General features: G+C 43.8%; 6 protein-coding genes and 2 pseudogenes across 7 annotated transcripts; 5 read left to right on the top strand and 3 right to left on the bottom strand.

The window, feature by feature from the left end:
- Window positions 1-1,227: 1,227 nt before the first annotated feature.
- Window positions 1,228-2,893, top strand: LOC125538088 (large ribosomal subunit protein uL29y). The gene is made up of 4 exons (XM_048701390.2): window positions 1,228-1,378; window positions 1,465-1,600; window positions 1,700-1,853; window positions 2,652-2,893. Exons 1-4 carry the CDS (start codon window positions 1,375-1,377, stop codon window positions 2,724-2,726), a joined length of 369 nt encoding a protein of 122 aa, XP_048557347.1. The 5' UTR covers window positions 1,228-1,374; the 3' UTR covers window positions 2,727-2,893.
- A 5,131-nt stretch (window positions 2,894-8,024) lies between these two features.
- LOC147985424 (uncharacterized) lies at window positions 8,025-33,538 on the top strand. The gene is made up of 3 exons (XM_087541562.1): window positions 8,025-8,322; window positions 32,934-33,301; window positions 33,374-33,538. The coding sequence occupies exons 1-3, from the start codon at window positions 8,025-8,027 to the stop codon at window positions 33,536-33,538; spliced, it is 831 nt and encodes a 276-aa protein (XP_087397688.1).
- A 6,764-nt stretch (window positions 33,539-40,302) lies between these two features.
- Window positions 40,303-40,905, top strand: LOC147985423 (uncharacterized; the record flags this gene model as incomplete). The annotated part of the gene is made up of 2 exons (XM_087541561.1): window positions 40,303-40,665; window positions 40,738-40,905. Coding segments are annotated over 2 exons (531 nt in total), but the record flags the coding sequence as incomplete, so codon positions are not given.
- Window positions 40,906-73,396: 32,491 nt separating this feature from the next.
- On the bottom strand, window positions 73,397-77,331 carry LOC125538086 (protein DETOXIFICATION 16). 2 transcript variants are annotated; one of them, XM_048701386.2, is made up of 9 exons: window positions 77,147-77,331; window positions 76,048-76,307; window positions 75,393-75,937; window positions 75,205-75,291; window positions 75,071-75,127; window positions 74,490-74,728; window positions 74,193-74,311; window positions 74,004-74,090; window positions 73,397-73,882 (listed from the first exon to the last, which is right to left on the bottom strand). In XM_048701386.2, exons 2-9 carry the CDS (start codon window positions 76,282-76,284, stop codon window positions 73,823-73,825), a joined length of 1,431 nt encoding a protein of 476 aa, XP_048557343.1. In that variant the 5' UTR covers window positions 76,285-76,307; window positions 77,147-77,331; the 3' UTR covers window positions 73,397-73,822. The 2 variants fall into 2 exon arrangements, with proteins under 2 accessions (XP_048557343.1, XP_048557345.1); XM_048701388.2 differs by lacking the exon at window positions 77,147-77,331 and having other exon boundaries at window positions 76,116-76,254.
- Window positions 77,332-79,814: 2,483 nt separating this feature from the next.
- On the top strand, window positions 79,815-82,382 carry LOC147985422 (uncharacterized; annotated as a pseudogene).
- A 94-nt stretch (window positions 82,383-82,476) lies between these two features.
- On the top strand, window positions 82,477-83,001 carry LOC147985421 (uncharacterized). Its single transcript, XM_087539883.1, has 2 exons — window positions 82,477-82,497; window positions 82,573-83,001. The coding sequence occupies exons 1-2, from the start codon at window positions 82,477-82,479 to the stop codon at window positions 82,999-83,001; spliced, it is 450 nt and encodes a 149-aa protein (XP_087396009.1).
- A 1,187-nt stretch (window positions 83,002-84,188) lies between these two features.
- Window positions 84,189-85,607, bottom strand: LOC147985420 (uncharacterized). The gene is made up of 3 exons (XM_087539882.1): window positions 85,533-85,607; window positions 85,102-85,248; window positions 84,189-84,839 (listed from the first exon to the last, which is right to left on the bottom strand). The coding sequence occupies exons 1-3, from the start codon at window positions 85,605-85,607 to the stop codon at window positions 84,249-84,251; spliced, it is 813 nt and encodes a 270-aa protein (XP_087396008.1). The 3' UTR covers window positions 84,189-84,248.
- A 1,182-nt stretch (window positions 85,608-86,789) lies between these two features.
- On the bottom strand, window positions 86,790-136,252 carry LOC125541703 (protein DETOXIFICATION 16-like; annotated as a pseudogene).
- Between the last annotated feature and the right edge of the window lie 7,927 nt (window positions 136,253-144,179).

The following is a 144,179-nucleotide window of genomic DNA, read 5'->3' as shown; positions in this document are numbered from 1 at the left end:
AGAAAAAACAATATGTTTTTCTTTAAAACGAGCAAAAAAAATCTGAAAAATTACACATCTACAACCTGAAAACACATGCAATAAAATAAAATAAACCAAAATCCAAAAAAAGCGCCCAACACACGTGATAACGGTTGGACAAATCAGTTGACACACTCTCAAGCCTAAATAGTGACACGTGTGGAAGCCTCCCAAGGGATAACTGTTAATTAGTTGTCCCGATTAACCCTCAAGCCGGCAGTCGGGTCAGGTTTGACCAGGTCAAGCTCTACCAAACCCATGCCTGAACAGTTAATGGTCATAGGAGCAGACCCATGACCCTATCCATGGGTCTTGAGTCAGACCCATGCCCGAACCCAACCCATTAGGGCACCCATTGGGTTTAAAGTTAATATTTTTTTTTACTTTTAAAATAGTGCGTCATGTGTCCTACCAAGCTTGCTGTTCTTTTTAGCAGCACTAGCTATTAGGCGCAACATCGCGGTAGCCACTTCCAATCGATGCAATAGCGGCTGCCTTATCTGGACTAGTCTTGAGTCTCTTATATAGGCGAAGCTGCGCCTCTCACCAGCGCGTCATTGTCTCATTGCCATTCTCATTTCCCATTTTTTAGAATGCCATTCTCATTTCCGTGTGCTATCATGCATGCAAAGCGAAATGTTATTCTGTTAGAGGGCTTGAGGCTGCTCAACAGTAATGTTGGGCTGCTGCTTAACTGCTTATTAGCATTTAAGGACCTTACTAGGAGCGACCAAAAAGAAATAAAAGTAGAGCAAAGATACATGCATCGCTACCGGCAGCCTTGGGTTGTTCTAAAGAAATCAATTACCAAGTATCTTCATCAAAACGTCCACACAAAATATAAAGTAAAATTATATTTTAATCACTAATATTAATCGGGTGACCCATGGACAGAACATCATGCACATACCTTACTCATGACTAATCGGGTTACCCATTGGGCTTACCTATGGATGAATATGATGATCCATACCCTACCCATTTGGGTCGGGTGCCCATGAACGCGGCCGCTCATGGGTCGGATTGCCGGGTTGAGTTAACCCTATAGCCGGCGCCTTAAGTGCCGAATAGGAATCGGCTGAAGTGCTTATGGGCCTCCGAAATGCGATTTTGTTTTTCTTTTGAGGAGGAGACGCGCATGGGCCAATAGTACACGTACCGCGAGTCCAGGCTCTAGGCCCAGAGGCCCCAAAGTCCATAATATCCTAGGGTTTCCTCTGTCTCAGGGGTTTCATCTTGCGCAGCACCATATATATATAACCCGCACGCAGCCGCCCCCGTCTCTCCTCAGCGTCTCATTTTCATCCCCCCGCCCGCCGCCGCCGCCGCCGCTAGACCAGCTCGCCAGCAGCAATGGGTAAGACGCTAACACTCCGTCGTCTCTGATTGATTTGGTTCTATTGTACCCTCCGGATCTGACATTATCGTGACCAACGGCGGCAGCCCGGATCAAGGTGCACGAGCTGAGGGGGAAGAACAAGGCGGATCTGCAGGGCCAGCTCAAGGACCTCAAGGCGGAGCTGTCCCTCCTCCGCGTCGCCAAGGTCACCGGCGGCGCCCCCAATAAGCTCTCCAAGATGTACGTGTCTCCCTGACCTCCTTCCCTCCCCCCCCCCATAGAGTAATCCGCGCCTAGGTTTCCGTCGTGCTCACGGGTGGTTCTTGTGTTGCGCCGCAGCAAGGTGGTGCGCACCTCAATTGCGAGGGTGCTCACGGTGATCTCGCAGAAGCAGAAGGCGGCGCTGAGGGAGGCGTACAAGAACAAGCGTCTCCCGCTCGACCTCCGCCCCAAGAAGACCCGCGCCATCCGCAGGCGTCTCACCAAGCACCAGGTGATCTTCGTTCCTCCCTGTCTATCTACTTAGTGCTGCGGTTCTTTACGTGGAAGCGCTCTAGCTTGTTATTGTGTACTAGTTGTCAAATTCTTTTCGTTAGATGGTGAGATTAGTAAAATTGATGCTATGTATCTCTATATTTTGTTAAATGTTGTATTTTCTTGTGTAAGACATGGCTTTTATGTGTATTGAATGTATTCATAGAGCAACTGTGCAACAGATTGATGACATGGCACTGTATTTCGTATGCCTTGCCCAGTCGTTCGCTGGTGGGTTGGGTTTATGAAATCCTTCTAACCTGGCTGGCTGAATTAGCATTTGTAAGGATTGCTGTGAATCTCTAGGTTGGAGAACGTTCTTGTGTTGGCTTGATGAAATTCAGTTTGTATTTGTCAGTCTGATTGATTGTGGGAGCTGGGATGCTGGTTTACTTTGTATCATGTATCGCACTTGTCTTTTTGAACCAACTTAATCATGAGTTGTAGTATTCTTTTCTGCTTGTGTCTTGTTAATATCATGTTATGTTTTACTGCCCAAGTGGTTTCTTATCTTCTTGTGTTTAACTGCCTAAGTAGTTTCTTATCATGTTATGTTTTAACGACTGAATATCAATCTGTGCTCTCAGTAATAACAATTAATTTTTTGTCCGATTCAGTTTTTTGTACCATAGTTTAATTTTTTTCCATCTGAGGGTATGTGTTACTCACTGTGTGCTCTGCTGGATTCTATCATGTTAGTGCAAGTGCTTTTGATCATTTTGGTTTACTGACTGTCATTTTATATAATATTGTGCAGCTCTCTTTGAAGACGGAGAGGGAGAAGAAGCGCGAGAAGTACTTCCCCATGAGGAAGTATGCTATCAAGGCCTAGGTTAGGAGGACATGTTTTACCGGCCGAGTTTTGCTCAGAAGTTGCATGAATTTTATGTTCTGTGTGGACACCGCTGCTATCTAAGTACTATGTATTCGATATCCTGCATGAAATTCGAACTTATGGTTATTGACACTATGATCTATAGCTGCTTGTTTGTGTTGCAATGTGTTGGTTATTGTATGTTGTTAGTTTCCAGTTAACCTGTTTGTGGAAGCGCCTTGTTGATGCTGCAGTGTGTTGGTTTTCGTACGTTAAAGTAAGTGGCCATTGAGCATCCATCGGTGGTGGATGTCTGTTTCTGCATCAGTTATCAGATAGTGGTCTAGTTTGACATTTTCTTGTTCACCCGCTTGATATGTTATGCAGATCTGTGTGAGGGAAGGACTACTTGAAAGTTGCATAATAACTTTTGGGAACATATTGTTTGCATATGGGAAACGTTGCACACCGGCGGGCCGGCCTAACCGCGCGCCGGTCGCGTGCGCAGCGTACGATCCGCATTGATCGACGGGCTCCTGTTGCATCACGGACGCACATGCTGGTGGGCCTGTGCCGCCTTTCCCAACCGCCTTGTTCACTTGTTTTCTTTTTTCCGATGCAATTGCCATCAACAGCCCAGCCGAGCTACAAAGGGTTGATATTGAGCTACGACCGGCGAGTCCTTTTTGATGGAGCGGTGTGATTTTTTGCTGTGACCGGGTCCAATGAGGCATTTTTTGTTACAACCGACGAGTCGTTCTCATGGGACTGGTGTAACCTTTTGCGATGACCAGCAACGGCAAAAAATTTTTTAGTACAAACAACGAGTAGTTTTGCTGGGACAGTGTGTTTCGCGGTGACCAGCGACGCACACTTTTTTTTTGCTACAAACGAACGAATTGTTTTGCTTGGACAGGTGAGAATTTTTGCTGCGTCCTAGTAGTAAAAGCCTTTTTTTTTTCTGTAAAATGGCTATCATTTTTGCTGGGATTGGCGAGACTTTTTGTTGCGATTGGTGAAAATTTTGTGCTGCGTCCCACCAATATGGCAAGTTACTTTTTTTTTGTTGGAACCAGCAATCATTTTTCATAGGACCGGTGACCGGCGAGAAGTTTTGCTACAACCCGACGATTGTGAGTAATTTTTTTTTTTGCTGGCGATCATTTGTGATGGGACCGGTGAGAATTTTGGTTATGATTAATGGCCGGCGAGATTATATTTTACGACTAACGATTGGCGAGAATTTTTGCTACGTCCCCGCGATGACAAGCATTTTTTTTTGCTGGAGCCATCGACCAATTTTACTAGGAGCGGTGAGAATTTTTGTTGCGACCGGCGAGATTTTTTGTTGCCGAGAATTTATGAAGTTCCTTTTTCGAGGATAGGAGGAGATTATTTGTTGGGACTAGCGAGATGGAAAGCTGCGACTGGCAAGCTGATTTGCTGGGACCAGCACGGGCCATGCTACAACAAGCTTTTTGCGTGAGGCAATAGTGATGAGTTATGACGGCGACGCAGAGCGGCGGCAATGAGCTGCGACGGTGGACGAGGCATTCATGGCCGCCTTCTAGCTTCCACTTCTTCACTTGAAGCTTTTTTAGAGGCTGGTTGTAGCTTTCTCGGCCGCCGGTCATAACATTTTTCAGTGCTATTTGCAGCACCTTCGTGTGCCGGTCGCAGCCCATGCTTTCTCTGGTTGCAGCAAAAAACAATACCGGTAGTATCTTTCTTGGCCGCCGGTCGTAACATTTTTCGGTGTTGGTTGTGGCTCCTCCATGCGCCGGTCACAGCCCCAACTTTCACCTGTTGTAGCAAAAAACGACTCCGTAGCAATTGGCACACTGGTTGCAACTTCACCGTGCACCGAGCGCAACTCTGCCGTAGCCGGTTGCAGCTGGGAGCATCCGGCCTGGATGCTAGGAGCATCCGGCCTGGATGCTACGACCAATGTGCGCTGCCGAATCCGACCTGGATGCTACGACCGATGTGCGCTGCCCAGATGCTGCAACCGGCATGGGGCGTGACTGGGATCAATAGATCAGTATGCTGCAACTAGCATGGTGCATGGCATCTGACGACATGACATGATAGCTTCCTCTGCAACCGGGCGCCTGCTTTTGCTTGAACCGGCGACAACGAGTGTTACACCAACAATGGTGTGTGTGCTCAAATGGGCGACTGTGGATACTACCACCGGTGAGCGACGCTACGGCCGGCGGTGGCGAGCGTGGCTGCAAGTCGTGGCCTGACGGCGAGGAAGATGTGTCGCGGTCGGTGGAGATGGCGGCGGCCGTCATCTACGACTAGTAAAGGGACGGCGGTGCGTTGTATGAGTACGCGTACGCATGCACAGGATAAGTGTTGCGCACGCGACGGGCGGGAAACACGGGTTGCCCTGGAAACACGTAAATCACCCACATGTACAACACATGCTCACCTTAAAAAAAAATGTACAACACATGCAAAGAGCTGGGAAAGAAAGAGACTAGTGCATCGAGTGGTTGCGCACGCCCCCATCGTGCGGCTGGCGAGCGACCGGCCGGGCGCTTGCGCCGGCGGACCGGCGCCTATCAGCCGCCCCCCCTTCAGGTGTATTGACGAGCGGCTATCTGTCCAAAACTAATTTCCTCTTCTTGCCTCTGAAATGCAAGAGTTTGAACTTCAAATTTTACTTTCATCTTCTGCCTGCTGTTTCTTTTCTTGAGAACTTTCAAACATGGTTGAATTTTCAAAGCTTGAGTGTAGAATAGCTTATTCTTCATCCCTAATAACGTTATGTACAAATGTATTTAAACACTATAAAATGTATTAATTCTGAAATAAATTTTTTACTATCCAAGTTTTTTATGGTTGTAGAATAAGCTATTCTACACTTGCGTTTAGTTTAGCGTTACTATATGTACATATATTAGGAAGCTTCTAAAAACCTTGAGAAAAATATGAGCATGGTAAAAACTCTTGAAACCCAAGGAAGTTTAGAGAACAACGATATGCCCTAAAATACGGCGTTTTGCCTGATGTGAACAGTGTGAAGTCGGTGTGAAATTAAGTTAAGTTTTGACATTTCAGGAATATTGCATTACCTATTTCTTTGAGCGCTTTCACCATTAACCCCTGGGTGACCATCTCAGGCTCTTTCTTCTTCTACTTCAAATAATAGTAGAACACAGGGATCTATACTTTTTAATGCCGTCTACGTTGAGACAAGATGAGCTCTCAAACGCAAACTTTGGGGCTTTAAAATAGTTTACCGTTCATGTATTGTTTTGATCGATTTTGCATTTTTTGTCATGAGCTCATCAGATGTCCGAACAAGTTGAAGTTTGGCGCATTTTTCACCTATTATTCTTTAGTATTTTTTTAAAATTTATTATTCACCGCGCAGATGAGTCTGGGCACCGAATTGAATATCCGCCAAATACCAACTTAAATATCCGGTAGTGAAAATAGAAGCTAAGCGATGACACATGGCTTTGAAGATATTGCCACTATTAATAATATTCTATAAAGACGCTGAGACTCAGCAAAGTGACACCAGTTTAAAGAATGTTGTTTTGAAATGCCAAAATTGATAAGGCCTTTGTGAATAAGGGCACGTTCTCCACAAGCCAGCTTCACGGCTCCATGGAAGAAGCCATACAGAACGCTGCAACTCCTACAAGCCTGCTTCGCGGAGCCCGTCCGTAGAAAAATATCAAGTACTTTCATCCTTGAGGTGCTTCCCATGCTCCAACTTAAAATAAATAAATTTTAAATGCTTAAAAAATCTGGAAAAAGATATGTATGTTTACAAGGATTGTGACTACAACTTCTAAAAATTTCAAGCCAAAACTCTAAATGCACATTGAGAAACAAAAAAGTAAAATCTAGCATGATAGTGTCATAAAAAGACAAAAGCAACATTTTACGCTATTTACGTCTGAATTTGTCTTCTTTGTTTCTGAATGTACATTTCGAGTTTGGACCTGAAATTTTTAGAGCATGTATTCATATTCCATGTGAATATTCACAATTTTTTTTGAATTTTTAAAACATTTAAAATTAATATTTTAGACTTGAAGCATAGGGAGTACCCCAAGGATGGAAGTACTTGATATTTCCCTGCCCGTCCCTGACTAGTGTATTTTTATGGAGCAGCGGAAGGCCAGCTCTTAAAAGAATGCAAGGAGAAGTTGATCCAATTTATGCGAGAATGTCGTTCCGAAGTGATGCCTTCATACCGTTTCGATCAGGAAAAGCCCTCTCGAATAAACGGATCTGGATTTTGTCTAACTCATAACGCGCACAACCAAATCTTCACCACCCATCGCCATGCACATCACATCAGCTGGTACACATGATGTTATATCGGCATGTGCACTATCTCTTCTCTCTTCTCCCTCCCAAACAAATCCATCCCTTTTATTTCACCTTCCAAACTTAAATCATTTACATCTTTTAAACTAACATTACTGCAGGATGCTGCTAACGCGACACTACGATCAGAGACCGTTCAAGAAACTGTGTGCGATGCAATAATCACAAACGGTGCTGTATGAAAACCGTCAGAAATATGTAAAACATTTTCGATGACGGATGCATCAAACACGGTTCAAGTTTTATTTGCGTGTGCGATGAAGGGCATACAGTTCAGTTCAATGATCTGTTTGCGATGAGGAGGAACAAAAGAAACGGGCAGCCAGATGAAGGCGTGTGTGATACACATCATACGGTTCATTCGGATGAACTGTTTGTGATTAGGAAACAAAAAAAACAGTTAGCCAGATCAAGGTGTGTGTGATTGAGGGCATACGCTTTAGAAGGATTAACTGTTTGCGATTAGGCAACAGAACAAAAACGGGTCAGCCAGATCAAAGTGTCTGCGATTGATGGTATACACTTCACATGGATGAACTGTTTGCGATTAGCCACAACAAACTGAAACAATTAGATAGATCAACGTGTGTGCGCTAGACGGGCACACATATTCTAATTAAAAGAACCGTGCGTGATGGTGATGACATTGCCTATTGCGGTGCACCCTATGATGCAAACGCCACGTACGTGGCCGAGAAGGCGTACGTGCCCACGTTACGTCTTACGGAAATAGTGCCGCACTTATAACCGTCAGTAAATTTTAAGCATGCATCCCATCATATTCCAAATTGCAAACCTGTCCACACCGATCAAAACCTAAACGGTTTCTCACTTAGGAGCGTATTACTACGTGGTTATAAATACTACTACTCCAAGATGACTGCACATTCCTTCTGAACTCCTCATCCACAAAAAGTCAAAAACAAACAAGTCATACATTATCGTTCCCTTGCGTCCGTCATGGCCAGCGCGAGTTGTGGGTCGAGAGATTGCCACCAGGAAGAGGCGAGCCTAGAAGCAGGAGGACGAGAGATGTCCCGCCTCGCCGCGAAAGCAGCCAACATGTCCCACCGCATGGCCGTAGCAGCAGAGAGGTCCCACCATGCCGCTGAAGCAGCACGAAGGACCCACCGCACCGTCGACGCAACCGACTGGTCCGGCCGCGCCGCGGAAGCAGAAGAGACGTCCCACCGCGCCGCGAATGCAGCAGAGATGTCCTCCCACGCTGCGGTGGCCTGGGAAATTGCCTCGCGGGCAGGCGAGGAATCTTACAGGCGCATGCGTGCCCTCGTCCTTAGGCAAATGGATCAGATCTCCAGGTGGGTGAGGTTGCATGATGACCTGCAAGCCTCGTTTGAATAGTCTACCGACGTCATCCGACAACTAAATGAGAGCAATGCGAAGCTCCGGGCCGAGCGCGACCTGCTAAGGGCGAAGATCGTCGGAAGTGCGGAGTAGCAGGAGCAAACCACTGCCTTGTTGAAGAGGACCGGCGTCATCGTCGAGAAACTTATGGACGAGAATGCCATGCTGCGCATCGAGCGCAGAAGGCTGGTGGAGGAATCCGTGGATGCTCTGAACCAGCATCTTGAGGACAAGAAAGAGCTCGTCACCGCCCGCCGCGGAGATTAGTTCCTGCTGTGGCTTCCTTCTTCTTTTGCCCTTGTGTATATCGGGCGTTGCCGCATGTGGCTTTTTTTAATTATGTTTATAAATATGTAAGACAATTATTATCCAATGTCATCGTCCTTATATTCATCATGCTTGCTATAGGTCGCAGTCGATGCTATATAGGTCCGTCGAATCTTACATCAAGATCCATGCAAAACTTTCTTTTCACATTTTCATTTTTCTCTCTTAAATCTTAGTCCAGTGAGACATATAGTGATGCCTACTACAGAACCTTCTTCTTGTAGACATTGTTGGGCCTTGAAGTGCAGAGGTTTGTAGGACAGTAGAAAATTTCTCTCAAGTGGATGACCTAAGATTTATCAATCCGTGGGAGGCGTAGGATGAAGATGGTCTCTCTCAAACAACCCTGCAACCAAATAGCAAAGAGTCTCTTGTGTCCCCAACACACGCAATACAATGGTAAATTGCCTAGGTGCACTAGTTCGGCGAAGAGATGGTGATACAAGTGCAATATGGATGGTAGATATAGGTTTTTGTAATATGAAAATATAAAAAACAGTAAGGTAGCAAGTGGTAAAAGTGAGCGTAAATGGTATTGCAATGCTAGGAAACAATGCCTAGGGTTCATACTTTCACTAGTGCAAATTCTCTCAACAATAATAACATAATTGGATCATATAACTATCCCTCAACATGCAACAAAGAGTCACTCCAAAGTCACTAATAGCGGAGAACAAACGAAGAGATTATGGTAGGGTACGAAACCACCTCAAAGTTATCATTTCTGATCGATCTATCATAGAGTTCGTACTAGAATAACACCTTAAGACACAAATCAACCAAAACCCTAATGTCACCTAGTTACTCCAATGTCACCTCAAGTATCCGTGGGTATGATTATATGATATGCATCACACAATTTCAAATTCATCTATTCAACCAACACAAAGAACTTCAAAGAGTGTCCCAAAGTTTCTACCGAAGAGTCGAGACGAAAACGTGTGCCAACCCCTATGCATAAGTTCACGAGGTCACGGAACTCGCAAGTTGATCACCAAAACATACATCAAGTGGATCACATGATATTCCATTGTCACCACAGATAAGCACATGCAAGACATACATCAAGTGTTCTCAAATCCTTAAAGACTCAATCCGATAAGATAACTTCAAAGGGAAAACTCAATCCATTACAAGAGAGTAGAGGGGGAGAAATATCATAAGATCCAACTATAATAGCAAAGCTCGTGATACATCAAGATCATGCCAAATCAAGAACACGAGAGAGAGTGAGAGAGAGAGAGATCAAACACATAGCTACTGGTACATACCCTCAGCCCCGAGGGTGAACTACTCCCTCCTCATCATGAAGAGCGCTGGGATGATGAAGATGGCCACCGGAGAGGGATCCCCCCTCCGGCAGCGTGCCAGAACGGGTCTAGATTGGTTTTCGGTGGCTACGGAGGCTTTTGGCGGCGGAACTCCTGATCTAGGTTTCTTTCTGGAGGTTTCAGTATATATAAGAGGTTTTGGCGTCGAGAACAAGTCAGGGGGGGGGGTCTCCGGGCTGTCCACGAGGTAGGGAGGCGCGCCTAGGGGGGTGGGCGCGCCCCCACCCTCGTGGGCAGCCTGAGACTCTTCTGCCCCAACTCTTTTACTCCATGGCCTTCTTCTGGTCCAAAAATAAGTTTCATGAAGTTTCAGATCAATTGGACTCCGTTTAATTTTCCTTTTCTGCGATACTCAAAAACAACGAAAAAACAGAAACTGACACTGGGCTCTAGGTTAATAGGTTAGTCCCCAAAATCATATAAAATAGCATATAAAACATCCAAGGTTGATAATATAATAAAATGGAACAATAAAAAATTATAGATATGTTGGAGACGTATCAAGCATCCCCAAGCTCAATTCCTGCTCGTCCTCGAGTAGGTAAATGATAAAAATAGAATTTTTGATGTGGAATGCTACCTAACATATTTATTAATGTAATTTTATTTATTGTGGCAAGACTATTCAGATCCGAAAGATTCAAGGCAAAAGTTTAATATTAACATAAAAATAATAATACTTCAAGCATACTAACAAAGTAGTCATGTCTTCTCAAAATAACATGGCCAAAGAAAGCTTATCCCTACAAAATCATATAGTTTGGCTATGCTTCATTTCATCACACAAAAATGCTCTCATCATGCACAACCCCGATGACAAGCCAAGCAATTGTTTCATACTTTAGTTATCTCAAACTTTTTTCAACTTTCACACAATACATGAGCGTGAGCCATGGACATAGCACTATGGGTGGAATAGAATATAATGATGGGGGTTGTGTGGAGAAGACAAAAAAGGAGAAAGTCTCACATTGACGCGGCTAATCAACAGGCTATGGAGATACCCATCAATTGATGTCAATGCGAGGAGTAGGGATTGCCATGCAACGGATGCACTAGAGCTATAAATGTATGAAAGCTCAACAAAAGAAACTAAGTGGGTGTGCATCCAACTTGCTTGCTCACGAAGACCTAGGGAATTTGAGGAAGCCATTGTTGGAATATACAAGCCAAGTTCTATAATGAAAAATTTCCACTAGTATATGAAAGTGACAAAAGAAGAGACTCTCTATCACGAAGATCATGGTGCTACTTTGAAGCACAAGTGTGGAAAAATGATAGTAGCATTGTCCCTTTTTATTTATTTTTATTTCTTTTTTGGGCCTTTGTATTTTTTTGGACAATGCTCTATTAATGATGATCATCACACTTCTATTTATTTACAACTCAATGATTACAACACGATATTAGAACAAAATATGAGTCTATATGCATGCCTCCGACGGTGTACCGGGATGGACAATGAATCAAGAGTGACATGTATGATAAATTATGCATGATGGCCTTGCCACAAATACGATGTCAACTACGTGATCATGCAACACAATATGACAATGATGATGTGTGTCATGATGAACGGAATGGTGGAAAGTTGCATGACAATATATCTCGGAATGGCTATGGAAATGGGATAATAGGTAGGTATGGTGGCTATTTTGAGGAAGATATAAGGAGGCTTATGTGTGACAGAGCGTATCGTATCACGGGGTTTGGATGCACCAGCGAAGTTTGCACCAACTCTCAAGGTGAGAAAGAGTAATGCACGGGCGAAGAGGCTAGCAATGATGGAAGGGTGAGAGTTCGTATAATCCATGGGCTCAACATTAGTCATAAAGAACTCACATACTTATTGCAAAAATCTACAAGTCATCAAAAACCAAGCACTACGCGCATGCTCCTAGGGGGATAGATTGGTAGGAAAAGACCACCGCTCGTCCCCGACCGCCACTCATAAGGAAGACAATCAAAGAAACACCCCATGCTTCAAATTTGCCACACAACGGTTACCATACGTGCATGCTACGGGACTTGAAAACCTGAACACAAGTATTTCTCAAATTCAAAATTACTCAACTAGCACGACTCTAATATTACAATCTTCATATCTCAAAATAGTTATCAAGTATCAAACTTCTCATAGTATTCAGTGCATTTATATGAATTTTTTATACCCCTCTTGGATGCCCATCATATTAGGACTAGTATCATAACCAAAGCAAACTACCATGCTGTTCTAAAAGACTCCCAAAATAATATAAGTGAAGCACGAGAGTTCATCTATTTCTTCAAAATAAAACCATCACCGTGCTCTAAAAGATATAAGTGAAGCACTAGAGCAAACGACAAACTACTCCGAAAGATATAAGTGAAGATCAAAGAGTAGTTGAATAATTATGTAACTATGTGAAGACTCTTTAACATTTAAGAATTTAAGATCTTGGTATTTTATTCAAGCAGCAATCAAAACAAAAGAAAATAAAATGATGCTCCAAGCAAAACACATATCATGTGGTGAATAAAAATATAGCTCCAAGTAAAGTTACCGATGAACGAAGACGAAAGAGGGGATGCCATCCGGGGCATCCCCAAGCTTAGGCTCTTGGTTATCCTTGAATATTACCTTGGTGTGCCTTGGGCATCACCAATATTAGGCTCTTTACACTCCTTATTCCATAGTCCATCGAATCTTTACCCAAAACTTGAAAACTTCACAACACAAAACTTAACAGAAAACTCGTAAGCTCCGTTAGTATAAGAAAATAAATCACCACTTAGGTACTGTTGTGAACTCATTATAAATTCATATTGGTGTAATATCTACTGTATTCCAACTTATCTATGGTTCATACCCTCCGATACTACTCATAGATTCATCAAAATAAGCAAACAACACAATGAAAACAGAATCTATCAAAAACAGAACAGTCTGTAGTAATCTGTATCAAACGTATACTTATGTAACCCCAAAAATTCCGAAATAAATTGGTGGACGTGAGGAATTTGTCTATTAATTATCTGCAAAAATAATCAACCTAATCGCACTCTCCAGTAAAAAATGGCAGCAAAACTCGTGAGCGCTAAAGTTTCTGTTTTTTACAGCAAGATCGCAAAGACTTCACCCAAGTCTTCCCAAAGGTTCTACTTGGCATAAACACTAATTAAAATATAAAACCATATCTAAACAGAGGCTAGATGAATTATTTATTACTAAACAGGAGAAAAAAGCAAGGAACAAAAAAAATTGGGTTGCCTCCCAACAAGTGCAATCGTTTAACGCCCCTAGCTAGGCATGATGATTTCAATGATGCTCACATAAAAGATAAGAATTGAAATATAAAGAGAGCATCATGAAGAATATGACTAGCACATTTAAGTCTAACCCACTTCCTATGCATAGAGATTTTGTGAGCAAACAATTTATGGGAACAATAATCAACTAGCATAGGAAAGCAAAACAAGCATAATTTCAAAACTTTAAGCACATAGAGAGAAAACTTGATATTATTGCAATTCCTACAAGCATATATTCCTCCCTCATAATAATTTTCAGTAGCATCATGAATGAATTCAATAGTATAACCATCACATAAAGCATTCTTTTCATGATCTACAAGCATATAATTTTTATTACTCTCCACATAAGCAAGATTCTTCTCAATCGGAATAATGGGAGTATCATAAGAAACTCGAATACTATAAATTGTTTCCACATTAAAAGAGTAATGTTCAGAAATAGGGTAGTCATAATCATGACAAGTTTTATAAATATAATCATCACTACTTTTTATAGCATAAGTGTCATCACAATAATCATCATAGGTAGCAACTTTGTTCTCATCATAATCAATTGAAACCTCTTCCAAGATAGTGGAATCATTACTAAATAAAGTCATGACCTCTCCAAATCCACTTTCACAATTATCACAATATGATTCAACATCCTCCAAAATAGTGGGATCATCACTTCCTAAAGTTGACACTCTTCCAAACCCACTTTCATCAATATAATCATCATAAATAGGAGGCATGCTATCATCATAATAAATTTGCATATCAAAACTTGGGAGGTTAAATATATCATGTTCATGAAACGTGGCATCCCCAAGCTTGGGACAAATATTAATTGCAGCAAATAAATTCTCAAACATGTAATTCTCATCAAACATAGCATCCCTAAGCTTGGGCCTTTTCATATCATAAGCATAATCACTTTCATCATTAATAGTATGGATAGCACCAATAGTATAACAATTATCATCATCGCAATGAGTAATAGGAGCAACATCATTTGGGAGGGATACCTTTTTACCTTTGCTTCTACGTCTTTTCTTTTGCTTCTTTGCATCATGTGTGGGTTTAACCCTCTTTTTGGAGCTCCTTATTAATGAGATTGGTTGGATAGAAATCTCTTCCTCGTAACCTGATTCATCATAAGAAATAATAGGAGGATATTGGGAAGTCTCTTCCCTTTCATTAGTATTCTCTTCATATTCTATTTGTTTTCTTGTCTTTATGTAATTGACAATATAAGGATTTTCAATGCAATTCACCGCACAATACATATAAATTTCCTCTAGATCAAAATCAAGAACTTTATCAAGGGAAAATTCTGGAATATCCTTAGTTATACGTTTCATTTCTTCATAACCCAGAAGCAAACTAAGTTCATTATGATGCGCAAGGGAAATCAAGTCATCACAATTTTTGGACATGATTCGATCATGAAACAATTTGCATTGGATATTTAAATGACCACGTTCATTTCAAAGTTCACAAGGATGGCTAAGAAAATTTAAACTTTCAGCACAAACATCTAGCCTTTCTTGCTTAGTTTCTAAATACTTATGCCTCTTGCAAAATCTATCTTCCCTATTTGGTGTGTACTTGCAAACTCTATGCACTCCACAAAAATTGACATGCTTATAAGAGACATTCTCATCATGACTAGTGCAATCATCATTAGTACCATGGATATTCAAGGAATTCATACTAACAACATTGCAATCACGCTCATCATTCAAATATTTAGTGCCAAACATTCTAATGCATTCTTCTTCTAGCACTTGAGCACAATTATCAGAATCCTTATTTTCATGAAAGATATTAAAAAGATGAAGCATATGAGGCACCCTTAATTCCATTTTTTTTGTAGTTTTCTTTTATAAACTAAACTAGTGATAAAACAAGAAACAAAAAGATTCGATTGCAGGATCTAAAGATATACCTTCAAGCTCTAACCTCCCCGGCAACGGCGCCAGAAAAGAGCTTGATGTCTACTACACAACATTCTTCTTGTAGACGTTATTGGGCCTCCAAGTGCAGAGGTTTGTAGGACAGTAACAAATTTCCCTTAAGTGGATGACCTAAGGTTTATCAATCCGTGGGAGGCATAGGATGAAGATGCTCTCTCTCTCAAACAACCCTGCAACCAAATAATAAAGAGTCTCTTGTGTCCCCAACACACCCAATACAATGGTAAATTGTAGGCCAAAATCACTATTCTGACCTTTTCAGCAATCTTTGCCACAAAGTGAACTTGACATGAAAGTATTTCACGATCTGACCCTTTTAGCAACGCCACAGTCCGTGGCGTTTCTTCTCCTTATAAAAACGCCGAAGTAGCTCGCGTTTTAGATCCACGTTCGAACGTCAAACTAGCTAGCGCTTCCGGCCCACATGGAAACGCCAAACACATTGGCGTTGCCGCCGAGACCGAAACGCCATGATGCTTGGCGTTTGTACCTGATAGTTTGCATGCATGACTGTATCTGTACGTGCAGGCGCAGTGGAGGCATTTGTTTACCCCGAGAAAATTTAGGGGACGACGTTGCTAGCGGCTGGCGAGCGACACGGGTACGTGACACTACATCGCAAATGCCGGCGATTTTCTCTCGCCGTCGGCCAATCCTTTCCTCGGATCGATAGTCCTGCTCGGCCGTGCTGCATGCTGCGACTGCGAGTGATCATCGGTCAGTAACTAGACTGTATAGTTTGGACCCCGAAAGGCCGTGCGCGCGCGCGTTCTATCACTGATCGGGCACGTACACGTACTTAAGCCCCGAGCCTGAGCCGGGGACGCGCCAGTACCTCGCCGGTCGCCGGAGGCATACGTACTTACACTAGCACGGAGCCAGAGCCGCGGACGCGTCAGGGCATCGCCGGAGACGGTGAGCTCGCCTCGGATGTGCGAGAGCAGTGTAGCGCGAGGAGGAAGGAGAAGGATGGCCGTTGGATCCAACGGGCCGTGCGAACTCGTTTGAACTAGTCGCCTGTCTATCGGCGGCCCCAAAATTTCGATGTGCTTGAATTGAATTACAGCAGACTGGTTTCAGAGAATCGCAAGAAAGTGCGCGTGCAGGCAATGGTGGCCCGCGACGTGATGCACGCATGCTTGCATCATCCATGAATCACATGCGCTAGCTGTGGCTCCCGGGGCCCTAGCTATGGCCGGGCGGTCTCCCTGCAGGCACGCAGCGGCCCTCGCCCAATCGCCGCGCCTGTCGCCGCAGTACTGCCGCGGCGCGCGCTGTGCGGGAATAGCAAAGCACGCAGGCGCAGGGCTGGCAGGTCCGCGTCGGTCGATCCATCAACAGCCGCGGCTGCGCATGCATGCAGACCTGCAGAGCACACGTTTCCCCCGTTATGATATGGCGGGAGTTTACGCTACAAACCCCAATGATCATGGCGTTTCGGCCTGGCCAGCAACGCCGACGTGCTTGGCGTTTCCATGTGGGTCGAAAACGCTAGCTAGCTCGGCGTTCGAATGTGGATCTGAAACGCGAGCTACTTCGGCGTTTTTATATGGAGAAGAAACGCCACGGGCCGTGGCATTGCTAAAAGGGTCAGATTGTGAAATACTTTCATGTCGAGTTTATTTTGTGGCAAAGATTGTTGGAAAGGTCAGAATAGTGATTTCATCCTAAATTGTATAGGTGCACTAGTTCGGTGAAGAGATGATGATACAAGTGCAATATGGATGGTAGATATAGGTTTTTGTAATCTGAAACACTACAAAAAAAAGACACATTCGTGACATTTTGGGCTGAACGATTTTTTTTCCTGTCATACTTATGACACTTCTATGACGATAATTGTGACAAAACCCAGTATCATCATAGATGTGGTGGGCTCCTACTTCTATGACAAAAAATCATGACAGAAAATGGGCTTTTCGTCCTGGACGGGCCGGAGAGGCAGCTGCATGACATTCTTTGGGCCGTCCATGACGGAAAAAACAATGGTAGAAGCGAGGGCGAGGAAAATATCGGGGTGTTCCCGGTTACGGTGGGTGGTCGGGGCCGAGCGATGCACGGAGGTTTGCGCGTTTCTCTCGTACACGCACGCGCATGGGTGCGAGGTGTTGGGCTCTAACTGGACCCGAGCGAGGCGTTCGCCTACTGAACCCGAGCGATTGCACTGCAGGCTACGCGTTACTGAACCCGAGCGATCGATCGATGGCTGCTAACTGAAACCCGATCGAGCGATTCCTTCGCTACTGCTGCTAAATGAAGCCGATTGATGCTACCTCTGGATGAACAGTGAGCGTTGCTGGGGGGGTTTGGATGAACAGTTCCCGGTGGGGGTGGATGGACAGGACCCCGTGGTGTTGCCTCTGGATGAACATGACCCCGATCGATCGAGCCGGTTGGGGCTGGATGAACAGGACCCCGTGGAAGGCTGGATGAACAGGACCACCCCGTGGAGGGCTGGATGAATAGTAGATGGTGGAGGGCTGGATGAACAGTAGCCCGTGGAGGGGTGGTTGAACAGGAGCCCGTGGAGAGGGCTGGTTGAACAGTAGCCGGTGGAGTAGCGCGTGGTGGAGGCTGGATGAACAGGAGCCCGTGGATGAACAGTCGTAGGTGGAGGCTGGAGGAGGTCGATGGTGGATGAACAGTAGCCCGTGGAGGCTGGAGGGGGTCGACGGTGGAGATGAACAGTATCCCGTGGAGTCCCGTTTTGCGGTACGCCACACCCCTCTCGATGAACAGGACCCCCGTTTCGACCGTAGCGCTCCAACACAAGTCCGTTTCCTCCGTTTTGCGGTACGCCACACCCCTCCTGATCAACAGGACCCCGTTTCGACCGTAGGAGATCCGTTTCCTTCGTTTTGCGGTACGCCAGACCCCTCCCGATGAACAGGATCCCGTTTCAAACGTAGCCAGTCGAACACAAGGCCGTTTCCTCCGTTCTGTGGTACGCCATGCCTCGTTTCCATCGGCTGTTTCGTCCAAGCCCTCCCGATGAACACGATGACACATTCCGTTCCGACCCAGCCGGTTGGCTCCCCATGAACACGACGACGACGCAGTTTCTCCATTCCTACCCAGCCATGTACATGAGCCCTGGCCGTACGTATGCGCGAGTAGGCGTTCGAGACCCCACCCGTATGTACGTACGTGGCCGTATTTTCTTTCTTGCACACTGGCCGCTGTACGTACGTGTACATGCTACGTGCACGCCTCTACTACGACACGTGCGCCCCTCTACATCGACCAATATGTACGTACACGTTCGCGACCAGAATGACAACGCTATGTACTCTTCGACCAGGTGGGTCCCGACTGTTAGGCACTTCCTTGCGTGCGAAGATGTAGCTGGTGGGTCCCAGCAGTCAGGGGGCGAATCTTTTTTTACCGGACACACTTCCTTGCATGCGAAGATGTAGCTGGTGGGTCCCAACAGTCAGGGGGAAACATTTTTTTATGAAATACGGTGGCCTGTTCAGTGGGTCCCCGCTGTCAGGTGGAGAAATAATTATTTTGTGCGTAATAAGGAGGCACTTCCTTGCTGCGGCCGTGGACCCAGCTGTCAGCCTCTCCACGTACAATCCACGTCCGATGGAAGCCGTTCCTTGACCACGTTGACCACGCCGCACCGAGAGCACCAGGGCGGTGGACAACGGTGAGGCCTAGGAAGGGGACAACATGGAGCCGGGAAAGACACGGAAGTGGATGCCCACGTGTAGAGGAGTATGAGGGTTCACTGGTTCGCTGTGGTGTGAGGCTGTCGTCGCCGCAGAATAACAAGGGGTGTGGGTGAGTAGAGGGATGGTCTGGCCAGCGGTAGGAGTAGTAGGGGGCGGTGAGGCCTCCGCCGCCTCGCAGCCGGCCACGGGAGGCAGGAGCACGAGGCATGACCGATGCTGGTTTGGGCAGCTGGAGCAAGAAGACCAGAGGTTGAAGAAGCACTACGCCCGTTGGATGGACATCGTATAGTCATTGGAGCTAGAATCGTGCATATTGACTAAGTTGACAAAGCCCTCCATCCCCATCAACTTAGTAGGCCCACAAGTCAGCCTGCCACTATACTGGGTCCCAGTTAGCAGGGGGAGTATTCATTTTTTTGTGCGTAATAAGGAGGCACTTCCTTGCGTGCGAAGATATAGCTGGTGGGTCCGAGCTATCATCGGCGGTAACATTTTTTTTCGCGAAATACAGAGGCCCTTTCGGTGGGTCCTAGATGTCAGGTGGAGGAATCATTATTTTGCGCGTAATAAGGAGGCATTTTCTTGCGTGCGGCCATGGACCCAGCTGTCAGCCTCTCCACGTACAATCCACATCAGATGCATGTCGCTCATTGACCACGTTGACTAGGCCGCGCCGAGAGCACCAGGGTGGTGGACAACGGCGAGGCCTAGGAAGGGAACGACACAGAGCCAGGGAAGACTCGACAATTGTTTCCCACACGGATGGGAGTACGACTGTATGAGGGTTTACTAGTTCGTCTGCCGTTGCTGGAGAATAACATCAGGTGTGGGTGAGTAGAGGGATGGCTAGGCCAGCGATGGGAGTACGGTGGGGCGGTGAGGCCTGCGCGGCAGCACAGCCGGCCGCGGGGAGGAGGGAGCAGGCAGTCCCGCCGGCGCTTGTTTGAGCGGCTGGAGCAGGAAGGGCAGAGATTGAAGAAGCATGGCGGCCGTTGGATGGACATCCAACAGTCACTGCTTGTGCGTCAACCTTTTTTTAGGAAAGCCTCAAATCTGTGGAAAACAACATACGACCCATCTGCTATTATTTCTAATAATTTACAACCCATTTGCTAATTTTTAAGTTTTTTGGAGCCCATACTCTTTTTGTTAGCATTAGAGCCCATATTGTGGCCACGGTTAAAAAATTATACGAACTTTTGCATATTTCGGTGCGGTCCGAACTGTTTTTAATCCCGAAATTTCGAGTCACATTCAAACTGATTTTAAAAATAAATGTATATCAATATAAAATCCAAAAAATTGTCCACGCATAAAAATCAATGCAATTTAAAATCTCGAAATGAAAAAAAGAAATTTGAAACTAATTGTCGGTTTGATGTGTTTTAAAAATGTACAACCCATTTCTCATTACTGATAGGTCATTTTATCGGCCAGCCGAATGAAGCTCTCCTCGTCTTGAAAGATTTGCAGCCCAACAGGCCTGACAAAGCGACTTACTTGGCAAATCACAAAAAACTGGGCTGTGGCCGTGGAACCAGCTGTCAGCCTCTCCACGTACAGTACTCTTTCGATGGAAGTCGGTCGTTGACCACATTGACCACGCCGCATCGAGAGCACCAAGGCGGTGGACGACGGGGAGGCCTAGTAAGGGGACTATGAAGAGCCGGGGAAGACGCGGCAGTGGATGCCCACACAGAGAGGAGTACGAGGGTTCACTGGTTCAGCTGCGGTGTGAGGCCGTCGTCGCCGCAGAATAACGGGGGGTGTGGGTGAGTGGAGGGATGGCCTGGCCAGCGGTGGGAGTAGTATGGGGGCGGTGAGGCCTCCGCGGCAGCACAGCCGGCCACGGGAGGTAGGAGCAGGCGGCACGACCGACGCTGCTTTGGGCGGCTGGAGCAAGAAGACCAGAGATTGAAGAAGCACTATGGCCATTGGATGGACATCGTACGGTCACTGGAGCTAGAATCGTTCATATTGACTAAGTTGACAAAGCCCTCCGTCCCCGTCAACTTAGTAGGCCCACAAGTCAGCCACCCACTATGATGGGTCCCACCTAGCAGGGGGTATTCATTTTTTTGTGCGTAATAAGGAGGCACTTCCTTGCGTGCAAAGATATAGCTGGTGGGTCTGACCTGTCAGCGGGGGAACATTTTTTTCGCGAAATACAGAAGCCCTTCCCATGGGTCCTAGCTGTCAGGTGGAGGAATCATTATTTTGCGCGTAATAAGGAGGCATTTCCTTGCGTGCGGCCATGGACCCAGCTGTCAGCCTCTCCACGTATAGTTCACTTCCGATGGATGTCATTCATTGACCATGTTGACCAGGCCGTGCCGAGAGAACCAGGGCGGGGGACGACGGCGAGGCCTTGGAAGGGAACGACACGGAGCCAGGGAAGACTCGACAGTTGTTTCCCACGCGGAGGAGTACGAGGGCTTACTGGTTCATCTGCCATCCCCGGAGAATAACAATAGGTGTGGGTGAGTAGAGGGATGGCTAGGCCAGCGATGGGAGTATGGTGGGGCGGTGAGGCCTGCGCAGCAGCATAGCCGGCCTCGGGAGGAGGGAGCAGGCAGTCCCGCCGACGCTTGTTTGAGCGGCTAGAGCAGGAAGAGTAGAGATTGAAGAAGCACGACAGCCGTTGGATGGACATCCAACAGTCACTGCTCTCATGTGCATTATTTCTAATATTGTACAACCCATTTGCTAATTCTTAAGAATTTTTTTGGAGCCCATATTCTATTTGTTAGCATTACACCCCATATTGTGGTCACGGTTAAAAAGTATACGAAATTTTGCATATTTCGGTGCGGTCAATTATTTTTAATCCCGAAATATAGATTCACATTCAAACTATTTTGAAAAATAATTTATATAAATATAAAATCCAAATAATTATCCACGCATAAAAATCAATGGAATTTAAAACCTTGTAATGAAAAAAAATTGAAACTAATTCCCGGTTTGATGTGTTTTAAAAATGTACAGCCCATTTCTGGGCAAACCGAATGAAACTCTCCTTGTCTTGAAAGATTTGCAGCCCCGCAGGGCTGATAAAGCAAGTAGGCCTCGTTTGGGTATTTCTTTTAAAAAATAGAACTGGGCTAGCCATTTTCAGTAAGAAAAAACACAACTAGGCTCATGATGTGGTAAACATAAATAAAACCCTGGCTAGACGGGCCACAGACCCCGCACAGCTCCGTTGTTACCCTGATCCGTCGCTAAAACTAGTATAAATAACAACTGCTTGTTCCTAAAAAAAACTGCACGACCTGCTGGGTCCCTGGTGTCAGCCGCTCGTAGTGTAATTCTCTCGTTTATTAACTACATTGACAATGACGTGAGCCCCAAATGTCCAACCATTAGGAGGAACCACATTTTTGGGCTTGTAATATAGAGGCACTTGCTTGCGTACTGCCATGACGCTGGTGGGTCCCTACTATCATCCTCTCCACGTACAGTCATCTCCTTATTCCTCTCGGTTGTTGACGATGTTGACAACGCAAGAGGGCGGCGCACCGCGCACCGCGAGTGAACCAAGGCCGCAAGGCGGAGGACGACGACGAGGCCTCGGACGAAACGAATAGGAGCCGTGAAGATGCGCCGGTCCAGTCGTAGGCGGAGGGGAGTACGAGGGTTGACTGGTTCGAGTGCAGGTGCGTGTTGGGGCTGACGTCGCTGGAGAATAACAGGACGTGTGGGGGAATAGAGGGAGGGACTGGCCAACGTTGGAGGGTACGTACGGTAGGGCGGCGGAGGTGCAGCCAGCCATGGGAGGCGGGAGCAGACGGAGCCGGCGGGGTGGTTTGGTTTGGGTGGCTGGAGGAAGAAGAAGACAAGAGATAGAATATACACGACAGATGTTGGATGTCAATCCAACGGCTGGTAGGCAGAATCGTTTGTTGACTGGCTAGTAAGTCGACACCACCTTGGATAGGCTATTTCCTCGTGGGTCCCAAATGTCAAAATCCAAATCTGTCACGGTCATGTAGCCTTTCCTATGAAAAGTTACAGCCCATTTGATGTGCTAGTTCGGAATAAGTTTGTGGGTGCTGGTGGGGGCTAAGCACTTGGCTTCCGTAATGCACAGTGAGCTCAAGCAGCCGGCGAGAGTGATGTTATTTCCCTTGGTTGGGATTTGTTAGTTGTTACAATATTTCACTCTAAATTAAACGACTGGCAAGCCATTTGCCTTGCTTCAAAGAAAATATGACAGTCACATCCGAGTTGAAAAGGGCAAGAACATCTAACTCCAGCTTACAAACTGTACAAAAGCACGAGGATTAATTGTTCATCAAGTTTACAAAAAAACCAGGTTGAAAAGGGCAACAACATCTAACTCCAGCACTGTTTTCGGCAGTCAAAGTCAAATGGATCGGCCAAGTCCATAGAATGAACATCCTGGGTCGTAAAATTTACTGGATTATGACCACAATATGTTGTAAATAGAAGCCCGACATGTTCAGAAGCTCTTTTGCCCACCTGAAACTCCTTTTTTATGCTCTTCCACATACCCATCCGTCAAAACCATGCTGCTGATAAACTTAAGCCTGATGGACAATAGTAACCTCACATTCAGCAGGAAGAATGTGACAAATCTAGTGTTTGCACGGTTGTCTACATATCGTTCTAGCGTTATTGTTTTCAATCGAATCTCATGAGAAGTGAGAAAATCCTGATGCTTACGAATCCACCGATTGGTTATAACTTTCTTACCCCATCCTGTTGCCTAAATAGACATGAAGATTGAAAACAGTTAAGGTCTAAAAAAGAGTGTCGAAAGAGCAACAGCTGAACGGTTAATTCTAGTACACTATATGCGGGCTTCCAATGTGCGTGAAATTATCACCATTATATACAACTTCTCCAGACATGGAAAGCATTGCAGCAAGCCAATAGTCTTGTTCAGATCAAAACTATTCATTTGGATATATAAGATCTTGACAGAATCCAGCACCATTGATAGGCCATCCATGGAGAAACTCTTCATTGAGCATAGAACATAATATTAGTACAAAATGTGTACTCCAAGATGACATATATCTTATGCGCTGAAATTTAAAATGTAGCTTATGGTTACAAGTGTAGACGATAATATAAAGTACCTAAAGAACTGTGGAGCCAAACACCATATTGAAATGAGCACAGAGATCATGTATTACACCCAAGGCCTCCAGTTTAGGCGTAGAGAGGACGGTTATTTGCAACGGTGAATAACTAGAATCAAGGATCAACCTTTGAAGTGAAGGGGCATCTTGGATGATGAGCTGCCTTCCGTCAAAAGAAATTCCAATTCTTACAAGGTTAGGCGACTTTATTTGGAGACAACCGATTCTAACTGTGAAAACAAGCACCAAGCACTCTAGGGCAGGGCAACCGGAGTGGATGATGCTGTGCAATGAGGCCTCCGATATACGAACCCGCACAAGTGAAAGTTTCTTGAGAAATGGGAGTCGAAGGTTTAGTACCAGATTGTATGGTAGGTCGCACAACGCAAAGGTGGCGGTGTGGAGAGAGGAGGAAAACCGCGAGATGGACATCGGTGCTGAGGGCACATGTAGATGGCGTTCGGTATATGGTAGGTGATTTCCAGGGGAATAGTAGAACTCAAGCAGCTGTAGTTCTGTGAATTCAGGGGATTTCAGCCAGGCATCCACCGTGCAGGGCATGGTATGCTTGCTCAGGTAGCATGACGGGATGCAGAGGCTTTGAACGGAGCCCTGGTGGGAGGAGATGATAGCTCTGGGGATTTCAAAATCATTGAAGAGAGATAGCTGACGACAGTCGAGATTAAGGGGCACGATGCGCCATAGAGGGCGCCATTGAATTGAGAGGACTTGGGTGTGGCGGCAATTCTTGGTGGGGAGAAGCAAGATGATCTCCCCAAGGACGGCGTCCGGGAGATTGCTGATGCGGTCCACCCGAGATTCTATGGGTTCCTGGGATCCGGTGGGGGCGGGGTCGCCGCTTCTCCCCACGCTGCTGGGTGCGAGATCTACAACAGCCATCGCCGCTGGCGGGAGCCTCATCTTCTTGGCGCTGGGGTTAGCCGACTCCATTTTCCTCGAGGGCGTCACGTCGCGCTCATGGATTTAAGCAGAGTAACGAATGACGAGCCTAGTTGTAGTGCGAGTGAAGAAGAAGGGGAGCTGGGGTTTTTCTGTAGTAGTGAGGAAGAAGGGGAGCTGGGATTTTCTTTAGGAGTGAGGTGAGGAATTTTGGGGGTATGAGTGGAGCGAGCTGACGTGAGGTGGGTGGGAGTGAGGAGGAAGAAGAACACCCAGGCTTTTTTGGGGGCGGTGTGCTGGGTGTGGGTAGCGCCTCTCATTCAGTAAATATATAGACTTTTGAATTGATTTTACTATTTACTAGGGTGGATGGGCTGTTTTGTCTTGGGTCCAGAGAAACAATTACTACTAGTACAGTGGAGACACTCTACATCTACCCAGAAAAACAATTACTACTGAAAGATCGTGGATGTCGCCTAAAGGGGGGGTGAATAAGCATTTTAAAATAATTACGATTTAGGCTTGAACAAATGCGGAATAAACCTAGCGGTTAATTTGTCAAGCACAAAACCTAAAACAACTAGGCTCACCTATGTGCACCAACAACTTAAGCTAAGTAAGATAAGCAACTATGTGATAGCAAGATATATGACAAGAAACAATATGGCTATCACAAAGTAAAGTGCATAAGTAAAAGGGATCGGGTAAGAGATAACAGAGGCACGCGGAGACAACGATGTATCCCGAAGTTCACACCCTTGCGGATGCTAATCTCCGTTTGGAGCGGTGTGGAGGCACAATGCTCCCCAAGAAGCCACTAGGGCCACCATAATCTCCTCACACCCTCGCACAATGCAAGATGCCGTGATTCCACTAAGGGACCCTTGAGTGTGGTCACCGAACCCGTACAAATGGCAACCCTTGGGGGTGGTCACCGAACCCGTACACTTTGGCAACCCTTGGGGTCGGTCACCGGTACCCGTCAAATTGCTCGGGGCGATCTCCACAACCTAATTGGAGACCCCGACGCTTGCTCGGAGCTTTACTCCACAATGATTGAGCTCCGAACACCACCAACCGTCTAGGGCGCCCAAGCACCCAAGAGGAACAAGCTCAAGGGTACCAAACACCCAAGAGTAATAAGCTTCTCAACTTGTAACTTCCACGTATCACCATGGAGAACTCAAACTGATGCACCAAATGCAATGGCAAGGGCACACAGAGTGCCCAAGTCCTTCTCTCTCAAATCCCACCGAAGCAAATAATGCTAGGGAGGAAAATGAGAGGAAGAACAAGAAAGAGAACACAAAGAACTCCAAGATCTAGATCCAAGGGTTTCCCCTCACATAGAGGAGAAAGTGATTGGTGGAAATGTGGATCTAGATCTCCTCTCTCTTTTCCCTCAAAAACTACTAAGAATCCGTGGAGGGATTGAGAGTTAGCAAGCTCGAAGAAGGTCAACAATGAGGGAAGAACACGAGCTCAAAGGATAAGGTTCATTGGGGAAGAAGACCCCCTTTTATAGGAGGAAAAAAAAATCCAACCGTTATGTGCTCAGCCCGCACACGAGCAGTACTACCGCTCCACGAGCAGTACTACCTCTCGGGCGGAAGAAGCAGGGAAATGGAGCAACAAAACATGAACCTTGGGGCGGTAGTACCGCTACCGCATATAGGCGGTACTACCGCTCACCCCAGCGGTACTACCGCTGGAGGAGCAGAACACGTGACCAAAAGAGGCAGGGCAGAGCAGAGCAGAGTACGGCGACAGTAATGCAGTAGGAGTACTACCGCCCGACCGGAGTGGTACTACCACTTAGGCGGTACTACTGTGCCTTACTTCCGTGCAACTACTGCTAAACCCGACACAAAAAGAGCAGGACCCAAAATCGAGGCGGCAATAGAGCGGTACTGGAGCGGTACTACCGCTTGACGCTATAAGCGGTACTACCGATGTCGACCGCGGTACTACCGCAGGGAGAAAACCAAAACTGCCATAACTTCTTCATAAGAGCTCCGAATTGAGCAAACTCAAGTTTGTTGGATACAAGACGATGAGTAGCATCAAAACAACGAAGAGGTAGGGGAGGTATGCCTAACAAATGGAGGAGTGAAACCTCCAACAGAGAAGAACGGGCATAACCTCCAACATCGAAAACATCATCGAAGATGCATGTGAACTCCGTTTTCGATGAACTCGAGCTTGTCATTAATATGACCATAAGCTCCAAAATTCTCAAAGAGAACCAAACAAGAAGCAAGAAGGATGATGCAAGGATGCAATGGTTTGAGCTCTCTATGAATGATATGATCAAGCTACTCATCGAGAGCCCCCCTTGATAGTACAACAATCGATCCTATAACCCGGTCTCCCAACTACCATCATGAGACCGATAAAAGAGAAAACCTATCAAGGGAAAACCTTTCCCTTGCACATGGTCCACTTGATCTATATGATGACGATCTTGACTCCCTCAAGTTGGACCACCTTTCTTGATTGTGTTGGCTCGATGAAGACTAGTTGATTGCTCCCCCATACTCCACTATGGGTGAGCCACTCTTCCGCACATCTTCACAAGTCCATTGTCACCACAATGGACGGCAAGCTTCAAGCACTTGATCTCTTCGTGATGCATCACTTGAACTTGCACACGGCAATCTAACCCCAACAGAACTCTCACGAAGACCATGGGTTAGTACACAAAGCGTAATTGACAATGCTTACCATACCATGGGATCACTTGATCCCTCTCGGTACATCTTCTATGCTTTGTGAGTTGATAAACTTGATTCACTCTTGACTTAGTCTGGATCAACCTTGAAGCTTTCCAATTCTCTTCATTTGGATGATGCCTTGAAGGTAGACATGAATGATCACACAATCTTCTTCTTCAAGACATGCTTGCAATAAGCTCAACTCTCACATGACCAATCTTTGGATAATTCCTTGAATAACACCTTGGTCGACACAAACTCTCCTTGAAACCAACACATGTACTCCAAGAAAAGCCTATGGACAAAACCTTCAAATATAACTCAAGGCAACCATTAGTCCATCGAGATTGTCATCAATTACCAAAACCAAACATGGGGGCACCGCATGTTCTTTCAACTACTAGTACAGTGGATACAATATCGCTTATGGCTCCTCCTAGGTCATCGAAACGTCTCCCTCTACTGAATGTCATTATACTTTTGTTCACCGACATGTGGGCCATGTAGCGCGCGGGCCCAAATGCCATCCACCAAATTAGAAGGCAGTATGCAGGCGGAGAGTCACCTCAGTCGTAGCGCGGTAGTAACGAGCCGCCGTATCACAAAACCCCACCTCCCCGCAGTCTAAGTTTGACGGACGAAGCAACCATCATTTCACTCTTCGCTGAATCCCCTTCTCCCTCACCGTCTTCAAGAAAGGCAACACTCGCATCTGCCACTGTTCTTCTCTCCCAACGAAGGGAAGGTAAGCGGATCTGTGATGTTGGTATATTTTCGTTTAGAGAAAAAAAAGAACTTTTGCAAAGCAGTAACCGATCTTCACTCTCTTTTTTGTTTCATTGTCATTGCGATTGTGTTTTCCTTTCAGTGGTCTCCTAGTATTCGTCAGTTTCATGATGGACCAAGGAGAACCAGGCAAAGATCTGCCGATATTGGAGCAGATGCGGGAGGCTGATCCCCACGAGACAGAGAGCTCCAAGAAGATGGAGGCAGCCACCGAGCCGACCCCAGATACGCTCACGGTCACTACTGAGATGGTCAACACCCCGTTTGAGGTTACAACCCCCGTGGCACTGCAGGAGCAGTTTTCCCCCTTCGAGGATGCGTCCCCCCCGCTGAGCTGCCCAAGGTGATTTTATTATTTGCCGATCTTGATTGTGGTTTTTCATCTAAGTATGTGGTGATGAATAATGCAAAATTTTATTAGCTTCGATGCCATGCTATACATAGTGGTTTAAATAACTTGTGTTTCTTATATTGGAAAGTAATTCCGAATTTGTTTCTGTTTCAATTAGAGCCCTGATGCAGACAAGGATTTTGTGGTTGTACATGTCACTCGCTATGAGGCGGATGACCTGAATATACGCACTGGGAAAACATAGTTTTTAGGTCGTTGGATCCTGGAAGCCATTTGCGCTTATACAAATGAAGAGTTGTATTCCAGCCTCACTATTGTCAGGCGTGTTGTCCAGGGTGTACTGAAGCACAAGAAGTTCAAAGCTACTCCTTTGTTTGTGAGGCATACTATTCTTGTCAAGCTTACGCAAGAAGATGACGTGGCATGCCTCCACAAACAAGTTTATGAGTGGCAAGGCCACAAGGTTGTCTTCATGAAGGTTCATAGGATTGAGCTGCTGCCGGACATCCTCGATGATGTTCATGGCAAGGCCCGTCTTGTGTCCAGCCCAAATTAGATCGAGGCATGAAATAGTTGCCCCGGCTAGTGTTTAATAGTAGTTTGGAGTGTGTCTAATTATCCGAACCTTGCCTGTTATCGAGCCCTCTGGGGCTAGTACTCTGTTTGAATCTGTCTATGGGAACTGCTGCTACTTTTGTGTGCCCGTGAACCATGTGAGAACCATCGTAATTGTTGCTGAAACGGATGCGTCCTCACTAGTTTTTTCATGAATATGGCATGGTAAGACATAAGTTGTCATGGTTTATCATACGAGCAGTGTTTTTTGATGAAATAGAGTACTCGTTCGAGAACTGTGCACCGACATATACATAAGTACTTGTAAGCACTGTTGGTGCTACCCCACTTGTAAGCAGTTGTGCAAAACACGACACATTGGCTCAGCTCGCTTCAACACTAGGCTATCGACTAGCTAACAATCAACAATTTGCTGTCTGACATATAAGCAACCATGTATCTTGTTACGGTGGTTCATGCAATTAACTGAGGCCACAATGTAAATTCCAAATGCTCACACGCTAGTCCAGCGTTCATGTGGAACACTCACATTAAACTCGACTTCATAAAAAACTTGAAAAGCACAAGTTAAGAAATTTTATACATCTCAATGATTCATAGAACATAACAAACATATACTAGTTCACAGCAAAAGACAAAGTTGTGAGAAGGTTTACAAATCAGGAAAAAACAAGCAAGGCTTCTCTGAGCAAAGGGCCTCCCGGCAGGCTTAAATTTCCTAGAGTTCACTCTGGTTTTTTCTTGTTGCCACCATCCAGGGTTAGGTTCACTCATTCCAGAATAACCAATTATAATTGTGTTCTCAGCTGGAATGTTGAACTGTACCATGTAGTGTACTTACCAGCTGAAAGTCTTGTGCATTCCACTAAATTTAAGCACCGCTATTTGCATAAATAAGCAGACCACAATGCCTCTTGTCCACGCACCTGTCCAAAAACCGCCGTGCAGCCGTGCCAACTAGTCCTCGGTCCATGGATGAACTGGTAGAAAGTGCATTCCGGACTAGGATGCAGTTGTTTTCGCTCATCCCTACACTGCAATCAGGAAGTAAAACGTACGAATCAACTTCTTTTATATTGCGTTGGTCATTATACGTAGTAACTACCAATGTAGTAATACCTGGAAGATGGGTGGTTAGACGATGGCAACGAGGGATAGCCATCTCATTTTGCGCAGTTCTACTAAAATTGAGGTGTGTGGTTTTGATTGCGTGGATAGAAACGATACGGAGACAGACACCCCGAAACGATATGGAGACAGACATCCCTGTTTGCACAAATATGAAATATGATTATTTAAACAGTGACAGATATTTGCAGTGGCGTATGATTAACAACAACATCTATTGTGTTATAATTGGCACTAGATTGACAGTATGAAAGTGTCCCTAAGTAAGTAGCATCATATCACATCAACACTGCCACTAGATTAACATGCAGAACAATAGCATTAGTATTACTGTCATGAGAGTAGCACATGGTCAGTAAATGTGCAATCAAGTTTGTGCAGTTCCATTGGGATGAAGCAATGTTAGCGGTGTGAGATTTAAGTGTAACTACAAAAACACAATTCATGGGAAATAAAGCAAGACGGAAGCACTTCATAAAATGGTGGTGGCATTGCTTCAATTTATCGACGACACTAGACCATTAATTATAGTGACATTAGATGGCATTGCTTAATGCTTCATGTGATTTTACATTAATGGTAGCGATATGGGCGTAGGGACAGCAGGGGCATAAAGTGGTGAGGCAGATGTGGTTGCCGAGAGCGGCAAACACTCAGGCAACATGTCTGCATTTGTCCCATTTTTTATCTCCTCGGCGACATTTACCCGTCACTTTCTTTCCTTTTTCAACCAAGAGATAGGTCCACTTCCCCCTGCAACCTCTTGAGCTTGCGTTGGATTTCCCCGAAGAGGAAAGGATGATGCAGCAGAGTAGCGTAAGTATTTCCATCAGTTTTTGAGAACCAAGGTATCAATCCAGTAGGAGGCCACGCTCAAGTCCCTTGTACCTGCACAAAACGATAGCTACTCGCAACCAACGCGATTAGGGGTTGTCAATCCCTTCACGGTCACTTACGAGAGTGAGATCTGATAGATATAATATTTTTGGTATTTTTGGTATAAAGATGCAAAGTAAAAAGTAAAAGGTAAAGTAAAAGCAAAACAAGATTAAAGTGATGGAGATTGATATGATGAGAATAGACCCGAGGGCCATAGGTTTCACTAGTGGCTTCTCTCAAGAGCATAAGTATTCTACGGTGGGTGAACAAATTACTGTTGAGCAATTGACAGCATTGAGCATAGTTATGAGAATATCTAGGTATGATCATGTATATAGGCATCACGTCTGTGATAAGTAGACCGAAATGATTCTGCATCTACTACTATTACTCCACTCATCGACCGCTATCCAACATGCATCTAGAGTATTAAGTTAAAAACAGAGTAACGCCTTAAGCAAGATGACATGATGTAGAGAGATAAATTCATGCAATATGAAATAAACCCCATCTTGTTATCCTTGATGGCAACGATGCAATACGTGCCTTGCTGCCCCTTCTGTCACTGGGAAAGGACACCGCAAGATCGAACCCAAAGCTAAGCACTTCTCCCATGGCAAGAACTACCAATCTAGTTGGCCAAACCAAACGGATAATTCGAAGAGACTTGCAAAGATAACCAATCATACATAAAAGAATTCAGAGAAGATTCAAATATTATTCATAGATAGACTTGATCATAAACCCACAATTCATCGGTCTCAACAAACACACCGCAAAAAGAAGATTACATCGAATAGATCTCGAAAAGAGAGGGGGAGAACTTTGTATTGAGATTCAAAGAGAGAGAAGAAGCCATCTATGTGACGCCCTGAGACCGATGTGCCAGGTGTCCTCCAGTTATTCGCTATTATTGCTTTGTCATTTGCTTGCGTGTTGCATCTTGTCATGTCATCATGTGCATTGCATCATCACGTTTTCAAAACCTGCATCCGTCCGGGTTCCTCCAGTTCCTTCTGTTGTCCATTATGAGCCCAGCCACACTTGCACGCGCCCGCGGCATGTCCGAAATAGTATTGTATAAGTGGCCGGAAAATGTTCTCGGAATGGGTTGAAAGTTGGCATGTGGTGTTGTTATGTTGTTAGTAGATCGCCTGCCAAGTTTCATCGCATTCGGAGCTCGTTTGATAGCCCAACCGTTAAACTATAGCGGCATTATAGCCGGTCTAACGTCGGATGTTTTCGGTCTCCGAAAACAGTTGTCGGGCCTCCCTCTCTTCTCTTCTCTCAGCTCGAGACCGTCTACACAGCCCACTTCCACTCATCCTGCAGCCCACCTACTGCATCCTTGCGACCGGAGCCATCGGATCGCGATTGGAGGGTCCGAAAACCCCCTAAACCCCCCTAACCCTAGAACCTGCCCTATATAAACCTTCTCCCCTTCCATTTTGGGCAGCTACCTACCCCTCCTCCTAAATTTCTGTGCCCCCAATCATCTTCCAGCCGCCTCCCACCTCCTCTCCTCGAATTCCGGCGCCGTCCAACCCCTCAAGTGCCACTTGGCGCCGCTCAACTGGCCAGCCGCCGCGGGTCAGGCGCTCCCCACCTATCCCATGGTGCCACGTCGCCCAACCACCTCCTCCCACCGCCGTGGCCCTGCCAGGCCCATCCAGAGCCCGTCCCGGGCCGAGATGGGCCCGAGCCGCCAGCGCCCGGGATCCCTCGCCTGCTCCAGCATGCGTGCCGCCGCCTCCGATCCGGACCAGGAGAGCCCCGTTCCCCTCCCTCGCGTTCCTGCCGTCTCCGCCGCCTGGCCTCCCGCCGGTGACCACCGCTGCCATGGTGAGCCCCGACCTCGCCATCCTTCTTCTTCCTGCCTACCGAGCTCATCTCTCTCTCCCTCCCGTTCTGCAGGATGCCATGGTGGCGCCGGAGTTTGCCGCTGACGCCAGGAACGGAGAGTCAGCTCCAGATCCGGCCACTGGAGCTCGGCCTCAGCCTCCTCCTTGCCTCCTCGACCCCCCGGCGACCCGCCTTGCCAAGCCGCCGCCACCATTGCCCTGCTCAGGCTCGAGCTGAACAGTGGTTCGATCCCCTGCCTCCCCTGCTTCGTGGTCGCGTTGACCAAGGCCCAACCTACCCTTGGCCCATCCGCGCAGACCTAGCAGCCGCACCAGATCCGCTAGGCCAGCCGGCCTGCTAAGGCCCACGGTGAGCAGCCCAATTCTTCTCAGATTCAGCCCATAGCTATTTTTTTCTGTGCGTTGCGAATTTGTCTATTATTCCAGAGATGACTGTTTTATAGAAAAGTCCCTGTTCTTCATGCATTTAATAACTTCACAACTGTGCATCGGATTAAAATGTTTTATATATGAAACTTGCTTAGAATTTTGTCTAGATTCATAATATCCAACTTTCATCCATGTTCAAAATGTTTAAAATGCTGTTTGTTTAAATTTGCTCCTATGTCATGCTTAAATGGTTTAATTCATAACTATTGAACCGTAGCTCCGAACTTAATAACCTTTATATGTAAATGGGGTAGAATTTTGCCTAGATTATCATGATGGCTTTACTTTGCATGTTTAACAAATCTAAAATTATGTTTAGGGCAGAACAGTACCAAACCTAATATATGCATATGGGGATTTACCGGATTTGTTGTTTGTTATATCCGGCCCCATTTAATTTGTTTAGATAGTATAGTTTTGTCATGCTTCACCTTTGCCATGCTAACAACATTTAATATTGTTGGGTACATAAACGAGAGAGAACTAAATAAGGCATGTGGTGTTCTGTCAATATGCAACTCGTTGCATATTGAGCTCCACTTAATTTGTAGTGTTGTTTGTTGCACTTTGCCATGCCATGCTCTCTTTAAATCGGACATGCATCATTCTTGTTGTGCATCATGCCATGATTAGGTGATGGTTGTTTACTATGTTGTTTGCTTCTTTCCGGGTTACTTCTCGCGTTATCTTCGGTTTCGTTCCGGAGTTGTGAGGATCCGTTCATCTACGCCCGTTTGTCTTCTTCATGGACTTGTTCTTCTTCCTTGCGGGATTTCAGGCAAGATGATCATACCCTCGAAATCACTTCTATCTTTGCTTGCTAGATGCTCGCTCTTTTGCTATGCCTATGCTGCGATACCTACCACTTGCTTATCATGCCTCCTCTGTTGTTGAACCAAGCCTCTAACCCACCTTGTCCTAGCAAACCGTTGTTTGGCTATGTTACCACTTTGCTCAGCCCCTCTTATAGCGTTGTTAGTTGCAGGTGAAGATTGAAGTTTGTTCCTTGTTGGAACATGGAGATGTTGTTCCTTATTGGAACATGTTTACTTGTTGGGATATCACAATATCTCTTATTTAATTAATGCATCTATATACTTGGTAAAGGGTGGAAGGCTCGGCCTTATGCCTGGTGTTTTGTTCCACTCTTGCCGCCCTAGTTTCCGTCATATCGGTGTTATGTTCCCGGATTTTGCGTTCCTTACGCGGTTGGGTAATAATGGGAACCCCTTGACAGTTCGCCTTGAATAAAACTCCTCCAGCAATGCCCAACCTTGGTTTTACCATTTGCACTAACAACCTACCACCTTCCCTTGGGTTCTGAAGACTCAAGGGTCATCTTTATTCTAACCCCCCCGGGCCAGTGCTCCTCTGAGTGTTTGTCCGAACTGAGCTGCCTGCGGGGCCACCTCGGGGAAACTTGAGGGTTGGTTTTACTCATAGCTAGACTCATCTGAGTGTGCCCTGAGAAAGAGATATGTGCAGCTCCTATCGGGATTTGTCGGCACATTCGGGCGGTGTTGCTGGATTTGTTTTAACTTGTCGAAGTGTCTTGTAGAACCGGGATACCGAGTCTGATCGAAACGTCTCGGGAGGAGGTCTATTACTTCATTGACCGTGAGAGCTTGTGATGGGCTAAGTTGGGACACCCCTGCAGGGATTTGAACTTTCGAAAGCCGTGCCCCGGTTATGGGCAGATGGGAATTTGTTAATGTCTGGTTGTAGAAAACCTGAAGTTGACCTTAATTAAAATGCATCAACCGCGTGTGTAACCGTGATGGTCTCTTTCCGGCGGAGACCAGGAAGTGAACACGGTGTTGGAGTTATGCTTGACGTAGGTTGTTCTAGGATCACTTCTTGATCATACTTTTATCAACCGTGCTTTGCCTTCTCTTCTCGCTCTCATTTGCGTATGTTAGCCGCCATATATGCTAGTCGCTTGCTGCAGCTCCACATCATATCTTTACCTTACCCATAAGCTTAAATAGTCTTGATCGCGAGGGTGCGAGATTGCTGAGTCCCCGTAGCTCACAGATACTTCCCAAACCAGTTTGCAGGTGCCGATGTTACCATGCAGATGACGCAACCAAGCTCAGGAGGAGCTCGATGAAGATCTTGTCCTTTGTGTTGTTTCGTTCTAGTTGATCAGTAGTGGAGCCCAGTTGGGGTCGATCGGGGACCTTGTCGCATTTGGGGTTCTTCTTTTATTTTGGTTCAGTAGTCGGACCTTGAGTGTATTTGGATGATGTAATGCTTTATTCATGTATTTGTGTGAAGTGGCGATTGTAAGCCAACTATGTATCTCTTTCCCTTATGTATTACATGGGTTGTGTGAAGATTACCTCACTTGCGACATTGCTTTCAATGCGGTTATGCCTCTAAGTCGTGCTTCAACACGTGGGAGATATAGCCGCATCGAGGGAGTTACAAGTTGGTAATCAGAGCCTTCCCCGACCTTAGGAGCCCCCATTGCTTGATCATTTTTAGCGGCTGAGTTGTGTCTAGAAAAATGTTTTGAGTCATTTAGGAATTATATATCGGAGAGTTTAGGAATTCTTTTTACTTCCCAGTCTCCTCATCGCTCTGGTAAGGCATCCTGACGTAGAGTTTTGACTCTTCTCTTCTCAAATTTCACTAAAATTTTTTTTAGGATCACGCGGGTATCTTGGAATCGTTCCGATGGTTTTGTGACGAGAACATTGTCTTGGTGCCTCCTGTCAGGGGTTTTGTGGCAGTGTCCCGGGGACTTGAGCTCCGAGGTGTTGTCGTCACAATTTTATCGTTGCAGTTCTGGAATACCTGAGTTTAGTACGACGACATCGAAAATCTCTTTTATGCAGTTATTGGTGAGATAACCTCGACGCCACCCAGTACTGGGGCGGGAGTTCGGGAGTATTGCCATAACTCATATAACGGATGCTTTTCGAAGGTTGAGGTAGACGATTTCCGAAGGTTTCTTGGTTATGTGTTGAAGGATGGATACAGCTGGATGTAGGATTTGCTAGTTTTGGGTGAGATACTATGCTTCCCCTGTATCCCCAACACCTGATTGCATAACCGGAAAGGTTCGGGAGTTTCATAGGTGGGAATTCAAGTAGCTCTTAGGATGTCTTTCCGACAGATGTATGATATGAAATTGGGGTTCGACGTCTAGTGGTCCGCCTATCCACGGTCGGTTTTACAGTGGTCTCATTGTGCCTTAAAGAGTCCTTGGCTATGCCGACTCGGGGACGCTTCGTATGTCATGTGCACTGCCTTGTACATGATGGTGCTGTACGATCAAGCCCGTGTAGGCCCCACCACGAAAACTTCGGACGAAATCTCTATCATATGTTTGTTCCGGCCTATTCTGCAAGCCAACCCTTTGTTTTGTTTTGAGTTGTGGTATTCGAGTTGCTTCGAAGTCAAATGTTAATTCCATCCCTTGTCTAAGTGGTGTCCTCATACTTCGATGTGAATACTAATCCTTCTCGATCATCGAGTTTGTCATTTCAATTTCTTTTCACCGGTGTGTTTCTCTTCAAGTGGATCCGATCACTTCAACATTCGCAAGATCAATTATCAGTTCTTCTCAACGGTGTTGGTTTCATCCGTCTCCAAATTGTCTTTGTTTTTCCCACCCTCCCACCCTTTTTCTTCGAGGACTCAGATTCCTAAACCAACTATCCATGTTATTCATGTGAAGCCTCTCCATTATTTTCCTTCATGTTCTTACTCGGTGATTCTCATGAAGATTCTAAGGGAGCTTCAAGTTCGTCATTCCTCATTCCTTTTCTTCTCCGGTGAATCCAATTCAAGCTTTAGGTGTTGATCATATTCTTTTCCGTATTTCAAATGCTTTTCTTATGCCGGTGCACCTCATAATCATTCCCCGCTTGATATTCATTTGTTCCGGAGTGCTCAAGATATCTCGAAGATTCGTGTTTCCACTCTTCTTTCGTTCCATTCAACCAGTGCTTTCTCTCTTTTAAATCGTTCTACGGTGTATCTTTTGAGTGGGCCCTAACCCACAGGTCTTTTCCCAGGATCTTACCTGGCTCTTCTTATTTTCCCGGCGTTACTCTTAAATTCTTTTCCAAGATTGACGTAAGAATGAGTTATCATCAGTCAAATGCCTTTATCCAAGATCTTTCAAATTCTTTTCATCGTTGGCTCAACTTTTCCATTCTTCATTCCGGTGTGCCTCAATAATTCTTGGTGGTGTTTCTCGTTGGCATTCTCATCATGTGAAGACCGAAGAAGTTTTTTCTCCCAATCTTGTTCTTATCTCTTCAAGACTCGTGGTTTTAGCTTATTGCCATTCTCTCATCATTGTATTTCATTGTGAGAATTCTTTTCACCCTATCCGAAGCAATTCAAGATTCTTTTTAGTTTGATTCTCCTGAGGCCATCTTTTCAAATATTATTCATTCCAGTTTTCAGCTATCGTTCTCCAAATCTATCCGGTGCATCATCCAAATTTCTCTAATCGGCATGGGTTCTCTTCCTTCAATTGTATCTAAATTCTCTCAAACATCTTCGTTAATTTGCTAATTCTTCCCGGTGTTTCTTTATCTTCTCTTCGTTCATTTTCAATTCTTACGGTGGTTCGTTCAAGAGTTCTCGTCATTCGTTATCATATCAATCTATTCGTTCTTTCAAATCCTAACGGTGGTTTCGTGAAGACATTCTCAAGTTTATGTTATATCTCTCTTAATCTTTTCTACGAGAATAAGTTGTATGCAATCCGTTTGCTCGTCATCAATTTAATTGGTGAAGGAGGAGCATAACATAATTCTTATTCTTGATTCACCCAAATGATTAATTCTTTATTCCGGAGGCTCATCAAATTCTCAGTTCGAGATGCTTTATCTATTCTTTTCCCGGATTTCCAAGTTTTCTCAATTATTTCATGGCGAAGATCCATCTAAGCATTGCAAGGCTTCACCTTGTGTTCTCTACTTATCTTTCCTTTCGTTTGATCATTCTTTTATTACCGGAGTTCTTCATGAAGGTTCTACATGATGGTTCATCAAGGATTTAAATTCCATCTTGAAGTGCTCATCAAGATTCTTTTCAGAGGAGCCCAAGCATTCTTCTTCTTGTAATCCGGAGTGCAATTTCTTTCTACCGTATCTTTGGAGGTGGTATTAGGTCATTCTTGATAACTTGAGTTCATGTTTCATGATTCACATGCTGTTAAGAATGAGGTATTTTAAATCCATCAACCTCTTCTTTGGAGTTATCTTGGGGTATATTTCACCTAAAGCCTTCCCTGAGGATTGTTGCTATCCATGGTGCTTATAATGACCCAAGTTCTTCAATTATCCTCCCGGTGAATAAGTTTCTCGTCTCCTTGTTGATATCAATCCAATCTTTGATTTTGTTAGTGGCAGGTTGTCACCTCATAATTTGAGAGGTATTCCATAAGACCATATCAAGCTTATCCTTTTTCGTTGTTGGTTTTCCAACAACTCTGCCCAACCCGTCTCCTAAGGAGGCCTTCTCAAGCTCTTTTGTGGCATAAGATGGCATTTTCGTCTCCATTCTTTTATTTCAATTATCTATCTTCTATTCTTTTGTTACGGAGCATTTGTGATGTTTCTCTTTTCTCTCATCATCTTGGATCGTGTTCTTTTCGTGTTTATCCATTTAACCGTAGTAGTGTGTCCTTTTGCTCAAGCTCTTTCATTTTATCAACTCTTTCATCTCTCTTCAACCGAAGTGCTACCCGAATCAGTTCTTTCTTTTCCTCTTTCTTAACGGAGTGCTGTCAACTTTGTTCATCTCCGTTGCTTTCTTTCTTTTATTTTTCTCAACCTCGCAAGGTTCCTTGGTTTCACTCATTGGTCAGAGAAGCAACTTAGTTTTACCTCTTCTCTTTCTTTTTCCGTTTCCCTCTGGTGCCATCCTAGATCTCGGGACGAGATCCTCTCGTAGTGGTGGAGTGTTGTGACGCCCCGAGACCGATGTGCTAGGTGTCCTCCAGTTATTCGCTGTTATTGCTTTGTCATTTGCTTGCGTGTCGCATCTTGTCATGTCATCATGTGCATTGCATCATCACGTTTTCAAAACTTGCATCCATCCGGGTTCCTCCAGTTCCTTCTGTTGTCCGTTCTGAGCCCAGCCACACTTGCACGCGCCCGCGGCATGTCCGAAATAGTATTGTATAAGTGGCCGGAAAATGTTCTTGGAATGGGTTGAAAGTTGGCATGTGGTGTTGTTATGTTGTTAGTAGATCGCCTGCCAAGTTTCATCGCATTCGGAGCTCGTTTGATAGCCCAACCGTTAAACTATAGCGGCATTATAGCCGGTCTAACGTCGGATGTTTTCGGTCTCCGAAAACAGTCGACGGGCCTCCCTCTCTTCTCTTCTCTTCTCTCAGTTCGAGACCGTCTACACAGCCCACTTCCACTCATCCTGCAGCCCACCTACTCCATCCTCGCGACCGGAGCCATCGGATCGCGATCGGAGGGTCCGAAAACCCCCTAAACCCCCCTAACCCTAGAACCTGCCCTATATAAACCTTCTCCCCTTCCATTTTGGGCAGATACCTACCCCTCCTCCTAAATTTCTGTGCCCCCAATCATCTTCCAGCCGCCTCCCACCTCCTCTCCTCGAATTCCGGCGCCGGCCAACCCCTCAAGTGCCACTTGGCGCCGCTCAACTGGCCAGCCGCCGCGGGTCAGGCGCTCCCCACCTCTCCCGTGGTGCCACGTCGCCCAACCACCTCCTCCCACCGCCCTGGCCTTGCCAGGCCCATCCGCAGCCCGTCCCGGGCCGAGATGGGCCCGAGCCGCCAGCGCTCGGGATCCCTCGCCTGCTCCAGCATGCGCGCCGCCGCCTCCGATCCGGATCGGGAGAGCCCCGATCCCCTCCCTCGCGTTCCTGCCGTCTCCGCTGCCTGGCCTCCCGCCGGTGACCACCGCTGCCATGGTGAGCCCCGACCTCGCCGTCCTTCTTCTCCCTGCCTACCGAGCTCATCTCTCTCTCCCTCCTGTTCTACAGGATGCCATGGTGCCGCCGGAGTTCGCCGCTGACACCAGGAATGGAGAGTCAGCTCCAGATCCGGCCACTGGAGCTCGGCCTCAGCCTCCTCCTTGCCTCCTCGACCCCCCAGTGACCCGCCTTGCCAAGCCGCCGCCGCCACCATTGCCCTGCTCAGGCTCGAGCTGAACAGCGGTTTGATCCCCTTCCTCCCCTGCTTCGTGGTCGCGTTGACCAAGGCCCAACCTACCCTTGGCCCATCCGCGCAGACCTAGCAGCCGCACCAGATCCGCTAGGCCAGCCGGCCTGCTAAGGCCCGTGGTGAGCAGCCCAGTTCTTCTCAGATTCAGACCATAGCTGTTTTTTTCTGTGCGCTGCGAATTTGTCTATTATTCCAGAGATGAATGTTTTACAGAAAAGTCCCTGTTCTTCATGCATTTAATAACTTCACAACTGTGCATCGGATTAAAATGTTTTATATATGAAACTTGCTTAGAATTTTGTCTAGATTCATAATATCCAACTTTCATCCATGTTCAAAATGTTTCAAATGCTGTTTGTTTAAATTTGCTCCTATGTCATGCTTAAATGGTTTAATTCATAACTATTTAACCGTAGCTCCGAACTTAATAACCTTTATATGTAAATGGGGTAGAATTTTGCCTAGATTATCATGATGGCTTTACTTTGCATGTTTAACAACTCTAAAATTATGTTTAGGGCAGAACAGTACCAAACCTAATATATGCATATGGGGATTTACCGGATTTGTTGTTTGTTATATCCGGCCCCATTTAATTTGTTTAGGTAGTATAGTTTTGTCATGATTCACCTCTTGCCATGCTAACAACATTTAATATTGTTGGGTACATAAAGGAGAGAGAACTAAATAAGGCATGTGGTGTTCTGTCAATATGCAACTCGTTGCATATTGAGCTCCACTTAATTTGTAGTGTTGTTTGTTGCACTTTGTCATGCCATGCCCTCTTTAAACCGGACATGCATCATTCTTGTTGTGCATCATGCCATGATTAGGTGATGGTTGTTTACTATGTTGTTTGCTTCTTTCCGGGTTACTTCTCGCGTTATCTTCGGTTTCGTTCCGGAGTTGTGAGGATCCGTTCATCTACGTCCGTTTGTCTTCTTCATGGACTCGTTCTTCTTCCTTGCGGGATTTCAGGCAAGATGATCATACCCTCGAAATCACTTCTATCTTTGCTTGCTAGATGCTCGCTCTTTTGCTATGCATATGCTGCGATACCTACCACTTGCTTATCATGCCTCCTATGTTGTTGAACCAAGCCTCTAACCCACCTTGTCCTAGCAAACCGTTGTTTGGCTATGTTACCACTTTGCTCAGCCCCTCTTATAGCGTTGTTAGTTGCAGGTGAAGATTGAAGTTTGTTCCTTGTTGGAACATGGAGATGTTGTTCCTTATTGGAACATGTTTACTTGTTGGGATATCACAATATCTCTTATTTAATTAATGCATCTATATACTTGGTAAAGGGTGGAAGGCTCGGCCTTATGCCTGGTGTTTTGTTCCACTCTTGCCGCCCTAGTTTCCGTCATATCGGTGTTATGTTCCCGGATTTTGCGTTCCTTACGCGGTTGGGTAATAATGGGAACCCCTTGACAGTTCGCCTTGAATAAAAATCCTCCAGCAATGCCCAACCTTGGTTTTACCATTTGCACTAACAACCTACCACCTTCCCTTGGGTTCTGAAGACTCAAGGGTCATCTTTATTCTAACCCCCCCGGGCCAGTGCTCCTCTGAGTGTTGGTCTGAACTGAGCTGCCTGCGGGGCCACCTCGGGGAAACTTCAGGGTTGGTTTTACTCGTAGCTAGACTCATCTGAGTGTGCCCTGAGAAAGAGATATGTGCAGCTCCTATCGGGATTTGTCGGCACATTCGGGCGGTGTTGCTGGATTTGTTTTAACTTGTCGAAGTGTCTTGTAGAACCGGGATACCGAGTCTGATCGGAACGTCTCGGGAGGAGGTCTATTCCTTCGTTGACCGTGAGAGCTTGTGATGGGCTAAGTTGGGACACCCCTGCAGGGATTTGAACTTTCGAAAGCCGTGCCCGCGGTTATGGGCAGATGGGAATTTGTTAATGTCTGGTTGTAGAAAACCTGAAGTTGACCTTAATTAAAATGCATCAACCGCGTGTGTAACCGTGATGGTCTCTTTCCGGCGGAGACCGGGAAGTGAACACGGTGTTGGAGTTATGCTTGACGTAGGTTGTTCTAGGATCACTTCTTGATCATACTTTTATCGACCGTGCTTTGCCTTCTCTTCTCGCTCTCATTTGCGTATGTTAGCCGCCATATATGCTAGTCGCTTGCTACAGCTCCACCTCATACCTTTACCTTACCCATAAGCTTAAATAGTCTTGATCGCGAGGGTGCGAGATTGCTAAGTCACCATGGCTCACAGATACTTCCAAAACCAGTTTGCAGGTGCCGATGTTACCGTGCAGATGACGCAACCAAGCTCAGGGGGAGCTCGATGAAGATCTTGTCCTTTGTGTTGTTTCGTTCTAGTTGATCAGTAGTGGAGCCCAGTTGGGGTCGATCGGGGACCTTGTCGCATTTGGGGTTCTTCTTTTATTTTGGTTCAGTAGTCGGACCTTGAGTGTATTTGGATGATGTAATGCTTTATTCATGTATTTGTGTGAAGTGGCGATTGTAAGCCAACTATGTATCTCTTTCCCTTATGTATTACATGGGTTGTGTGAAGATTACCTCACTTGCGACATTGCTTTCAATGCGGTTATGCCTCTAAGTCGTGCTTCGTCACGTGGGAGATATAGCCGCATCGAGGGAGTTACAATCTAGCTACTAACTATGGACCCGAAGGTCTGAGGTAAACTACTCACACTTCATCGGGGAGGCTATGATGATGTAGAAGCCCTCCGTGATGACGGCCCTCCTCCGGCGGAGCTCCGGAACAGGCCCCAAGATGGGATCTCGTGGATACAGAAAGTTGCGGCGGTGGAATTAGGTTTTTGGCTCTGTGTCTGTCCGTTTGGGGGTACGTAGGTATATATAGGAGGAAGAAGTACGTCGGTGGAGCATCGAGGGGCCCACGAGGCAGGGGGGCGCGCCCCCACCCTCGTGACCTCCTCTTTTGTTCCTTGGCATAGGGTCCAAGTCTCCTAGATCACGTTCGGTGAGAAAATCACGTTCCCGAAGGTTTTATTCCGTTTGGACTCCGTTTGATATTCCGTTTCCTCGAAACACTGAAATAGGCAAAAACGACAATTCTGGGCTGGGCCTCCGGTTAATAGGTTAGTCCCAAAAATAATATAAAAGTGGAAAATAAAGCCCAATATAGTCCAAAACAGTAGATAATATAGCATGAAGCAATCAAAAATTATAGATACGTTGGAGACGTATCAGGCATCCCCAAGCTTAATTCCTGCTCGTCCTCGAGTAGGTAAATGATAAAAAAGAATTTTTGATGCAAAGTGCTACTTGGCATAATTTCAATGCAAATCTTCTTAATTGTGATATGAATATTCAGATTCGAAAGATTCAAGACAAAAGTTCATATTGACATAAAAATAATAATACTTCAAGCATACTAACAAAGCAATTATGTCTTCTCAAAATAACATGGCCAAAGAAAGTTATCCCTACAAAATCATATAGTCTGGTATGCTCTATCTTCACTGCACAAAATATTTAAATCATGCACAACCCCGATGACAAGCCAAGCAATTGTTTCATACTCTAACTTTTTCAAAACTTTTTCAATCTTCACGCAATACATGAGCATGAGACATGGATATAGCACTATAGGTGGAATAGAATGGTGGTTGTGGAGAAGACAAAAAGGAGAAGATAGTCTCACATCAACTAGGCGTATCAACGGGCTATGGAGATGCCCATCAATAGATATCAATGTGAGTGAGTAGGGATTGCCATCCAACAGATGCACTAGAGCTATAAGTATATGAAAGCTCAAAAAGAAACCAAGTGGGTGTGCATCCAACTTGCTTGCTCATGAAGACCTAGGGCAATTTGAGGAAGCCCATCATTGGAATATACAAGCCAAGTTCTATAATGAAAGATTCCCACTAGTATATGAAAGTGATAACATGAGAGACTCTCTACTATGAAGATCATGGTGCTACTTTGAAGCACAAGTGTGGTAAAAGGGTAGTAACATTGTCCCTTCTCTCTTTTTCTCTCATTTTTTATATTTTTTTATTTGGGCCTTTTCTCTTTTTTATGGCCTCTTTTCTTTCTTTTTTTATTTGGCCTCTTTGGCCTCTTTTATTTTTCGTCTGGAGTCTCATCCCGACTTATGGGGGAATCATAGTCTCCATCATCCTTTCCTCACTTGGGACAATGCTCTAATAATGATGATCATCACACTTTTATTTTTCTTACAACTCAACAATTACAACTCGATACTTAGAACAAAATATGACTCTATATGAATGCCTCTGGCGGTGTACCGGGATATGCAATATGACAATGATAGAGTGTATCATAATAAACGGAACGGTGGAAAGTTGCATGGCAATATATCTCGGAATGGCTATGGAAATGCCATAATAGGTAGGTATGGTGGCTGTTTTGAGGAAGGGTATATGGTAGGTGTATGATACCGGCGAAAAGTGCGCGGTATTAGAGAGGCTAGCAAAGGTGGAAGGGTGAGAGTGCGTATAATCCATGGACTCAACATTAGTCATAAAGAACTCATATACTTATTGCAAAAATCTAGAAGTTATCAAAGCAAAGTATTACGCGCATGCTCCTAGGGGGATAGATTGGTAGGAAAAGACCATCGCTCGTCCCCGACCGCCACTCATAAGGAAGACAATCAATAAATAAATCATGCTCTGACTTCATCACATAACTGTTCACCATACGTGCATGCTACGAGAATCACAAACTTTAACACAAGTATTCTTTAAATTCACAACTACTCAAATAGCATGACTTTAATATTATCACCTCCATATCTCAAAACAATTATCATGCTTCAATCTTTTCTTAGTATTCAACACACTCAAAAGAAAGTTTCACAAATCTTGAATACCAAGCATATTATTATTAAGCAGATTACCATGCTATTAAGAGACTATCAAAATAATTTAAGTGAAGCATGAGAGATCAATAGTTTCTTTAAAACAAATCCACCACCATGCTCTAAAAGATCTAAGTGAAGCACATAGAGCAAAATTATAATGCTCAAAAGATATAAGTGAAGCACATAGAGCAAAACTACATAGCTCAAAAGATATAAGTGAAGCACATAGAGTATTCTATCAAATTTTAATTCATGTATGGCTCTCTCAAAAGGTGTGTACAGCAAGGATGATTGTGGCACACTAAAACACAAAGACACAAATAATACAAGACGCTCCAAGCAAAACACATATCATGTTGGTGAATAAAAATATAGCTCCAAGTAAATTACCGATGGAAGTGGACGAAAGAGGGGATGCCTTCCGGGGCATCCCCAAGCTTCGACTTTTTGGTGTCCTTGGATTATATTGGGGGTGACATGGGCATCCCCAAGCTTAGGCTCTTTCCACTCCTTGTTCCATAATCCATCACAAGAATTCACCCAAAACTTGAAAAGTTCACAACACAAAACTTAAAGTAGAAAACTCGTGAGCTCCGTTAGCGAAAGAAAACAAAAGACCACTTAAAGGTACTGTAATGAACTCATTATTTATTTATATTGGTGTTAAACCTACTGTATTCCAACTTCTCTATGGATTATAAACTATTTTACTAGCCATAGATTCATCAAAATAAGCAAACAACACACGAAAAACAGAATCTGCCAAAAACAGAACAGTCTGTAGTAATCTGTAGCTAGCGCAAGATCTGGAACCCCAAAAATTCTAAAATAAATTGCTGGACGTGAGGAATTTATCTATTAATCATCTTCAAAAGTAATTAACTAAATATAAATGTTAAAATAAAAATGACAGCAGTTCTCGTGAGCGCTAAAGTTTCTGTTTTTTACAGCAAGTTCAACAAGACTTTCCCCAAGTCTTCCCAACGGTTCTACTTGGCACAAATACTAATTAAACACAAAAAACACAACCAAAACAAAGGCTAGGTAATTTATTTATTACTAAACAGGAGCAAAAAGTAAGAAATAAAAAAAATTTGGTTGCCTCCCAACAAGCGCTATCGTTTAACGCCCCTAGCTAGGCATAAAAGCGAGGATAGATCTAGGTATTGCCATCTTTGGTAGGCAATTCTTCAATGAGGCATCTATTTCCCTTAGGAATTTCTTTCTAGTGATTATCAAACTTTTAGGCACAAGATCGAAGAATTCATTTGTAGCAATTGGTTCCTTAATGATATCAAAAAGATTGGGATGAATACTTATAGATTTAAGATCCGCAGTTTTCTTAGATGATTCACCCTTATTTTTAGGAACATACATAAGTTTGGCAATTTTAGTAGGAGGACTTGGAGTATTCTTTACGGAAGAAAAATCGGTTCCCAAGTTTGTAATGATACCCTCAAGTTTATCAATTCTAATAGAATCCAAGTTCATCTTCTCATTAAGTATGGGTTCTTTTTCCTTAATATTCTTCAAAGTCATTCCTACCTTAGATCCATATTGAGTAATTTGATTGTGGATCTTTTTATCTAGATTTTCAATTAATTCAATAGTAGCAATTTTATTTTCAATAATTTCAAGTCTTTGCATAACATGCTCCAAAGTTAACATGGCTCCATTAACCAAAAGAGGTGGTGAGCCAAATAAATTTAACATAGCATTATAAGAATCAAAAGTATGGCTACCCAAGAAGTTCCCTCCGGTAATGGTATCGAGGATATATCTATACCAAGGATTAACACCTACATAAAAATTGCAGACAAGAATTAAGGTAGATTGCTTCCTGGTAGATCTATTTTGAGCATTGCAAATTCTATACCAAGCATCTTTTAGATTTTCTCGCTCCATTTAGAACTTCACTCTCGGGAGACAACAGAGAAGATATGAGACTAGCCATCACGACGAGCAAACAAGAGCAAGCGGGCAAAAAGAGGCAAATAGAGAGGGAGGATAGAGAGAGGGCGAATAAAATGACAAGGGTGAATTGGGGGGGGGAGAGGAAAACGAGAGGCAAATGGCAAATAATGTAATGCGAGAGATAGGGATTGTGATGGGTACTTGGTATGTTGACTTTTGCGTAGACTCCCCGGCAATGGCGCCAGAAATTCTTCTTGCTACCTCTTGAGCTTGCGTTGGATTTCCCCGAAGAGGAAAGGATGATGCAGCAGAGTAGCGTAAGTATTTCCCTCAGTTTTTGAGAACCAAGGTATCAATCCAGTAGGAGGCCATGCTCAAGTCCCTCGTACCTGCACAAAATGATAGCTACTCGCAACCAACGCGATTAGGGGTTGTCAATCCCTTCACGGTCACTTACAAGAGTGAGATTTGATAGATATAATATTTTTGGTATAAAGATGCAAAGTAAAAAGTAAAAGGTAAAGTAAAAGCAAAACAAGATTAAAGTGATGGAGATTGATATGATGAGAATAGACCCGGGGGCCATAGGTTTCACTAGTGGCTTCTCTCAAGAGCATAAGTATTCTACGGTGGGTGAACAAATTACTGTTGAGCAATTGACTGAATTGAGCATAGTTATGAGAATATCTAGGTATGATCATGTATATAGGCATCACGTCCGTGACAAGTATACCGAAACGATTCTGCATCTACTACTATTACTCCACTCATCGACCGCTATCCAGCATGCATCTAGAGTATTAAGTTAAAAACAGAGTACCGCCTTAAGCAAGATGACATGATGTAGAGAAATAAATTCATGCAATATGAAATAAACCCCATCTTGTTATCCTCGATGGCAACGATGCAATACGTGCCTTGCTGCCCCTTCTGTCACTGGGAAAGGACACCGCAAGATCGAACCCAAAGCTAAGCACTTCTCCCATGGCAAGAACTACCAATCTAGTTGGCCAAACCAAATGGATAATTCGAAGAGACTTGCAAAGATAACCAATCATACATAAAAGAATTCAGAGAAGATTCAAATATTATTCATAGATAGACTTGATCATAAACCCACAATTCATCGGTCTCAACAAACACACCGCAAAAAGAAGATTACATCGAATAGATCTCCACAAGAGAGGGGGAGAACTTTGTATTGATATTCAAAGAGAGAGAAGAAGCCATCTAGCTACTAACTATGGACCCGAAGGTCTGAGGTAAACTACTCGCACTTCATCGGAGAGGCTATGATGATGTAGAAGCCCTCCGTGATGACGGCCCTCCTCGGCGGAGCCCCGGAACAGGCCCCAAGATGGGATCTCGTGGATACAGAAAGTTGCGGCGGTGGAATTAGGTTTTTGGCTCCGTCTCTGTTCGTTTGGGGGTACGTAGGTATATATAGGAGGAAGAAGTATGTCGGTGGAGCATCGAGGGGCCCACAAGGCAGGGGGGCACACCCTAGGGGGGGCGCCCCCACCCTCGTGACCTCTTTTGTTCCTTGGCGTAGGGTCCAAGTCTCCTGGATCACGTTCGGTGAGAAAATCACGTTCCCGAAGGTTTTATTCTGTTTGGACTCCGTTTGATATTCCGTTTCTTCGAAACACTGAAATAGGCAAAAAACAACAATTCTGGGCTAGGCCTCCGGTATATAGGTTAGTCCCAAAAATAATATAAAAGTGGAAAATAAAGCCCAATATAGTCCAAAATAGTAGATAATATAGCATGGAGCAATGAAAAATTATAGATACGTTGGAGACGTATCACCACCCACCCTTCGCCATCCACCATGCTTTCTTCGTCTTTTCAACCAAGAGACTGGTTGGGTAGCCAGTATCTACTACTTTCCCTCGTTTCCTCTTAGAACCAAGTCCTAGATTCATGCTACAACTTTCTCACTTTCTTCCCTGTTTGAACCAACTCTTAGAGTCGACTGTATGAACTAGCTTTACCTCCAATAATAGTAAAAGTCTAGGTGACTTTGGAACAGCGGACGGAAGTAGAAAAAGATCCACATGAAGCCAAGTGGGGAGCTGGGGCAGTAGAGCAAGGCGGGTTTTGAAGGAATATATACCCCAGGGTCGTCGGCATGTGGCAAAGACGGCGTCGGGAGGCCGCATCTTGGCCACAATATCGCAGGGAGGAAGAAGGGGTCGGAGGCCCTCCCGAGCTGGCGCTCTCTCGGAGAGATTGGCACGGCCGCCGATCGGGACGCACAGGTCGTTGGTCTCCTCGCTCGCCGCCGACGACGTCGTGAACGATGCACCTACACCCCTGCCCCGGTCGAGGTTGTCCGGCCGGATTTGTGACCATCCGTGAGCTGAGAGAAGGTGTGGCCACCTATGTCTTGCTTAGATCTGGAGAGCATGAGAGAGTAAACGAGAGGAACCCTAGTAAAGCAAGCACTAAGGCTCCTGCTTATATATATAGTGGAGTGATTTTGCTGTACCGGCTTCAAAAAATGCGCTCCTACATGTACCCGCGAGTGGGTGTGAGAGAACTAGTACGTGCGTGCACCGCTTCTCTTCGTGAGAGTACAATATACTATGCCCAAAGAACGTTCTCCACAAGAGTAATAGTATAAGTGTGTGACGTGTGAGCTAAAATAAAATGTGTGTGACGTCATTTGTTTTTTAGAAGTTCTGCGGGTAGGGTGTGAAGAGCACATATGTGTGTGACGTCTACCTGCAGATAGATGGTGGGTGCGAGAGGACTCGGGAGAGTCGTGACTCGTGAGGGTGCGTGTGCGTGAGAGAGAGGGGGGCACGTATCAATGCAATGCATGTGTCCATAAATCATTATCCGACAAACATTCGCCACAAGCCTTTTCCTGACGAAAGCTGTAAGAACCGTTAGATCGGCATCCGACAATGTCAATTTTGCCATGTCATTTAACAGAGTAGCCACTCCTCCTACACACAAATCTTCCACGTGAGTGTTAGCAACTGCCGTATGCTCCCTCCATTCCAAAATGCAGTGCATATAGCTTTATTGAAAATTCAAACCTCGCAAACTTTTACCGAGTTTTCGTGTACCAAATTTCACATGTAGAATACCTTGTATATATCATTTCATTCATATTCGAGAGTTAACTATGAAGATGGGGGAGGAGTCTACAAAGAAAGACCATCGTATCACCTGCAGCAATTTCAACCATCCTTTGGTGTGGAGGAATATCATAGGAACTCTATATGATATGATTTTTATAGGATTTTTTTTCCTTTAGAGCCAATTGGTTCATACGAATAGATTCATATACTCCACATTTCAAACGAAATAAACATGATATCATTTCTATAGCTTTAGAGCCACTTGGTTCATATGAATGGATTCCTATACTCCCATAATTTCAAAGGAAAATAAACATTAGCGTATATTCAATAGAAAAGTTCCTATGATATGAACCAAATTACATCTCTTTTCTAATCCCTCCTCATAGAAATTGAGATACATGTCATCTCTAGATTCAACAGAAAAGTTCCTACGATGTGAACCAAATGACATCTCTTTTCCAATCCCTACTCATAGGAATTGAGATACTCCATGTCATCTCTTTCCCTACAACTTCCATGTATACATCTTCTATTCCTAAATAGCTAGTACAACCCACTAGTAGCTTTTTTCCAAGACATGCAACTATGGCACAAGAACTATATAGTGTGCGAATAACTTTGAAAGATGGTCGCTGGATGAAGCTAATCCGACAGTGCAGAGATGGCAAATCCGAGCACTACTGGCCGTTGGATATCATCAACATTCCACCAAATCTGCCACATGTACAATTTAGAAGACTCCATGGTTGAACTTAAGCATAATGCACAAACCTCAAAACACAAGCACTTCTCCTTTGTTCTAGAATCTTCCATATCATAATTGATTTTTTCTCTAAATGAATTGCCATTATTTGTTTTTTACTTTATGCTTTACAATGCACAACCCCATGAATCTTAACATTTTTTATAAAACTAATTGATTTTGAATGAGATGAACTATGAGAACTAAACGAACATCTACATCATGCATATATGACTCAAAGCTTTACATGCTATAGTGTGTATTTATTCATAATTTGGTTTCAAAATCTCACGCGTTCAATGCATGTGTACCTTACTAGTTTTGAGTAGAGTAGAAAATTTCACGTGGCCCTGGGTATATCAAAATGCAGGGCCCATGTATCATTGCCTTTCGGTCGAACCTAGGTCCACAATTTTTTGTACGCACTATATCTCCATTGGTCCCCGAACCCAAAATGTTGCCTCGTTCCCCTAAAACCAAGTGGCCCACACATATTTAAGGCATCGACTCGAACTCAATCCCTCTCCCATTTACTACGACGTGGCCCCGCACGCCGTAGTAGTACTCCTACAAACTCTACCGCCGCACGCATCATCGGTTTTATTCAAGAGGACGAGGGAGAAGCCAATTTGTAGTGGAGGCGCTTTAAAAAAATGATCTGTAGTGAAGACCCCTACCCTAGGGTGCCTTAGGTAGCTGCCGCATGCATCATTGGTTTTCTCTTTTCTTTATGCTCTTGCGCCCTAGAGTGAAATGATGGTTGCTTCGTCCGTCCAACTTAATGCAGGAAAGGTGGGGCTTTGTGATTTGACCCCTCATCGCTCATTTTCTACTACTGTGGCGCTACTACCGGGGTGCCTCCATTTCCAACCGCTGCTCTGAACTATAATTTGGTGCATCGCACGTGGAACAAGATGGTGGATGAGCCACATGTCGGCCAAAGGGGTCCTGTTAAGTGTGTCGCCATTTCGTGTGCGGACTGACCCTGCTTGAGTTGCTACGCCAACACGACAGGTGCAACCTACCACTTGGTTTTGCTCCTTGGTGAATCCCGACTATATTGATCTAAAAAGATACGTACTGAACTACCCTCTCCATCTCGTTTTTAGGTGTCTCGGTTTATAGGGCGTGCACGTAGTTCTAGGTCATCCATTTGACTAACTAAATATGAGTTACTATGTCACAAAAAGTATATCATTGGATTATTAAGCGGATGTAGTTTCTAAACATATACTGTTCATCACATATATAGCCAGTTAAATTCTCAACCTAGAACGACGTGCATGCCATGTAAACCGATACGGAGGAAGTATATAGTAAAAATGAGGTGATTTTATCGAGCGGTCGGTGGGGGAGCATGGCCTATCATGCGGTCCCACGTGTCATGATGTACCAAGGTGATGCGCGTGTCCCTCTTGAGGCAGAAGCAATACTATGTGGTTTGAGATGATGGCGAACCGAAGTGTGCAATAATGGTTGCTTCGTCCATCTAGGAAGGTGCGGCATTGTGATTTGATGTCTCATTGCTCATTACTACTACTACTGGGGCGGTACGACTGGGGTGCGTCCCCCTGCTATTCAGCACTGTTATTTGGTGCTTGACACGTCGACCGGGTTGCTATATGTCCCACATGTCAGCGATAGGAAGTACATAATTCATGAAAGCGAGCGTCGATGGAGGAGTACAAGACACGGCTTGGTTTTGTGTTGCTTCGCGCAATCCATCGATACAAACCCGGAGTAAAAAAGGCAAGGGCGGGTCTTTTCCCGCGCGACAGGCAGGGGAGTTGGCATAGTCTGTTCGAGGCAAGGAGGCAGGAAGGGAAACAAGCAAATGAAGGTTGAGCGACTTAGTTTTGGGAAAATCTGATTTTACGGAGTACGTACCCACTAGGGTTTATAGGGCTCATCTAAAAAACATTCGCTTTTCCGTTTTATAAGTCCCAATTCTACTACTAGTAGTAGTACCATCACATGTTGGATTTCGAGGTGCGTTAGATCACCCGATGCAAGAAGTGTCAAGAGAAAACTCACCAATGCATGTAGAAGTTCATGGAAATTTAGTGGTCATTCATGCATTCGTTCTAATTAATGCCTCGGTAAACATAACTTCTTGAGAAAATCGAGCGTACTAATTACTTGTGCAAACTAGGAGTACGAAATTAATTCGACCACTCATCGTCTATCTTGGTTGGAGAGATTTTGAAATTGAGCCATAAACTGGAAAGGAGGGAGTAGTAACTTTTGTCTCGATTACTATTTGTGGCCTTGTATAGATGCAAAATGTATTTTTTTTATAGTGGCCTTGTATAAGTAAATGGAGGGAGTACTAAAGGACATATATATTCCAAACAATATGATAATCTCTCTAACCAAGGTAGTAGGGACGAGGAGTAAACAGAGGGAGTAGTAAAATTTTCTCCTCGTCCTACGAGCCACCGCGCGCGTGGGCGAGGGAGCGGGCGTAAGGCGTACAGTACTACTACTAGTAAGCAAGCTTCACCTCATCTTGCGAGCCACCGCACCCGTGGGCGGGGGTGACGGCGTACTAAGCAAGCTTCTCCTCGTTCTGCGAGTTGACGGGACACATCAAAAGTACTCTAGTGTATAGAGCCTTGCCTCTAAGGTAGGCCCCACTTGGTTTGCCTCTTTTTTAACATAACGCGTCAAGTTGCAATTTGTTTGTTCACCCGTGGTAGACGATCCTATCTCCACCAAGTGAACAACCAATACACGGTCAAATTACCACGTGGGCTGACTTTTCGTACAGAAATGAGCTCCACCGTGTACCCGCGCAGGTGTGGTTGGAAAAGAGACGGGAGTACGTGCGCCGTGTGTGCACCTCTTCTCTTCGTGCACGTCCCCCACCTACGTGGGTGTGTGTGAGAGATACAAACCTAGACAAATGGCTTGTGCGGAATAACTACTCTTCGTAAGCCATTGTAAGAGTGGACAAAATGGTGAAGGAGGAGATAGGGGAGCTGCAGAGGTGTGCGATTCTTGGCCGGTGTTTGGCCTCGTTTAAATAGGAGATTAAATAGACAACGGACGGGAGGAGCTCGGCCGGCGTTGCATTTAATGGCGGCCTGGTCATGAACGGACGTGTGTCCAGAGTGGATTTCTTGGCTTCCACACGGGCGGGTTTCATGGAGGCGTTTGAATGCGGCAAGGAGGCGTGTTCAGCCGGGCGTGCAGCGAGTGGCGCCCTCGACTCTGACGTAGGACACCACGCCATTCTTCCACTGATGTGTGGGCTCTTTGGGTACATGGCCTGCATGTCAGTGACCCAAGGCAGGCAGCGCACAGCAGAGGAACCTTTGGTGGGCCAGGGCGGTCAGAAGCGGGCATTTCATAAACCGATAATTGTTCATTGAGTGTGACGTCATCCTTTTCATGTAGATAATCCTACTATGTTGATAGCCCGTTCAATACGTTGTGATTCATAAAGACCGTTGCAAACATCAATGTTCTGGTTATCACAAATAAGATTGATTAATACCCGCAACAATCCATGTCCTTAACAAAGGGTGCATGCACATATAGGTTGAGCGTGTGTCTTGCGCCGTGTGTTGTGTGCATGCAGGCGTGCGAGTGTTGCGTGTGTGCAAGGGTACGTTTCAGTGTTGCATGCATGTGTGCGTACGTGTGTGTGTTTGTGAGTGCATGTGTACGTGTCAGCGTTGCACGCCTGCATGCATGCGTGTCTTGCGTGCGTGCATGTGTACGTGCGGGGTGAGGCTACACGTCAGTCGACTGACTTTTTCATCTCTGGTCATTAGATTTTCCAGCCGTTGGATATGAAATTAAGGGCCTGCAGTTTATCATCAAACTCCCCCCTGAGTCGCCAGCCACCACCGGCTGAACCGCCGGCCCCCGCCGCCACGCCGCCCCGCCCGCCCCGAAACCACTCCCCACCGCCGGTCCGCCACCGCACCGGCCATCCCTCTAGGCCCCTCCCCCGTGTCGAGCTTTTTCTTTGGCGATCCCCACCCCACCGCCCAATCAACGCGCCCTCCATCGCCGGCGACTGCCAACCAGAGGTCTCACGACTTCGAGTACCCACCGACCACTAATTTATTACCATTTCCGTCCTTCATATATGCGCTGACGGGTGGGCCCTATGGTAATGTGCGCTGCTGAATGTGGACCGTTTGACTGGTCAATTGATCGTGTCATCAACAGATTACAGAGCTGTATGGTGAGCCAGTGACCATATGATCACCCTAAAATGTATTTTATTAACACAATACAGACTCAAACTACCATTTCTTTCTTTCATATACAGGCTGACAGGTGGGCCCCATGGTTACGCGCCCCGATGGTGCAACACTAGTTGCGCCATGTGAAACGTTTGATTGGTCAATTGATTGTGTCATCAACAAAATACGGAGTTGTACGTGTATTTTTTAACACGGTACAGACGCAAGGTCTCATATATACGTGCAAGCACTCACCGCTATAAGCGCACACACGCAGACCCTAACCCTATGAGCACCTTCGAGAGAGTGAGCCAGCATATGATATTGAGATTTTACGAAGTCACCATAGGTGCCTCGTAGTCGAGTGGAACGCCTCCTCCCACTGAACGCACATCGCCGGAAAATACTGAAATTAACCCAGGATAAATGCGAGCACCGAGACTTTAACCCAGGTGGGCTCGAGAAACCACTGTCCTCATAACCATCCAACCACATGTTGGTTAGCATGACAAAATGTATGTGGTGACCGTGATGAGCTTATTCTGAAGTCCAGTGACCATATCGTGCTTTCGCTTCAAATACAATGACCATAAGTGTCGTCAACAAAATACGGAGCACGCATCAAATGCAAAGTCCGTCAGTGTCATCAAGAAAATACGGAGACGTATCGTGAGCTATATACCGTATGATCACCATGAGAATGTATACAGTGACCATAATGAGCATATTCTGAAGTCCAGTGACCGTAATGATAGCATAAGTATTACGGTGGGTGAACGAATTACTGTCGAGCAATTGATAGGAAAGCAAATAATTATGAGAATATCTAGGCATGATCATGTATATAGGCATCACGTCCGTGACAAGTAGACCGACTCCTGCCTGCATCTACTACTATTACTCCACACATCGACCGCTATCCAGCATGCATCTAGAGTATTAAGTTCATAAGAACAGAGTAATGCCTTAGGTAAGATGACATGATGTAGAGGGATAAACTCAAGCAATATGATATAAACCCCATCTTTTTATCCTTGATGGCAACAATACAATACGTGTCATTTCCCTTTCTGTCACTGGGATCGAGCACCGCAATATTGAACCCAAAGCTAAGCACTTCTCCCATTGCAAGAAAGATCAATCTAGTAGCCAAACCAAACTGATAATTCGAAGAGACTTGCAAAGATAACCAATCATGCATAAAAGATTTCAGAGAAGAATCAAATATTGTTCATAGATAGACTTGATCATAAATAGACTTGATCATAAATCCACAATTCATCGGATCTCGACAAACACATCGCAAAAATAGTTACATCGAATAGACATCCAAGAAGATCGAGGAGAACTTTGTATTGAGATCCAAAGAGAGAGAAGAAGCCATCTAGCTACTAGCTATGGACCCGAAGGTCTGAAGTAAACTACTCACACATCATCGAAGGGGCCATGGAGTTGATGTAGAGGCCCTCCGTGATCAATGCCCCCTTCGGCGGAGCTCCAGAAAAGGCCCCAAGATGGGATCTCTTGGGTACAGAAGCTTGTGACGGTGGAAATAGGGTTTCGTGGTGCTCCTGAATGTTTTTAGGGTATGTGAACATATATAAGAGGAAGAAGTAGGTCGGTTGAGCCACGAGGGGCCCACGAGGGGGGAGGGCGCGCCCAGGGGGTAGGCGCACCCCCTGCCTCGTGGCCTCCTTGTTGGTTGCTTGACATCCACTCCAAGTCCTCTCGATCATGTTTGTTCCAAAAATCACGCTCCCGAAGGTTTCATTCCGTTTGGACTCTGTTTGATATCCCTTTTCTATGAAACACTGAAATAGGCAAAAAAAACAACAATTTGCACTGGGCCTTGGGTTAATAGGTTAGTCCCAAAAATAATTTAAAAGTGTAAAATAAAGCCCATTAACATCTAAAACAAATAATATAATAGCATGGAACAATAAAAAATTATAGATACGTTGGAGACGTATCAAGCTGCCACGCACCCAGCGAGTTTTTGGACCTGTTTAAGGTCCGTTGGTGTGGCCAATTGTGACAAGGCTCGGATTTTGGCTAGATTTGCTTCAATTCCTCTTTTGGAAACGATGAAGCCCAGCAACTTTCCAGCAAAAACACCGAAAACACACTTTTCCGGATTGAGCTTGATGTCATATGTACGGAGGTTGTCGAATGTGAGACGTAAATTGTCTATTAGTGAGTCGACGTGCCTAGTTTTAATGACGATGCCGTCCACGTATGCTTCAACTGTCTTGCCGATCTGTTTCTCCAGGCATGTTTGAATCATGCATTGGTAGGTGGCCCCGACGTTTTTGAGCCCGAAGGGCATGGTGTTGAAGCAGAATAGCCCGTATGGGGCAATGAATGCCGTTGCGGCTTGATCGGACTCCTTCATTTTGATTTGATGGTATCTAGAATATGCGTCGAGGAAGCATAGCGAATCGTGTCCTGCGATGGCATCGATAATCTGGTCGATGCGAGGGAGGGGGAAGGGATCCTTAGGGCATGCCTTATTGAGGTCTTTGAAATCAACGCACAGGCGCCAGGATTTATCCTTTTTTGGTACCATCACCAAGTTTGCTAGCCCGTCCGGGTGTTTTATTTCTCTAATGAATCCGGCCTCTATTAACTTGGCTAGCTCCTCCCCCATCGCTTGACGTTTTGGTTTGGAAAAACGCCGCAGTGTTTGTTTGACCGGTTTATACCCCTTCAATATGTTGAGGCTGTGTTTGGCCAATCTGCGTGGGATTCCTGGCATATTAGAAGGATGCCATGCAAATATATCCCAATTTTCGCGCAAAAATTCTTGTAGCACGGTGTCGACCGTTGGGTCTAATTGTGCCCCGATAGATGCTATTTTCTTAGGGTCCGTTGGATGGACTTGGAATTTGACTATTTCTTCTGCTGGTTTGATGGAGGTGGATTTGGGTCGTTTGTCCAAGATTACGTCGTCCTTATCCACTATGGAGCGTAATGCGGTTAATTCTTTGGCCGCGAGGGCTTCGGATAATGACTCAAGGGACAGTGATGCGGTTTTGTTTTTCGACGCGGAGTGCTATGTCGGGATCACTAGCAAGAGTGATTATGCCGTTGGGCCCCGGCATCTTGAGCTTCATATACCCATAGTGAGGTATAGCCTGGAAGCGTGTGAATGCATCTCGCCCCAATAGGACGTGATATCCGATGTTGAAAGGGGCCACTTGGAAGGTTAGTTCTTCGGTCCGATAGTTCTCCGGTGTGCCGAATACCACGTCGAGGGTGATTTTTCCCGTGCATCGCACGTCCCGACTAGGAATAATTCCCCGGAAGGTCGTGCTACTTTGCTTGATGTGGCTCCTGTCTATTTCCATTTTACTGAGTGTGTCCTCGTAAATGAGGTTTAGTCCGCTGCCGCCGTCCATGAGAACCTTGGTGAGCCGAAAGCCGTCCACGATCAGACTAAGGACCAAGGCGGCTGGTGCCCGGATTGTCCTGACTTTTGGTTCGTCATTGGCATTGAAAGTTATGGCCGTGTCATTCCAAGGGTTTGTTGCTGCGATTTGGCAGACTTCGGCCAGGTCGCGGAGTGCCCTTTTACGCTTATTGTTTGAAGCAAAAGTCTCAAAGACCATCAGTACTTTGGGGTCGTCGTCTTCTGGAGGATATTGCTCTGGGTTATTTTTTGTGAGGATATCCTCGCCACTCTTGGCCACCTACCGGAGTATCCAACATGCTCTAAGGCTGTGAGTTGATATAGTGTCCGGTGTTGTGTGTAGCTTGCATGGTCCATCGATCCATCCCTCCAGAACCGTTCCGCATCTCGTAATGGGCTTGTACTTCTTTGTCATTGGGCCGGCGTGCCACTAGGGCGCATCCTTTTCACCTGAACGAGGGATTGGGTGGAAACTGGCGGTTCCCAGCAGGCTGCATGAGTTTTCCAGGCGCTTTCCATTGTGTCGTACTTGTATACTATGGTTGCCAAGTCTGCGAAGCATGATATGCGATGACGGTTGATGGAGTTGAGGATTCCTTCATTCGTGCAATTGCTACGAAACGCTGTGATCGTGTCTTCGTCGTCGCAATCTTCAATCTTATCTTTGGCAAGGAGGAATCTGGCCCAGAAGTGGTGGGCCGTTTCCATATACTACTTTCGTATGCCCCTGAGAGTGCTTATGTCTGGGTGGGTGGGTGGATTGAAGTCCAAACCCTGACCCAAATTGGGATCCGGAGTTTGGAGAATCTCCGGATTTTGTAGATCGGGCTCCGGGATGTCAGCTGGTTTTTTCGGCTTGTCATCCGATTCTGTGTTCGGAGGACAGGACATGTCTTTCTACGGGTAGGTATCTGACTCTTCAAGTTCGGAGATCCGAACGTAGTTCGTCCTTAGTGTAGAGGAAGAGTTGTCGTCTTGCTCCTCTACTACCGCTACTTGATGGGTGATCGGTGGAGTTCTAATTTCTCTCTGGTCGGGTTTAAGCCCAATCCGATCATAGTCCGTGGCGACCCTTGATACGTCTCCAACGTATCTATAATTTTTAATTGCTCCATGCTATATTATCTACTGTTTTGGACTATATTGGGCTTTATTTCCACTTTTATATTATTTTTGGGACTAACCTATTAACCGGAGGCCCAGCCCAGAATTGCTGTTTTTTTGCCTATTTCAGTGTTTCGGAGAAACAGAATATCAAACGGAGCCCAAACAGAATGAAACCTTCGGAAATGTGATTTTCTCATCAGATAAGATCCAGGAGACTTGGACCCTCCGTCAAGAAAGCCACGAGGCGGTCACAAGGGTGGAGGGCGCCCCCCTAGGGCGCGCCCCCTGCCTCGTGGGCCCCTTGAAGCTCCACCGACGTACTCCTTCCTCCTATATATACCTACGTACCCCCAAACGATCGGGGACAGAGCCAAAAACCTAATTCCACCGCCGCAACTTTCTGTATCCACGAGGTCCCATCTTGGGGCCTGTTCCGGAGCTCCGCCGGAAGGGGCATCGATCACGGAGAGCTTCTACATCATCATCCAAGCCCCTCCGATGAAGTGTGAGTAGTTTACTTCAGACCTACGGGTCCATAGTTAGTAGCTAGATGGCTTCTTCTCTCTTTTTGGATCTCAATGCAATGTTCTCCCCCTCTCTTTTGGAGATCTATTCGATGTAATCTTCTTTTTGAGGTGTGTTTGTTGAGACGTTGAATTGTGGGTTTATGATCAAGTCTATCTATGAATAATATTTGAATCTTCTCTGAATTCTTTTATGTATGATTGGTTATCTTTGCAAGTCTCTTTGAATTATCAGTTTGGTTTGGCCTACTAGATTGGTTGTTCTTGCCATGGGAGAAGTGCTTAGCTTTGGGTTCGATCTTACGGTGTCCTTTCCCAGTGACAGAAGGGGCAGCAAGGCACATATTGTATTGTTGCCATCGAGGATAACAAGATGGTTTTTTTATCATATTGCATGAAACTATCCCTCTACATCATGTCATCTTGTTTAAGGCGTTACTCTGTTTTTAACTTAATACTCTAGATGAATGCTGGATAGCGGTCGATGAGTGGAGTAATAGTAGTAGATGCAGGAAGGAGTCGGTCTACTTGTCTCAGACGTGATGCCTATATACATGATCATACCTAGATATTCTCATAACTATGCTCAATTCTGTCAATTGCTCAACAGTAATTTGTTCACCCACCATAGAATACTTATGCTCTTGAGAGAAGCCACTAGTGAAACCTATGGCCCCCGGGTCTCTTTCTCATCATATCAATCTCCATCACTTTATTATTTCTTTGCTTTTTTACTTTGCCTTTTACTTTTCACTTTGCATCTCTATACCAAAAATACCAAAAATATTATTTATCATCTCTATCAGATCTCACTTTCGTAAGTGACCGTGAAGGGATTGACAACCCCTAGGCGCGTTGGTTGCGTTGAGCTATTGTTTTTGTGTAGGTACGAGGGACTCGCGCGTAGCCTCCTTCTGGATTGATACCTTGGTTCTCAAAAACTGAGAGAAATACTTACGCTACTTTGCTGCATCATCCTCTCCTCTTCGGGGAAATCCAACGCAGTGCTCAAGAGGTAGCAAGAAGAATTTCTGGCGCCGTTGCCGGGGAGTCTATGCAAAAATCAACATACCAAGTACCCATCACAATCCATATCTCTCGCATTACATTATTTGCCATTTGCCTCTCGTTTTCCTCTCCCCCACTTCACCCTGGCCGTTTTATTCGCCCTCTCTCTGTCCTTCCTCCCTCTCTATTTGCATATTTTTGCCCGTTTGCTTTTTGTTTGCTCGTGTGTTGGATTGCTTGTTTGTCGCGATGGATCAAGATAATACTAAATTGTGTGACTTCACCAATACCAACAATAATGATTTCCTTAGCACTCCGATTGCTCCTCTTACCGATGCTGAATCTTGTGAAATTAATGCTGCTTTGCTGAATCTTGTCATGAAAGATTCGTTTTCCGGCCTTCCTAGTGAAGATGCCGCTACCCATCTTAATAGCTTCGTTGATTTGTGTGACATGCAAAATAAGAAAGATGTCGATAACGATATTGTTAAATTGAAGCTATTTCCTTTTTCTCTTAGAGATCGTGCTAAAGCTTGGTTTTCATCTTTGCCTAAAAATAGTATTGATTCATGGAACAAGTGCAAAGATGCTTTTATCTCTAAGTATTTTCCTCCCGCTAAGATCATCTATCTTAGAAACGATATTATGAATTTTAAGCAACTTGATCATGAACATGTTGCACAAGCTTGGGAGAGAATGAAATTAATGATACATAATTGCCCTACTCATGGTTTGAATTTTTGGATGATTATACAAATTTTTTATGCCAGATTGAATTTTGCTTCTAGAAATCTTTTAGATTCGGCCGCGGGAGGCACTTTTATGGAAATCACTTTAGGATATGCTACTAAACTCCTAGATAATATTATGGTTAATTATTCTCAATGGCATACTGAAAGATCTACTAATAAAAAGGTGCATGCGATAGAAGAAATTAATATTTTGAGTGGAAAGATGGATGAACTTATGAAATTATTTGCTAATAAGAGTGTTTCTTCTGATCCTAATGATATGCCCTTGTCTACTTTGATTGAGAATAATAATGAATCTATGGATGTGAATTTTGTTGGTAGGAATAATTTTGGTAACAACGCGTATAGAGGAAATTTCAATCCTAGGCCTTATCCTAGTAATCCCTCTAATAATTATGGTAATTCCTACAACAATTCTTATGGAAATTATAATAAGATGCCCTCTGATTTTGAATCTAATATTAAAGAATTTATTTCTTCGCACAAGAATTTTAATGCTATGATTGAAGAAAATTGCTTAAGATTGATGATTTGGCTAGGAATGTTGATAGAATTTCTCTTGATGTTGATTCTCTAAAGCTTAGATCTATTCCTCCTAAGCATGATATCAATGAGTCTCTCAAATCCATGAGAATTTCCATTGATGAGTGCAAGGAAAGAACCGCTAGGACGCGTGCTATGAAAGATGCCTTTATTAAAGCGTGTTCTACTAGTTCCTATGAAAATAATGATGAAGATCTAAAAGTTATTGATGTGTCCCCTATTAAATCTTTGTTTTGCAATATTAATCTTGATAATGATGGGACTGAATATGATCCACCTTTACCTAGAAGGTGTTCTAAAAATTCGGAGTATTTAGATCTTGATGATGAAATTGATAAAAGTGGGATTAAAAGAAATAAAACCCTAGATGATGCTAAACCCACTATATTGGATTTCAAGGAATTTAATTATGAAAATTGCTCTTTAATTGATTGTATTTCCTTGTTGCAATCCATGCTAAAATCTCCTCATGCTTATAGCCAAAATAAAGCCTTTACCGAACATATCGTTGATGCCTTGATGCAATCTTATGAAGAAAAACTTGAGTTGAAAGTTTCTATCCCTAGAAAAATTTATGATGAGTGGGAACCTACTATTAAAATTAAAATTAAAGATTATGAGTTTTATGCTTTGTGTGATTTGGGTGCTAGTGTCTCTACTATTCCCAAAACTTTGTGTGATTTGCTAGATTTCCGTGATTTTGATGATTGCTCTCTAAACTTGCATCTTGCGGATTCCACTATTAAGAAACCTATGGGAAGAATTAATGACGTTCTTATTGTTGCAAATAGGAATTATGTGCCCGTAGAGTTTATCGTTCTTGATATAGATTGCAATCCTTCTTGCCCTATTATTCTCGGTAGACCTTTCCTTAGAATGGTTGGTGCAATTATTGATATGAAGGAAGGGAATATTAGATTTAAATATCCATTAAAAAAGGGCATGGAACACTTCCCTAGAAAGAAAATAAAATTACCATATGAATCTATCATGAGAGCCACTTATGGATTGCCTACCAAAGATGGCAATACCTAGATCTATTCTTGCTTGTTATGCCTAGCTAGGGGCGTTAAACGATAGCGCTTGTTGGGAGGCAACCCAATTTTATTTTTATTCCTTGCTCTTTGCTCCTGTTTAGTAATAAATAATTTATCTAGCCTCTGTTTTGGTTGTGTTTTTTGTGTTTAATTAGTGTTTGTGCCAAGTAGAACCGTTGGGAAGACTTGGGGAAAGTCTTGTTGAACTTGCTGTAAAAAACAGAAACTTTAGCGCTCACAAGAACTGCTGTCATTTTTATTTTAACATTGATATTTAGTTAATTACTTTTGAAGATGATTAATAGATAAATTTCTCACGTCCAGCAATTTATTTTAGAATTTTTGGGGTTCCAGATCTTGCGCTAGCTACAGATTACTACAGACTGTTCTGTTTTTGATAGATTCTGTTTTTCGTGTGTTGTTTGCTTATTTTGATGAATCTATGGCTAGTAAAATAGTTTATAATCCATAGAGAAGTTGGAATACAGTAGGTTTAACACCAATATAAATAAAGAATGAGTTCATTACAGTACCTTGAAGTGGTCTTTTGTTTTTTTTCGCTAACGGAGCTCACGAGATTTTCTACTTTAAGTTTTGTGTTGTGAAGTTTTCAAGTTTTGGGTAAAATTTGATGTATTATGAAATAAGGAGTGGCAAGAGCCTAAGCTTGGGGATGACCATGGAACCCCCAAGATAATCTAAGGACACCTAAAAGCCAAAGCTTGGGGATGCCCCGGAAGGCATCCCCGCTTTCGTCTACTTCTATCGGTAACTTTACTTGGAGCTATATTTTTATTCACCACATGATATGTGTTTTGCTTGGAGCGTCTTTTATGATTTGAGTCTTTGCTTGTTAGTCTACCACAATCATCCTTCCTGTACACACCTTTTGAGAGAGCCATACATGATTTGGAATTTGATAGAATACTCTATGTGCTTCACTTATATCTTTTGAGCTTTATAGTTTTGCTCTAGTGCTTCACTTATATCTTTAGAGCACGGTGGTGGATTTGTTTTATAGAAACTATTGATCTCTCATGCTTCACTTAGATTATTTTGAGAGTCTTAATAGCATGGTAATTTTCTTAAAATCCTAATATGCTTGGTATGCAATATTAATAATAAAACTTTCTTATGAGTGTGTTGAATACTAAGAAAAGTTTGATGCTTGATGATTGTTTTGAGATATGGAGGTAATAATATCAAAGTCATGCTAGTTGAGTAGTTGTAAAATTGAGAAATACTTGTGTTGAATTTTGCAAGTCCCGTAGCATGCACGTATGGTAAACGTTATGCAACAAATTTGAAACATAAGGTGTTATTTGATTGTCCTCCTTATGAGTGGCGGTCGGGGACGAGCGATGGTCTTTTCCTACCAATCTATCCCCCTAGGAGCATGCGCGTAGTACCGAGGTTTTTGATGACTTGTAGATTTTTGCAATAAGTATGTGAGTTCTTTATGACTAATGTTGAGTCCATGGATTATACGCACTCTCACCCTTCCATCCTTGCTAGCCTCTTCGGTACCGTGCATTGCCCTTTCTCACATTGAGAGTTGGCGCAAACTTCGCCAGTGCATCCAAACCCCGTGATATGATACGCTCTTTCACACATAAACCTCCTTATATCTTCCTCAAAACAGCCACCATACCTACCTATTATGGCATTTCCATAGCCATTCTGAGATATATTGCCATGCAACTTTCCATCATTTCGTTCATCATGACACATTCATCATTGTCATATTGCTTAGCATGATCATGTAGTTGACATAGTATTTGTGGCAAAGCCACCGTTCATAATTCTTTCATACATGTCACTCTTGGTTCATTGCATATCCCGGTACACCGCCGTAGGCATTCATATAGAGTCGTCTTTGTTCTAGTATCGAGTTGTAATCATTGAGTTGTAAACAAATAGAAGTGTGATGATCATCATTATTAGAGCATTGTCCCAAGTGAGGAATAAAAAAAGAAAGGCCAAAAAAAGAGAAGGCCCAAAAAAGGGAGAAAGGTCATAAAAAAAAGAAAAGGCCCAAAAAATGAGAGAAAAAGAGAGAAGGGACAATGTTACTATCCTTTTACCACACTTGTGCTTCAAAGTAGCACCATGATCTTCATAGTAGAGAGTCTCTCATGTTATCACTTTCATATACTAGTGGGAATTTTTCATTATAGAACTTGGCTTGTATATTCCAACAATGGGCCTCCTCAAGTGCCCCAGGTCTTCGTGAGCAAGCAAGTTGGATGCACACCCACTAGTTTCTTTTGTTGAGCTTTCATACATTTATAGCTCTAGTGCATCCGTTGCATGGCAATCCCTACTCCTTGCATTAACATCAATCGGTGGGCACCTCCATAGCCCATTGATTAGCCTCGTTGATGTGAGACTTTCTTCTTTTTTGTCTTCTCCACATAACCCCCCTCATTATATTCTATTCCACCCATAGTGCTATGTCCATGGCTCGCGCTCATATATTGCGTCAAAATTTATAGGTTTGAGATTACTAAAGTATGAAACAATTGCTTGGTTTGTCATCGGGGTTGTGCATGATGAGAGCATTCTTGTGTAACGAAAATGAAACATGACTAAACTATATGATTTTGTAGGGATGAACTTTCTTTGGCCATCTTATTTTGAGAAGACATAATTGCTTAGTTAGTATGCTTGAAGTATTATCATTTTTATGTCAATATGAACTTTTGCCTTGAATCTTCTGGATCTGAATATTCATACCACAATTAAGAAGAATTACATTAAAATTATGCCAAGTAGCACTCCGCATAAAAAATTATGTTTTTATAATTTACCTACTCGAGGACGAGCAGGAATTAAGCTTGGGGATGCTTGATACGTCTCCAACGTATCTATAATTTTTGATTGCTCCATGCTATATTATCTACTGTTTTGGACTATATCGGGCTTTATTTTCCACTTTTATATTATTTTTGGGACTAACCTATTAACCGGAGGCCCAACCCAGAATTGATGTTTTTTGCCTATTTCAGTGTTTCGGAGAAACAGAATATCAAACGGAGTCCAAACGGAATGAAACATTCGGAAACGTGATTTTTTCATCAGATAAGATCCAGGAGACTTGGACCCTCCATCAAGAAAGCCACGAGGCGGTCATGAGGGTGGAGGGCGCGCCCCCTGCCTCGTGGGCCCCTCGAAGCTCCACCAACATACTCCTTCCTCCTATATATACCTACGTACCCCCAAACGATCAGGGACAGAGCTAAAAACCTAATTCCACCGCCGCAACTTTCTGTATCCATGAGATCCCATCTTGGGGCCTGTTCTGGAGCTCCGCCGGAAGGGGCATCGATCACGGAGGGCTTCTACATCATCATCCAAGCCCCTCCGATGAAGTGTGAGTAGTTTACTTCAGACCTACGGGTCCATAGTTAGTAGCTAGATGGCTTCTTCTCTCTTTTTGGATCTCAATACAATGTTCTCCCCCTCTCTTGTGGAGATCTATTCGATGTAATCTTATTTTTGCGGTGTGTTTGTTGAGACCGATGAATTGTTGATTTATGATCAAGTCTATCTATGAATAATATTTGAATCTTCTCTGAATTCTTTTATGTATGATTGTTTATCTTTGCAAGTCTCTTCGAATTATCAGTTTGGTTTGGCCTACTAGATTGGTTGTTCTTGCCATGGGAGAAGTGCTTAGCTTTGGGTTCGATCTCGCGGTGTCCTTTCCTAGTGACAGAAGGGGCAGCAAGGCACATATTGTATTGTTGCCATCGAGGATAACAAGATGGGGTTTTTATCATATTGCATGAAACTATCCCTCTACATCATGTCATCTTGCTTAAGGCCTTACTCTATTTTTAACTTAATACTCTAGATGCATGCTAGATAGCGGTCGATGAGTGGAGTAATAGTAGTAGATGCAGGAAGGTGTCGGTCTACTTGTCTCGGACGTGATGCCTATATACATGATCATACCTACATATTCTCATAACTATGCTCAATTCTGTCAATTGCTCAACAGTAATTTGTTCACCCACCGTAGAATACTTATGCTCTTGAGAGAAGCCACTAGTGAAACCTATGGCCCCCGGGTCTCTTTCTCATCATATCAACCTCCATCACTTTATTATTGATTTGCTTTTTTACTTTGCCTTTTACTTTTCACTTTGCATCTCTATACCAAAAATACCAAAAATATTATTTATCATCTCTATCAGATCTCACTTTCGTAAGTGACCGTGAAGGGATTGACAACCCCTAAGTGCGTTGGTTGCGTTGAACTATTGTTTTTGTGTAGGTACGAGGGACTCACGCGTAGCCTCCTATTGGATTGATACCTTGGTTCTCAAAAACTGAGGGAAATACTTACGCTACTTTGCTGCATCATCCTCTCCTCTTCGGGGAAATCCAACGCAGTGCTCAAGAGGTAGCAACCCTCAAGGCGGCGATGCAATCTAGGAGCTCTTTAAATACGACAGCTCCGCCGGATCCATCTGCTTGGAGTACTTAGAGTCAACATGAAGGGGATTTTTGATGACCCGAGAAGCCATCGTCGACTTAGTGGCCGAACGGGTGGTCATAATGAAGCCGCCTAGCCGGAGGGTTTGGCCTGGGGCCAGTGTTCCTCCGGAGGTGACGTTATCCTTGAGAACAAGGCGAGCCATCGATCCTATCTTTCGACGGCACAGTGGAACTCTCAATGAAAGCACCAATATCGGTGTCAAAAGCGACGGATCTCAGGTAGGGGGTCCCGAATTGTGCATCTAGGATCGATGGTAACAGGAGACGGGGGACACAATGTTTACCCAGGTTCAGGCCCTCTCTATGGAGGTAATACCCTACTTCCTGCTTGATTGATCTTGATGAATACGAGTATTACAAGAGTTGATCTACCACAAGATCGTAATGGCTAAACCCTAAAAGTCTAGCATGGCTATGATTATTCGAAAGTATCTACGGACCTAGTCCGGTTTATATAGACACAGGAGGGATCTAGGGTTACACGAGGTCGGTTAGAGAGAAAGGAATCTTCATAGTCGATGCCAAGCTTGCCTTCCACGCTAAGGAGAGTCCTATCCGGACACGAGCAGAGTCTTCGGTCTTCGTATCTTCAAGGCCCATCAGTCTGGCTCATATTCAATTGGTCGGATGCCCGAGGACCCCTTAGTCCAGGACTCCCTCAATGACCCCATCAAGCCCCCTCTTAGGTCCCAAGTTGTAGCCTTTTTTCTTTAGCCGTAGCTTTTTAGCCTCCTTTAGCACCATGCATCTGCTGCTATGGGTTGCATCCTTGTTTCCTTTTCATTTTGTTGTTTGTTGTACTTTGATGTAATCATGGCCGGTTGCTGGCTTTGATAATTCAAAGTCGGGCGAGGTTCAAGCCTTTTATCGAGCTCGGTATGTGCCTTTCATCTAGAAATCTTTACATCTGTTCAACTAGGCCAACCTCACTCAAGATCCTCGATATGATGCAAGGTGGAGCTGGAGCTATGCAGGCAACCAAACAAGCATATATGTGCTTGGGTGCCTGATGGTCCTGCATTCGTCTGCTTGATGATACTCATTATTTCTATTCAACTAAATTTAGGGATGTTGACTTTTGGGATCATCAGGGGATAGTTTTAGGGGAGCCACTAGTTAACGAGCGCTTCTTTGGGAGCCTCGCAATGATCAGCGCCACTTGGCGCGCTCTCAGCCATTCGTCACGTGTCACGCTCTCGGCGCTGCCTCCGGATTTTGTTTTTTTTCGCATGCATTTTTGGCTATTTAAACGGTTTTTTCCGGGTTTTTTTCGACGTTTTGGTTTTCCACCTATCTTCCTTAATTTTTTGACCAATTTTTTTTCGAAAAAACATTCTTTTGCATGCAAAAACGAGTTTTCTTTTTTCCCCTTTCGCGAGAGTCACGGTTTTCCTTTCGCGAGAGGCATGGTTTTGCTTTCGCGAGAGTCACAACCGTGCGTCTCAGAAATGAAAAAAACGCGTTTTTTGTTTTTTTTCCTTTCGTAAGAGTCACGGTTTTGCTTCTGCAAGAGGCATGGTTGTGCTTTCGGGAGTCACGGTCGTGCCTCTCAGAAACGAAAAAAACATGTTTTCTGTTTTTTTTTCTTTCACGAGAGTCACGGTTTTGCTTTCGCGAGAGATACGGTTGTGCTTTCGCGAGAGTCACGGTCGTGCCTCTCGAAAACGAAAAAAACACGTTTCTGTTTTTTTTCCTTTCGCGAGAGTCACGGTTTTGCTTCCGCAAGAGGCATGGGTGTGCTTTCGCAGGAGTCACGGCCGTGCCTCCTCGGAAACGAAAAAAACGTGTTTTCTCTTTTTTTTCCTTCCGCGAGAGTCACGGTTTTGCTTCCGCGAGAGGCACGGTTGTGATTTCATGAGAGGCACGTGTGTGCCTCTTTCGGAAAGGGAAAAACGCGTGCTTCCGGTTTGGTTTTTTCGTCTGATTTTTTTGATTGGTTTTTTTTGTTAAAAAAAGTTCGTCAAAATCTATCAACATGGGATCTAATTTTAAAGATCTCAACACGAGGAATCCAGCGGTGAAAGCGATTTGAGATTTGAACGCATGGTTTGAGAGATAAAACGCTTTGAATAAACGAATCTATGAAAAAAGAAAAAACTCCAAGATTACGATAAGTGGCGCGTTTATTACAACCTGAAAACTTGGAATGATCTTTGCAACGAATACTCCTCAACTAGTGATGTTGTAGTTTCAGATTTAACACGTGAACTAGCCACAATGAACCTACTCACGCACCTTGCTTGTCGCGACAACTGTCCCGGCCCATTTAGCTTCTGCGGCAGCAACGAGCCAGATCAAGAGGCTTTCGGCCCCTCAAAAAGGAAAAAGATCAAGAGGCAGCCCGGCCGGGACGCTACTTGTTTCTCTTTTTTTCTTTTTTCAATAATTTGGGATATCAAAAAAGTTGCTAATTTTATCAAACTATCATGATTTTAAAAAACAATATTCATGATTACAGAAAATGCTCTGGAGTTCAAAAGCTGTTCACGAATTTGTAAAAAATGTTCAGAAACTTAAAAAATGTTCAGTTTGTTTTAAAAAATCATGGTTCAAAAAAAAAGTTTGCTAATTTGAAAAATGTTCACAGATTTGGAAAAAATGTTCACGATCCAAAAAAGTGTTCACTAATTAGAAAATTGTTCACGAATTTGGAAAAAAATGTTCACGATTCAAAAGAATGTTCACTAATTCTAAAAATGTTCACGAATTTGAAAAAAATTCATGATATCGAAAATATTTAAAATATTTATTAAAATGTTCAAGAATTTGAAAAAGATGTTCATGACTTACGAGAATGTTCAATTTTTTTAAAAAAATTGTTCAGAAATTTAGTAAAAAATGTTCACGATTTTGAAAAAATATCCGTGAGTTTTAAAAATGTTCGCAGTTTCAATTTTTTTTTTCATGATTTAAGAGTAACGAATTAGTAAAAATTAAACCATGATTTTGAAAAAAATGTTCATCATTCCGGAAAACAAATTGTGAATTAATAGATTTTCAGAAATTGAAAAACAAGAATAAAAATGAAAACATAAAATTAAAGAAAATAGAAAACGAAAAATAAAAACGAAGAAAGGAAAAGAAAAAACAAAAGAAAATAGAAAAAACCGTTCAGGGAAGGTTCTAGAACCTTCCCAAAACCGGTTGGGCGTGAAACCCCCGAAATGGGCCGGCCCATAGAAACAACAGCGAGCGACGGCGCAGTACGCGCTATATAGGAACCCCGAGTCCTGAGTATGTTAGGCCAACTCCACCGCGCGACTCTATCCTGTCCGGTCTCGTCCGTTTGGAGTAAAAGGGACAAAAGAGGCAGCTCAGCGCGCGGGAGCAAACGGACTTTTGTCCGTTTTGTGTCCGCTTTCGACCCATCCGCGGCTCAAGTTTGCGCCGCTTTTGGGGTGAAACGGACACCACGCGGACGCGCCGGTCGTCTGCGCGTGTCCTCCCCTGGCCCGCCCGTCGGTGGCACAAGGCGGGCCTTTTTCTATCCGCCCCCTCCCTCCCTTCGGCCGCACCCCCTCCACTCTTCCCCACTCTTCCCCTCGCTGTCGCCGCCGCTGCCGCACCCCCTTCACTCTGCCGCCGCCGACGCGAGCTCGCCCAACCCTTTCCCCTCGGCGCCGCCGAGCTACCCAACCACGGCCACCTGGTTTGCGCACCCGCCGGCCGGTTTTGGGGCGGATCCGGTCGGTCTTGAGCTCGGCCGGCTGTGGGAGGCCGGGCCGCGCCATGGACTGGCCGGGCACCTCGCCGGAAGGCCCTGGCAGGGCCGCAAGGCCACTAGCCGCTCGAATCTGCATCGTCGATGGTCCGTCGACAGATACACGAATGGCGGTCGGCCGGGCTCGGTGCTTGCCCAAAAGCTCGTCGGCGCACCGTTGCCACTCATTAAGTGCGACCACTGCCCAAGGATGGTCGTGCGCCGCGTGTCTACAATGCCGGAACATCCCGGATGGGTGTTCATCAAGTGCTTAAACGATGGGGTATGCGCTTTTCTTAGCTTCGGTTTGTACTCTAGATTTGACTAGTTGTGCTAACTTCAAATTTTGTTGTGTAGAATGGATGCAAGTTTTGGTATTGGGAAGAAGAGTACATCGATATATTGATAGAGCGAAATTTAGTACATGTTCGTGCACTTTTAGCTAGCATAGAGGTTGTAAATGAGACAAGTGCATTTGTTGCTAGATTAGAGGCTAGACATGAGACTAGGTCTGAGAAAGCAACATCTACTTCTGGCTTGAAGAAGAAAGGAGGATGCTAGATTGAGGCTCCTCCACAGATCAACAATGAGTGCATCGAGAAGGCCCTAACCCAACTCAAGGGGGCAGTTATGGAAGTTGGCTATCTTCTAAAATGTATTCTTGTTCTTATTTTCTTTGGCCTTACTTTACTAGTCAAAATGTGATGATGTATTGTCATGTACCAAAAATAAATGAAAAAAAAAGTTAAGGACTTGCAAAGAAAAAATGCACGTGGACAGGATGCAGCCGGGATGCGTCCGCGGCTAGGCGCACGGTCACTGCATCCCAGAACACGTCCGGTCACGACCCTAAATCCCTACCCAAATGAATAGAATTCGAACAAAACGGACGTTTATTTGGGGTCATAAGATGGAGTTGGCCTTAGGGTGCAGGATGCGGAGACTCGCCGGAGAAGGTCCGGGGTTCAAGGGATGGTCAGCCGACTGCTAGAGCAAGGCGTACATTGGTTAGTTGTCCGTTCTACAATGTTTTGCTGTCAGCAACCGATTTTACCTATTCTAGACAAAAAGAAAACAATTTTACCTTGGTACACACACCGAAGTACACACGTAATCACTGTAAATGACAAACAGTGACTGCATCCTTGTATTTCAGTTTTTCCACATCAGCAACCCAGACAAAACTATCTAATAGTATTTGTAACCAAGAAATTAATAATCTACTAAATTCTCAAAAAGAAAATGTTGCATCCATACTGCGAATTTTCTAGTACACACCACATTTTACTTTATTCCCTTATCATCGTATCAGCCTTTGCCTGTGAAAACATCCCGATCGTCTCACGTCTTCTACAAAAATCACCAATACAGATCACTCGTTGGGTGACGTTTCCTTCGAGGAAGCGGCACGGCCATGCTGGTGACATGGAGACAAAGCGGTAACCAAATTCCTGACGAGTTTCTTATCTCATTTGCCCAGCTAGCGTCCTGGTCCTGGCCAAGAGCAATTCTGCATCTTTGTTCCATGCTCATGTCGTCATGTCTAGAGGTAGGGACGAACTGAAGACTCTGTCCTTTGCCTTGAGAGCCTACACAAGAGAAATGCAAGATGATGAGCCACACATTATAAGAACTCGAGAGTTGAGACGCCGAGAAGCGGACGAAACAATGCGTGTGCGTGGTAGAAGTTTTGGTTTGAAATTTGCCCACCTCTTTATCCCAGTTGGTGCACATGGTAATGGCAAGCAGCAGCAGCATCTGCACGACTAGTCCGCAGATTATTCCGAACCACAGCCCCTGAATTTCAGGCACACATAGGTTTTGAGAGGTTTCTTTAAATGAGAAATACTACCAGTGAAGCTGGAACTTTCTGTAAGGCATGGGTGATAAAATCAGTACCATTCCGCCAAGATGGTAGACAAAGGCAAAGCATAGCGCCGCCGGGATACCGACAAGGTAGTATGCACTGAGGTTGACACAAGCACCGATCTTCTGCAAGCCACAGCCCCTAACAACACCTGGAATGTATATCAAGTACCCCACGTTGCAATCAGTACATCTTGAGTGTAACATTCACCGAGACACTGCATATTGATGTTCATCGAAATGATACCACACAAGAAGATGGACTAAAGTAGAATGAAATTCAGGAACTGTCTGCAACTACTTGGAATTTGCGTGGTCTATATTAGTTACCTGAAAGAACACATTGCAGATCGTCGAAAATGATGGACACGGAGAGAATAGGCATCATCCTCGCAATGTACTCCACCACTTTCTTCTCGTTGCTGTATGCATATCCCCATAGATTGCGCACCGAAATCATAATAAGTCCTAGCGACACACCCGTCGCGAGACCCAGAACCATGATCACGCGAGTAGCCAGACGTGCGGCTTCAGGTCGCCGAGCACCAAGCTCGTTCGAGACACGGGTGCTACAATCACAAGATACACGATTTCATTGCCACAATTGCTATACGATAAAGTTGTGGGTGTGTTTGGTTTGTGCCAAGGTTGCCCCACCAAAGCATTGGCTAGCCAAAATTTTGGTTGAGGTTTTGGTTGCCCATGATTTGGCCAACATTGACAAGAAAAATAAACTAGAGTTGGCTGGAGTTCATTGGCATGCCAAAAAATTGGCAACCATTCAAACAAAAACCAATCTTTGGGTCATGACCAAAATTTTGGTAAGGTGCCCTTTGGCCACAATCCAAACACACCCTACAGGCATGGCAATTGGCAAATGGTTACGAGTCTGTGTTGTTCAGTTGTAGTACCTTATGGCTGCCCCAAGCCCGAAGGGGATCATGAATGCCAACGAACCTGTGTTTAAGCTGCAAGGGGTTCGACATTTCCTGTCAGAAAAGGGCACACAGAATGTGAAACACTCCATGAAAATGCTGCAACTCACCTGATGGACAGCACGGATGCCTCGAGCTTAGGATTTGGGAGAAGTCCGGAGAGAAGCACCAGCAGCTCAAACGACCACCACTCTAAGCTGTGTACATGCAGGATCAGATTAAGTCAGAAGATGGACCATGAAAAAAATCTACCTGCAATGCAAATAATCTGAGGGGAGGGGCACAAGCTAAAACTCACCAAACCATGAGCGCAGATGGCACGGCGAGCTTCATGAAGCTAACGATGCCGCGGAACGCCTCCTTTGAGACCCCTGTCCAAGTGCTCTTGCAGGATGGAGAGAGCCTGATGTAGAGAGCCAGGATTGACACATTGGCCAGGTACGAGATGGCGTTGGCCAGGGCAGCGCCCTTGTTGCCCAGCCCAATCTTGTACACCAGCAACCAGCACACGAGCACGTGGCTGAGCGCCGTGATGCCCGAGCTCGCCATCACCGGGAGGACGATGTTCTGCGTCTGGAGGAACCGGACGTGGCACTGCAGCGGCCCATAGACGAACAATGCCGGAATCATCCATCGGATGTAGCTCCCCGCCCCCATGGCGATCTCCGGGTCCTGGCCGAAGAGCAGGAGGATCTGCCCGGTGTAGGCCCAGACCACCGCAACCACAACGCTCACCAGAGTGAGCACAAGGATGGCCCTCTGCTTGTAGATGCCGAGCAGGTAGTACTGCTTTGCCCCGAAGGCTTGCCCGCACAGTGTGTCCAAGCTGCTCGCCATGCCAGCCTAATAAGATGATCATGAACAGATACGAGAAAGAATATTCAGGTTGATGTTAGTTGTCCATTCAGGAGGATCAAAAATATGCAGGAGATGAATGGACATAACATATATACCAACAAGCTGAAGCCGGTGACACCGGCAAAGGAGGTGGCGATGGAGGCACTCGAGAGAGCGAGCTCACCGAGATGGCCGACGAACATGACCGAGATCATCTGCACGACGTTCTGCAGCAGGCATCCGGCGATGAGAGGCCCGGCCAGGTACAGCTGCTTCTTGACCTCAGTCACCACCAAGCTCTCCTTTGGCCCTCCAGTCTTGTCAACAAGGGACTCCTCCATGGTTGGCGACATACTTGAAATCTCACGCTCTTGTTCTGACTTGTGAAGAAGGTAGGTTTTAGCAAGTGAAGTGAGGGTATATTTATCATGTTTGGGGAAGAATATATTATACATAGCACGTAGTACTAATCAACCTTATCAGTATTGTATAGGCCTGCAGTCGATGACAAATTCAGGAAGGAAACCAAGGGGAAACAGAGGCACTGGCTTGGCAGCCAAGCTGAAGGTGCCCCTGAACCAGTCAATTTCAGCGTGCTCGAGTCAAGTGGAGTAAAGAATCTTTGTGAGAGAAAGGAGGCAGCTTGGCAGCCAAGCTCAAGACATCTGACACAATAAACTATCTGACAGGCAAGATTGAATCGAATGGAACAGTTAACGGCACATGCTTGATCGGCGCGTCTGCACTATTATAGTCAAAAGGTTGGAAAGCTACACGCGTAGATGATCTCATAGCCATAGGTAAAGAAAGCAATCACGGCCGGAGCTGGAGCCGCTCTCGTCGTCAGGGTCATGTGTCATATCCGACCCCTGACGTGCTACGGCCTGCTTCACGACGCAGACGCACACATAAAAGGGAATTTCCTAAGATGCAGACATGCAGTGTCATCAGTATCGGTTAACCACCCACCCCGTGGTTTATTCATACGAGATTCAGAATGGGTTCCTGAATTCGAGTTAAGCGGAGCAGGTTTTGGGACGCCCCCCTCTCTCGCTCTCATAACCTCCTGAATCAGGCATGGGCAACAGCGAATTTGGAGTCTGTGAGAAAGGAAATCCACGCAAAGAGCCAACTCATGAGACATCCAAGAGAAATTCTGGCAAACCTCTGCGATGGAGCAAAAAGATCAGGAAAGGGTGTGGACAAGAACCGTACCGCAGGCGCTGCGGCAGCGGCTCAGGCGGCCCCGGGGACGAAGGCCCCAAGAAGAAGTTGTCCCCGGCCGAGGCGGCGGCCACCGCGCACGACGGAGGCGGCTACGGGGATGATGGAGTGGTGTCCTATTGGCCCATTACGGAGCGGGGCGCATCGCTACTCCAAGACTTTTGTACGCCTCGGGCCCGTCCGCAGCCTGAGTTTCAAATACAACAGAGATGAATACAAACTGTAGCCATCGTTTTTCCAAGGCGAAAACAAATTAGTTTGGCCTGAACCGTATGACGCATATACATTCCAGGGTAGTTTTCGTTGTCTTCTCTGTGTGTGTGTGTGTGTGTGCGCGTGCGTGTGCGTGTGTGTGTGTGTGTGTGTGTGTGTGTGTGTGTGAAAGGAGGAGGGGGCCGAGTCACGAATAACCTCACGAAATGCCCGCTAAATATCGGTTGTGGAGTTTCAAGATTGATGAAGTTTCCACGCCTGGACTGAATGTTGTCTCTCACCGGAACATTCCGTTTAAACAAGACACATGGACATCATACGTAGGGTTTGATCCTTGAGATTATGGTATAACTACTCTGGTAACCATCGAATCACGTGTTGGTTCTTTTTGTCGGTGAGGTTAACAACATCCTAGCGCAGACACTTTAAACAACAAGATGATAAATGTCGGCCGGCACAGGAATGGACGCGTGGCACTCGGGGCACCGGAGTAGGTTCCTCGGCACATTTTGTATTAACAACAGCCTAAGAGATGTTTAATGTCGGCCGGCACAGGGATGGGCGCGTGGCACTCGGGGCACCGGAGTAGGTTTCTCGGCACACACGTCAGTTTAATGAAGGTAGGCGGGTAGACGGATGACGTTTAAATGCAGAGAGAAGGCGTGCGTAGCGGGCGAGCAGCGGGAGGCGCTCTCAGCCGATGAGCCACTTTAATGTCGGTTTCAGTGAGCGGTCGCGTTCGCTCTGGGCCGGCATGAATGCGGGCAGCTGACATCGGGCGGGAATGCGTGCGTGCGCGGGAGAGGGTTTTTTGGTGGGGTAGTCAGAAGCGGGCGTGACAGCTGTCTGGACTCCCGCAAAGCCCCTCGGTTTGTTTCCATTTTGCGAGAAAATGCACGTCCGGACCAATCGGCAGATCGATATATTTTCACGTTGGATGGAAAACACGTTCGAGCCGCGCAGTCCGGATGGTTGTGGGTAGTTTGAGGATTAGCATTGGAGATGCCCTAATGAAAACATACACATTTAACTACGGTAATGAGTTAATTGTGCTTGTTAGCCTCGGTAAGGTGAACTAGCAACTTGACTCACCACACTAAAAAACATACCAAAGCTGCAATCAATAAGCATGGGTGTAGTCTAGTGAAAAAAAAGATCAACTCATGTAAAATGCAATATTAAAAGAAGTGAGTACACATTAGTGCAAAAACACGGTAGAAAAAAATGCCATAGAAACTAGTGTAGAATGTGCCTTCCACATTAGCGTAAAGATAGTAGAGAAAACAACCAAAACACCGGAAGTGTTCAATAAACTACTAGTACTAAATACTCCCTCCGTCCCATAATATAAGAGTGTTTTTGACACTAGTGTAATGTCAAAAACACTCTTATTATGGGACGGAGGGAGTAGAACACATGCAACCGATACTAAAAGGGTCAATTACATTTTTGTCCACGTTGAGCTGTCTTGATAGCATCATTTCCGCCTGCTGGACCAATGTGGCGGACTTTAAGGGACAGGCATCTCATTTTTGCGAGTAAATAGCATAAAACTACTAGTTTACAGGCTAGGGTTCCAAAAAACTACCACTTTTTATTTTTTCTCAGAAAGCTACCAGTCGCGCGGTTCGCTGTTTCAAAAAACCCAAAACGCCCGTGACTAGCGATTGGACCGTTTTTCTGACCGCCCGGACCCACATGTCAGGCCACCTGGCCACGCGCGCTCACGGCGCGGCCATTGACGGCCGTTAGCCCGTGCGGTCCGGTCGGAACGAAAGGAGCTGGTCGGGCCGCACTCTCTCTCAGTCTCCCCCTCCTCTCCCCTCTCCCCCGCAGTGACCTAGGTTGGCGATGGCGGCGGCGCAGCCAAATGCCGTCGGCGGCGAGCTATTGAGCCAAGGCGTCACCGACCAGGAGGGCGGTGGACATCCAGAGATGGCCCCAGGGCGAGGCAGCTCGAGCTTCCCAGCGCAGCGGTTGCAGCAGCCATCACCACCCGCGGCTGAGGTCGATCCGGCGTGCTCAGATCTGGCAGTCCGCGCGGCTAGGGCAGTGGCGAAGTCCATCCACGCGGATCCAGAAGGCGGCCACACTTGGGCTTCATCCTTTGGTGGAGTGAGGTAAGAAATTTCTGGCACTTCATACCTTTAGTTCAAATTACAAATTTCTGGGTCCTTTAGATCAATTTAGAACTAGGGTTAGTAATTGTTTGTTCCTGGCATGGTACATTGTTTTATTGGTTAAGTCAGTTCAGAAGAAAGTGCATTTGGTTAGTTCATTTGGTCAGTGCATTCACTGTAATTAGAAGAAAGTTCAGTAATGTTCAGTACATTTGGTCATTGTTTAAAGTTTTAGTGAGTTAAAAATTAATTGTTTGTCAATTTAATCCTACAGCTTAGATGATGAGATTTGGGACATGAGGCTACATTTTCAAGGAACAGATAACATGGAGAGAAAGTATTCAGTTTCTTCAGACATTAGTTATCTGACCATATTAGCATTGGCTGAGTTGGAGGGTTATGGAATGGATGCTTGTCTGACTTATGTAAAGGAAGAGGGAAAGGGCTTGGAGGGGTGGAGGTCCTGGATAGTGAGGAGGCATTAGAGGACATGCTTGACTGGTTTGTTGATAAGAAGATCCTGAACATCACTGTCAGAAAGCCTACTGATCCAAGCCCAGCAGATGTTAACATGGATCACATCATGCTTGAGGAGCAGATCCCCATTGATCATGTTGGTGAACCTGTTGTTTATAGTGTTTCCCAACAAGGGGTCCTGTATCCACTCTCTAATGCAACTTTGGCAGCAGCAATCCCTAAGGAGCCCTATCTTAACACACAACAGAGTTGTAATTTCAACAAGGGGAAAAATGTTGTGGAAGAAGAAGAAGATGTAGAAGTAGAACATGATGAAGATGAAGATGAAGATGAAGATGAGATGGACAAATCCTCTTTAGATTTTGAGTTTTTTAGGGGTGATTACAAAGGGCAGAATATATCATACAAGGCTTGGTGTAGGGGTGAAGATGAGGCAGGCACAAGGACAAGCCATAAGACTAGGGGAGAGGAAGAACCTGCAGATCACTATTGTGGAGCAAACTCAGAACCTTATGAGTTTTGGGAGGAAGACCAAATCCTTTCTGAACATGAAGAACCCTCAGTTGTACTAGAGAAAGGAGCAAAGAAGCTTAATCCTGTCAGAAATCCAGGCCCAACTAGCAAGTCACACAGTGAGCCTGAACACATCAAGTTTGAAGATTGGGTGCCTGAACCTGATGAATACTGCTTTCCAGATGATTTTAGTCTTAGTGATGAAGAAGAAGTTCTAAGGTTGCCTTCTGGTAGGAAGAGAAGGTTGAAGAAGAGGAAGGAGAGGAGGTGGTATGATCCATCAGTCCCTGATGCACATGAGCAGTTTGCATTGCATTTGTGCTTCCTAAATGTTGTGGAGTTCAGAGAAGCACTAAGAAATTTCCATGTCAGGACACTTAGGAATTTTGAGTATCACAAAAATGAACCAACTAGGGTTATTGCTTGGTGCTCTGATAGAAAGCAAGGTTGTTAGTTTTATATAGTGGCCTCTAGAATAGCAAATGAGTCTACTTTCAGCATCAAGAAGATGAATTTGGATCACACTTGTGGAGCAAGTGGAGAGAGCACCAAAGTTATAGTAAACTGGGTTGCCAAGGTTTGTGAGGATACCATTAGATCAAACCCTGGAGCTAGTGTTGAGACAATTATGTCATACACAAAGAAAAAATTTGGTGTTCATGTGCCTAAAAGCTTGGCATATAGGGCAAGGAGGCAAGCAGTTGAAGTTGTGCAAGGAGATCACAGACTCCAATATCACAGACTAAGGGACTATCTACAGTGTGTGTTAGATACTAATCCAGACAGTAGATGCATAGTGACAACCAAAGAGGACCTAGAAAATCCAGCTCCTACCCCTAGGTTCAACTACATGTTCTACTGCCTTTTGCATGCAAAGAGGGCTTTCTCAATGGATGCAGGCCATTTATAGGTACCTGATCCTTACACATATATCTAAGATGGTTGCATTCATGTTATTTACAACTAATGTGATCATATTTTCAGGTTTAGATGGTTGCTTCATCAAGCTCAGCACTGGACAGCAAATATTGGCAGCTACTGGCAGGGATGGGAACAACAACATCTTCCCCATTGCATTTGGTGTTGTTGACAAGGAAGACACAGACAACCGGACATGGTTTCTCACACAGCTGAGAATTGTTATTGGAAGTGGGAACAAGTTTGGCAAGTACACAATTATGTCTGACAGGCAAAAGGTATGTTGAATACAATCAATGATGTATTCCCTGACTATCATACTTATCCATCATTCTAAGCCATCATTAATTCATAATTAACAGGGATTGTTGAATGCAATCAATGATTTATTCCCTGACTCCCCACAGAGGTTCTGTCTTAGACATATATATGCCAACTTTCAATCTGGTGGTTTTAGAGGGGAGGAACTCAAGAAACACTTAGATAAGGCTGCCTATTCCTTCACTAAGAGTGGTCATGAAAAAGGGATGGAAAATTTGAAGAAAGAAAGTTTTGAAGCTTGGCAGTGGTTGTCACAGATACCAGACCATACATGGGCAAGATATAAAATGGATACTGTTTGCAAAACTGACCTGGTTGTTAACAACCTCAGTGAAGTCTTCAACAGAATGATATTGGATGTTAGGAACAAGCCAATCAGGACTATGCTAGAGGGCATAAGAATAAAGTTGATGATCAAGTTTCAGAAAACCAGAGAGAAAACAGAGTCATGTAGATGGGAGATTACACCAACCTACTCAGAAATTTTAGAAGAAGGCAAGAAGTGGGCTAAGTATTGTGATGCATACATGGCAGGTCCAGGCATCTGGCAGGTGACTAGTAGATCTGAGAACACATATTGTGTTAACTTGAACAACCATACATGTGACTGTAGGAGGTGGGACATGACTGCTGTTCCTTGCAGTCATTCCATTGCTGCAATGTAGAAAGTGAAGCTACATCCTGAAGACTTTGTCAATGACTTCTTCAGAAAGCCCATGTACTGTGAAACATACAAGCATATAATTTTCCCAGTTTCAGATGAGGATGAACAAGCACCAGGTCATTTGAGGCCATGTCTCATTTCATTGTCTCTTTTTATTGTTCATTTTCTTACAATGTTTCTTTATTGTGTAGGAAAATAGAGCAAATTACTCTCAAGCTGGTTCTTCTATGGCTACAAATGCTCAAAGGCCTCCAAGAGTACCTGCTGCTACTACACCTGAAGCAAGACCAGCTACAGCAAGAGCTACACCTTCTGCACCTTCACCAGCTCCAGTTGCTAATTCTAGGCCTAGGGCAAGAAAAAGGGCTGCTTCAACTATTCCAGCAGCTACATCACAAGCACAACCAGCTAAGAGGAGCAGGACTAACACTTCTTCTCCTGCTAAGAACACCAGATCATCTACATCTTCTCCAGCAAAGAACACCAGATCTTCAAGTGTCCAGAGAAGAACTTTCATTGCACCAAGGCAACCAAATTCAACTGTTGTCCAGGAGGGGTCAAAGAGGATCAGGAAGCCAAGTGGGAGGCTGAAAGACTATTTTTATGCAAGTGGTAACTAGCTCTTGGATTTGGGTAACTTGAGTTCATTTGGCATGGTTCTGTTTGTTGAACTACCATGGTTTGTAACTTGAGCTCTTGGATGGATTTGGGTCTACTATGGTCTGTAATAACTACTATGGTTTGTAACTTTATTTTGTTTCAGAGATACTCAGTCAGTTGAACTACCATGGTTTGTAATAACTATTGTGCAGTTTGTTCATTCAGACAAAGATTCCTTTGTTGAATCAGTTAGTACATTTCAGTGAGTGTATCTTCTGTCAGTGAATTCAGTCAGTACATTTCATTGAGAGTAGCCACAAATTCATTGAGAGTAGCATAAATACATAGATACATTGGTTCAGAGTAGCATCAAACACCACTTATTACATAGAATAGATCTTACATAGTACACCAACATAGAAAAATAGATAGATAGGTATATAGATGGATGAGATGAGATTGACATATCAGTCATATCGCTCGAAGAAACGGACCCACTTGGCCCTAGTTGCTGGATGAGGATCCATGACTGCCCTCATCCTTGCCCACCTGATGATCTCCATGAATGACCTTCCCCTGCCACCAGTGAAAACCAGCTCCAGTTCTTCGTCATTGCACTTCTCCAGTACCTTGTCAGAGAGTCGGCGGTTGAACTCCTCTTGCTGCTCATCCTGGGCCGCCTCTAGTGCCCTCTGCCTGCGCCTCCTCCTCCTCTGTGCTGTTGCTGCTGTCCTAACATCCACAACCTCCCCCTCCTCCTCTGTGACATCTCCCATGTCAGGATCCATCCGTAGGGTTTCTTTTGGGTGGCGGCTGGTGGAGTGACTGGGAAAGGGTGGGGGTGGGGAGGGGTTTATATTGACAGATGGATGGGGTTGGGTTTAGTAGGCCTAGGGTTGCATTTGGTCAGAGAATAGTGGGCCACTAAGCCCAATTACCCACAGAAATAATATATGTAGGCTAACAAATAACATCTAAAAGATAGAAGATCAAGTTGAACACTTAATAGCATACAAGATCCATTTTCACAACTTAGTAGCATAAGAGATCCATTTTCCACTACATAATAGCATAGGAGATCCATTACAACACTTAATAGCATAGGTGATCCATTACAACTTAACAACATAGTAAATAAGGTTCTTACACTAGGTTAAACTTCACATTCCCCCAAAATGTACACCATAATCACTTGCAGTCATGCCAGGCCACATCCTTATATAAAGGCCTTTGGATGTACTTACTTCACCAACATATCAAAGCCACTTCAAGACTCAAGGATGGCCTTGATTTGCTCTAACTTCTCCTTGCTGCCATACCCTTCTTTCAGCAGCTCAGCAACAACAAGCTCAAGCTTTGCCTTCTCCTTCTTAAGAACATCTCTGTCAACTTGAACATCCTTCATAGCCTTCCTGGTGTTCTTGATGATATCAGCTTGGCTCTGCAAAATGCACCTCTGTTCTTTTGCAAGTTTGAGCTTTTCCATCTGCACCTCCAACATAGCTTTCTCCTCTAGCTCCTTCTTCTTCTTCTTCTTCTCAAGTTCTTCCTCCTCCACTTGTTTCTGGTGCACCTTCTTGTCCACCCTACCATCATGCCAATCAAACATCTTGGATACATCATCAACAAGCTTGGTGTACTCAATGCAAAGCTTGTCATTTTCAGTCTTAAGCTTGGCCAACTCCCTTTCATGTTCACTCTTAAGCCTGGCCAACTCCTTCTCAAACTTCTCCTTGTCCTGTACCCTTCCAAAGTTCTTCTCATGGAACATCTCCCATAGCTTGCACAAACATCTTTGAAGAATAGTCGGCCAAGGCCCATCAACCCACTCTACAACACCACAATTCACACCATTTTCCTGCATTTATAAATGTGATAAGTTATTACAAATGGATTAGGAGCTTATTTCAGTTCCATGATTAACTTGTATATACTTGATAATTTCTAACAATGAATAATATAAATGAGATATGATAAGTTATTATAATGCCATGATTAAGTTTCCAAAGTAACAAAAATACATAGCAGAAAAATGTTTATTGGCATCATATCAAACAAAGTGCTGCATCATATCAATCATCAGTGACCATACATAGCAGAAAAGTTTATTGCCATCTAACCTGGACTGGGCAGCCATAGAAACGCCTTCCTGTTAAAGGCCCTTCAAAAGCAACACGCTTAATAGGCCTCATTTGATGCAGAATGCACTTGGGATGAGCAAGCCCAAGTTGGCCACAGAAAAGGGGCTCCACAGTGGTGTCTGGTTCCTCCAGCAACCAAAATAACCAGCAAACACTAGTTTCAATCTGCACTCAACACCAGAATATACTTGCACGCTTCATTAAACATGAACACTAAAAAAATCCCCAACTCAACATGAACCCTAACACTGTACTGAGATGAACCCTAGCTTACATCAATCCTACAATCAAACCCCAGCCTCACAATTGAACAAGAATCCTACAACAGCAACACTACACTTAGCAAGATCCATGGCGGTAGCCTAGGCCTACTAGCACCTAACCCTAACCCTAGGTGGCAAAGAACTTACCATAAGTCCCATGTCCATGCTGACGACCTCGCACTCCTCCTCCGAGCTAGTTTCCTCGTCGTTCCAGGAAGGCATGGTGGCGAGGAGGTCAACGGCGAGCCACCTCAAAGACGGCGAGCGGCGGCGAGCTCGTACTGGAGCAGGGGAGTGAGAGCAGGGGAGTGAGCGAGCAGGGAGAGAGTGAGTGAGCAGGAGCGCCCGACCGACCGAGGGGGTTTATTTACCCTAGTTCCGACCGGGCCGCACGGGCTAACGGCCGTCAACGGCCGCGCCGTGAGCGCGCGTGGCCAGGTGGCCTGACATGTGGGTCCGGGCGGTCAGAAAAATGGTTCAATCGCTAGTCACGGGCGTTTTGGGTTTTTTGAAACAGCGAACCGCGCGACTGGTAGCTTTCTGAGAAAAATTAAAAAGTGATAGTTTTTTGGAACCCTAGCATGTAAACTAGTAGTTTTATGCTATTTACTCCATTTTTGCACACCCTGTGTTTCTATTCTAGTCTTCTCCCCATTAACCGTAGTGCGCAGCGATGCCACTAACACTAGATCAGGAATGATGTCAAAAGAGAAAGAAAGCACTAGATCAGGGACACAACGGGCCAGGAGCGTTCTCCGTCCAATACATGGTGGGCACCTCCGCACCAACACCAAGTTTTGCCGACTCACGTGGGGGCGTCCACGCTACTACTACGATCTCGAAAGCTCAAAATCATCCAGCCAAGATGATAAACACTTTTGTCACCGCCGTTTGCCCATGAAGCACATTTCTGCAAAGTCTCAATGTCGTCTCCTTGTTTTATTTGTCCTGGCGAACATTACTTTTAGCCTTTTCTAGATACGTAGTGGTCCTCAATCGTAATCACTAGCGTCCTCATGCCTCAGAAATGCACTACCAAGCACAAAAGCCAAGCATATGCAATGCTGACGAGGAACCTCCTTTCCGTGAAGATAATAATCTCATCAATCCTCTCAGGAAATCCTGGATCCACACTATGGATTCTAGTGAAGAAACACTTTATTCCCTGCCCTTACTTACATTATCAAGGGTAGTACTGCGCCTCTACTCATCCTAACATTTTTATTTTTCCGTATCCAAATTGTTTTTACCAAAGCGGATCGCCTATTTCCAGATGTTTCTGTGAAGAATTGCACATGCCAGTGAAGCACCATTTTAGCAACCAATTCCTCGTTGGTTCCTTATCCCCATGCACATCTCCCTGGCTAATTTCCCGAGAAAATTGTGCATCTTGTCTTGTGTGTCTCATGTTGCCAAGTCTAAAGGTAGGGAAGAACTGAAAACCCTGTCCTTTGCCTTCAAAGCCTACCAAAGCAACAATGCAGTATGATCACTGAGAAGCCAACATAACAAAACTCACAAAACAATATGACCGCACGCTTACTTCTTTGTCCTAGTTGGTTCGCAGGGTGATGGACAGGAGCAACACTGTCTGCACGACAAGTCCGCAGGTTAATCCGAACCACAGCCCCTAATAGTTCATGATGACATTTTTCAGAGGTTTCCTCAAGTCAAATGAGGAATATAGGTCAACTTAGAGCTTTTTGTATAATAACATAAGTAAAATAAGTACCATTCCACCAAGGTGGTACACAAAGGCAAAATATAAAGCTGCGGGGATGCCGACAAGGTAGTACGCGCTGAGATTGACATACGCGCCAATCTTCTGGAAGCCACAGCCCTTAACGATACCTGAAAAACGCCGATCACAGATATTGTTCATCCTATATCTATATGCAGGCTCCTTATAATTTCCAAATTTATTTTCTCTAAAGCACCTACACTGCACTTACCTGAAAGGACACACTGCAGGTCATCAAACAAGAATGTCACGGCAAGAATTGGCATCATTCTGGCAATGTATTCCACCACTTCCTTTTCGTTGCTGTATGCGTACCCCCATAAATTGCGCACCAGAATGATAGCAAGACCGACCGATACGCTCGATACAAGACCCAGAACCATGATCACATGGGTCGCTAGACGGGCAGCATCAAGTCGCCCAGCACCAAGCTCGTTTGATACACGGGTGCTACAGAGGCGAGATAATAATGAATATCAGGTTTTCCGTATGGTAAGATAGATAATACTCCCTCTGTAAACAAATGTAAGCCGTTTTCGGTCACTACTTCAGTGATCTCAAATGTCTTATATTTCTTTACGGAAGGAGTATCATTGAAGTACTCTATATGATCAAAAATCAGGTTTATGAATTCAAGTTGTTCAGTCTGACCTTATAGCTGCACCAAGCCAAGATGGGATTCTGAATACTAATGAAAGAGTATTTAAACTGCAGCAAGTTGAGCTGTTACTATCAGAGAAGGCGAAGGCGATCTAGATGTGAAATAAGCCATGCATATGACACCTCACCTGATAGACAACACCGACGCCTCGAGCTTAGGATTTGGAAAAAATCCAGAAAAAAGTACAAGCAGCTCAAATGACCACCACTCCAAACTATGTAAAATAAATGTAGGATGAAATTCAATTGGAGATGGACGACGGAAAATTATACCTGCAATTAGAGAAGGATAAACTCAAACTCACCAAACCATGAGAGCAGATGGAACGGCAAGCCTCAAAAAGCTAAGGATGTCGCGAAACGCCTCCATTGACAACCCTGTCCAAGTCCTCTTACAGGATGGAGAGAGCCTGATGTAGAGAGCCAGGATGAGCAGATTGGTCAGGTAAGAGATTGTATTGGCCAAGGCAGCACCCTTGTTGCCCAGGCCAAGCTTGTAAACCAGCAACCAGCACACCAAGATATGGTTCAGTGCTGTGACACCTGAGCTCAGCATCACCGGGAGGACGATGTTCTGCGTTTGTAGGAACCGGACATGGCACTGCAGCGGGCCGTAGACGAACAGCGCCGGGATCATCCAACGGATGTAGCTCCCTGCTCCCATGGCAATCTCAGGGTCCTGGACGAAGAAGAGGAGGATCTGGCCAGTGTATGCCCATATCACAGCAACCACGACGCTCAGAGGAGTGAGCACAAGGATTGCCCTCTGCTTGTAGATGCCAAGAAGATGGTACTGCTTTGCTCCGAAGGCTTGCCCACACAGTGTGTCCAAGCTGCTGGACATGCCGGCCTCAAATGATCATGAACAAAGAAAGCTGATGTTAGTTGTTCAGGAGGTCCAACATATGTAAGAGACAAACTCGACATAATATATATATACCAACAAGCTGAAGCCGGTGACACCGGCGAAGGAGGTGGTGATGGAGGCACTCGAGAGATCGAGCTCACCGAGGTGACCGACAAACATGACTGATATCATCTGGACGACGTTCTGCAGGAGGCTTCCAACGACGAGAGGCCCGGCAAGGTACAGCTGCTTCTTGACCTCAATCACTAGGAGGCTCTCTCCTGGCCCTCCTGTCTTCTCACTCTTGCCTCCAACAAGGGGCTCCTCCATGTTTGGCAGCATGCTTGGAACTTCACACTCTAATTCTGAACAAGGTAGGTGTTCACAAGTGAAATGAAGGGATATTTAACACGAACGTGGAAGAAGATACCGATGGATTTCACCAATATTATATAGCCAAATTCCGACAGGAAATCGAGAGGAAACAGAGGGCATTAGCTTGGCAGCCAAGTTCAGCATGTGTCAACAAGAAAATTTGAGCATGATTGAGATGATTCAGAGTACAGAAGTCAAGTGGACAAAAACTCCATGGGAGACTAAGGAGGCAGCTTGGCAACAAGGTTCAACACAACTGAGAGAATAACTATCCGGCAATCTGCAGTGGATGGGATAATAAAGAATACATGCTTGACCACAACAAGATTGCCATTTCTATCCCTTCTTGAGTGCACTTAGATCTGCAATACTAATCAGAGGAATATAGTACCAAGGTAGTAATAATGAAATCAAACATGGATTCCCTTTGCCCACTCGTTGTCACTGTCACACCTTTTGAACATATCATCAATAATGTAAACAGTTTAAGGCCAATCGTTTCTAAGCGCGCATATCTTAAAATTTATTCCTTTTTTGTTCTGTTGTGTCTGACCACTCACGTGCTACCACCTACAGAGTAATTTGAAACGGAGGGAGTACATATAAACGGAAGGGCATTTTCCAAGATCCAGGGCCACTAGCGAATCAACTGACGACTCCTGTGATTAGGAACCGCAAAAGTAAAAATTCAGAATGGCTTCTTGAATCCATCCAAGAAAATTCAAGACATCCCTCCTCTACGCGCAAAACAGAACCTCCTAAGATGTACTTCAAAATGAGGCAAGAGCAAACTCTGTCGCTCTTAGATGCTACAACCAAAGCACGGAGTCAAATTCCAGAGAAGTGGTGAACCTCTCCAATGGAGCAATACCGATAAAAGGCGAGAAAGGGGATAAGAACAGCACCGCAGGCAGGTAGAGGGCGTGTTGAAGATTCCGCGGAGAGGGAGAGCACCGCGGGGGCTAGACGTCGGCGACCCGGGTGGCCACGGCGAGGAAGCGGCAGAACAAGTCCTCCTCACACAAGGGCGATGGGGCCGCGAGCATGGCGGCTACAGAGAAAATGAGTGATGCATGTCACACTCTCACACCACATATAGTTCTTTTAAAAAGAAGGTTGAACCCGATCCGCATCAAGCGATGCACACAACCATATTATTATATTATTCAATAATGCCCTATGGAATAACAGGGTAGAGCCGAATGATCCGTCGGAGCGAGTGTTGCCGCCGGTACCGACTAAGGCTTGTCTGCCTGTGACGGACGACGCCCCGAGACAAGAGATATTTGGGACCGGCGCCATGTTGATGGTGCCCGCTACGACGGCGACGGGCGACGCCCCGGGACAGGAGGTCTTGGAGACGGTTGCCGAGCAGGCAGAGGGCCCGAGACCAGAGGTCTCCGAGAGGCCAGTTGGGTCTGCCCGGTGCCTCTCCGGTGTCGAGGGGAGGGGGAGTTGCGGGCAGGAGGCCCTTGACCCCCTTGCCCCCTCTCTCTCTTCGCCGTTCGGAGCCTAGGCAGGCTCCGCCTTCACCGACACATGCTAACGTGCGCTTGGTTGCGGCGCCGAAGGAGAGGACGGACGTGCCGGTAGGAGGAGTCTTGTCGCCCTCACTTCCCACGTCGGCACTTGTCGGACCTGATGGGTGCACGACAAGGGACCTGATACGTCCATTTTGCATCATGTTTTTATATTGATATTTATTGCATTATGGGCAGTTATTACATATTATGGTACAATACTTATGCCTTTTCTCTCTTAATTTACAAGATTTACATGAAGAGGGAGAATGCCGGCAGCTGGAATTCTAAACCGGAAAGGAGCAAATCTGAGAGACCTATTCTGCACAATTCCAAAAGTCCTGAAAATTTACGGAGAATTATTTTGGAATATATAAAAATTATTGGGCAGAGAAACTACCAGAGGGGGCCCACCAGGTGGCCACAAACCTGGGGGCGCGCCCTGCCACGCTTGTGGGCCCCGATGTCTACTACACAACCTTCATCTTGTAGACGTTGTTGGGCCTCCAAGTGCAGAGATTTGTAGGACAGTAGCAAATTTGCTCAAGTGGATGACCTAAGGTTTATCAATCCATAGGAGGCGTAGGATGAAGATGGTCTCTCTCAAGCAACCTGCAACCAAATAATAAAGAGTCTCTTGTGTCCCCAACACACCCAATACAATGGTAAATTGTATAGGTGCACTAGTTCGGCGAAGAGATGGTGATACAAGTGCAATATGGATGGTAGATATAGGTTTTTGTAATCTGAAAATATAAAAACAGCAAGGTAGCAAGTGGTAAAAGTGAGCCTAAACGGTATTGCAATGCGTTGAAACAAGGCCTAGGGTTCATACTTTCACTAGTGCAAGTCCTCTCAACAATAATAACATAATTGGATCACATAACTATCCTTCAACATGCAACAAAGAGTCACTTCAAAGTCAGTAATGGCCGAGAACAAACGAAAAAATTATGGTAGGGTACGAAACCACCTCAAAGTTATTCTTTCTGATCAATCTATTCAAGAGTCCGTAGTAAAATAACATGAAGATATTCTTTTCGTTCAATCTATCCTAGAGTTCGTACTAGAATAACACCTTAAGACACAAATCAACCAAAATCCTAATGTCACCTAGATACTCCAATGTCACCTCAAGTATCCGCGGGTATGATTATACGGTATGCATCACACAATCTCATATTCATCTATTCAACCAACACAAAGAACTTCAAAGAGTGCCCCAAAGTTTCTACCGGAGAGTCAAGATGAAAACGTGTGCCAACCCCTATGCATAGGTTCATGGGCGGAACCTGCAAGTTGATCACCAAAACATACATCAAGTGGATCAATAGAATACCCCATTGTCACCACGGGTATCCCACGCAAGACATACATCAAGTGTTCTCAAATCCTTAAAGACTCAATCCGATAAGATAACTTCAAAGGGAAAACTCAATCCATTACAAGAGAGTAGAGGGGGAGAAACATCATAAGATCCAACTATAATAGCAAAGCTCGCGATACATCAAGATCGTACCACCTCAAGAACACGAGAGAGAGAGAGAGAGATCAAACACATAGCTACTGGTACATACCCTCAGCCTCGAGGGAGAACTACTCCCTTCTCGTCATGGAGAGCGCCGGGATGATGAAGATGGCCACCGGAGAGGGATTCCCCCCTTCGGCAGGGTGCCGGAACGGGTCTAGATTGGTTTTCGGTGGCTACGGAGGCTTTTGGCGGCGGAACTCCCGATCTATTGTGTTTTTCGAAGTTTTTAGGGTAAATGTGTATATATGGGAGGAAGAAGTACGTAGGTGGACCTCCGGGCTATCCATGAGGCAGGGGGCGCGCCCCACCCTCATGGGCAGCCCGGGACTCTTCTGGTCCAACTCCAATACTCCGTGGGCTTCTTCTGGTCCAAAAATAAGTTCCGTGAAGTTTCAGGTCAATTGGACTCCGTTTGATTTTCCTTTTCTACGATACTCTAAAACAAGGAAAAAACAAAAACTGACACTGGGCTCTGGGTTAATATGTTAGTCCCAAAAATAATATAAAAGTGCATAATAAAGCCCATAAACATCCAAAACAGATAATATAATAGCATGGAACAATAAAAAATTATTGATATGTTGGAGACGTATCAGCATCCCCAAGCTTAATTCCTGCTCGTCCTCGAGTAGGTAAATGATAAAAATAGAATTTTTGATGTGGAATGCTACCTAACATATTTCTCTAAGTAATCTTCTTTATTGTGGCAAGAATATTCAGATCCATAAGATTCAAGACAAAAGTTTAATATTGACATAAAAATAATAATACTTCAAGCATACTAACAAAGCAATTATGTCTTCTCAAAATAACATGGCCAAAGAAAGCTATCCCTACAAAATCATATAGTCTGGCTATGCTCTATCTTCACCATACAAAATATTTAAATCATGCACAACCCCGATGACAAGCCAAGCAATTGTTTCATACTTTTGATGTTCTCAAACTTTTTCAATCTTCACGCAATACATGAGAGTGATCCATGGATCTAGCACTATAGGTGGAATAGAATGGTGGTTGTGGAGAAGACAAAAAGGAGAAGATAGTCTCACATCAACTAGGCGTATCAACGGGCTATGGAGATGCCCATCAATAGATATCAATGTGAGTGAGTAGGGATTTCCATGCAACGGATGCACTAGATCTATAAATGTATGAAAGCTCAACAAAAGAAACTAGTGGCTATGCATCCAACTTGCTTGCTCACGAAAACCTAGGGCATTTTGAGGAAGCCCATCATTGGAATATACAAGCCAAGTTCTATAATGAAAGATTCCCACTAGTATATGAAAGTGACAACATAAGAGACTCTCTATCATGAAGATCATGGTGCTACTTTGAAGCACAAGTGTGATAAAAGGATAGTAGCGTTGCCCCTTCTCTCTTTTTCTCTCATTCTTTTTATTTTTTTTAATACTTTTTTATTTGGGCCTTCTCTTTTTTTATGGCCTATTTTTTTATTTGGGCTTCTTTGGCCTCTTTTTTTGTCCGGAGTCTCATCCTGACTTGTGGGGAAATCATAGTCTCCATCATCCTTTCCTCACTGGGACAATGCTCTAATAATGATGATCATCACACTTTTATTTTCTTACAACTCAAGAATTACAACTCGATACTTAGGATAAGATATGACTCTATATGAATGCCTCCGGCGGTGTACCAGGATGTGCAATGACTCATGAGTGACATGTATGAAAGAATTATGAATGGTGGCTTTGCCACAAATACGATGTCAACTACATGATCATGCAAGCAGTATGACAATGATGGAGCGTGTCATAATAAGCGAAACGGTGGAAAGTTGCCTGGCAATATATCTCGGAATGGCTATGGAAACACCATAATAGGTAGGTATGGTGGCTGTTTTGAGGAAGGTATATGATGGGTTTATGGTACCGATGAAAGTTGCGCGGTACTAGAGATGCTAGCAATGGTGGAAGGGTGAGAGTGCGTATAATCCATGGACTCAACATTAGTCATAAAGAACTCACATACTTATTGCAAAAATCTATTAGTTATCGAAACAAAGTACTACGCACATGCTCCTAGGGGGATAGATTGGTAGGAAAAGACCATCGCTTGTCCCCGACCGCCACTCATAAGGAAGACAATCAATAAATAAATCATGCTCCGACTTCTTCACATAACGGTTCACCATACGTGCATGCTACGGGAATCACAAACTTCAACGCAAGTATTTCTCAAATTCACAACTACTCAACTAGCATGACTCTAATATCACCATCTCCATATCTCAAAACAATTATCAAGTATCAAACTTCTCATAGTATTCAATGCACTTTATATGAAAGTTTTTATTATATCCCTCTTGGATGCCCATCATATTAGGACTAAATTCATAACCAAAGCAAATTACCATGCTGCTTAGGACTCTCAAAATAATATAAGTGAATCACGAGAGTTCATCTATTTCTTCAAAATAAAACCACCACCGTGCTCTAAAAGATATAAGTGAAGCACTAGAGCAACAACAAACTACTCGAAAGATATAAGTGAAGATCAATGAGTAGTCGAATAATTATGAAACTATGTGAAGACTATCTAAAATTTAATAATTTCAGATCTTGATATTTTATTCAAACAGCAAGCAAAACAAAAGAAAAGAAAATGACGCTTCAAGCAAAACACATATCATGTGACGAAAAAAATATAGCTCCAAGTAAAGTTACCGATGAACGAAGACGAAAGAGGGGATGCCTTCCGGGGCATCCCCAAGCTTAGGCTTTTGGTTGTCCTTGAATATTACCTTGGGGTGCCTTGGGCATCCCCAAGCTTAGCCTCTTGCCACTCCTTATTCCATAGTCCATCGAATCCTTACCCAAAACTTGAAAACTTCACAACACAAAACTTAACAGAAAACTCGTAAGCTCCATTAGTATAAGAAAATAAATCACCACTTAGGTACTGTTTTGTGACGCCCCCGATTCAATCGTACACTAATCAAACACGGAAACGAGTACGATCAAGATTAGGGACTCACGGGAAGATATCACAACACAACTCTACAAATAAAATAAGTCATACAAGCATCATATTACAAGCCAGGGGCCTTGAAGGCTCGAATACAAGAGCTCGATCTTAGACGAGTCAGCGAAAGCAACAATATCTGAGTTCAGACATAAGTTAAACAACTTTGCCTTAAGAAGGCTAGCACAAAAGTAGGAATGATTGAAAAGGCGAGGCCTCCTGCCTGGGACCTCCTAACTACTCCTCGAAGTCAAACTCCATGTAGAATCATCCTCGGGATCCTCTGGCTCCTGGACTCCATCATCTGGTTGCAACAACCGGGTACAGAAAGGGGGAAAAGGGGGAGCAAAGCAACCGTGAGTACTCATCCAAAGTACTCGCAAGCAAGGAGCTACACTACATATGTATGCATTGGTATCAAATGGAAAAAGGGTATCATGTGTGGACTGAACTGCAGAATGCCAGAATAAGAGAGGGATAGCTAGTCCTTTCGAAGACTACGCTTCTGGCAACCTCCATCTTGCAGCAGAAGAATAGAGTAGATGGTAAGTTCACCAAGTAACATCGCATAGCATAATCCTAACCGATGATCCTCCCCTCGTTGCCCTGTGAGAGAGCGATCACCGGTTGTATCTGGCACTTGGAAGGGTGTGTTTTATTAAGTATTCGGTTCTAGTTGTCATAAGGTCAAGGTACAACTCCAAGTCGTCTTGTTACCGAAGATCACGGCTATTCGAATAGATTAACTTCCCTGCAGGGGTGCACCACATAACCCAACACGCTCGATCCCATTTGGCCAGACACACTTTCCTGGGTCATGCCCGGCCTCGGAAGATCAACACGTCGCAGCCCTACCTAGGCACAATAGAGAGGTCAGCATGCCGGTCTAAATCCTATGGCGCAGGGGTCTGGGCCCATTGCACACCTGCACGTTGCGTACGCGGCCGGTGAGCAGACCTAGCAACCTCCATTACAAAGGAAGTTGCGTTACACGGTCCAACCTGGCGCGCGCCGCTCGGTCACTGACGTCATGAAGGCTTCGGCTGATACCACGACATCGAGTGCCCATAACTGTCCCGGCGTAGATGGTTAGTGCGTATAGGCCAGTAGCCAGACTCAGATCAAATACCAAGATCTCGTTAAGCGTGTTAAGTATCCACGAACGCCGACCAGGGCTAAGCCCACCTCTCTCCTAGGTGGTCTCAACCTGCCCTGCCGCTCCGCCTCAAAGTAACAGTAGGGGGCCGTCGGGAACTCAGGCCCACCACTACCTGGATGGAGCCACCTGCCCCTTCAGCCCCCATCTCCAAACAGTATCACCGGTAATGTAACAGTGTAAAGTATATAGTATATGCCCGTGATCACCTCCCGAGGTGATCACGGCCCAGTAGTATAGCATGGCAGACGGACAAGAGTGTAGGGCCACTGATGATAATCTAGCATCCTATACTAAGCATTTAGGATTGCAGGTAAGGTATCAATAGTTGTAGCAACACTGACAGGCTATGCATCAGGATAGGATTAACGAAAGCGATAACATGCTACACTACTCTAATGCAAGCAGTATAGAGAAGAGTAGGCAATATCTGGTGATCAAAGGGGGGGCTTGCCTGGTTGCTCTGGCAAGAGAGAGGGGTCGTCAACTCCGTAGTCGTACTGGCTAGCAGCGGCGTCGGGGTCTACCGGAAAAGAAACGGAGGGGGAACACAATAAATAACAGAGCAATCAAAACATAACATGACAACGCGATGCTAGAGGTGATTCTAATGCAGGGATAGGTGATACCGGCGAAGGGGGGAAACATCCGGGGAAGTATCCCCGGTGTTTCGCGTTTTCGGACCGGTGAACCGGAGGGGAAATTTGCATGTTCTCTATGCTAGGGATGCGTGGCGGACGAACGGGCTGCGTATCTGGGTTCGTCTCGTCGTTCTGAGCAACTTTCATGTAGAAAGTATTTTCATCCGAGCTACGGATTATTTTATATTAATTTTTAAAGATTTTAAATCATTTTCTAGAAATTAGCATAATTAAATTAATTTAGAAATTGCAATTATGATGTCAGCGTGACGTCAGCATGATGTCAGCGTGACATCAGCATGATGTCAGCAGGACCAAAGGTTGACTGGTCAAACTTGGCAGGTTGGACCCGTTCGTCATTGACTGCCTATCTAACTAACAGATTAGTTAGATTAGTTAGCCAATTAGATTATTCTAACACTAGTTAATTAAGTTAATTTAATTAATTCGTTAATTCGTTAATTATTTAATTAATCTTTTTAATCCTTCTAAAAAATCGTTTTGGGGGTGGGCCCATCCGGTCAGTGGCCCAGGGCCATTGCGGGTGTGCGGGCGCTAGTGGCGCGGTTACGGGCGCACCCATGCGGGGCCGAACCCGACCGGGGAGGCGAGGCGAGGCGAGGCCACCAAGGCGCGGTGGGCGCGGCGCGACAGCGCTAGCGGTGAGCGGGAAGGGGAGAGCCCAGGGTGGGCGCCGGAGTTGGCCGCCGGCGCGTCGATGGCCCGCGGGGCCAGAGGCAGAGGCGGGGCACATGCAGCGGCAGGCTGCAAGAGGACGAGCACGCGCGGGCGGGGCACCGCGGGGTTGGCTGGGTGCGGCTGTCCGCGGGCGCCGACGGGCGGCGGAGGCAGCAGGGGAGGCTGCAACGGTGCGGGCCGCGGCAGGTGCGAGCTGACGAGCGTGTGAGGGTAGGGTAAGCACGGGCCAGAGGCACGGACGCGGGCGAGAGCGATAGGAGGCGAGGCCACAGCGGGGGGGGGGGGGAGGCGGATCACGTCGAGCTGCGGCGTGGGCACGGCCAGAGCGCGGCCCCGAGGCGTGGGCGGGGCGCGTGCGCAGTGCGGCGCGTTCGGCGATGCGGGAGCAGAAGCAGGGGAGAGGAGGCCGGGGGCAGGCACAGAGCAGGGGAAGAGCGGAGGAGAGGCTGGGCCTCACTTGCAGTGCAGGGGAACGGGGCGGCGAGGCTTGGTGATGCGCGTCGGGGAGGAGGACGAGGAAGGCGTGCGGTCCGGCGGGGAGGCCGGCGAGGTCCAGGCGGCGGCGCGTGATCCGGGCGGCGAGGGTGCAGTCGGGGATGGGCGCCTGCGTCGGGATCGGGCGCGGCCCCGATCTAGATCGAGACGAGGGGGAGAGAGACGTGGGGGAGGAGTGGGGATCGTGTGGGAGCAGTGGGGGTGGACCAGGCTAGGGTTTCCGTCGGTAGGGGGGTTATGGAGGGGTTAGGTGGGCCGGCCCGGTTGGATGGCTAGCTGGGCTGAGGCCCAGCGTGGGGGGGGTCTTTCTTCCTTTTTTTGTTGTTTTGTTTTTGTTTATACCTCTTCTTTTTATTTATTTTTCCTGTACTATTTTCTTTTATTTTTTTAGTAAAATAGTTTTACAAAATATTAAACTGGCTCCATATTTAGAGTGGCAAAATGAGACACGGTCACAAAAAGTTTGGTACCTAAATGAAATATTTTGCACATCTATAAATTTAGAAGGCATTTAAATATTTGTTTTAGCCATTTTTTAATTAATTTAGAGCCTTTAAACTTTATATCAAAGTTTGGTTTCTCCACCATAATTATTTATGCATCATCTGGTACTTCTAGAACATTTTAGTTTTATTGTTTAAAAACTTTTGTTGTTTGCCTATACTTTAAATTTGAATTTGAATCGGTTTCGAACTAACACGAGATTAGCGATAGTAATCGAAGTGATGTGGCATCATTAACAGAGAATTACTGTAGCTTAATTATGCAGACGTCACAATTCTCCTCCACTACAAGAAATCTCGTCCCGAGATTTAAGAGGGGAGTAAGGGGGAAAGTTCTGGTTACGATATTCTAACAGATCTTCTCGAAGAAGTTAATCCCTTTCGTTGATGTCTTCAATTCTTTATTCCAATGCATCATGATAAGCTTGTCATCATTTCTTCGGGAACTCCATCGTACTTACGAAAGGATAAGGGGCAGCTCAGCTACGACATAATGCTTTTGAGGGAAACAATCTGGGGTTAACCCATGAATGAGTATAAGATTATCTCTCGAGTTGAACATATGAAATACATCAAGAGTAAGGTACGAAGGTACAATAAGAGGTTCCAAGCGGATAGAGAGTTCCTCGAAGTCTGAACCAGAGTGAGAAAGGGGTTCAGAGTAGCGAGAGTAAGTATTGCGTCTGATACCAGAATAGAGCACTAGGAAGGTGGCCCATGAATTAATACGAAGCCAAGCATGGAGAATAACCATTAGAAATAGGGTTGTACATGAGAGTCAGGTTTCGATCCTGTGGAACTGTGGGTTATGGGCCCACCATGTGGGTTAAAAGTAGGAAGGGTGCTGACATCTCGCACGGTCAGGGTGGCCAGGCATGTCAAAGGATAGCCTGTCAGTTATGTCGGCAACAACATTGGTACCAAGGGCGAGGAACAAAGAGAACCATTTTCCTGCTCGTTGAAACGAGGCGGACCAATAGGCAAAGTTCTCGTCCATCGGTGGCTACCGGAATGTCATCAACAATAGTAACATGGTCTTGCTGTCAGAATTGTACAACGAGGTGTTTACACAAGCAGGAGAATGTTACTACTTAGATCATATAGATCACAAGAAGGTTAAACCAAACAATGGAAAGGAAAATATGATTACCACATTGACAGAACAATGGAAAGGAAAATGTGTTAAAACACATATTCCCGGGGTATATCCTTCCCACGGACAAGTAGGGCATGATATCCATGACAGTATTTAAAGTAGAAATCTCTTTAGGTAAGGGGAGATAAATTTCATGACATTACCCATACAGCGGTGTTTGGATAAGTTTGATAAAGAAAATTTATCATTGTGTTTCAGATGTTATTATTGATGATCAGAGTACCACAGACATGCTTCGAGATAGCACTGACATGTTCTTCAAGCAAAGGTCAAACTTTGGATACACAAAGGATCCATCAGGAACAACTCATAGAATAAGTCTTGCAATAGGTCCTCCAACCAAGTGTGCTAGACATGACATCACCTTATTGGGTTATAGAAAGACCAATGCTATGACTCTTGGAAAATGTTCCAACCATCATATCTGACCGATTTTCAGATCTGGTTGGTGTGAGGATACCTCAGACTCGGGATGAGAAGAAGAGGTGCAACACATTGACGGGATGGCGTTGCAAGATTCTCGGGAAATGAACTACGAAGGCAAGTTCCAAATCATGAGTTCACCATTTAACCAAGGAGAGGAAGAAGGGGTGGCTGATGAACTCAGCAACAATTCATTGAGATTTCCAAAAGATGGATCTCCACAATTAGGTGAACAAGGGGATGACAACTGTCAGATAAAATGATACAATGAGGTATGCTCAAGGAAACATACCCGTTTAAACATTGGTTGAAAGGTGCACCCAAAATATGGGCTGGGTCGCACGAACAATGTTAGAATGGTGACTTAATGAACAAAAGAATTAGAATGAAACTATCGATCATTCACTACAAGCAATAGGGTTGCTAGAAGTTTTGAATTCACACCTCAAGGTTCAATTGCCGGTATTCCGATTAGAATCAACACGGGGACCAAGAATGAACAAAGATGGCGAGAAGTAATACTATAACAAGAATCCTTAAGAGGTGGTGTAATTCTAACAACATTCTTGAGATACAAGATGGTAACACTCCAAGCTAAAGAAGAACAAATGTTGGATAGCAAGGAAGTCAAGGTATAACACAAAACACGGACAAGTTTGTGTTGAACAGAAGGCAATAAAGTGGTCGATGATAATACCATTCATCGAGGGAAAGGATGGTATTTCTCATCATGAATTCAATTGATATCCTGGTAGAGCTCAGAATGTTGATGATGATCATGACAAATTATGTCGAGAGGTTTCCTGGAGATGTAATCGATCGGCGATGACATCAAGTCAAAGGAATGATGAAGCGAAATGATCTTGGGACCATGAGTAGGACACAAACTCGAATTCAAGCTTGTCATTCAAGATGGAACGAAAAGACAAGGAAGATCGACGTAAGCTTAGCTCATCACCGAAAGTTGTGCTCTGGGAATAAGGACCAGGTAGCACAGTTAAAATTTAGCACATTAATGATATAGCTGATCAGGCTAGGAATGACTTGAAGGGTTAATAAATTCATAAGCAACGGAGATTACTTAGAGCTATTGAATCGAAGTGCAAAATTGATTCACTTATTAGTGTCCTTGAGTGTCTAACAACTCATAACCCGGGGAAAATTGGAATCGATGAGAAATAATACTTGAAGAACTCATAAGAAGTAATATGGTTCTGTGCTATTATCGAGATACCACGGGATAATACTCGAAGGTAGATCATAATAGAGATTGGACGGGTGCATTGATCTGCAGAGGACAAGTGGCCCAACTTGTCCGAGAAAAGGATCAAAGATGATCAATCATGGTCGGAACCACGGTCGCAAAGGACCAACATAGATACAAGATGAACTTATAACAAGCGGGCCATTATTAATACAAGAAGCTTTCATGATAGATTCCACATCGGGTCCATGGGCATGAACACAAGGTTCAAGGTCGACTCCCACTTCTCCAAAGCAGAACCTAACATTCACTTCTCATTTTGATAATGGTATTAGTGTTGAAAGTTTTACCTGGTGAAATACCAGATGAGTATGGCCCGTGAAATCTTTCAGGCTCACATAGATTAGTTAAGGCATTGGTTCAACCCATCGAGGCATCTTAGGAACATATACCACAAAATTTTAGAAGTAATTAACACAAGCTTGAAAGTAGAGCATGGTTCACAAAGCAGAGGATACAATTTACCAAAGGCATTACGTATCAGGGGAAGAACTTCCAAAGTGATTGAATATGAAGGACGTTGTCGGATAAAATCCAACAAGGTGCTGATGATCCATAAAGGATCTGATGTGAGTATCGGCTCACAACCAGAGGAAGAATCAATGCAAAGACATTGGATTATAGAAACAACTGAGTAACTTAGAGCTCAATTGCAAAGGAATTATGATTTTCAAAGCGAAGGATCAGAAGAAGACGCTCCAATCAAGGATGGATAAGTTCAATATACTTAGGGGCAAAATCGACAAAAAAATGATTGGTCGAGATCCAGCTCATGTTTAAGACCATGTATGAGCCGAAATGATGAACTCTAGGATCTGATGGAGGATTGCGAGCATTCACAACATATTGAATCAATGTACCCAAAATGATAGTGACAAAGGCTGCCAATAAGATTACTATACTTATGGGATTAACCATAATGCAAGCAAGCAAGAATTTCAAGAGCAGTAGGCTGCTCGGGATTTTCGGAAGATCGAATGATATTTTGAAGTCTTTGGCGAAACACATGAACAACGGGGAATGAGCGGATACTCGATAAGTGCGAGAATTATCCGTAGGGGTATTCAGGTGACAAAGAACAGCAAGGTAGTAAGCTCAAAGGATTCTCGGAGTACCTTGTAATAACAAGATCGACTGTGAATGATTGTATGAGTGGCCAGTGTAAAGTTATCCATAAGGATTTATCGGTGGTCGGGAATAGCAAGAGTGGTGGGCACAAAGTCTCGAGAGAATATCAAAGAGTATCTTCAGAATCATCTGGTGAAGTAGGCCATCATCTGGAATGAAGGGGCTCTCCGGGAGAAAGTATTTACGAGAACCTAGAGTTGGAGTTAGCAAAACCATTTAACCCGAGTAGAAGAGAGATTAGAGTCCCAGAGTATAGACGAGAAATAAAAGATCCTAATACCACCCAATGGCGACGTGGGCCCGTGGGTCACACAGCCATGTTAGTAAAAGTTTTGTAAAGTCTAGACTCGACTTCGGCCAAGGAGTGTGGAAGGGGGATTCCTACAGGCAGTCGGCTCTGATACCAACTTGTGACGCCCCCGATTCAATCGTACACTAATCAAACACGCAAACATGTACGATCAAGATGAGGGACTCACGGGAAGATATCACAACACAACTCTACAAATAAAATAAGTCATACAAGCATCATATTACAAGCCAGGGGCCTCAAAGGCTCGAATAAAAGAGCTCGATCTTAGACGAGTCAGCGAAAGCAACAATATCTGAGTTCAGACATAAGTTAAACAAGTTTGCCTTAAGAAGGCTAGCACAAAAGTAGGAATGATCGAAAAGGCGAGGCCTCCTGCCTGGGACCTCCTAACTACTCCTCGAAGTCAAACTCCACGTAGAATCATCCTCGGGATCCTCTGGCTCCTAGACTCCATCATCTAGTTGCAACAACCGGGTATAGAAAGGGGGAAAAGGGGGAGCAAAGCAACCGTGAGTACTCATCCAAAGTACCCGCAAGCAAGGAGCTACACTACATATGTATGCATTGGTATCAAATGGAAAAAGGGTATCATGTGTGGACTGAACTGCAGAATGCCGAAATAAGAGGGGGATAGCTAGTCCTTTCGAAGACTACGCTTCTGGCAACCTCCATCTTGCAGCAGAAGAATAGAGTAGATGGTAAGTTCAACAAGTAACATCGCATAGCATAATCCTAACCGATGATCCTCCCCTCGTTGCCCTGTGAGAGAGCGATCACCGGTTGTATCTGGCACTTGGAAGGGTGTGTTTTATTAAGTATCCGGTTCTAGTTGTCATAAGGTCAAGGTACAACTCCAAGTCGTCCTGTTACCGAAGATCACGGCTATTCGAATAGATTAACTTGCCTGCAGGGGTGCACCAGACAACCCAACACACTCGATCCCATTTGGCCGGACACACTTTCCTGGGTCATGCCCGGCCTCGGAAGATCAACACGTCGCAGCCCTACCTAGGCACAACAGAGAGGTCAGCACGCCGGTCTAAATCCTATGGCGCAGGGATCTGGGCCCATCGCCCATTGCACACCTGCACGTTGCGTACGCGGCCGGTGAGCAGACCTAGCAACCTCCATTACAAAGGAAGTTGCGTTACGGGGTCCAACCCGGCGCGTGCCGCTCGGTCGCTGACGTCACAAAGGCTTCGGCTGATACCATGACGTCGAGTGCCCATAACTGTCCCCGCGTAGATGGTTAGTGTGTATAGGCCAGTAGCCAGACTCAGATCAAATACCAAGATCTCGTTAAGCGTGTTAAGTATCCACGAACGCCGACCAGGGCCAAGCCCACCTCTCTCCTAGGTGGTCTCAACCTGCCCTGCCGCTCTGCCTCAAAGTAACAGTCAGGGGCCGTCGGGAACTCAGGCCCACCACTACCTGGATGGAGCCACCTGCCCCTTCAGCCCCCATCTCCAAACAGTATCACCGGTAATGTAACAGTGTAAAGTATATAGTATATGCCCGTGATCACCTCCCGAGGTGATCACGGCCCAGTAGTATAGCATGGCAGACGGACAAGAGTGTAGGGCCACCGATGATAGTCTAGCATCCTATACTAAGCATTTAGGATTGCAGGTAAGGTATCAATAGTTGTAGCAACAATGACAGGCTATGCGTCAGGATAGGATTAACGGAAAGCGGTAACATGCTACACTACTCTAATACAAGCAGTATAGAGAAGAGTAGGCGATATCTGGTGATCAAAGGGGGGGCTTGCCTGGTTGCTCTGGCAAGAGAGAGGGGTCATCAACTCCGTAGTTGTACTGAGTAGCAGCGGCGTCGGGGTCTACCAGAAAAGTAACGGAGGGGGAACACAATAAATAACAGAGCAATCAAAACATAACATGACAACGCGATGCTAGAGGTGATTCTAACGCAGGGATAGGTGATACCGGCGAAGGGGGGAAACATCCGGGGAAGTATCCCCGGTGTTTGCGTTTTCGGACCGGTGAACCGGAGGGGAAAGTTGCATGTTCGCTATGCTAGGGATGCGTGGCAGACGAACGAGCTGCGTATCCGGGTTCGTCTCGTCGTTATGAGCAACTTTCATGTAGAAAGTATTTTCATCCAAGCTACGGATTATTTTATATTAATTTTTAAAGATTTTAAATCATTTTCTAGAAATTAGCATAATTAAATTAATTTAGAAATTGTAATTATGATGTCAGCGTGACGTCAACATGATGTCAGCGTGACATCAGCATGATGTCAGCAGGACCAAAGGTTGACTGGGTCAAACTTGGCAGGTGGGACCCGTTCATCATTGACTGCCTATCTAACTAACAGATTACTTAGATTAGTTAGCTAATTAGATTATTCTAACACTGGTTAATTAAGTTAAATTAATTAAGTTAATTTAATTAATTCATTAATTATTTAATTAATCTTTTTAATCCTTCTAAAAAATCGTTTTGGGGCTGGGCCCATTCGGTCAGTGGCCCAGGGCCATTGCGGGTGTGCGTGTGCCAGTGGCGCGGTTACGGGCGCACCCATGCGGGGCCGAACCCGACCGGGGAGGCGAGGCAAGGCGAGGCCACCAAGGCGCGATGGGCGCGGCGCGACAGCGCCAGCGGTGAGCGGGAAGGGGAGAGCCCGGGGTGGGCGCTGGAGTTGGCCGCCGGCGCGTCGATGGCCCGCGGGGCCAGAGGCAGAGGCGGGGCACAGGCAGCGGCAGGCTGCAAGAGGACGAGAACGCGCGGGCGGGGCACCGCGGGGTTGGCCGGGTGCAGCTATCCGCGGGCGCCGGCGGGCGACGGAGGCAGCAGGGGAGGCTACAGCGGTGCGGGCCGCGGCAGGTGCGAGCTGACGAGCGCGCGAGGGCAGGGTGAGCATGGGCCAGAGGCACGGACACGGGCACGAGCGATAGGAGGCGAGGCCACAACGGGGGGGGGGAGGCGGAGCACGTCGAGCTGCGGCGTGGGCACGGCCAGAGCGCGGCCCCGAGGCGTGGGCGGGGCACGTGCGCGGTGCGACGTGTTCGGCGATGCAGGAGTAGAAGCAGGGGAGAGGAGGCCGGGGGCGGGCACGGAGCAGGGGAAGAGCGGAGGAGAGGTTGGGCCTCACTTGCGGTGCAGGGGAACGGGGCGGTGAGGCTTGGTGATGCGCGTCGGGGAGGAGGACGAGGAAGGCATGCGGTCCGGCGGGGAGGCCGGCGAGGTCTAGGCGGCGGCGCGTGCTCCGAGCGGCGAGGGCGCAGTCGGGGATGGGCGCCTGCGTCAGGATCGGGCGCGGCCCCGATCTAGATCGAGACGAGGGGGAGAGAGACATGGGGGAGGAGTGGGGATCGTGCGGGAGCAGTGGGGGTGGACCGGGCTAGGGTTTCCGTCGATGGGGGGGGGGGGGGTTATGGAGGGGTTAGGTGGGCCGGCCCTATTGGATGGCCAGCTGGGCTGAGGCCCAGCATGGGGGGGTCTTTCTTCTTTTTTTGTTGTTTTGTTTTTGTTTATACCTCTTCTTTTTATTTATTTTTCCTGTACTGTTTTCTTTTATTTTTGTTAGTAAAATAGTTTTACAAAATATTAAACTGGCTCCATATTTAGAGTGGCAAAATGAGACACGGTCATAAAAAGTTTGGTACCTAAATGAAATATTTTGCACTTCTATAAATTTAGAAGGCATTTAAATATTTGTTTTTACCATTTTTTAATTAATTTAGAGCCTTTAAACTTTATATCAAAGTTTGGTTTCTCCACAATAATTATTTATGCATCATCTGGTACCTCTAGAACATTTTAGTTTTATTGTTTAAAAACTTTTGTTGTTTGCCTATACTTTAAATTTGAATTTGAATCGGTTTCGAACTAACACGAGATTAGCGATAGTAATCGAAGTGACGTGGCATCATTAATAGAGAATTACTGTAGCTTAATTATCCGGACGTCACATGTTTTGAACTCATTCTAAATTTATATTGGTGTAATATCTACTGTATTCCAACTTCTCTATGGTTCATACCCTCCGATACTACTCATAGATTTATCAAAATAAGCAAACAACACATAAAAAGCAGAATCTGTCAAAAACAGAACAGCCTGTAGTAATCTGTATCAAACGTATACTTATGTAACTCATAAAATTATCAAATAAATTTGTGGACCTGAGTAATTTTTATATTAATCATCTGCAAAAATAATTAACTAAATAGAACTCTCCAATAAAAAATGGCAGCAATTCTCGTGAGCGCTAAAGTTTTTGTTTTTTACAGCATGATCAATAAGACTTCCCCCAAGTCTTCCCAAAGGTTCTACTTGGCACAAACACTAATTAAAACAAAAAAACACATCTAAACAGAGGCTATATGAATTATTTATTACTAAACAGGAACAAAAATCAAGGAACAAAAATAAAGTTGAGTTGCCTCCCAACAAGCGCTATCGTTTGACGCCCCTAGCTAGGCATGATGATTTCAATGATGCTCACATAAAGATAAGAATTGAAACATAAAGAGAGCATCATGAAGAATATAACTAGCACATTTAAGTCTAACCCATTTACTATTCATAGGGATTTTGTGAGCAAACAACTTATGGGAACAAGAATCAACTTGCATAGGAAGGTAAAACAAGCATAACTTCAAAACTTTAAGCACATAGAGAGAAAACTTGATATTATTGCAATTCCTACAAGCATATGTTCCTCCCTCATAATAATTTTCAGTATCATCATGAGTGAATTCAACAATATAACCAGCACCTAAATCATTCTTTTCATGATCTACAAGCATAGAAAATTTACTACTCTCTACATAAGCAAAATTCTTCTCAATCGGAATAGTTAGAGTATCATAAGAGACTCGAATACTATAAATTGTTTCCACATTAAAAGAGTAATGTTCAGAAAAAGGGTAATAATAATCATGAAAAGTTTTATAAATATAATCATCACTACTTTTTATAGCATAAGTTTCATCACAATAATCATCATAAGTAGCAACTTTGTTCTCATCATAATCAATTGAAACCTCTTCCAAGATAGTGGAATCATTACTAAATAAAGTCATGAACTCTCCAAATCCACTTTCATAAATATAATCATCATAAGTAGGAGGCATGCTATCATCATTATAAATTTGCATATCAAAACTTGGGAGACTAAAAATATCATCTTCATTAAACATAGCATCCCCAAGCTTGTGGCTTTGCATATCATTAGCATCATGGATATTCAAGGAATTCATACTAACAACATTGCAATCATGATCATCATTCAAATATTTAGTGCCAAACATTCTAATGCATTCTTCCTCTAGCAATTGAGCACAATTATTGCAATCCTTATTTTCATGAAAGATATTAAAAAGATGAAGCATATGAGGTACCCTCAATTCCATTTTTATAGTTTTCTTTTATAAACTAAACTAGTGCTAAAACAAGAAACAAAAAGATCCGATTGCAAGATCTAAAGATATACCTTCAAGCGCTAACCTCCCCGGCAACGTCGCCAGAAAAGACCTTGATGTCTACTACACAACCTTCTTCTTGTAGACGTTGTTGGGCCTCCAAGTGCAGAGGTTTGTAGGACAGTAGCAAATTTCCCTCAAGTGGATGACCTAAGGTTTATCAATCCGTAGGAGGCGTAGGATGAAGATGTTCTCTCTCAAGCAACCCTGCAACCAAATAACAAAGAGTCCCTTGTGTCCCCAACACACCCAATACAATTGTAAATTGTATAGGTGCACTAGTTCGGCGAAGAGATGGTGATACAAATGCAATATGGATGGTAGATATAGGTTTTTGTAATCTGAAAATATAAAAACAGCAAGGTAGCAAGTGGTAAAAGTGAGCGTAAACGGTATTGCAATGCGTTGAAACAAGGCCTAGGGTTCATACTTTCACTAGTGCAAGTCCTCTCAACAATAATAACATAATTGGATCACATAACTATCCTTCAACATGCAATAAATAGTCACTCCAAAGTCACTAATAGTGGAGAACAAACGAAGAGATTATGGTAGGGTACGAAACCACCTCAAAGTTATTCTTTCTGATCGATCTATTCAAGAGTCCGTAGTAAAATAACATGAAGCTATTCTTTCCGTTCAGCCTATCCTAGAGTTCGCACTAGAATAACACATTAAGACACAAATCAACCAAAACCCTAATGTCACCTAGATACTCCAATGTCACCACAAGTATCCGCGGGTATGATTATACGATATGCATCACACAATCTCATATTCATCTATTCAACCAACACAAAGAACTTCAAAGAGTGCCCCAAAGTTTCTACCGGAGAGTCAAGACGAAAACGCGTGCCAACCCCTATGCATAGGTTCATGGGCAGAACCCGCAAGTTGATCACCAAAACATACATCAAGTGGATCAATAGAATACCCCATTGTCACCACGGGTATCCCACGCAAGACATACATCAAGTGTTCTCAAATCCTTAAAGACTCAATCCGATAAGATAACTTCAAAGGGAAAACTCAATCCATTACAAGAGAGTAGAGGGGGAGAAACATCATAAGATCCAACTATAATAGAGAAGCTCGCGATACATCAAGATCGTACCAGCTTAAAGAACACGAGAGAGAGAGAGATCAAACACACAGCTACTGGTACATACCCTTAACCCCGAGGGAGAACTACTCCCTCCTCGTCATGGAGAGCGCCGGGATGATGAAGATGGCCACCGAAGAGGAATTCCCCCTCCGGCAGGGTGCTGGAACGGGTCTAGATTGGTTTTCGGTGGCTACGGAGGCTTCTGGCGGTGGAACTCCCGATCTATTGTGTTTTCCGAAGTTTTTAGGGTATATGGGTATATATGGGAGGAAGAAGTACGTCAGTGGACCTCCGGGCTTTCCACGAGGCAGGTTGCGCGCCCAGGGGGTGGGCGCGCCCCCCACCCTCGTGGGCAGCCCGGGACTCTCCTGGTCCAACTCCGATACTCCGTGGGCTTCTTCCGGTCCAAAAATAAGTTCCGTGAAGTTTCAGGTCAATTGGACTCCGTTTGATTTTCCTTTTCTGTGATACTCTAAAACAAGGAAAAAACAGAAACTGGCACTCGGCTCTGGGTTAATAGGTTAGTCCCAAAAATAATTTAAAAGTGCATAATAAAGCCCATAAACATCCAAAACAGATAATATAATAGCATGGAACAATAAAAAATTATAGATACGTTGGAGACGTATCAGGCCCCCTGGCAGGTCTCCAGTGCCCATCTTCTGCTCTATGAAGCGTTTTGACCTAGAGAAACGGAGAGAGCTTTCCGGACGAAGTGCCACCGTCTCGAGGCGGAACTTAGGCAGAAGCAATTTAGGGCTCCGACGGAGTTGTTTTGCCAAGGAAACTTCCCTCCCCGAGGGGGAAATCAAAGCCATCGTCATCACCAATGATCCTCTCATCGAGAGGGGGTCAATCTTCATCAACATCTTCACCAGCACCATCTCCTCTCAAACCCTAGTTCATCTCTTTATTCAATCTTTGCCTCCAAACCTCAGATTGGTACCCGTGGGTTGCTAGTAGTGTTGATTACTCCTTGTAGTTGATGCTAGTTGGTTTATTTGATGGAAGATCATATGTTCAGATCCTTAATGATATTCAATACCCCTCTGATCTTGAACATGAACATGCATTGTGAGTAGTTACTTTTTTCCTGAGGACATGGGAGAAGTCTTGTTATAAGTAATCATGTGAATTTGGTATTCGTTTGATATTTTGATGAGATGTATGTTGTCTTTCCTCTAGTGGTGTTATGTGAACGTCGACTACACGACACTTCACCATGATTTGGGTCTAAGGGAATGCATTGGGACGTAATAAGTAGATGATGGGTTGCTAGAGTGACAGAAGCTTAAACCCTAGTTTATGTGTTGCTTCATAAGGGGCTCATTTGGATCCACATGTTTCATGCTATGGTTAGATTTATCTTAATTCTTCTTTCGTAGTTGCGGATGCTTGCGAGAGGGGTTAATCATAAGTTGGAGGCTTGTCCAATTAAGGATGGCACCCAAGCGCTGGTGCACCGACATATCAAATTATCAAAGTAACGAATGCGAATCATATGAGCATGATGAAAACTAACTTGACAGTAATTCCCATGTGTCCTCGGGAGCTCTTTGCTTTATATAAGAGTTTGTCCAGGCTTACCCTTTGCTACAAAAAGGATTGGGCCACCTTTATACACCTTTGTTACACTTGTTACTTTTACCCGTTATGAATTATCTTATCACAAAACTATCTGTTATCGATAAATTCAGTGCTTGCAGAAAATACCTTGTTGAAAACCGCTTGTCATTTCATTCTGCTCCTCGTTGGGTTCGACACTCTTACTTATCTAAAGGACTATGATACTTCCCCTATACTTGTGGGTTATTAATACTCCTTTCTGGCGCCGTTGCCAGGGAGTGAAGCGCCTTTGGTGAGTGTAATTTGGTAAGTAAAAATTTATATTACGTGCTGAAATTTACTGTCACTTGTCACTATGGAAAATCATCATTTGAGAGGTTTGTTCGGGGTATCTTCACCTCAACCGAAAGAACAAGAAGTTGCTCCTCAACCTATTGCACCTACTGAAAATATTTATTATGAAATTCCTTTGGGTATGATAGAGAAACTGCTAGCTAATCCTTATGCAGGAGATGGAACACTACATCCTGATATGCATCTAATCTATGTGGATGAAGTTTGTGGATTATTTAAGCTTGCAGGGTTGCCCGAGGATGAAGTCAAGAAGAAGGTCTTCCCCTTATGTTTGAAGGGAAATGCATTGACATGGTATAGGCTATGTGATGATATTGGATCATGGAATTACAACTGATTGAAATTGGAATTTCATCAGAGGTTTTATCGTATGCATCTGGTTCATCATAATCGGAATTATATATATATATATATATATATATAGACACACACACACATTTGACTCGTGAAGGAGAAAGTATCTCTCAAGCTTGGGGGAGGCTTAAGTCAATGTTATATTCATGCCCAATCATGAGCTCTCAAAAGAAATTATTATTCAGAATTTTTATGCTCAACTTTTTCATAATGATCAATCCATGCTCGATACTTCTTGTAGTGGCTCTTTTATGAAGAAGACTATTGAATTAGAATGGGATCTCTTGGAAAGAATTAAACGCAACTCTGAAGATTGGGAGCTCGACGAAGGTAAGGAGTCAGGTATAAACCTTAAGTTTGATTGTGTTAAATCTTTCATGGACACCGATACTTTTCGTCAATTTAGCACTAAATATGGACTTGACTCTGAGATAGTAGCTTCTTTCTATGAATCATTTGCTACTGATGTTGATCTCCCTAAGGAGAAGTGGTTTAAATATCATCCTCCCAATGAAGTAAAAATAGTAGAACCTATTAAAGATGAAGAAGAAACCATTACTTATAATGTTGATCCTATAATTCCTACTACTTATATTGAGAAACCACCTTTTCTTGTTAGGATAAAAGAACATGCTAAAGCTTCAGCTGTAGTCCGTAAGAGTTATACTAGAACACCTACACCACCCGAAAAAATTAAAGTGGAACCTAGTATCTCTATGGTTAAAGATCTCCTGGTCGATAATATTAATGGGGATGTTATTTATTTCTGTGATGAAGCTACTAGAATTGCTAAACCTGATGAAAAAGATAAACATAGACCTATTGTTGGCATGCCTATTGTCTCTGTTAAGATAGGAGATCATTGTTATCATGATTTATGTGATTTGGGTGCTAGTGTGTGTGAGTGCAATTCCCTTTACTTTATATCAAGAAATTATGAATGATATCACGCCTGCTGAAATAGAAGATATTGATGTTACTATTAAGCTTGCTAATGGAGTTACTGTCTCACCAATTGGGATTGTTAGAGACGTTGAAGTCTTGTGTGGGAAATAAAATATCCCACCGCTTTCCTAGTTCTTGGCCCCCCACAATATAATTTTTGTTCCATTATATTTGGTAGACCTTTCTTGAACACTGTTAATGCTAAGATAGATTGTGAGAAAGAAACTATTAGTGTAAGTTTCGGGGATGTGTCTCATGAGTTTAATTTCTCCAAATTTCGTAGACAACCCCATGATAAAGAATTGCCTAGTAAATATGAAATTATTGGTCTTGCTTCTATTGTCGTGCCTCATATTGATCCTTTAGAACAATATTTGCTAGACCATGAAAATGATATGTTTATGAATGAAAGGAACGAAATAGATGAAATATTATTTCAACAAATGCCTGTTATGAAACACAATTTTCCCATTGAGACTCTGGGAGATCCTCTACCACCAAAGAGTGTTCTTGTGTTCGATCTTAAACAATTGCCTGATACCTTGAAATATGCTTATTTAGATGAAAACAAGTATATCATGTTATTATAAGTGCTAACCTTTTAGAGCATGAAGAAAAGAAATTAATGAAAACTCTGAAGAAGCACCGTGCCGCTATTGGATATACTCTGGATGATCTTAAGGGCTTTAGTTCCACTCTATGTCAGCACAAAATTAATATGGAACCTGATGCTAAACCAGTTGTTGATCACCAAGGACGGTTAAATCCTAAGATGAAAGAAGTGGTAAGGAATGAAATATTAAAGCTTCTAGAAGCAGGTATAATTTATCCTATTGCTGATAGTAGATGGGTAAGTCCTGTTCACTGTGTCCCTAAGAAGGGAGGTATTACTATTATTCCTAATGATAAAAATGAATTGATTCCACAAATAATTATTACAAGTTATAGAATGGTAATTGATTTCAGAAAATTAAAAAAAGCAACTAGAAAAGATCATTGTCCTCTACCTTTCATTGATCAAATGCTAGAAAGACTTTCAAAACATGCACACTTTTGCTTTCTAAATGGTTATTCTGGTTTTTCTCAAATACTTGTGTCACAAGAGGATCAAGAAAAAACTACTTATGCATGCCCTTTTGGTACCTTTGCTTATAGACGTATGCCTTTTGGTATATGCAATGCACCTGCTACTTCTCAAAGATGTATGATGATACGTCTCCAACGTATCTATAATTTTTGATTGTTCCATGCTATTATATTATCTGTTTTGGATATTTTATATATATTCATATGCTATTTTATTATTTTTGGGACTAACCTATTAACCTAGAGCCCAGTGCCAGTTTCTATTTTTTCCTTGTTTTTGAGTTTCACAGAAAAGGAATATCAAACGGAGTCCAAAGGAGCTGAAAATTTACTATGATTTTTTATGGACCAGAAGAAGCCCTCGAAGCACAAGAGTTGGACCAGAAGCTTCACGAGGAAGCGGCAAGGGTGGAGGGCGCGCCCCCTGGCTTGCCGCTGCCTCATGGACCCCCTGACTTGTTTCTGACACCAAAAATTCCTATAAATCACGAAATCCCCAGAAAGAAACCTAGATCGGGAGTTCCGCCGCCGCAAGCCTCTGAGTCCTCGAAAAACCAATCTAAGCCTGTTCCGGCACCCTGCCGGAGGGGGGAATCATCACCGGAGGCCATCTTCATCATCCCGATAGTCTCCATGACGAGGAGGGAGTAGTTCACCCTCGGGGCTGAGGGTATGTACCAGTTGCTATGTGTTTGATCTCTCTCTCTCTCTCTTGTGTTCTTGATTTGGCACAATCTTAATGTACCGTAAGGTTTGTTATTATAGTTGGATCTTGTGGTGTTCTTTCCTTTCTACCTTGTGATGAATTGAATCTTTTCTTTTGAGGTTTTGTTATGTTGGATTGAATCTTTGGATGTGAGAGCACTTGATATATGTCTTGTGATGGGATATCTGTGGTGACAATGGGATGTTCCATTGATCCACTTGATGTATGTTTTGATTATCAACTTGCGGATTCCAGTGGTGACATTGGGGTAATCTATGCATAGGTGTTGGTATGCGTTTTCATATTCCTTTCTCCTATAGAAATCTTGGGATACCCTTGAAGTTCTTTGTGTTGGATTGGATATTATGAATTTGAGATTATGTGATGCATATCATATAATTGACCCACAGATACTTGTGGTGACATTGGAGTATATAGGTGACATTAGGGTTGATTGATGTGTGTCATGTGGTGTTATTTTAGTACGAACTCTAGGGCTGTTTGTGACACTTATAGGAATAGCCCAATAGATTTATCGGAAAGAATAACTTTGAGGCGGTTTCGTACCCTACAAGAAATTTCATCTTATGTTCTCCGTGATAGGAACTTTGGAGTGATTCTTCATTGCACGTAGAGGGGTTGTTATATGATCCAATTATGTTATCATTATTGAGAGAACTTGCACTAGTGAAAGTATGAACCCTAGGCCTTGTTTCCAAGCATTGCAATACCATTTTTGATCACTTTTATCACTTGTTACCTCATTGTTTTTATTTATTCAGATTATAAAAATATATTTCTTTATACACTTGTATCACCATCTCTTCATCGAACTAGTGCACCTATACAATTTACCACTATATTGGGTGTGTTGGGGACACAAGAGACTCTTTGTTACTTGGTTGCAGGGTTGTTTGAGAGAGACCATCTTCATCCTATGCCTCCCACGGATTGATAATCCTTATGTCATCCACTTGAGGGAAATTTGCTACTGTCCTACAAAACTCTGCGCTTGGAGGCCCAACATGACTCTACAAGAAGAAGGTTGCATAGTAGACATCATATGATGGCTATATTCTCTGACTTTTGTGAAAAGATTGTTGAGGCTTTCATGGATGATTTCTCCATTTACAGGACTTCTTTTGATGATTGCATAAGCAACCTTGGTCGAGTTTTGCAGAGATGTGAAGAAACTAATCTTGTCTTGAATTGGGAGAAGTGCCACTTTATGGTTAATGAAGGTATTGTCTTGGGGCATAAAATCTGTGAAAGAGGTAATGAAGTTGATAAAGCTAAAGTTGATGCAATTGAAAAGATGCCATGTCCTAAAATATCAAAGGTATAAGAAGTTTCCTTGGTCATGCTGGTTTTTATAGGAGATTCATTAAAGACTTCTCTAAACTTTCTAGACCTCTCACTAATCTTTTACAAAAAGATGTTCCATTCGTTTTTTATGATGTTTGTTTAGAAGCCTTTGAAATACTTAAGAAAGCCTTAATTTCTGCACCTATTTTTCAACCACCTGATTGGAACCTACCCTTTGAAATTATGTGTGATGCTAGTGATTATGATGTTGGTGCTGTTCTAGGGCAAAGAGTTGATAAGAAATTAAATGTTATCCATTATGCTAGTAAAACTCTAGACAGTGCTCAAAGAAATTATGCTACTACTGAAAAAGAATTTTTAGCAGTTGTATTTGCTTGTGACAAGTTCAGATCTTATATTGTTGATTCTAAGGTAACTGTTCACATCTATCATGTTTCTATTAAATATCTTATGGAAAAGAAAGATGCTAAACCTAGACTTATTAGGTGGGTTCTCTTGCTACAAGAATTTGATTTACATATTACTGATAGGAAAGGGGCTGAAAACCCTGTAGCAGACAACTTGTCTAGGTTAGAAAATATTCTTGATGACCCACTACCTATTGATGATAGCTTTCCTGATAAACAATTAGTTGTCGTAAATGCTTCTCTTAGTACTCCATGGTATGAAGACTATGCTAATTATATTGTTGCTAAATTTATACCACCTAGTTTCACATACCAACAAAAGAAAAAAAATTCTATGATTTAAGACATTATTTTTGGGATGATCCACACCTTTATAAATAAGGAGTAGATGGTGTTATTATACGTTGTGTACCTGAGCATGAACATGAACAAATCCTATGCAAGTGTCACTCCGAGGCTTACGGAGGACACCATGCTGGAGACAGAACTGCACACAAGGTATTACAATCTGGTTTTTATTGGCCTACTCTCTTCAAAGATGCCCATAAGTTTGTCTTGTCTTGTGATGCATGTCAAAGGATTGGCAATATTAGTAGACGACATGAAATACCTATGAATTATTCACTTGTTATTGGACCATTCGATGTTTGGGGATTTGATTATATGGGACCTTTTCCTTCCTCCAATGGGTATACACATATTTTGGTTGCTGTTGATTATGTTACTAAGTGGGTAGAAGCTATTTCAACCAGTAGTGCTGATCATAACACCTCCATTAAAATGCTTAAAGAAGTTACTTTTCCAAGGTTTGGAGTCCCTAGATATTTAATGACTGATGGTGGTTCACACTTTATTCACGGTGCCTTTCGTAAATTGCTTGCTAAGTATGATGTTAACCATAGAATTGCATCTCCTTATCACCCTCAGTCTAGTGGTCAAGTAGAATTGAGTAATAGAGAAATAAAATTGATCTTGCAAAAGATTATTAATAGATCTAGGAAGAATTGGTCTAAGAAACTTGATGATGCATTATGGGCTTACAGAACTGCTTATAAGAATCCTATGGGAATGTCTCCATATAAAATGGTTTATGGAAAAGCATGTTGCTACGTCTTGAGCTTGCGTTGGTTTTCCCCGAAGAGGAAGGGATGATGCAGCAGAGTAGCGTAAGTATTTCCCTCAGTTTTTGAGAACCAAGGTATCAATCTAGTAGGAGCCCACGCTCAAGTCCCTCGTACCTGCACAAAGCGATAGCTACTCGCAACCAACGCGATTAGGGGTTGTCAATCCCTTCACGGTCACTTACGAGAGTGAGATCTGATACATATAATATTTTTGGTATTTTTGGTATAAAGATGCAAAGTAAAAAGTAAAAGCAAAGTAAAAATCAAAGCAAGATTAAAGTGATGGAGATTGATATGATGAGAATAGACCTGGGGGCCATAGGTTTCACTAGTGGCTTCTCAAAAGAGCATACTTATTCTACGGTGGGTGAACAAATTACTGTTGAGCAATTGACAGAATTGAGCATAGTTATGAGAATATCTAGGCATGATCATGTATATAGGCATCATGTCCGTGACAAGTAGATCGAAACGATTCTGCATCTACTACTATTACTCCACTCATCGACCGCTATCCAGCATGCATCTAGAGTATTAAGTTAAAAACAGAGTAACGCCTTAAGCAAGATGACATGATGTAGAGAGATAAATTCATGCAATATGAAATAAACCCCATCTTGTTATCCTCGATGGCAAAGATACAATACGTGCCTTGCTGCCCCTTCTGTCACTGGGTAAGGACACCGCAAGATCGAACCCAAAGCTAAGCACTTCTCCCATGGCAAGAACTACCAATCTAGTTGGCCAAACCAAACGGATAATTCGAAGAGACTTGCAAAGATAACCAATCATACATAAAAGAATTCAGAGAAGATTCAAATATTATTCATAGATAGACTTGATCATAAACCCACAATTCATCGGTCTCAACAAACACATCGCAAAAAGAAGATTACATCGAATAGATATCCACAAGAGAGGGGGAGAACTTTGTATTGAGATTCAAAGAGAGAGAAGAAGCCATCTAGCTACTAACTATGGACCCGAAGGTCTGAGGTAAACTACTCACACTTCATCGGAGGGGCTAGGATGATGTAGAATCCCTCCGTGATGACGGCCCTCTTCTGGCGGAGCTCCGGAACAGGCCCCAAGATGGGATCTCGTGGATACAGAAAGTTGCGGCGGTGGAATTAGGTTTTTGGCTCCTGTTCTGATCGTTTGGGGGTACGTTGTATATATAGGAGGAAGAAGTATGCCAGAGGAGCAACGAGGGGCCCACGAGGCAGGGGGGCGTGCCCTAGGGGGGGCGCCCCCCACCCTCGTGACCGCCTCTTTTGTTCCTTGGAGCAGGGTCCAAGTATCCTGGATCACGTTCGGTGAGAAAATCACGTTCCCGAAGATTTTATTCCGTTTGGACTCCGTTTGATATTTCGTTTCTTCAAAACACTGAAATAGGCAAAAAACAGCAATTCTGCGCTGGGCCTCCGGTTTATAGGTTAGTCCCAAAAATAATATAAAAGTGGAAAATAAAGCCCATATAGTCCAAAACAGTAGATAATATAGCATGGAGCTATCAAAAATTATAGATACGTTGGAGACATATCACATGTCACTTATCTCTTGAATTAGAACATAGAACTTATTGAGGAATTAAAGAGCTCAACTATGATTTCAAACTTGCCGGTGAGAAGAGGCTATTTGACATTAGCTCACTTGATGAATGGAGAACCCAAGCCTATGAAAATGCCAAGTTGTTTAAAGAAAAAGTTAAAAGATGGCATGACAGAAGGATACAAAAGCGTGAATTCAATCTAGGTGACCATATCTTGCTATACAACTCTCGTTTAAGATTTTTTGCAGGAAAGCTTCTCTCAAAATGGGAAGGGCCTTACATTATCGAGGAAGTTTATTGTTTCGCTGCCATCAAGATCAACAATGCCGAGGGTACCGACCCGTGGTAAATGGGCAAAGAATCAAAAATTATATCTCAATTACTCCCATAAATGTTGAAACCAATATTATTCGTACCATAACACCGGAGGAGTACATAAGGGAAACTTCCCAGAACGTTCTAGACCCCCGAAAAGGAATAGGTATGTGATACGGTAAGTAAACCGACTGCAAAAGTTTTCCAATGGCAATTTACTCCGTTTTGGATTATTTAAAAAATTAGGAAAATAAGAAGTAGTCCGACTAACGCACGAGGAGGCGACAAGCCGTGGGGGTGCGCCCTACCCCCCTTGGTGCACCTCCCGGGCTTGTGGCCACCTCGTGTGCCCTCAGGACTCTGTTTTCTCCTAGATTACTTGTTTTGCACGGTAAAAAATCATTATATAACCTCCCGAAGGTTTTGACCACCGTACCACTACAATATCCTCTGTTCTTGTTTCGAGCTGTTTTCTGCTAGAGTTTTCAAGGTCTGGCATCATGTCTTCCTCCTCCTCCAACAATGTGGAAGATGATGCTTGGTTGATGCATATGGAACTTAGGAGGGAGGATGCCTAGGGAGTCATGATGGAGGAGGATGAAGGGGATTCACTTGAGGTTCAGTCTCCGGCTTCGGAAAGAGGCACTCTAGCTGGCATCTCTATTGTTCCAAATCCGCATCAAGCAATAGGGACTACAAGCAACCATGGAGGCCAAGAGATACGAGAAGGGCTTCCCCCTAGGAGGCCCTTACACAGTTTACATCAGAAAAACTTTCATAATTTGGTTCATAACTATGGAGTGGAGAATACTCCTCATGCACATATACCCTCCAATTGGGATATATCCCGTCCAAGTGAAAGTGATGCAGGGAAAAGCTCTTGGTGGCCTGAAAATAAGCATATTTTAGAGGAAATTTGGAAGAATGCAAATATGCTCCAATGTGTACTCCAATAATTGTAGGACCTGAAGGGTAGTTTAATGAGGCTGACAGAAACGTTATCATCGCCACCTCTGAAGAAGGAGACATGAGTACATGGGTATGGGCACTCCCCTTGGCTTGTGCCAAGATTGGGGGAGGTGCCCCGGTATCGTATCACCACCACATCTTTACCTTAATTATTTTTCTTAGTTTGATCCTTTTTGTTATATCTTGGTTTAGTAGAATAAAGTTTTTCTTTAGTATGATCTAGTTTTGAGTTTTACTTTGTGTTCCCTCTATGTAATCGAGTCCGAGAGTTATATAATAAAGAGTAATTTTGAGTTGAGGGCTTTGTTTTCTTGCTTTGATCTTAGAAAACAAAAGAAAAAGAATAAAATAAGTAAAAAGATTATATAATAATCTTATGGAGAGTGATGACTTCACATATAAGAAGTATGTCGTATAAAATTTGTTGGGAGTTGACAAACATAGTTTTGGTCATTGATGCAATTAATAGGAAGTAATAAAGAAAGAGAGGTCTCACATACAAATATACTATCTTGGACATCTTTTGTGATTGTGAGCACTCATTAAAATATTATATGTTAAAAGGTTGATGTTGGACAAGGAAGACAACATAATGGGTTATGTTTCCTTATATCCGAATAGAAGTTATATTGTCATGGATCCTCCAACATGTTAAGTTTTCTTCTCATCCTATGCTAGCCAAATTTTCTGCACCAAGTAGAGATACTACTTGTGCATCCAAAATCCCTCAACCTAGTTTTGCCATGAGAGCCAACCATACCTACCTATGGATTGAGTAAGATCCTTCAAGTAAGTTGTCATCGGTGCAAGCAATAACAATTGCTCTCTAAATATGTATGATCTTTTAGTGCGAGGAAAATAAGCTTTATACGAACTTGTGATATGGAAGAAATAAAAGCGACAGACTTCATAATAAAGTTCTTTATCAGAAGCGGCAATATAAAGTGACGTTCTTTTGCATTAAGATTTTGTGCATCCAACCATGAAAGCGCATGACAACCTCTGCTCCCCTCTGCGAAGGGCCTATCTTTTACTTTTACCTTCTACCCTTTATACTAGAGTCATGGTGATCTTCACCCCTCCTTTTTATACTTTTTCATTTTGGCAAGCACTATATGTTGGGGAAGATCCAGATATATATATATATATATCCACTCGGATTTAGGTGTTCATAAACTATTATCGTTGACGTTACCCTTGAGGTAAATGGTTGGGAGGCAAAACTATAAGCCCCTATCTTCCTATGTGTTTGATTGAAACTTTGATCTCATAAGTATCACATGAGTGTTCACAATTACGAAAGATTAAATGATGGTTGAGTATGTGAACTTGCTAAATAAAAGCTCTTACATTGACTCTTTTCGATGTCATGATAAATTTCAATTGTCCCAATGACCAAGACCATAGTTTGTTGGTTTTCAATAAAGTTTTTGATTCATACTTTACCTTGTGAATGAATTGTTACTTTAACATAAGAAATTATATGGCAATATATGTTGCTGTTCTAAAGATGATCATGATGCCATCATGTCTGTATTTTATTTTATCTACACCTCTATCTCTAAACATGTGGCATGATTATCGATTCCGTCTTACACATTATGGTACAATACTTATCCCTTTTCTCTCTTAATTTAAAAGATTTACAAGAAGAGGGAGAATGTCGGCAGCTGGAATTCTGGAATGGGAAGGAGCAAATCTGAGAGAACTATTCTGCACAACTCCAAAAGTTTTGAAAAATTACGGAGAATTATTTCAGAATATATAAAAATTATTGGGCGAAGAAACTACCAGAGGGGACCCACCAGGTGGCCACAAGCCTGGGGGCGCGGCCCCAAGGCTTGTGGGCCCCCTGGCAGGTCTCCGGTGCCCATCTTCTGCTATATGAAGCATTTTGACCTAGAAAAAATATAGAGAGAGCTTTTGGGATGAAGCGCCACCATCTCGAGGCGGAAACTGGGCAGAAGCAATCTAAGGCTTCGACGGAGCTGTTCTGCCGGGGAACTTCCCTCCCAAAGGGGGAAATCGAAGCCATCTTCACCAGCACCATCTCCTCTCAAACCCTAGTTCATCTCTTGTATTCAATCTTTGCCTCCAAACCTTAGATTGGTACCTGTGGGTTGCTAGTAGTGTTGATTACTCCTTGAATGTGCAACAAATCCCCAGGTGGTTTTGGTAATTCATAACAACATATAGCTCATTGCACTAGTATCCATCCAAGTTTAATATTTCGGAAAGTTCATTGATGGCATGGCATGGACTAGATATGTTGACCCCTCAAAATGCTAAGGACAGATATTGGCAAAAGCTCAAGACTCTTCATTTCTATTTTAGTGATTCAAGATCACATTGAGTCCATAGGAAAAGCCAATACTATTATAAGGGGATGAGGTGTTGCTTAATGGTCTACTTGCTCAAAATTCTTAGTGATATGCTCCAAAGCCCTCAACCACTTTCTCAAATCCAAATATGTCCTAAACCTAAAGTCAAACTCGGCCCCACTGATTTGATCTATCCGACGCCACCGAGTTCCTTTGACACAGCCATAGACAGAAACCCTAATTAGTTTGGTCTCAACGATAGGGATTTCGGTCTCACTGAGATGGGATTACAAACTCTCTGTTTCCCTTCGTAACATTTCAGTCTTACCGAAATGAGTGATCGGTCCCACCGAGTTCGCAATGCAAACTCTTTGTTTCGCTTCGTAACGTTTCGGTCTTACCAAAATGAGCGATTGGTCCCACCGAGTTTGCCTGACCAACTCTCTGTTTGCTCATTGTTGAAATCGGTCCCACCGAGTTCGTGCAATCGGTCACACCGAGATAAGGTTTTTCCCTAACCCTAGCGCATCGGTCCCACCGAGTTGATCATGTCGATCCCACCGAGAATCCTAAGATTCACATTTTGAACTGAATCTGTCTCACCAAGTTCACCTATTCGGTCTGACCGAGTTGGGTCAAATGTGTGTAACAGCTAGATTTTGTGTGAAGGCTATATATACCCCTCCACTCGCTTCTCTATTCAAGAGAGAGCCATCAGAACGTGCCTACACTTCCACTACTCATTTTCTGAGAGAGAACCACCTACTCATGTGTTGAGACCAAGACATTCCAATCCAACCACAAGAATCTTGATCTCTAGCCTTCCCCAAGTTTCTTTCCACTCAAATCATCTTTCCACTATAGCCAAATCTGTGTGAGAGAGTTGAGTGTTGGGGAGACTATCATTTGAAGCACAAGAGCAAGGAGGTCATCATCATCACACCATCTATTACCTTTTGGAGAGTGGCGTCTCCTAGATTGGTTAGGTGTCACTTGGGAGCCTCAAACAAGATTGTGGAGTTGAACCAAGGAGTTTGTAAGGGCAAGGAGATCGCCTACTTCGTGAAGATCTATCCAAGTGAGGCAAGTCCTTCGTGGGCGATGGCCATGGTGGGATAGACAAGGTTGCTACTTCATGCACCCTTCATGGGTGGAGCCCTCCATGGACTCGCGAAACCATTACCCTTCGTGGGTTGAAGTCTCCATCAACGTGGACGTATGATAGCACCACCTATCAGGACCATGCCAAAAATCTTTGTGTCTACATTGCGTTTGCCTTCTCCAAACCCTTCCCTTTACCTTCATATGCAATGTCTTACTTTCTACTGCTATATTCTTAGAATTGCATGTGTAGGTTGATTGCTTGACTTGTGCTAAGTTGCTAAAATCTGCCAAGATTTAAAATTGGAAAAGGCTAGATTTTTATTTGGTCAAGTAGTCTAATCACCCCCTCTAGACCTACTTTCGATCCTACAAGTGGTATCAGAGCTTTGGTCTCCATTTGCCTTGATTTCCATAGCTTTGGTGATCATAGCCTTAGTTTCATAACCTAGGAGTGTATGGCGTCTAGCGAGGGGAACTACCACTGTAGAGGTCCTTACTTTGATGGTACTAATTTTGCTAGCTGGAAGCATAAGATGAAAATGCATATTCTTGGACATAACCCCGCCATTTGGGCTATTGTGTGTATTGGCTTGCAAGGTGAATTCTTTGGAGATGGAAGAGAACCGAATCATGAAGCAACCGTGGAAGAATTGAAGATGTTGCAATACAATGCTCAAGCTTGCGATATCCTCTTCAACGGATTATGCCCCAAAGAATTCAACAAAATTAGCGGCCTTGAGAATGCAAAGGAAATTTGGGATACTTTGGTTGATATGCACGAAGGTACCGAGTCCGTCAAGGAATCCAAATTGGATGTGCTTCAAAGTCAACTTGACAAGTTCAAAATGAAGGATGGTGAAGGAGTCGCTGAAATGTACTCTAGGCTTGCTCTCATCACAAATGAGATTGCCAGCTTAGGAAGTGAAGAGATGACCGATAGATTCATCATCAAGAAGATCCTAAGAGCCTTGGATGGAAAATATGATACTGTGTGCACTTTGATCCAAATGATGCCCAATTACAAAGATGAAAGATCTCAAGCCTACAGAAGTCATTGGTAGAATTGTTGCTCATGATATGTCACTTAAGGATAAAGAAGAGCTTCACAACAAGTCTAGTGGTGCTTACAAAGCTTCTTGTGATGCTCCTACAACATCAAGTGAGAAACAAGTCTTCAATGAAGAATTGAGCTTAATGGTGAAGAACTTCAACAAGTTCTACAAATGTAGAAGCAAAGAGAGAAGTTCCAAGTCAAGGTCCTACAATGACAAAAGATCTTCTAGTCGTGATCGCAATTGCTATGATTGTGGATGACCCGAACACTACTCTAGTGAGTGTATGGCTCCCTACAAAAGAAGAGAAGACTCACCTAAAAGGGGAAGTAAAAGAGAGGAATCACCACCAAGAGAGAGAGAAGGAGCAGAGATGATCGTTATGAACGAAGACCCTCTCGCAGAAGCAAGGATTTAGAAAGGAAGTACAAGTCATCAAAGAGCTACACAAGACGAAGACATCAAGATCATATTGGTGAATGGGTATCCGGTTCTGACTCTGACAACTACTCTGAGAGAAGCTATCACTCTGACTCCGAATATACTCAAGATGAAGGTGTTACTGCTCTGGCACTTGTGTCATTCAACTCCTAGACATATTTGATTCACCAAATGAAGGGATTGGAAGATGCTTCATGGCTAAAGGCCCCAGGGATTCACACCCCGAGTATGTTGATTTCAATAGTGATGAAGATGATTTTCTAGGTGATGATGATTTACTTGTTGACAACTCTAGTGATGAAAGCTAAGATGAAACTGCTATTAATCATGCTAATCAAAATGAAACGAATGACGATGTTAAGAAGGAGATTGAGCGACTAACTAAAGAAATAAACACTCTTAAGTTAGTGATGATCCACAAGTATATGGGATCAATTGTAGCCTTTTTGATAAGTAAGAGTGTCGAACCCAACGAGGAGTAGAAGGACATGACAAGTGGTTTTTAGCAAGGTAATGTCTGCAACCGCTGAAATTGTAAGTAACAGAGTAGTCTGATAGCAAGATAATTTGTAACGAGCAAGTAACGATAATGGTAGCAAAAGTTCAGCAAGGTAGCCCAATCCTTTTGAGGCAAATGATAGGCCAAAACGGTCTCTTATAATAAGCAAAGCGTTCTTGAGGGTACACGGGAATTTCATCTAGTCACTTTCATCATGTTGATTCGATTCGTGTTCGCTACTTTGATAATTTGATATGTGGGTGGATCGGTGCTTAGGTGCTCTTCTTACTTGAACAAACCTACTACTTATGATTAACCCCCTCTCAAGCATCCGCAACTACGAGAAAAGTATTAATAATAAATTCTAACCATAGCATTAAATTTTGGATCCAATCGGTCCCTTACGGAATAACGCATAAACTAGGGTTTAAGCTTCTGTCACTATCCCAACCCATCATCTAATTAGTACTCCACAATGCATTCCCTTAGGCCCAAATATAGTGAAGTTTCATGTAGTTGACATTCACATGACACCACTAAGGGAATCACAACATACACATTATCAAAATATCGAACACATATCAAGTTCACATGATTACTTGCAACAAGATTTCTCCCGTGACCTCAAGAACAAAAGTAACTACTCACAAGTGATAAACATGCTCAAGATCAGAGGGGTATTAAATATCATATTGGATCTTAACATATAATCTTCCACCAAATAAACCATATAGTAATCAACTACAAGATGTAATCAACACTACTAGTCACGCACAAGCACCAATCTATAGTTCCGGCACACAGATTGAACACAAGAGATGAACTAGGGTTTGAGAGGAGATGTTGCTGTTGAAGATGTTGATGGAGACTTCCCTCCCCAAGATGGGAGAGTTGTTGGTGATGATGATGCCAATGATTTCCCCCTCCGGGAGGGAAGTTCCTCCAGCGGAATCGCTCCACTGGAGGGCAAAATTGCTCATGCCCAAGTTCTACCTCGAGACGGCGGCGCTCTATCCCGAAAGACCTCTCCTGGTTTTTTCTAGGTCAAAATGACTTATATACTAGAAGATGGGCACCAGAGGTGGGCCAGGCTGAGCACAGCCTACCAGGGCGCGCCTGGGGGCCAGGCACGCCCTGGTGTCTTGTGCTCACCAGGTGCCCCCCTCCGGTGGTTATTTGCTCCAGTATTTCTTATTTATTTCATAAGAAATCCTCGTGAAGTTTTAGCTCATTTGGAGTTGTGTGGAATAGGTAGCTTGACGTAGCTTTTTCAGGTCCATATTTCTAGCTGCTGGGATTCTCCCTCTTTGTGTGTACCTTGCATATTATGAGAGAAAAGGCATTAAAATTACACCAAAAAGCATTATTATGCATAAAAGCACTATAAATAACAGTAGGTAAATGATACGTCCATTTTGCATCATGCTTTTATATCGATATTTATTGCATTATGGGCTGTTATTACACATTATGTCACAATACTTATGCCTATTCTCTCTTATTTTACAAGGTTTACATAAAGAGGGAGAATGCCGGCAGCTGGGATTCTGGGCTAGAAAAGGAGCAAATATTAGAGACCTATTCTGCACAGCCCCAAAAGTCCTGAAACTTCACGGAAGCTATTTCCAGAATATATAAAAAATACTAAGCGCAAGAAGTTCCAGAGGGGGGCCACACCCTGGCCACGAGGGTGGGGGGCGCGCCCCCTGCCTCGTGGGCCCCCTGGTGGCCCTCCGATGCCCATCTTTTTCTATATGGAATCTTTTGTCGAGGAAAAAATCATAAGCAAGCTTTCGGGACGAGACTTCCCCGCCACGAGGCGGAACCTTGGCGGAACCAATCTAGGGCTGTGGCGGGGCTGTTCTACCGGGGAAATTTCCCTCTGGGAGGGGGAAATCATCACCATCGTCATCACCAACGATCCTCTCATCGGGATGGGGTCAATCTCCATCAACATCTTCACTAGCACCATCTCATCTCAAACCCTAGTTCATCTCTTGTATCCAATCTTTGTATCCAAACCTCAGATTGGTACCTGTGGGTTGCTAGTAGTGTTGATTACTCCTAGTTGATGCTAGTTGGTTTACTTGGTGGAAGATCATATGTTCAGATCCATTATGCATATTAATATCCCTCTGATTATGAACATGAATATGCTTTGTGAGTAGTTACGTTTTTTCCTGAGGACATGGGAGAAGTCTTGCTATTAGTAGTCATGTGAATTTGGTATTCGTTTGATATTTTGATGAGATGTATGTTGTCATCCCTCTAGTGGTGTCATGTGAACGTCGACTACATGACACTTCACCATTGTTTGGGCCTAGAGGGAGGCATTGGGAAGTAATAAGTAGATGATGGGTTGCTAGAGTGACAGAAGCTTAAACCCTAGTTTATGCGTTGCTTCATAAGGGGCTGATTTGGATCCATATGTTTCATGCTATGGTTAGGTTTACCTTAATACTTCTGTTGTAGTTACGGATGCTTGCAATAGGGGTTAATCATAAGTGGGGTGCTTGTCCAAGTAAGGACATCACCCAAGCACCGGTCCACCCACATATCAGATTATCAAAGTACCGAACATGAATCATATGATCGTGATGAAAACTAGCTTGACGATAATTCCCATGTGTCCTCGGGAGCGCTTTACATCATATAAGAGTTTGTCTAGGCTTGTCCTTTGCTAAAAAAAGGATTGGGCCATCTTGCTGCACCTTATTTACTTTTATTACTTGCTACCCGTTACAAATTACCTTATCACAAAACTATCCGTTACCGATAATTTCAGTGCCTGCAGAGAATACCTTACTAAAAACTGCTTATCATTTCCTTCTGCTCCTCGTTGGGTTCGACACTCTTACTTATGGAAAATCTATGATAGATCCCCTACACTTGTGGGTCATCAAGACTCTTTTCTGGCGCCTTTGCCGGGGAGTGAAGTGCCTTTGGTAGGTGTAATTTGGCAAGGAAAAATTTATATAGTGTGCTGAAATTTACTGTCACTTGTTACTATGGAAAGTAATCCTTTTAGGGGCTTGTTCGGGGTATCTTCACCCCGACCGGTAGAGCAAATAGTTGCTCCTCAACCTACTGAAAATGAAAATGTTTACTTTGAAATTCCTTCAGGTATGATAGAGAAACTGCTAGCTAATCCTTTTGCAGGAGATGGAACATTGCATCCCGACTTACACTTAATCTATGTGGATGAAGTTTGTGGATTATTTAAGCTTGCAGCTATGCCCGATGATGTTATCAAGAAGAAGTTCTTCCCTTTATCTTTGAAGGGAGATGCATTGACATGGTATAGGATATGTGATGATATGGGATCATGGGACTACAAGCGGTTGAAATTGGAATTCCATCAGAAGTTTTATCCTATGCATCTTGTTCATCATGATCGTAATTATATATATAATTTTTGGCCTCGTGAAGGAGAAAGCATTTCTCAATCTTGGGGGAGGCTTAAGTCAATGTTATATTCATTCCCCAATCATTAGCTCTCAAGCGAAATGATTATTCAAAATTTTTATGCTCGACTTTCTGACAACAATAGCCCCATGCTCGATAATTCTTGTACTAGTTCCTTTATGATAAAGACTATTGAATACAAATGGAATTTATTGGAGAGAATTAAACGCAACTCTAAGGATTGGGATCTCGACGAAGGTAAGGATTCAGGTATAACACCTAAGTTTGATTGTGTTAAATCTTTTATGGATACCGATGTTTTTCATAAATTTAGCACTAAATATGGACTTGACTCTGAGATAGTAGCTTCTTTCTGTGAATCCTTTGCTACTCATGTTGATCTCCCTAAGGAGAAGTGGTTTAAATATAATCCTCCCATTGAAGTAAAAGTAGTTGCACCTATTAAAGTTGAAGAAAATACTATCACTTATAATGATCCTATTGTTCCTATTGCTTATGTTGAGAAACCACCTTTCCCTGTTAGAATAAAGACTCATGCTAAAGCTTCAACTGTGGTCAACAAAAGCAATATTAAGACACTTAAACCCCCTAAGCAAGTTAAAGTTGAACCTAATGTTGCTATGGTTAAAGATCTCTTGGCCGATAATATTGATGGGCAGGTTATTTACTTCTGTGATGAGACTGCTAGAATTGCTAAACCTGGCACTAAAGATAAACATAGACCTGTCGTAGGCATGCCTGTTATTTCTGTTAAAATAGGAGATCATTGTTATCATGGCTTGTGTGATATGGGTGCAAGTGCTAGTGCAATACCTATTTCCTTATACAAAGAGATTATGCATGATATTGCACCAGTTGAAATAGAAGGTATTGATGTTACCATTAAGCTTGCTAATAGAGATACTATTTCACCAATTGGGATTGTTAGAGACGTTGAAGTCTTGTGTTGGAAGGCTAAATATCCTGCTGATTTTCTTGTTCTGGGTTCCCCACAAGATAGCTTTTGTCCCATTATATTTGGTAGACCCTTCTTGAACACTGTTAATGCTAAGATAGACTGCAATAAGGATATTGTTTCTGTTGGTTTAGGGGATATGTCTCATGAGTTTATTTTTTCTAAATTTCGTAGACAACCCCATGATAAAGAATTGCCTAGTAAAGATGAAATTATTGGTCTTGCTTCTATTGTTGTGCCTCCTACTGATCCATTAGAACAATACTTGCTAGACCATGAAAATGATATGTTTATGAATGAAAGAAGGGAAATAGATGAGGTATTCTTTAAACAGGGACCTATTCTGAAACACAATTTGCCTGTTGAAATCCTAGGGGATCCTCCTCCACCCAAGGGTGATCCCGTGTTTGAGCTTAAACCATTACCTGATACTCTTAAATATGCTTATCTTTATGAAAAGAAAATATATCCTGTTATTATTAGTGCTAACCTTTCAGAGAAGGAGGAAGAGAAATTATTGAAAACTCTGAAGAAGCACCGTGCTGCTATTGGATATACTCTTGATGATCTTAAGGGAATTAGTCCCACTCTATGTCAACACAAAATAAATTTGGAGGAACACGCCAAACCAGTTATTGATCATCAACGACGGCTGAATCCTAAGATGAAAGAAGTGGTAAGAAAGGAAATATTAAAGCTCCTTGAGGCAGGTATAATTTATCCCGTTGCTGATAGTAAGTGGGTAAGTCCTGTCCATTGCGTCCCTAAGAAGGGAGGTATTACTGTTGTTCCTAATGATAAATATGAATTGATCCCGTGAAGAATTATTACAGGTTATAGGATGGTAATTGATTTCCGCAAATTAAATAAGGCTACTAAAAAGATCATTACCCCTTGCCTTTTATTGATCAAATGCTAGAAAGATTATCCAAACATACACATTTTTGCTTTCTAGATGGTTATTCTGGCTTCTCTCAAATACCCGTGTCAGCTGATGATCAATCAAAGACCACTTTTACTTGCCCTTTTGGTACTTTTGCTTATAGACGTATGCCTTTTGGTTTATGTAATGCACCTGCTACCTTTCAAAGATGCACGATGGCTATATTCTCTGACTTTTGTGAAAAGATATGTGAGGTATTCATGGATGATTTCTCCGTTTATGGGTCCTCCTTTGATGATTGCTTGAGAAACCTTGATTGAGTTTTGCAGAGATGTGAAGAAACTAATCTTGTTCTGAATTGGGAGAAATGCCACTTTATGGTTAATGAAGGTATTGTCTTGGGGCATAAAATTTCTGAAAAAGGTATCGAAGTTGATAAAGCTAAAGTTGATGCAATTGAAAAGATGCCATGCCCCAAGGACATTAAAGGTATAAGAAGCTTCCTCGGTCACACCGATTTTTATAGGAGGTTCATTAAGGACTTCTCAAAAATTTCTCGGCCTCTGACTAATCTATTACAAAAAGATATTCCTTTTGTCTTTGATGATGATTGTGTAGAAGCATTTGAAATACTTAAGAAAGCATTGATTTCTGCACCTATTGTTCAGCCACTTGATTGGAATTTACCCTTTGAAATTATGTGTGATGCTAGTGATTATGCTGTAGGTGCTGTTCTAGGGCAAAGAGTTGATAAGAAATTAAATGTTATTCAATATGCCAGTAAAACTCTAGACAATGCCTAGAGAAATTATGCTACCACTGAAAAGGAATTCTTAGCAGTTGTATTTTCTTGTGATAAGTTCAGACCTTATATTGTTGATTCTAAAGTAACTATTCACACTGATCATGCTGCTATTAAATACCTTATGGAAAAGAAAGATGCTAAACCTAGACTTATTAGATGGGTTCTCTTACTACAAGAATTTGATTTGCATATTATTGATAGAAAGGGAACTGAGAACCCCGTTGCAGACAACTTGTCTAGGTTAGAGAATGTTCTTGATGACCCACTACCTATTGATGATAGCTTTCCTGATGAATAATTAAGTGTCATAAAAGCTTCTCAAACTGCTCCATGGTATGCTGATTATGCTAATTATATTGTTGCTAAATTCATGCCACCTAGTTTCACATACCAGCAAAAGAAAAAGTTCTTATATGACTTGAGACATTACTTTTGAGATGACCCACATCTTTATAAAGAAGGAGTAGATGGTGTTATTAGACGTTGTGTACCTGAGCATGAATAGGAACAAATCCTACGCAAATGTCACTCCAAGGCTTATGGAGGACACCATGCTGGAGATAGAATTGCACATAAGGTATTGCAATCCGGTTTTTATTGGCCTACTCTCTTCAAGGATGCCCGTAAGTTTTTCTTGTCTTGTGATGAATGTCAAAGAATTGGTAATATTAGTAGACGTCAAGAAATGCCTATGAATTATTCACTTGTTATTGAACCATTTCATGTTTGGGGCTTTGACTATATGGGACCTTTTCCTTCCTCTAATGGGTATACACATATTTTAGTTGCTGTTGATTATGTTACTAAGTTGGTAGAAGCTATTCCAACTAGTAGTGCTGATCATAACACCTCTATTAAGATGCTTAAAGAAGTTATTTTCCCAAGGTTTGGAGTCCCTAGATATTTAATGGCTGATGGTGGTTCACACTTTATTCATGGTGCTTTTCATAAAATGCTTGCTAAGTATGACGTTAATCATAGAATTGTATCTCCTTATCACCCATAGTCTAGCGGTCAAGTAGAATTGAGTAACAGAGAGCTCAAATTAATTTTGCAAAAGACTGTTAATAGATCTAGAAAGAATTGGTCCAAGAAACTTGATGATGCATTATGGGCCAATAGAACTACATATAAAAATCTTCTGGGTATGTCTCCGTATAAAATGGTTTATGGTAAAGCATTTCACTTACCTCTTGAACTAGAACATAAGGCATATTGGGCCATTAAAGAGCTCAATTATGATTTCAAACTTGCCGGTGAGAAGAGGTTATTTGACATTAGCTCACTTGATGAATGGAGAACCCAAGCTTATGAAAATGCCAAGCTGTTTAAAGAAAAAGTTAAAAGATGGCATGATAAAAGGATACAAAAGCATGAGTTCAATGTAGGTGATTATGTGTTGCTATACATCTCTCGTTTAAGATTTTTTGCAGGAAAACTTCTCTCTAAATGGGAAGGTCCTTACGTTATCGAGGAGGTCTATCGTTCCGGTGCCATAAAAATCAACAACTTCGAAGGCACAAATCCGAGGGTGGTGAACGGTCAAAGAATTAAACATTATATCTCAGGTAATCCTATAAACGTTGAAACTAATATTATTGAAACTGTAACCCCGGAGGAATACATAAGGGACACTTTCCTGAATGTTTCAGACTCCGAAAAGGAATAGGTACGTGGTACGATAAGTAAACCGACTCCAAAACAGTTCTAATGGCAATATTTCTTCGTTTTGGAATATTTAAGAAAATAGGAAAATAAGAAGCAGACCAGAAAGGACACGGGGCTTCCATGAGGGTGGGAGGCGCGCCCTACCCCCTGGCGCTCCCCCTGCCTCATGGGCACCTCATGTGCTCTCCAGACTCCGTTTTCTTGCATGATACTTCTTTTGGTCGGTAAAAATTAATTATATAATCTCCCGAAGGTTTTGACCACCGTATCACGTAAATATCTCTTGTCTTTGTTTCGAGCTGTTTTTTTGACAGATCTAGGTTGTCATGTCGTCTTCAAGCCCCCCCCCCCCCAGGACAAGTTCTTCGAGAAGGTCATGAACCCCTACCTCGCGGAGGTGCTGCAACACCCTCAAACCATTGAGATGCGTGTGGGGTTGTTGCACATCCGCGATGTTGAGGGACCACGGAGGACCGGAAGCACGGAGGCAAGGCTTGAGGCATTGGAGCAACACGTTTTCAAGTGTCAGGAGATGGTGGAGCATGGACTGGACTCCAATCACATTATGATCACGGACTTCACCAACAAATACAAGCTGGACGTCAAGGACATTGGGGAGGCCATCTTCCAGCTTCATGAGAAAATCGAGCACCTTCAAGCCCAGATCTATGACCTGCAAAACCAAAACTGTGAGTATGAATATAGATTCAAGAGGATGAGTTTGGCTGCAGATTTGAGGATTCATGAGACTCGATCATCCTTCTATGATGGTGAGCCCATGCCTTGGAAGAGGGACGACAAGCCTACATCATCAACAACTCCATCTCCTTCACCAGCAAAAGAGATATAATCACATTGGTATGGGCACTCCCCTTGGAAACTGCCAAGCTTGGGGGAGTGCCCCGGTAACGTATCACCATCACAACTTTTATCTTTACCATTTTTCTTAGTTTGATCCTTTTGGTAATATCTTGATCTAGTAGAATAAAGTTTTAGTATGATCTTGTTGTGAGTTTTGCTTTATGATCCCTCTATGTAATCGAGTCCGTGAGCTATATAATAAAGATTAGAGTTGAGTCAAGGGCTTGATTATTTTGCTATGATCCTGAGGGAATAAAATAAAAAGAGAAAGAATAAAAATAAACAAAGAGATCATATGGATCTTATGGAAAGTAATGAGCTCACATATAAAGAGTATGATGAATAAAAGTTGTTGAGAGTTGACAAACATAGTTTTGGTCATCGTTGCAATTAATAGGAAGTAATAAAGAAAGAGAGGTTCTCATATAAATATACTATCTTGGACATATTTTATGATTGTGTGCACTCATTAAAGTATGACATGCTAAGAGTTGATGTTGGACAAGGAAGACAACGTAATGGGTTATGTTTTCTTACATCTGAGATAAATTATATTGTCATGGATCATCCAACATGTTGAGCTTGCCTTTCCCTCTCATGCTCGCCAATTTCTTCGCACCAAGTAGAGATACTACTTGTGCTTCCAAATATCCCTAAACCCAGTTTTGCCATGAGAGTCCACACACCTACCTATGGATTGAGTAAGATCCTTCAAGTAAGTTGTCATCGGTGCAAGCAATAAAAATTGCTCTCTTAATATGTATGACTTACTAGTGCGGAGAAAATAAGCTTTATACGATCTTGTGATATGGAAGAAATAAAAGCGACAGACTGCATAATAAAGGTCCATATCGCAAGTGGCGATGTAAAGTGACGTTATTTTGCATTAAGATTTCATGTATCCAACCATAAAAGCGCATGAAAACCTCTGCTTCCCTCTGCGAAGGGCCTATCTTTTACTTTTATCTTCTACCTTACATAAGAGTCATGGTGATCTTCACCTTTCCTTTTTACATTTTGTCCTTTGGCAAGCATAATGTGTTGGAAAGATCCTGATATATATATACCTAATTGGATGTGAGTCTTCATGAACTATTACTGTTGACATTACCCTTGAGGTAAAACGTTGGGAGGCAAAACTATAAGCCCCTATCTTTCTGTGTGTCCAATTAAAACTTCGTACCCATAAATATTGCGTGGGTGTTAGAAATTGTGAAAGACTAAAAGATGGTTGAGTATGTGGACTTGCTGAAAAGCTCTTATATTGACTCTTTCCTATGTTATGATAAATTGCAATTGCCTCAATGACTGAGATTAGAGTTTGTTGGTTCTCAATGAAGTTTATGATTCATACTTGAAATTGTGATTGAATTGTTGCTTTAGCATAAGAGATCATATGACAATATATATATATATATATATATATGTTGCTGTTCTAAGAATGATCATGATGCCCTCAGGTCCGTATTTTATTTTTATCGACACCTCTATCTCTAAACATGTGGACATATTTTTCGATTTTGGCTTTCGCTTGAGGACAAGCGAGGTCTAAGCTTGGGGGAGTTGATACGTCCATTTTGCATCATGCTTTTATATCGATATTTATTGCATTATGGGCTTTTATTACACATTATGTCACAATACTTATGCGTATTCTCTCTTATTTTACAAGGTTTACATGAAGAGGGAGAATGCCGACAGCTGGGATTCTAGGCTGGAAAAGGAGCAAATATTAGAGACCTATTCTGCACAGCCCCAAAAGTCCTGAAACTTCACGAAAGCTATTTCCAGAATATATAAAAAATACTGAGCGCAAGAAGTTCTAGAGGGGGCCCACACCCTGGCCACGAGGGCAGGGTCGCGCCCTACCCCCTGGGCGCGCCCCTGCCTCGTGGGCCCCCTGGTGGCCCTCCGAGGCCCATCTTCTGCTATATGGAGTCTTTCGTCAAGGAAAAAAATCATAAGCAAGCTTTCGGGACGAGATTCCGCCGCCACGAGGCGGAACCTTGGTGGAACCAATCTAGGGCTCTGGCGGAGCTGTTCTGCCGGGGAAATTTCCCTCCGGGAGGGGGAAATCATCACCATCGTCATCACCAACGATCCTCTCATCAGGAGGGGGTCAATCTCCTTCAACATCTTCACCAGCACCATCTCATCTCAAACCCTAGTTCATCTCTTGTATCCAATCTTTGTATGCAAACCTCAGATTGGTACCTGTGGGTTGCTAGTAGTGTTGATTACTCCTTGTAGTTGATGCTAGTTGGTTTACTTGGTGGAAGATCATATGTTCAGATCCATTATGAATATTAATATCCCTCTGATTATGAACATGAATATGCTTTGTGAGTAGTTATGTTTGTTCCTGAGGACATGGGAGAAGTCTTGCTATTAGTAGTCATGTGAATTTGGTATTCGTTCGATATTTTGATGAGATGTATGTTGTCATCCCTCTAGTGGTGTCATGTGAACGTCGACTACATGACACTTCACCATTGTTTGGGCCTAGAGGGAGTCATTGGGAAGTAATAAGTAGATGATGGGTTGCTAGAGTGACAGAAGCTTAAACCCTACTTTATGCGTTGCTTCATAAGGGGCTGATTTGGATCCATATGTTTCATGCTATGGTTAGGTTTACCTTAATACTTCTGTTGTAGTTGCAGATGCTTGCAATGGGAGTTAATCATAAGTGGGATGCTTGTCCAGGTAAGGACAGTACCCAAGCAGCGGCCCACCCACATATCAAATTATCAAAGTACTGAACGTGAATCATATGATCGTGATGAAAACTAGCTTGACGATAATTCCCATGTGTCTTCGGGAGCGCTTTCCTTCATATAAGAGTTTGTCCAGGCTTGTCCTTTGCTACAAAAAGGATTGGTCCATCTTGCTGTACCTTATTTACTTTTATTACTCGCTACTCGTTACAAATTACCTTATCACAAAACTATCTGTTACCGATAATTTCAGTGTTTGCAGAGAATACCTTACTGAAAACTGTTTATCATTTCCTTGCGCTCCTCGTTGGGTTCGACACTCTTACTTATCGAAAAGCTACGATAGATCCCCTACACTTGTGGGTCATTAGTAAACATGATGCAAAATGGACGTATCAACTCCCCCAAGCTTAGACCTCGCTTGTCCTCAAGCGAAAACCGAAATCGAAAAACATGTCCACATGCTTAGAGAGAGAGAGAGAGGTGTCGATAAAAACAAAATACGGACATAGAAGCATCATGTGAATTATTATAACATCAACAAACTTTGACATAAAACCTTTATCATAGAACTTTTATCATAGACTTCCCATGAATAAGTAGCAATTAATCACACTATCGAAGTATAAAGCATAAACTCTATTGGAAACCAACAAAATATGTTCTTAGTCAACTTTGCAACTACAATTCATCATCTTTTCAGGAAGGGTCACATATTGGAGCCTTTAGGCAAGTCCACATACTCAACCATCATATAGTATTCTATGATTGGTAGCACTCACCGCATACACATGAGCAAAACGTTTCAACCGGACACATAGAAATATAGGGGCTTGAATTTTGCCTCCCAACGTATTCACTTCAAGGGTGATGTCAACAATAATAACTCATGCTACCCATATTCAACTGGACATATGTGCCTAGATCTTTCCCCACCACATGATGCTTGCCAAAGGAGCAAAATAAAAAGGAATAGAGAGAAAAACTTTGAATCTTGCATAAAAGTAAATGCATAAAAATAAAAGATAGGCCCTTCGTAGAGGGAAGCAGAGGGTGCCATGCGCTTATTTGTTTGTATGCACAATCCCTTAGTGCAAAAGAACGTCACGTTGTATTGCCCCTTGTGATAGCGACCTTTATTATGCAGTCTGTCACTTTTATTCTTTTCTATCACAAGTTCGTACAACACTCAATTTTATCTTACACTAAATTATTTAACACTTTTAGAGGCAATTTTTATTGCCTTATTGCACCGATGACAACTTACTTGAGGGATCTTGCTCAATCCCTAGGTAGGTATGGTGGACTCTTGAAAATTAGATTTGGGTTTAAGGGTTTTCGGATGCACAAGTAGTATCTCTACTTGGTGCGGAATTTTTGGCTAGCAAAGATGGGGGCAGGCACCACATGTTGAAGGATCTATGACAATATAACTTGTATGTGAATATGAACAAACATAATTCATTATGTTGTCTTCCTTGTCCAATGTCAACAATTTTGGCATATAATACTTTGATGGGGGCTCACAATCACAACATATTTCCAGGATAGTGTATTTGTATGTGAATCTTCTCTTCCCTTATTAATTCTTTCATGAGTTGCATCATTGACCAATGCTATGTTTGTCAATCTCTAATAAAATTTTCTACTTATATTTTTCCTTATGTGGTGTCATTACCTACCATAAGATTAACATATGATCTTTTTCATTTATTTCCTTTCTTTTTATTGGAACATGAACGTAAAAAAGCAAAAACTCGAACTAATCTTTATTATATATCTCACACACGATTACAAAGATAGATCACTAAGCAAACTCTCAAAAAGAAAGGATCAAACTAAACTTTTATTCATCTAAAGCAAAAGATAACTATGGATCGAACTAGAATAAGTAAAGGCAAAAGATAATGGAGGTGATACGATACTGGGGCACCTCCCCCAAGCTTGGCGGAAGCCAAGGGGAGTGCCCATACTGGATACTCAATTTTCTTTTGGTGATGAAGAAGGTGGTGGTGGTGAGATAACTCCCAATATTTCCATGAGTGCCTCCTTCAAGCCTTGAATCTCACGAAGGGCTTTATGAAGCAACTCAGTGTTTTTCTCTACTTCAGCCATGATATGTTTATTCTCCGCCCCCAAAGAACTTGTTCCTGCATCACTTTCTCTTGGATGAGATATGTCCCAACTGGACGGTATGTGCACACGAGGAGTATTCTCGAACCCATAATTGTGAATAAAATTATGAAAATTATTACGATGTGACCTATGTAAAGGACTCCTTGATGGGAGTCCTTCGTGCACTTTAGATCTCTACTAATTTTCTGATGATCTTATGGCTTGATGAAGATTAGGACAAGTGGAGATTCCAACCAGTGTGCCTCTTCTGGAAGCCGGAGGGTGGACTCCAAGAGAGTTTCCTTCATCTTCCTCCATGGCAACCTCCTCAACCCCCTCTTCCCTTAGCCCCCCCTGTGGCAACCAAGCATCACCTTCTTCATGGTTGGAGAAGGGAAAATCCATGGTACCTGGCCTGACAAATCTGACAGGAAATAAGAATAAAAGAAAACAGGAGACTTCTCCGCGATACAGAGGTCAATAGGTTTGGGGGATATATAAAGATTTTTTTATCTGGGGAAACAAGCAAACGGGAGAAAAACAGAGTCCGGAAGGTACCCGAGGTGGGCAGAACCCACCTGGGCGCGCCTGGCCAGGCGTGCCCTAGTGTCTTATGCCCACCAGGGTGACCTTCCTGGTTGTTTCTTATTTTCCTAATTTTTGTTATTTTCCAAAATAGACAAAAAATATTTTTGCAGATTTTTTGGAGTCCGTTTACTTACCGTATCACGTACCTCCTCTTTTCACGATTCTGGAGTGTTCCGGAAGGTCTCTTTTATGTGTTCTTCCGGTGTCATAGTTTGGATAATATTACTTTCAACATTAATGGGCGTACTTGAGATATAATGTTTTATTCGTTGCCCATTAACAACATTCGGGTTAGTACCTTCGGCATTATTTATTGTGATAGCTCCAGACTGATAAACCTCCTTGATAACATAGGGTCCTTCCCATTTGAAGAGAAGTTTTCCTGCAAAGAATCTGAAACGAGAGTTGTACAAAAGAACATATTCTCCAACTTAGAACTCACACTTTTGGATTCTTTTATCATGCCATCTTTTAACTTTTTCTTTAAATAACTTGGCATTTTCATAAGCTTGGGTTCTCCATTCATCTGATGAGCTAATATAAAATATCCTCTTTTCACCAGCAAGTTCAAAATCATAGTTGAGTTCTTTGATTGCCCAATAAGCTTTATTTTCTAACTCAAGAGGCAAATGACAAGCTTTTCCATAAACCATTTTATAAGGAGACATACCCATATGATTTTTATATGTTGTTCTATAAGCCCAAAGTGCATCATCTAATTTTTTAGACCAATTCTTCCGGGACCTATTGACAGTCTTTTGCAAAATTAATTTTATTTCTCTATTGCTAAGTTCAACTTGACCACTCGACTGAGGATGATAGGGTGATGCAATTCTATGGTTAATGTCATACTTGGCAAGCATTTTACGGAAATCACCATGAATAAAGTGTGAACTACCTTCAGTCATTAAATATCTAGGGACTCCAAACCTTGGGAAAATAACGTCCTTCAGCATTTTAATAGAGGTGTTGGGATCAGCACTACTAGTTGGAAATAGCTTCTACCCACTTAGTAACATAGTCAACAGCTACCAAAATATGTGTATACCCGTTAGAGGAAGGAAATGGTCCCATGTAATCAAATCCCCAAACATCAAATGGTTCAACAGCAAGTGAATAATTCATAGGCATTTCTTGACACTTACCGATATTACCTATTCTTTGACATTCATCACAAGATAAGACAAACTTACGAGCATCCTTGAAAAGAGTAGGCCAATAAAACCCAGACTGCAATACCTTGTGAGCAGTTCTATCTCCCGCATGATGCCCTCCATAAGCTTCGGAGTGACATTTCCATAGGATTGGTTCCTATTCATGCTCAGGTACACAACGTCTAATAATACCATCTACTCCTTTATAAACATGTGGGTCATCCCAGAAGAAATGTCTTAAATCATAGAAGAATTTTTTCTTTTGTTGGTATGTAAAGCTAGGTGGTAAATATTTAGCAATAATGTAATTAGCATAGTCAACATACCAAGGAGTGTTATGAGAACCATTTATTGTAGCTAACTGCTTGTGGCACCCCGACTCAGAGCGACCGGTTTACCATGCATTGCCAGCCCAGAGACCATGTCTTCTAGCAACACACAACATCTTGGTACAGAAAAACAACCGCTTTATTGATGCTAGCGGAATAGAGTTTACATTACAACAGCTGTCGAGGCCAAGAGGCACACTCAGTGCGGCTGAACAATATGTACATTATTTAGTGAACATAAAGGGGCCTCGATCCGAACAACTACATGGCAGCGGAATAACGTCGTGGCGGAAGCTCCATATCATAGGGACACCGATGTGGACACGATCTAGACTCGAACAACGCTCCTCTCCAACGATACTTTCCTGAAATCTAGCATGACATGCCAGGTGAGTACATTGAATGTACTTGCAATCTCACAACAGGCATAATCATAATGACAAACAATATCATGATACTTAACCAATTATTAATAATGCAACACTATATGTCAACATGCTGTGATCATGCTCGAACGTCCCTCGGGACAGCTTACCAACTGTGACCATCTCTGGATCACAAACACACCACCAAAGTGGTCTTTCTCAAGAACAACTCATGATCCTTACGACGATCACAACCACGACCATCATTTCGTCCCAAATGCCTCGATGGCCTTTCTGCCATCCATCAACAATGCAAAGTTCATAGCTTAGTGTGTAGTTTTTTTTAAACATTGACTCATGGTGGGACCTACTACGAGGTGTCCGTGACCGTGGACTCGGCTATCGATAGATTACACACTCTGCAGAGGTAGCACATTGTACCCACACCACGGAACCCATGGCCTCGCACTCCCATTTGGGTGGACCAACGACATTCCAACAAAACCCTTCCATTGCCACAGCACTCTCCCGGCCACTCCGACCCAAATCCCCAACGGGCTGGTCCTGGGTGGCCTCGTGTCTACCAAAGACACCTCGACCACCGTCGTGGTCAAAACACTCCCACTCGGGGACTCGGTACCATAATCTCATCAACGAGCACACAATATTATGCCTGCTTACCGGGCCAGGGCAAGCATGGCATAACCTTCCCTAGTTGGAGGCACCGACCAGAGGCCATGTCAATGGACCGAATCAAGGCCTTCCCACAAAGGCAAATGTGGTTGCACTGGAAAGAAACTCGATTCAGCGGCACCATGACCTAGTCAACGGTATATTCAAGTTGAATTATATTCAGGTTCAACTTTAAACTAAAAATGACCGGTGTCATAACATGCCATGAAATGCAAAACAACACATGCATCATATAATGATGAAAATGACCGATGTCATGCATATACACACCAAGCATAAACGTCAACAACTCATATTACTCTACTGCTCAAAATGACTCACAACTTAACCAAAATATTTTGCAACAAGTTTTATTAATTTCTTACGCAAGAAAGTAACTCCGATAAATTTCTCATATGCTTGACAAAAAGATTTCACTATCAACAACTCTTAATTTCTTTATCACTAAGTCGGGTTCAAACATTCTGTAAGACAAGTAATATGATTAAACAAGTATTTAATAGAATATTTTCTAACAAATTTTTATCTATTTATGAAGGCAAAAACAAAGATTTAAATAATTACTAACATGCATAACAAAATTATTTCTAACATCACCAAATAAATCTTAACTTGTTTTATCCACTAAACTTGTTTCAATCATTTTGTAAATCAAGCATAACCAATATTTAATAGAATACAAATAACTCAATAATTTTTTAAATGCATGGATTAATCATTTCATTCAAGTAAGAAAATCACAAATATTGAAATGACACCATGAAAATGTTGCTGTGGCTTGCCTTTGTGCAGATGAGGTTCACAAGCCTTCTGGTGATCCTCAAGACAAGCCTCACCCTCTGAAAATAAATTTAAGCACAAAAAGAAAATATCAAGAACACTTCTAAAAATCACCAGAAATTCTAAACAGCTCAGGAAAATCTCACCTTTGGTGAGCTACTAGATTTCTTATCAAAGAACACAATGCAAAAAGAATCAATTCATTTGGACTTATGGTTGAAGAGTTATAACTGTTTGAAGTGTTTTGTAAATTCAAATGAATTTGAATAAAAAGAAATAGACTGGGGGGGGGGCGACGTCGAAGGCGTAAAGCCTAGGGGCGCCACTACTCGTACCGCTTCGCGTGCGTATAGAGTGGCTGACTAGTGGGCTCCGCTAGTCAAGTGGGGGAATGGGGAGAAAGAAACAGAGAAGGCCGCGGCTTCGCCAGAGCTCTCGCCGGCGACGAGGGCTCCGTGGCCCAAACGAGAGGGAGGGATTGAGAGAGGGGACAATGGTGCACCTGCCCGTATCCGTAGTGTGGCTAGGGGTGGTCGGACGATGTCAGAAACGAGCTTGCAAGCGGAGGCAGAACACGAAGGTTGCCGGAGTTGAGGAAGACGGCGAACGGAGGCCACTACAAGGGCTCCAAGCGGGCGAGACGGCCTCACCGGAGAGAGGCGGAAGCCCGGGAGGGGTTTCCCTGGCCTGGGAGGGGCTAGAGATCCCGCGGCGTCCAAAGGGGATCACCGGCGAGCTCGAGCTCGGGGACGGCGGCCCGAGGCCTGCCCGGCCGGGCCACGGCTTCCTACACAGTCGTGGAGTGTGTGGGAGTGCTGGATGGGGCTCGAGGAGACTAGGGGTGGCCTTATTAATAGGCGAGCGGCGAGGGGGCTTCGGGCTCCGCCGGTGGACACCTGTCCACGGTGCCCGACGACGAGCGGCGTCAGTGAGAGGGGGAGAAGGCGACGGAGGTCACACGGCCACTGTGGGCGGACGGAGATGAGCACAGGATCAGGAAGGCGACAAGCACAGTGCGGAGCGCACTGTGGCGTTGGCCAGACCGTGCCCGTGCTTGATGCGGCGAGCTCCGGCATCGGCGAGCGCCAGGGAGGAGTTAAAGACGTCGAGATGATGATGGTGGCGCGGTTTGGCACGCTTGGGCAGGCGAGGGAAGCGAGCACGCACGAACAGAGCGTTTGGCGACACCCAGAGCGCGTCGACACGCATTCCTGGCATCATGGACACGCGTGGTCACCGCGCGAACTCTCTCCTCAGGCTAGCCTTCGTCCAAAAATCATGTTTGGCATGTTGTTCGTGGTGGTTTTGAAGTTTACCACGGGTTGGTTTGGATCTAGGTG

This window comes from Triticum urartu, chromosome 2A (assembly GCF_056163025.1).
Source record: "Triticum urartu cultivar PI428250 chromosome 2A, HENAU_Tu73, whole genome shotgun sequence".
Taxonomy (NCBI): domain Eukaryota; kingdom Viridiplantae; phylum Streptophyta; class Magnoliopsida; order Poales; family Poaceae; genus Triticum; species Triticum urartu.
The sequence above is the reverse complement of the archived record's forward strand: the minus strand, read 5'-3'. Positions and strand labels throughout refer to the sequence as shown.

Bases quoted from the DNA above. Each gene is read 5' to 3' on its own strand.
- LOC125538088 (XM_048701390.2), top strand. The intron at 1,601-1,699 runs GTACGTGTCTCC...GTTGCGCCGCAG, and splicing joins CCCAATAAGCTCTCCAAGAT to CAAGGTGGTGCGCACCTCAA. The intron at 1,854-2,651 runs GTGATCTTCGTT...AATATTGTGCAG, and splicing joins GGCGTCTCACCAAGCACCAG to CTCTCTTTGAAGACGGAGAG.
- LOC147985424 (XM_087541562.1), top strand. From the start codon at position 8,025: ATGGCCAGCGCGAGTTGTGGGTCGAGAGATTGCCACCAGGAAGAGGCG. The intron at 8,323-32,933 runs GCGAGGAATCTT...ACCCCTCCTCCT, and splicing joins GGAAATTGCCTCGCGGGCAG to AAATTTCTGTGCCCCCAATC. The intron at 33,302-33,373 runs GTGAGCCCCGAC...CCCGTTCTGCAG, and splicing joins CGGTGACCACCGCTGCCATG to GATGCCATGGTGGCGCCGGA.
- LOC125538086 (XM_048701386.2), bottom strand. From the start codon at position 76,284: ATGTCGCCAACCATGGAGGAGTCCCTTGTTGACAAGACTGGAGGGCCA. The intron at 74,729-75,070 runs GTACTACAACTG...TTGTGATTGTAG, and splicing joins GGGCTTGGGGCAGCCATAAG to CACCCGTGTCTCGAACGAGC. The intron at 73,883-74,003 runs GTGGGCAAATTT...TCTCTTGTGTAG, and splicing joins GCACCAACTGGGATAAAGAG to GCTCTCAAGGCAAAGGACAG.
- LOC147985421 (XM_087539883.1), top strand. From the start codon at position 82,477: ATGAGGATGAACAAGCACCAG. The intron at 82,498-82,572 runs GTCATTTGAGGC...TTTATTGTGTAG, and splicing joins TGAGGATGAACAAGCACCAG to GAAAATAGAGCAAATTACTC.
- LOC147985420 (XM_087539882.1), bottom strand. From the start codon at position 85,607: ATGCCTTCCTGGAACGACGAGGAAACTAGCTCGGAGGAGGAGTGCGAG. The intron at 85,249-85,532 runs GTAAGTTCTTTG...TGGTTGCTGGAG, and splicing joins GCATGGACATGGGACTTATG to GAACCAGACACCACTGTGGA. The intron at 84,840-85,101 runs GTTAGATGGCAA...TTATAAATGCAG, and splicing joins TCTATGGCTGCCCAGTCCAG to GAAAATGGTGTGAATTGTGG.